Source organism: Monodelphis domestica, chromosome X (genome assembly GCF_027887165.1).
Source record: "Monodelphis domestica isolate mMonDom1 chromosome X, mMonDom1.pri, whole genome shotgun sequence".
In the NCBI taxonomy this organism is placed as follows: Eukaryota; Metazoa; Chordata; class Mammalia; order Didelphimorphia; family Didelphidae; genus Monodelphis; species Monodelphis domestica.
In genome coordinates, this window is record NC_077235.1 from 27733906 (window position 1) to 27865693 (window position 131788).

The following is a 131788-nucleotide window of genomic DNA, read 5'->3' on the forward strand; positions in this document are numbered from 1 at the left end:
CATGGAAACTGGGCTCCTTGGGCAATGATTTTTCTGCCCATTTTCAGACACATAATTGAAGGATTCTGCAGGCCCCATGTGGACTCAAAGCCCAAGGGCCAAGTGCTCAGACACAGACTGGTCTTTGCACATAGCTCACCTTGCAGAAGAAGATTAAGCCTCAGCTGGGAAGTCATGCAAGAGACCTGTCACCTGAATGTTTTTATGACTTCTCGGAGCAAAGAGGTTTTCTGTTGATCACCAAAATGAGCAGCACAAGGCTCTGCTGAGGAGCCCCAAGAGCATGTGTCATACACAGTACACAGTTTCCATCTACAGAAGAATTGGAATATCGGAATGGCCATAAGTCATCATGACAAGCACCAAATGATAAACATCGCTTATGACTTCTTTAAAAATCACAACAGTAACACATCAAAATCGGACGTGAACGCTTGCCTGGAAAGATCCAGGAGGGCATGGAGGTATTGAATGAATTAGACAGATTCTCTTCCCCTCCCATTTTATTTTGGATTCACATATGCTTAACAACAGGAGCTCTAGAGATACTTAAGCTGCAGTAACAATAAAAATAATAATATAAAAAAAGAGGTTTTTGCATTACGATTACCAAAAAAGGGGGGGCACAGATGCCCAGACAGATCACAAAACCACTCCATCACATCTACTTGCAATTTTCCAATAATCACCTCCCGTAAGCTCTAACCATATAACATTCACATTTTAATCATGTATTCCATTGGCTATTGTTGGGACGCTGAGCACACCAAGCAACAAATTGATGCTGTAGACATGAAGCCTATTGTTTTCTGGAAGCCAAGATAATTTTGCTATTTTAGAAAAGCGACTGCGGTGGCGAATCCCTCGACAGGAGGCATAAGGCCAGAAGGCAGAAGGGTTCACGCTTGCTGCTTTGCCAGTGCTTGGGCTTCCTAAAAGACAAAGATGAAGTCAATTAAAATGCCACCCAAACAGTTGCCTGGAGCTACTAGGGCAAAATTGTATTAGTCTAAATAACTCCAAAGTTCCCTATGATCCTCTATACCAGTTGCTTGAAAGTAATGGTGGTTGAGCCTAACAATAATCACTCATAAGGATGTGGCACTTTCCAGCTTGGAAAGTTTACAGACTCTCCAGTTTAGAAACTTTCCAACGACCCTATAAGCTAAGAAGAGGGAAGATTATTAAGCCCATTGTACAGTTGCTTGGACTGAGAGTCACAGAGGTAAAGTCATTTGCCCAAGATCACACAGCAAGTGTCAAGGCAAACCCAGACTGTCTGACTCCAAGTCCACTGTCCAAATGTATATGAAGAACTGACAACATTTTACATGGTAGTTTCCAATTTGAGAAACTTGTTAAATTCCCTCTCCCACAACCCCAGACCTCCACATTGATGAGGCCCAGAGATAACCCTGGGGTGTTAAAGCCTATGCCAATGGAAACCCCAAAGCCTGAGGGGATGGAGTCTGGGGTCTAGCCCAAATGTCATGAGAAAAAGCCCTCAATGATGTCAAATAAGGCACTGAGGTACTGGGGCGGGGGCGGGGGGGGGGGGTGGGGAACCAGTTGTAATGGCATTTCTTCTGATCAATTGTCCAGATTTTGGCCTCCATTGGGCCCTTACCATGGTCTGGGGAGAAACTCCAGCAAGGGAGTATGGGATGGTACAGGACATTAAACATGGGGTACATCTCCAACCAACCACTGAGGAGCCTGGCCTACTTAAAGGAAGGCGACTCCACCATCTCTAATGAGTCATCCTGTTGGGTAATAAAGAACCAAATCCTTGTAGTTTCAAAGAGTTTAACAAAGATGCTTGGCATACATGTGCAATCAAGTGCTTAGACTGGCAGGGAATTTTCTGTCTATAGACAGCAGGTTACATCTTGAGGGAACGTCCCAATCCTTCATAAGGCCAAAGAAAAGGACATTCAAAACCTCTTTCTCCAGTGTCTTTTTATTTTTAACGGAAGAAGGAAGTAGGGAGGTAAAGAACCCTGAAACCAGAGAAAAGAAAATTCTTAATCTGCTCAGAAGGGACTTGACAAGATTGAGAGAAGGAGACCGGGTGTAACAAAAAAAACCCAATGGCCTTAAAACAATACCACTACTAGATCTGGATCCCAGAGATTAAAAACAAAAAGGCAAAGGACCTATATGTACCAAAATGTTTAAAGCAGCTCTCCTGTGGCGGCAAAGAATATTGGCTCTGCCTTTTCCTACCTGAGAAATCTTGGGGAGACCCTTCCCTACCCTCCATGGGTCTCAGTTTCCTAATCTGGAAAATGAGGGGGCTGGGCTGGATGATCTCTGAGATCCCTTCCAGCCTTTCCTCTGTGAGCTCACAATCACATGAACAAAAAAGAACAAGAAGTCTCCACTCCCAATCTTTGGTAAAAGACTGCACCAATGTTCTCTGTCCCAGGCAGGTCAGAAAAGCAGAAACTCACTTCAAAGTGTCTGAGTAGCACCACTGACTTTAAAGAGAGGGAAAAAATAGAAAGATGTGACCGGATTGGGTTCGACATGTGCCTCCCTTAGCAGCAGGCTGGCTGTCGGAAAGTATCAACTTTGATGCACAAATATTTGGACAGAAGTGCTGTTGAAGGTGGGCAGGATGTCCCTGGAGTTTCAACTCCAAAGGTGAGCTGTTCCATAGTGGCTGCTTCTGGTGACTTGGGCAGTCAAGTTGGAAAGCAAGCAGCTTTCAAGTGCCAAGAGAATGGGGGCCCAAGGGTTTATCAAGGCACATCACTGTAGTGCTCCCATTGCCAGTTCCAGGTGATATGTGATTCTCTGAAATACAGTCTGTGTCCAGCATGGAGAGCTTGCTCTGCATAAACCAAAGAAAGGTTGGACTGACTCCAAAGGAGTCTGGAATTCTGTCTCCAACACTTAAGATTTAATCTCACTGAGCCTCAATTTCTTCATTTGTAAAATGGGGACGTTACAACTGTCTGTCCTATGGGGGCAGCTGGGTGGCTCAGGCCCAGAGATGGGAGGTCCTGAGTTCCAATCTGGCCTCAGACACTTCCTAGCTGGGTGACCCTGGTCAAGTCACTTCACCCCCATTGCCTAGCCCTTACCACTCTTCTGCCTTAGAACCACTGGTTCTAAGACAGGAGGTGAAGGGTTAAAAAAACAAACAATTGTCCATCTTACCTTATAGGGTTGTGGGGAAAGCAATTTCTAACCCTTTATTAGCCTGTAAATGTGAGTTATTTGCCATCAGGAATTCTACCCAATTGACAGGATAAAAGGAGAGTAGGATGAATGGGGAAAAGCAGGTTGGAGAGAAATATACAGTAATCACAACTGTGAAACTGAATTTATAACAAGTTTCTCTGATAAAGGCCTCATTTCTCAAATATATTGAGAACTGAGTCAAATTTATAAGAATACAAGTCATTTCCCAACTGATAAATGGTCAAAGGATCTGAACAGGCAGTTTGCAGAGGAAGCAATCAAAGCTATCTCTGGTCATATGAAAAATGCTCTAAATCACTATTGATTAGAGAAATGCCAATTAAAAGAACTCCGAGGTACCACCACACACCTATCAGATTGGCTAATATGACAGAAAAGGAAAATGGCAAATGTTGGGGGATGTGGGAAAATTGAGACACTAATGCACTGTTGGTGGAGTTGTGAATTGATTCAACTATTCTGGGAGAACAATTTGGAATTATGACTAAAGGGCTATAAAATTATGTATACCCTTTGACCCAGTAATATCAATACTATGTATCCCAAAGAGATTAAAAACAAAAAGGAAAAGGACACTTCTATGTACAAAAATGTTTAAAGCAGCTCTCTTTATAAGTAGCAAGGAATCTGAAGTTGAGAGGATGTCCATCGATTGGGGAATGGCCGAACAAGCCGTGGTATATGATTGTGATGGAATACTATTGTGTTATAAGGAATGATGAACAGAATTGTTTCAGAAAAAGCTGGAAAGATTTACATCAACTGATTCAAATCGAAGTGAGCAGAACCAGAACAGTAACATTATTGTAAAAGGATTGATTGGAAATGACTAAGCTCTTCTCAGCAATACAATGATCCAAGACAGTTCTGAAAGATTTATAATAGAAAATGTTAATCCACCTCCACAGAAAGAACTGATGGAGTCTGAATATAGATCAAAGTATACTTTTTTAACTTACTGAATTTTTTTGGCTTCTTTTTGGTTTTTGGTCTGTGTTTTGTTTTACAACATTACTAATATGGAAATATTTTGCATAACTGTACATATATAACCTATTATCAGATTGCTTTCTATCTCAGAGAAAGGGTAAGAGAAGGAGAGAATTTGGAACCCAAAACTTAAAAAACAAAATAAATGTTAAAAATTATTTCTCCATGTAATTGGGGAAAATTGAACATTAATTTTAATTGAAAGGTCTATTTCACAATCAATTTGGGGGGGAGGGGATTGGGAGAATGTCAATAAGTAAGAATGTTAAAATAAAATAAATTGCAACAAAAAAACAGGAAAATTGATGTTATTCAGCAAGGGAACCTTTTCTGGATAAAAGAACATAGCCGGTCCTCCTAAGAAATTAGAGGTTTGTATCAAAACTACTGCTGGCTGCATCTATGAGGTCAGGACTTACCTAATACTTGATGGCAAAGTCCCATCTGCTTCAGGGGCCCCAGATCCCCTTAGTGCCAATCAAGCAGCCAAACAAGCCCTTTCTGCTCCAGGTTGCAGAAGCAATGAGCTGGGTAAAGGTGCCACCTGCCTAAGGCAGCCCAAGGAAAGCCTCTGCTATGGTTGGCCAGTGGCCCATAGACACACAGTGTCTGTTTCCCACTTTCTCCCTGTCATTTTTCTTACCTTAGCAGCTGGGCCTTGATCAACCAGAATGTTCAGGGAAATGGTTTCTTGTAGTTAAATATAACTTTCTGAGTAAGTGAGTTCACCTCAAACTTCCATTTCAGTTCTTGCAATGTGTCTAAGTAGTATTAACCTCCTTCCTACATTAGTGAGGAAACCCTGGGGCTCAGGGTTGATTTAGGCCTTGAGGATGATTATGCTCATTGTACATGGAGAGGGTAGAGAGCTCAGGCTGCATCTAGGCTGGTTTTGCAATTGTAGAGTCATCCTGGGCTCCCCACTCTCACACCCCTTCCCAGCTCACTTATCCAATCTGTTTCCAGATCTTGTTGCTTTTATGTTCACAAAATCTCCTGCATCCAAGAGTATGCAGGAGCTAGCTCTTTGGGAAATGTGGGCATTTACAACTCAGAAATGAGCAAAGATCAGGTCTTGATTTGGAGTTTTGTTGATTGTCTAGACTTGAGTTAAGAGATGGATAAAAAGGAAGGAAGGAAGAAGGAAGGAAGGGAGGGAGGAAGAAAGACACAGTGCTAAGCTCTTTTTACAAATATTATCTCATTTGATCCTCCCAACAACTCTGGGGATAAGTGCTATTATTATCCCCACTTTGCTGTTGAAGAAAACAAGGCAAACAGAGGTTAAGTGACTTGCTGAAGGTCATACAACTAAGCATCTCAAGCTAAATTTGAACTCAGCTTTTTTTGCCTCCAAGCCCAGCAGTCTATCCCTTGTGACCTAGCCACTAATAGGAGACAGAACATTTGATCTAGAAACAGATGACCCAAGTTGGAATCCAAGACCTGTCATTTGTATGACTTTCCCTCCAACAGGATCCAAGCCTTTTGCACTGGCTATCACCCTATGGCTAGGTTTTGTGCTCTCACCTCTGCCTTAGTTTCATTGGATTCCTTCAAGCCTCAGCTCCAATCCCAACTTCTGCAGGAAGCCTTTCTCAGTTTCCCCATCTGACAATGTTTCCCACCAAAATCATCTTTCATCTAATCTGCTTATATATTGCATATACTAAGTTGTTTGCATGTTGTCTTCTTCCCCATTAGAACGTGAGTGGCTTGAAGCCAGGTTCCATGTTTTTCCCTTTCTTTGAATCCCCAGTGCTTGGCGCAGTGTCTGGCATAGAGCACACACATTGCTTGTTGACTGCTCTAGTCCTCAGTTTCCTCCTCTATAAAATGAATATAGGATCATAGGATACTAGACCTCAAAGGGACTTACGAAATCCCTTGGATATCTAAAGCTTCATAGATATGAAAGCCTTGACTCCAAATGTGGTACTCCTTCTCCTGTACCAACAGAAGTTGGGGTGAGCCACTTAACCCCTCTGAGCCTGATTACTCACCTGCATAACGGAGACAGTGACACCTCCAGTACCCAACCCTCTATAGAGTTGTTATGAAGCTCGAATGAGAAAATGTTTGTAAAGCACTTTGTACACCTTAAAGTATTACAGAAATGGCACCTCTAATTATTAACCAAATTTGAGATGATGAGAAGTCAGTCACGAGATCTAAAGAGTACAATAGTAGCAATAGTAGTGGTGGTGATGGTGGTGGTGGTGGCAGTGGTGATGATAGGAACTGACATTTCAATCGTACTTTAAAGCTTGTCACATTTGAGCATCATAGCAGCACCATCAAAGGCACAACCACTGGACCTGCGATTCATCAAAGGCCATCCGCTGATGCCCCTACTTGGCTTGGGTCTCACTAGAACACTTATACAGAAAAGTCTCTGAAAACTTAAATAGACAGAGCTTAAAATAGGACATTTCTTCCATGGGAAAAGCCAGTTTGGCAAGGAGTAGACTTCAGAGGGTGACTCAGATCAGCACCCTATGGTCTCTGGTGAAGGGGTAAGCATGTCAACCCAGCCTCTCCACATTGAGGGTGGAGTTCCTGTTAGCTGCACAATGACTACCAGGGCAATCCAGAAATATCATCTAGGGGCCATTCATTGTGGTTTTTGTTCCTGGCTTTGTCTTTTTGATTTGGGCTCTCCTGGGATGCACACTTGAAAAGGAATCTGCCTTTGGCAAGGAAAAGGTCCCAAATTCAGCCAGCAGTTCACAAGCCAACTTTTGAACCCCAGGGCTCCTCAGGCTCGCCAATGGATCCCTCTGTAGCATTTCCATTCACACGCAGACAGTGAGTGATGCCAAGAAAATTACCATGGCCAGGGACATATGTTGTGATTAAGAAAGGGACATGACAGCTCTCTTTAACATTCTTTGGGAACTGACCAATGAGAAGTCGGCTACCTTATGGAGCTTGATGGGTAAGTCTCATTGTTGCCTCTCTGGTCCTTGGATGTGATGGGTCACATTTGACTATCCGTCAAGATGTACCTGGATTCAGGGTGGGAAGAAGGGGAATTTCCAGTCTGGGCTATCCTATGCTGCACCTAGCCTCTCTAGAGGAATGCTGCCAGCTAATTGATTGTATAACATCAGAAATAACCATATATCAACTAGAAAGCAAAAGGAAAGCCTACCTTTGACCCAGGTGGGGCTGTTAAGCCCAAGAAGGCATACACTGCATTATTTTCTCTGGCTTCAAAGAAGGCATCGTAATCCTAAGTGAAGAAGAGACCAGAGAGAATTAGCAGGGGTAAGAACCATAAAGGAAAGCAAGATGGCAGATAGTTAATAGGACTGGGCCAATTTGGTCAGGCCCATTAGCAAGACTGAGATACTTTGTCCTTGCTATAGAGTGGTCTTGATGCCACAATGCTTAGCTACCAGGAGGTACAATGAAGGGGCAAAGCTCAGGCCCATGGCAATCCCAAGAGGTTTGCAGGCAAGGCAACTTAGAATTCCGTTCTCCAGTCCCTGTCTAATTTAAAGCCACTTTGGAACAAGAAGTTCAGCTGCTTCTTGGGAGAAGTCTACAATCTCTTAGTGAGTAGCATTCCCTCTTCTCTGTGCTCAGAAGTGGTCTTTCCCCTTAGTTATTTCTCTTCCATTATCAATCAGAGAAGAAATGTTCAGCACAGCCCTAGGGAGTCTGAGTTTCCTAGTAGGTCCTTAGGCAGAGGATGGAGATGGATGGTAGATGCTGAGTTTGGATCCCCAGGTGGGATACCTGGGGACCTAAGCAACAATAGCCAAACTTCTGAACAGTTAGAAGCCAGGCTGAATCAGGGCCTGGAAGGTTAAGGGAAGTTAGAGGTGTGGTTACAATCAATGCCATGCTGCCAGGCCCACAGACCTTCTCCTAAGTGACTGAAATAGACACCCAAACAAGGCCCCAAGACATGCCAACCTAGTAAACAAGTGGCATTTTTAGATCTTGCCTGTAATTTGAAAAATTGCAAAGAAGTTAAGCCTGCTGTTCTGAGTGATTTGTTAGAAATGAAAGAGCAATCCTGATGGGTTTGCTTCTCTAAGATGACCTCTTTCACAGTTTGCCAAGTAGGGATGTGGCTCCTGTCATACATAATATAGCCAACGTTTAGGGGCCCCAGAGGCTAGAGATGCCTCAACCCAAGAAGAAGCCCAAGCAGTCATTATTCACTTATTCTTGGTTCCTTTCAACAAGGAGGGGTGCACCTTTGTAACCTCCAAAGATTTCTCAAGAAATCGAGGCATCAGGAGCAGCTGGGTGGCTCACTGGATTGAGAGCCAGGCCTAGAGACAGGAGGTCCTGGGTTCAAATCTGGCACCAGATACTTCCTAGATGTGTGACTCTGGGTAAGTCACTTAATCCCCATTGCCTAGCCCTTACTGCTTTTCTGCCTTAGAACCAATGCAGTATTGATTCTAAGGTGGAAGGTAAAGGTTTAAAAAAAAAACAAGTTTCCAATCAATACTTTGACCCAGAAGTCATTGTTGTTGACTGCCTCCAACACAGCAAACACATGCCATCTTGGTCTCCAGTGAAGACTGGCAGCTTTGATACCATTTCAAAATGTGATCAAACACTGATCAGTGGCTCCTGCTACATAGGAGAGCAGCCCTTTGTCACATGCTGGCTGCTGATGGCCACAAAGCTAGGACAATGGAAGGCCTTTTCCAATTCGAAGCTTCAGTAGCACTTCAGACATGAAAGAACTGAGGTGGTGTTTTCTCAAAGGAAAAACCCGTCTTTTTTGTTTTTCCCACCTGAAAATGAAGCTGGTGAGCTTTGGGCTGCACTAGCGCAAGACAGATGGAATCCCCAGGCCTTTCCTGATAACTGACAGGCTCTTTTGTGGAAAAGACTTGGTGGTGCCAGCTCGAACTTTCCCCTTCTCCTGGCACTCCTCCTCCTGATGCTGCTACTTTGGATTTACACAGGAAAAAACCAAAACTTCCCTCACCCCACCAATAGTGACCACTGGCAAAGAAGGTTGAGGTTCATGGATGTGAAAAGACCCATGTGAGCCAATGAGGTCTCCCTTTGTCTTTCTCTCCCTCCCATTTGTTGGCACAGAGGAGCTGTTGACCCAGCTGCTTTAGAATTATTTTAGGTGCTTAACAAGTGCCTGTTACCCGGACTTGACACTGTCTCTAGTTGGTTCTCCTATTTCTCTCTCTCTCTAATTAGACTGTATGCACCTCAAGTGCACGACCTAGGTTTGTCTCTCCTTGCCAGGGTGCCAGACCCATAGCAAGTGTTCAATAATCATTTTTTAGAATAAAAGTATCCCTAAATGAATGCGAGCATGAATGAATGAATGAATGAATGAATGAATGGCTGGCTGGATGGATGGATGGATGGATGGATGGATGGATGAATGAATGAATGAATGAATGAATAGGGGCAGGGTGAGGGCTCTGAGAGCCCTCTGATTCTCTATGATGTCACAGAAGCAAGTAAAATACTTGTGGAACTGAAATGAGCAGGACCTTCTAAGCAGGCAATTTTTAAAAATCAGTCTAAACAAGAGAGCCATATGGGATGACTCATTCTTTCAAAGACCCCCACAAGACAACAGGGGAAGACCAGAAGATAAGAGCAAAGTTTTTTGACCAAGATGAACCTGCCTGATGGCTAGCTGGGATTCAAACCCAGAACTCCTGAGGCTACTAAACTTTCTTGACTTTCACCCCCAGAGGCCCAACCTCTGGGGCAACTCTGCTGACCTTCATTAAACATGGCTGCCCCCTACCAAGAACTGAAGCCCCAGGGGCTCCTGGAACACTGTTTGAAAATTGCCTCCCCCAGATCCTTCTGTCAAGTTCTTGCTTCAGAAGAGTTTAATCATCAAAAGATCACAAGCAGCCAGACTGGCTTCCACAAGAGCAGGTCAAGCCAGACCACTCTTGTTTCCTTTTCGGACAGGGTTACAAGACTGTTGATTTGAAGGAAAAAAGACTCGATGTCTGACACATCGAACCTGAGTGCAGTGGGAAGCCCCATCACTAACAGTATGCATAGGGATGTGGAAGCCCTATGGCCAATCCCAGAATGAAAAAGATCTAGAAAGCCTCCTCCTCGAAAACAAGTGTGGACTGTGAGGAAGAACAAGATGGGTTTTTACCTACTTAGAGTGAAGGAATGAGAGCAGTTGAATCCCTTCCAGGAGCTTCTGCCATGGACATACCAGAAATAAAACACCTAGTTGTTCTGACTGGAAAAAAAATCAGGATGAAGGCTAATCAAGGAAACCTGAGATCAAATCCCAGTCTAATGGCACTCAATTTCCTGCAGAGGATTCATGTGTCTGACAGCAGACAGGCCAAAGAAGACTCCAGTCTTCTGAGACAGTCAAAGAGGTTGGAGGGGGAAAGGACTTTATAGAAAATGTGGGAGGAGGGGAAGGGCAAGTCTCTCTCCATGCAGAATCTCTGAATTATTCCTTACCCCACGGTACTGACTCTCATTGAAGATCTGAGGGGGGAGCGGATTCCCCGTGGCTGGGCGACTTTCCTCAGGTACATTTTCACGCATCCATTTCCTATTCTCTTCGTTGGCGGCAATATCTTTCTCTTCAAATCCTATCTTGTTTGCTTCCAAGAAGCCCAAGACATCTTGCTGTTTCTTCTTAATCTAGAACATAAAGGCAATTCCCCCCACCAAAAAATATTATTAATCAACAGGCAGATTATTGACTTTAGAGCTGTTGACTTCAGGTGAAGTGAGTATGGATAAAAAGCACTGGAATGGAGAAAAGAAGCCAATATGCCTACCCTCCCAGGAAAGAGCCTTCTTCCTTAGTGAAGGCCTTGAAAACAGGCCTCCAAAGATTTTTATGAGCCCCAAACTGTTTCACTCTACTCACACAGCTGACAACCATGAATAGCCTTAAGGAATAGGCCTAATACTTGATGAGGCAGCCAGAGTGCTCAGTTTATTTACAATAGAGAATATTTTCAATATAAATGATCCTTGCCCAGCTTTTATGCATGCAGCCACATGTTTAGGGTGGTGTGGCCTGCCAAGCAGGCATCATGTGATGCTAATGTTCTCATTCCCTCGTGGGGCTTAAACTGAAGGGACTGCACTGAACAGATGTGACTGAAAACCATACACTCCAGGCACAATTCAGGGTGAAAATTACACAGATTCGCTAACAAATGAATTGTGTATCTCCTACACGAGAGGGGGTGGAGAGAGAGGAAGAAAGAGAGAGGGATTGGGGAGAGGGAGACAGGGAGGGAGGGAGAAAGATAGAAGGAGGGAGGGGGGGAAAAGGGAGAGGGGAAAGAGAGAGAGAGAGAGAGAGAGAGAGAGAGAGAGAGAGAGAGAGAGAGAGAGAGAGAGAGAGAGAGAGAGAGAGAGAGAGAGAGAGAGAGAGAAAGAGGAGAGAGAGAGAGAGAGCATGAGCTCTGGGATAATTGCCATCTTCTTTTGGACATGGTTGTAATTTGCAAGTAGACAGGGTTGTTGCCCAGAAATGTAAGTCAGTCTTTTTGAAGCCCCTCTCCCCAACTGGCCCCCGACCCAAAGAACATTAAGCCACTTCTGGCCATGTTTCAGAAGACTGAGATTTAAGGTACCTTTCCCCTGTGCCCTAGTACAGGGCAGAGCAAGGGAACAATTGCTGCCTGGAGGGAACAGCTGTTTCCCAGCAAGCTCCGCTAAGCCTCTCGTCTGTTGTGCCAAGGGTCAAGTTTCTTTGAAAGAATGAAAACTCACACTGGCTCGGGGATGACTGACAAGTCTTCTGCTTTAGAAAAAAAGCAGTGTGAGCATTCCAAATGCCAAGAGAAGAACAAAACATTGCCCCCAATGCTGCAGATGACAAATCCAGAGCTACTTTAATGAAAGCAAATGCCAACCAACCACCAAAGAGTTCAAGGCCAAGGAGCTGACCTCATTTTATAATTATGCCATTATGTTTCACAATGAACACCTTAATAAGTAAGTCCTAAAAGAGATCAAATGCCAATAGACAAACATCTCAAAGTGACTGACAGGAACTCCTTTTTGTTATCCATTGATAATCCGATACAGTAGAAAGATTACAGCAGTTAAGTGGGCATCCTTATTAGTAAATGCCTACTATGTGTAATGTGCTGTCCAGGGTGCTAGGGAGCATAAACGAAGAGTACCACCACATAGAGTACCTGCTCTCAGAAGCTTACAACCTAGATGGATGGACAAGTTATAAACAATACATAATATGTTGAGGTAACAAGGAGATACAGCCTACTATAAGCGACAGGTTTAAGTCCTGCCTTTGACCCAGAGAAGCCGTAGGACTATAGACAAATCACATCACCTCTCAGCACAGTAGACAACTCTCAAAGACAACAAATGACAACTGACTTGTCAATCTGTATCTGTGGATGGAGTTTCTATGCTGGGAGTTCTCTTTATTGATAAAACCATACCTTTCTTTCCCTTCTCCCCAAAGGAACCAAGAGATATCATCATAAGACGTTAATAAAATTATTCATTCAACAGATATTTGTTATCCATCTATTATATGTACAGCACTGGGAAGAGATACAGATAGGTAATACAAGGTCTCTGCCTCTAAGGAACTTACCTTCTAGTTGGGGAGGGGAGTATAACATATACATAGATAAAGAAACAAATTAGGTTATAAATACAAAAAAGCACATGTGAGAGGCAGCTCTGGGTTCAAGTCATACCTCTGATGTATACAGTGTCCCAAGCAACAGCCTAAAACTATAAGGTATGAACAAGTTACCCATCTAAATTGATGAAGGGAATTTCTACAACTGGAATTCCCAGTCATGAAATCGGAGGTCTAGATTTTTAAAAAGACAACTTCAAAGGCCTGAGCATTAGTTGAGAAACCCAAAATGCTATGGGAACAGAGAAGGAGGAATCACTTCCTCATGAACACCACTGGGTATAATAGTAGCAAGACAAATGCTGGCTATAGCAGACTCCATGCAATTGATTTGGATCTGTGATTTCATCAGGGTGACCACTCCATCCACCAATACAGATTGCAACCATTTTCATGATCTTAGAGTAGACTTTTTCATGAGGCATTGTAGCCAAAATAATTCATCAACCAGTCAATGGCCTTCTGGTAATGAGCATACTTGGGGCCCTTCCAACATGGTAGGACTTGCCAAAGCTTGTATGTCCGCCTTTGAGGTACCAGACTCACCTTAATGACACCAATCAATCAAAAAGCATTTACTAGGGCAGCTAGGTGGCTTAGTGGATAGAGAGCCAGGCCTAGAGAGCAGAGGTCCTGGATTCAAATGAAGCCTCAGACACTGCCTAGCTGGGTGATCCTAGGCAAGTCATTTAACTTCCATTGCCTAGTCCTTATTGTTATTCTGCTGTGGAACTGATACTTAGTACTGATTTTAAGAAGGAAGGTACGGGTTAAAAAGAGCATTCATTAAGCAACTGCTGTGTGCTATACTGAGACCTCAGAGTAGGAACTGACTGGAAATAGAGGAATCCAGTCTTAGTATCATGAGAACCTACTCTATGCAATCTGATTTAACTGACCTATCTTGGAAAAAATGAGACAGCATTAAACTGAATTCTGAGCATTGAGAACATTAAAACTGTAAGGGACTAAACCAGGGGTCAGCAAACTATGGCCCATGGGTCAAACCCTGATATAGACTAAATGCGCCTTCTATTTTTATTTTTTAATCCCTCACCTCCTATCTTTAAATTGATATTAAAAATCTGTCCCAAGGTACGTAGGCAATTGGAGTCAAGTGACTTAGCCAGGATCACAAAGTTAGGAAGTGTCTGAGACCAAATTTGAACCCAGGACCTCCATTCTCTAGGCCTGATTCTCTATCCACTGAACCACCTAGCTGTTCCTGTTTCTCTTCAAAGGACACTTCAAGAAGAGTCACTCTGCTTCCAGGAGAGAGAGAGACAGAGACAGAGAGAGACAGAGACAGAGACACAGAGACAGAGAGACAGAGACAGAGACAGAGAGACAGAGACAGACAGAGAAGACAGACACAGGTGTGGTGGTGGAAAAGCATAGCTGTTTAGCCAGTTCCTCAAAATTTCCTGGGGACAAAACAAGCTGACATTTCATCTCATAAAACACTCCTGGATACAAAGACAAATGGAAAATCCCTGCCAGGATGGCCCCCAGTCACTGTTTAGGCCACCAGACTGACCCTGGGACTGTTTTTAATGAATGTCATCACTGGCCCTTAACTCCCTGGTTTCCTCTTGCTCAATCCAGCTACCACAAGAGACACTTGTTTCCAGCTGTTCTGTTTTGCAATGTTTTTGAGGGCTGGGTCATAAGCAGCTAGGCCAAAATTCTTTCTTAACATCTTTTCTCCATCCTAGGTAAGAGCCAGGATGAAGATGACAGTGGACATGGTTTCTTGTCCCCCAGGATCACTGGATCTCTCCTGCCAGAGGCCCCAAGCATCTTCCTGCCACCAGGGATACAAGCTCAGGTGCAGGGCTGGCCTTTGTCTCTTATTCTTCTGCCAAAGGTGTGTCTGCAGGGTTTTAAATGAGAACGAATAGAACAACACTTAGTGCAAGGGCCTTATTTGACAAAAGAGGAAATGGAGGCCCAGAATGGGGAATTAACTTTCCCAAAGTCAGACCAAAAGTAAGGTGTTATATACAAATCCATACAAAAAAGCCATCAAGAAAGGAGGAAAGTTCTTGGGCCCTGTCCCTAACTACACTGGCACATCAAGACAGGGGAAAGAACAATAGATGCCTTGGAAAGAATAAGAGTCAGGGAAGACAGGAGAAGCCAGACAAATGGTCAGCTCCCTAGTAGTCCTCCTCATTTAGCCCTTATTCTTCTTAAGTTTGTATATCTGCTTCAGTCTTTGGTTTTCCCTTTTTTCTCAGACCCAGGGAACAGCACTCCATGTATCCCTAGCTATCAAGCCAGACTGCCTTCCCAACTTCTGCTGGCCCACTTCATATTGAAGGTCTACCCATTCAACTCCAAGGCAAGGAAAGCCAATTTTCATTCACTCCCCAATAGGTCTCAAAGGCAGCAGCAATGAACCCAAATCCCTTGATTCCCAATCCCAAGCTTTTTCCATCACCACCTCCAATGCTATTTTAGCCATGCTGTTTTCCATTTTCCACATTTTAAAAAAATAGAATTCAATAGATTTAAGTAAGGCATAATTAAAAAATATTTGATTCCTAAGATGATACATAATTAGATTTAGAAAAAAGAAATGCATATCTAAGGATGTTTTGGTGTCTCTCTCTTTTGAAAGAGATGCTCAGACCTGCAATGGTTTCAAAATGAGGGTCTGGTAATGATCTACCTGGTATTGATTGGGCAGGTACAAGTTTAAGGTTGTTTCCCAAAGGGTCCCTATGGTTCAAATGCATGCTCCCAATCATCCCTCCTTCCTGTACTCTCTAGATGAAATGGCAGCATGAACTTGCCTCATCTAATCAGCCTCTCACCCATTTAACTATGCATAGTTGTTTGCAAGTTGTTTCCCTGATTAGACTGTGAACTCCTTGAGGACAAGGGCTGTTTTTGCCATTTTTTGGATCTCTAGTGCTCAGCACAGTTCCTGACACATAGTAGGTCCTTAATTAATTCTTGTCGACTTGACAATTTGACTATGAAAGAGAGCCCTCTAGTATCTTTCCCACCATGGTCAGGACCAACCAGCTTTATGTGAAGGTTTAGTAGGTAGGTCTAATGGGAAGGAAACCCCCTTCCCTCTAAATTTCTCCTCCTATGATTCTGGAAATTTCTCCTCAAATGATCCATTCCTATGGTCTAAGCCTTGCCCTTATCTTCACCTCACATGTGGCCTCAATGAAAATGGTACAAATGGAGAGAGGGAGAGCACTGAAGTTTCACAGAGGGTTGTCTAAAAGGGACCTTGAGTCCAATTGAATCCACTTTTTTCATAGATGAGATAGCTGAGGCCCAGAGAAGTGAAATGATTTGCCAATGGTCAAACAGTAAGTTGCAAAGCCAAGACTTGAACCCAGCTATATTTTGGCTGAATCCAGGGCTCCTTCCTCTATCCAACACCAACATATGTGCCAATATATGAGAAGGAGGGTAGAGAGGATTTCCTCTGCTAGATCAATCTATGGAAAGCAAAACAAATCAGTAGGTCTTGTGGTCAATGTGAAGTATAATACCTAGTCCTCAACTACAAGGTTACCAGCCATCTTGAGATATGAGACACATGCCTGCCCAAAAAAGAGACAATGAGCATCAAACTGTCTGGCATGGCCTGTTAGTAATGTGAGAGTTCCAACATTTATTTTCTGGAAGGAGACTAGATGACCAGATAGCATTTGTTTCTACAGGACTTCCTGACAAGCTTGATCCTATTACACCAAAGACCTGGAGCTCTCAACACACTCTGACTCTAAGCAAGGATCAGTGAAGACAGAGGAGCCCAAGGGGCTCACTGCCAGGAAAACCAGATCTTGTAACTGTCTACCCATGTAGAGATAATGAAGAAGAGACGAGAAAATGTGCCTCCCTTTCTCCTTTGCAGAGGTGGGGAGCTATGTGTGTGGAACACTGCATATACCATCAGGTTCAGCTGCTGTTTATTGCTTCTGATGAACTCCTTTGGCCTCTCTTTCTTTTTTTCATTTTGGTTACAATGGAAGACTCACTTGGTAGAGGAGGGAGGAGGAATCCATGTAAAAATGAAAGCAATGTAAAAACATAAGGTGTCAATAAACATTTTCTTTTTTAAAAAAATATACAGTTGTCTTTTGCTATATTGTGGTTCACTTATAGAGGCTTCACTGTATTGCGGGTTTTTTCCATACCCTGGAGTTTTCATTATATTATGGGATTTTGCAGATGAATACTGTACTGTACACAATGGAAATGCAGTACGCCACTACCACTTGTGCAAGTTTGCCAATGTGAGATTGTACATGGCACACTATTGGTTGATGGAATGAAAGGTAACCAACCACGTGCTATGTTGTAATATCCTGGGCTCTGATTGGCTCAGTGACTGTAGAATCAGTCTGTTTGCACTCCTGCTACTTCACGGATTTTCACCTATTGTGGGGATCTTTGGAATATAACTCCTGTGATAGGTGAGGGCTCACTGTGTCTCTGATCTTCCCTTATTGAAAGCCCAGGCCTTGACCATCCAGTCAGATTCACCAATGTTATCTAAAAGCTATAATGACAACAGTATCCCCCATTTCTGAAGTCCTTTGACACTGTAGAATATTAGCCATGCATGATTCCAGCTATTCTTCAGAGCAGACGCAACCTCCACCTTACCACATGGGCTTCCAGATGGATAAAGATGGCAGCTTTGGTCCCATCTGCCATACATGGAGGTTACCCTGGTCTCCAAAATGACTCCTCAGGAGCATAAGTTCCAGCAGACAGGCAGGGTTCTGGGCATGAGGTGAGGAACAGGTGATTACTACTACTTCAGAGAGGGAAGACTACCAATCCCTGAGAGCTAGACCAGGCATTTCTGGCACATTCTACAAAATGAAGTAAGAGAGATGGCTGCTGAATATCTAGTGAATTAGAACTCAACTGAATAGAGGTGATGAGATCCCTACAAAGTGATTTCCATGAACTCTAGAACTCTAGAAGAATTCTAGAAGAATGTAAGGAAAAGTCACAACAAAGGATACAGAATCTGCGGGCATTAGATAATATCGTATATAGGAGATGAGAATGAGCAGGAAGCAGTATATCCATTTAAGCTGTTTTCACATATTTGACAAGCAAATGTGGGGGAGAGGGAAATCACCAGATATTTTCATGGTAATGTCAGTGATTTGTCACAAGTAGGGGCTGTAGGAAATGGACATTTCCTAGGTGTGACCTTGACAAGTGATTTCACCTCTTGCAGCTTCAGTTTTCCCATCTATAAAATGGAGACAAGAATATTTGCACTGCCTACCTAGAATCAGAGAACATCAGGGGTATGATAGACCTTTATCTATCTATCTATCTATCTATCTATCTATCTATCTGTCTGTCTGTCTGATTATGTATATATGTGTGTGTCTGTCTGTCTGTCTGTCTGTCCGTCTATCTATCTATCTATCTATCTATCTATCTATCTATCTATCTATCTATCTATCTATCTCTATGTAACAACATGATGAGAACCCAGACACTTCTCAGTACCCCAGGCAACATTCCAAGACTCTCCATTGCATATTAGTTGCATTATTAGAAGGCGTTCCCTCAGGGGGACTTTCCTACAGAAATGAAATCCCAGGTCCAGACCAAAAAAAAAACCACAACAGAGTTTCAAGATCATCCCTGATCCAAACTCGTCAATACCCAGCACCTTGTGGAGAACAGTGAAGATGAGTAATTTGGCCAAGATCACATGATGGAACAAGTAGCAGAAGTGGGATTAGAATCTAGGTCTCTTTGTGGGAACAATCCAGTGTTCTGCCCATTTAACCATATGCTTTTCCTTACCAGCGTTGCAGAAACATCAGTTATCATAGCTGTCTGATTTAGCACAAGTAACAGGGGCTAACACACATGATGAAGTTCTGTTGTGAAATCTTATGGGTTAATGGAGGCCAAGTGATGAAATGTACATCATTGGGGCCTTGGGGTAACAAGACCAGGTTTGAATCCTGTCTCTGCTACTTACCAGGTATGTGACCCACTGTCAATCTCTTTGCTCAGTTTCCTCATCTAGGAAAAGGGTACAGTAATCTTTCCATTACCTTCTTCACTGGGTTGTTGGGGAAAGAAGACTGTTAAACTGAAAGAATTATATCAATGTAAACCAAGAAAAAGCAGAGTTCTGAAGTGGCAATAAGTTAAGTAAGGAAATTCACCCCAGCCTATGGACTTTGGGAAAAGGCGTTTCTATCCCAAGAAAATGAGAATTGTTCATATGTACGCCCTTCTCCTCACGATTGGTTGAGACAGGGGCCAACCTGAATAGGACAGGACCAAAAAAAGCAGCATTGAAGATAGCTGCTGAGCTCCTACTTCAGGTCCCCTTGATTACCCAGGCAGCCTTGCCATATTTAGACAAGGGGAAAAAAACCACATGAATTCTCCAACAGACTGATGTGAAGTCACTGGACAGGCAGATGAGTACCAAATATGGTAGCTAAGCTCTCCTACTTGCAACAGACACTGAGAAGGAACATTGTAGCCTCAACCTCAAGCTAGTACTGCTCAAACCACAAGCCAACTAGTAAGCAATCAATCGAAGGGCATTAGTGTTAACGACCCGACATCCAGGGCCCAGCCCATCTGCCCAGCCATACAGCCGTACAGTCACTTGGCTCTTTTTCCTTTCCCTGGGGGCAGTTGTGGAAGAGCCAGGGCAACGCAATGGAAACAGCTCTGGGCTGAGAGTCAGGACACCTGGTTTCCAGCCTCTGGCCCCACTACAAACTTGGAAGGGATCTTGGACACTTGGGCATACCCCAAATAGCAGGGAGGTATGGGGTGGAGCAGGCTAAATGGTTTAAGGAACCTTCCAAAAACACATCTCTGAAATGAAAAATCATCACTCTATCCCCAAGGAAACTCCCAGCAGAGCCTGGGACCCCTTTTGAAAGCACAGGCATAACAGGTTCCATAGGGATGATAATTCAAAGACTCATCTTCTTCAACACGGACACCCTTCCATAAATGTGGTTCAAGGCTCAGCCATAACTCAGGAAATTTTCATGAGTTGTTGTGGTAACCATCTACATTCTACAATTAGAAAACTAAGTTTTTCCTTATATCAAGCCAGAATCTGCTGCTTTGCAACTTGGTCCAGTTGATGCCCTCTGAAGGAGTCAGGGAAGCCCCAGCCCCGAATTCTTGAAGATGCCTATCATCTTCTCCGTAAGTCTTCACTTCTCCAATAAACAATGCTGACCTCTTTGACAGATCCTCATAAGACAGGGCCTCGGGGCCTAGCCTTTACCATACTGGCTACTCTCCCTTAGATACTCTCCAATATATCAATGTCTTTCCCAAAATGTGCTGCTCAAAATTGAACACAATACATTAGATGGAGTTTGGCTGCCAGGACTAGAACCTCTACAATTCAGAACTGCAGCCCAAGATCATAGGAGATTTTTCGGTCTCCCCACCACCACACGTTGTTAATATATATTGAGTTTATGGTGCTCTAAAACCCCTAGACCTTCATTAGCAGAACTACTGGCAGGCAATAGCTCCCCCATTTTATTCTTGTGGGGTCGATTATTCCAACCCAAATGTGACACTTTACATTGGTCTCTATTGAAGATCATCTTAACAGACTCAAAACATAGAATGGAACCCACATTTCTGGACAAGGCCAATGCAGGAGTTTGATTTGCCTAAATATGAATGTTTGTTACAAAGATGTTTGTCTTCTCAGCGGGAGGGTGGGAGGGAGAGAAAAATCTACTTTTGTCAACTGAAAAACGAAAATAAAAAATTTAAAAACATTTCATCTTTGGCCCAGATTCCATCTAGCCTGCTGGAATCTTTTTGGCTCCAGATATTAGCTATCCCTCTCTCCCTGGGTTTCTGTCATCTGAGAATTTGATAAGCATGCCATCACTGCCTTTATCCAAGTCACCGAAAAAAAAGGTTAATTAGCCTAGGATCAGGCATAGATCCCTAAGGCACTTCACTAGATACTTGTGACCATTAAGAACTTCTTTGGGTCCAGCCATTCAACTAGCCCTGAATTTCCCTAACCTGACTTTTGTCTAGCTCACATCTTTTCAACTTTAAGAGAAAACATGGAGGGTAATAACATGAGACTCTCTCTGTCAATGGATTGGCTAGAATCTGTAGCATTATTCTCATCTGGTTTCATTGTCAAAAGAGAAAAGAGGCGAGTGATATGACCTGTTTTTGACGTTATCATGATGATCCTTTGTGATCACTGCTTCCTTTCTTTTTCTTTCTTTCCCTTCCCTTTCCTCCTGCTCTTCCTCCTCCATCCTTGTTTCCCTATCTCACTCAAGCTAGAAGTCCAACAGCCATCATGAACCCAATCCCACTGCTAATCAGCAACAAGGCTGTGACTGTTTCCCAACTTGAATCTGTTCATTCCTCAATTCCTGGAGAATCAGCACACTGGTATCAGGCTTAGTAGAGACACCAGAACCATTTCAGCACCATTATAGCTCACTCCTGAACTGCAATGATCCACCAATCTCTGCCTCTTCAGCAACAAGGGGCTACAGGTGTACACCACAACACCTAGCTCTCCTTTTTCTAGACACAAACTAACTAATTATTCAATAAGACCTTCTAAAATCTTTTTTTAAACCCTTACTTTCTGTCCTGGTAACAAGTCTAAGCCAGAAGGACAGAGGTTAAACAAATGAGTTTAAACAACTTGCCTAGGGTCACACAGCTTTGAATCCAGGTCTTCCTGACTCCTTATCCTAGCACCTTATCCACTGTGCTACCCAGTTGCCCCAACATTCTTAAAAACTTACTGCTCAATCACAGTAAAGTCAAAGGCCCTTTATTTGCACTCTACTTGTCTTCCCTTTTGAGAAAATTGGGACATTTACCCTTCTTCAGGGCTTTGGCATTTCTGTGACTCTCCATGACCTTCACATACACCATTTCTTTCAGTACTTGGGGGCCTTTGAATGACTTCTCCTGGGCCTGGTGATATGAACTTATTAAGGGCAGCTAAGGGTTCTCTTATTATCTCCTTATTTGCTGAACTTGGGAACCAATTCCCTACTAGCCTCTTTGGCTCCATTCTACCTAGTCCAAAGATTATTTTCCTTGGCAGAGAAAACAGAGGCAAAAACACAACTGAGCAGTCCTGCCTTCTCTTTGGAATCAATTATCATCCCATACATGCTAAGCAACAGTCCTAGCCATACTCTAATCCTCATCTTTTCCCCAATACAAATTCAAATACTCCCTCCTCTTGGTTATCTTTAGCTTTCCTTTCCGCTCATTCTTAGTTCTCGAGGTAACACGATTCTCACAAGCCTGGGCCACTTGTTTATTTGTCCTCACCCTTCCTTAACTGCTCCTGTTTCCACTCTCTGTTCAAGTCTTAAAAATCTAAGCTGCTTGATGAGTACCCTGTGCATCCACATTGACCCCTTTAGATACTGCCTCCCTTTTCCTACTCAAAGCAATTTCTTTTTGAGTCTTCAGGATTTCATTCTTGAGAGCCTTCCATCCCTCCTCAGTTGACTTTACCTACAATATTTTTGTCCATAGGATCCCAAACCATCCTTTCTCTGAACTCTTTTCTCACACAAATTCTAAAAAAGAACAGTCACTTCCCCTCAAGGTTCCTATTATTTCCACTCCACTTGCCAGTTCCTCTTTGTTGGCTAGAATCAGATCCAGAAAAGAAGTTCCTCCAGTTGGTTCCTCTACCTTTTGAAGCATGGAATTATAATTAAAGAAAGTCAGGAAGTATTTATTAGCCATTCTGCTTTTGGCAAATAGGTAAAGTCTTCCATCACTACTATGTCATGTCTTTGTGTCAGGCTGCTAACCAAGACACGGTATGCATAGAGGAAAAAGCACTGAACTTGGAATCAAGAAGATCTAAGTTCAAATCCTGCCCCCACCATTTACTATTTGTGTGATTCTGGACAAGTCACTTACCTTTATCCACCCAGAAGCTGAGCTCTCCTACATATTGTCTCTCCCAAATCAGTGTGCAAGCTTCTTGAAAGCAAGGGCTAACTTGTTTTTTCTATTTGCATCACCTAACCCTTAGTGTAGAGTTTGGCACACAGGACATCATCAATGCTTTTTCCATTCATTCACTCAGTCCAGGTGGTCTGGAGTATATTCTAATGACAATATCACTTCTGTTTCAAATGTTGTCCACCATGTTTCCCCTACCTTATTCCTGGATTTCCTTCACATGAGTATATCTTACTATAAATTCCAATTCCAATCCCTACCCTACCCCATTCTCCAGTCCCTTTTACATATCTAGTTTCTTCTCTCTTTCTTTGTTCCTTCTTTCTTTCCTTCCACCCTTTCCCTCTCCCTGTCTCCCTGTCTGTCTGTCTCTCTCTTTTTTCTCTCTTTCCTTCTTTCCCTTCACCTGCCATCTTAGAATCAATACTAAGTATTGGTTCCAAGGCAGAAGAGCATTAAGGACCAGGCAACTGGGACATAGGTACTTGTCCAGGGTGACACAGATAGGAAGGGTGTGAAGCCATATTTGAACCTAGGACCTCTTGTTTCCAGATCTGGCTTTCTATTCACTGAGCTACCTAGCTTCCCTTCTAGTTCCTTTTGGTCCAGGGTGTATACCTCCAGAGTTCTTTTTCTACTATGCTAAATCCAGGGTCCTGTCTCACCAAGTCTCAGTTATGCTTACTGTATACAGTCTAATGTATTCTCTTGCATTAGGACCCATAGTTCACCTTGCTTGTTACTTATACTTTGTCATTGGGTCTGGATGCCCAAGGCCATGGTTGTTATCATTGGCATCTTGCTTGAATTTTAGGCATTTTGAATGCAGTTCTTAGTGTCTATGCTGTAGGTAGACTACTCTCTGTGGTACCTAGCACCATTCCCTGTCATACCAAGTAACAGAGCTTAATGTGTTTATGAAAGTAACGGAGAGTCGATAATGTATTTGTAAAAGCTATTTGCAGATGTATGGGGCCTGCTCGTTTTGGCAGTGAGAGCACATTCAGCAGATGCACATGATTCTCTGGTTCTATATGCAGATAAAGGAAGTCCCCTATCACTACTCTATCATGCCTCAGTGCGTGCCAGGCTTGTGATGGAGAGGCTTCTCCATTTCACCCAGGCTTCGGCATTAGCACAGGAAATCTTCCATCCTGCAAAAATATAAGATAAACATGGCCTCTCCCTAGGCAAAAGTCTTGCAGTTCCACTCATTTCAATAAGTATGTATTCATTGCCCATCAACCTACTAAGCATAGTTAGTAAAACCAAGTTGGTTCTTTTCTACCAGCCCCCAAGCATTCAAGCTTTGCCACGGTCTTGGCAACTCGTCCAGAAAATGGCTTCCTCCTGAAGACAAGCCCAGGGACTCAAAGCTCCCTTCCTCCGTTGCTCTTTACTGGACTCAGCACTCTTTAAGTAGCTTCATTGATTAGACCATTCTCCTCAAAAACAGAATGGTTTTTGACAGACCAAGGAGAAAGAATGAAAACTGCAGAAAGCAGTCAGAACACACAGTGATTCGTGCAACTTTCCCTGGATATCTAATTGGACTCACAGATGTTTATTATGTGTTTGCTATAAGCAATTCCAGAGAAATACCTGCCCCAACGCCTTCTGAGTCAAGCCCATAACGGCTTACTAACTGAGGCGACTAGGTGGCTCACTGGATAGAGCACTGCAGATGGAATCGGGAAGGCCTAAGTTCAAATTTGACCTCAGACACTTACTAGCTGTGTGACCCTAGGCAAGTCACTTTATCTCTGCCTCATTCCCAGTGGTAAAATGTGGATGATAATAGCACCTACCTTGCAGAGTTGTTGTGTGGATCAATCGAGATAATCTCTGTAAAGTGCTTGGCACAGTGCCTGAAATATAGTAGGTACTATATAAAGGCTTAGTCCTCTCCTCTTTCCTCCCTGATCTTACAATAGTCCTATAAAGTGTGTATTATCAGCTCTACTTTTTAACAGGAGGAAACGGGGGCCCAAACTCAGGCTCAGGATGACATCACAGTTTTATAAATTTTGAACTGAAAGGTCTATCAAAAGCCATCTAGCCTAAACCCTTCATTTTACACGTGAGGAAACTGAGGCTCAAAGAGGTCAGTGGGACTTGTCCAAGGTCACACAGTCAATAAATAAATAGTAAAGCTGGAATTGAAATTCCATTTTTCTGTCTCTAAATTGAGTCATTCTTCAGTTATACCATAGTCTATTTGCTTCTGAAACCAGGGGAAGTCCAACAAAATCGTGAAATCATCTAGAGCAAGAAAGTCCTTCAGAAACATACCCAAAGTCCCTCAAATCATTCTAGGAAGTAGGAACAACCTTAAACACGTAGCCCAAAACAGAGCCAATCTGGTTCCTAAATGGTTTAACTTGAAAGGAAAGCATTTTCTTTTCTCTTCTTTTTGCCAAATGAAAGTCACTGTGTCCCAACCAAACTGGCCATTCGTTGTTCCTCTCACAACATTCCACGTATGATTTCTACACTTGGCTGTTCTCTGTAGCTTGAATGCATTCTCTTCCTCACCTCTCCCTCTTTTGGACCCCTGGCTCCTTTCAAAGCTCTCCTCAAGGGCTACCTGAAGTTCTTCCTGATTCCCAACCCTCCCCTCTTCCCCTAGCTGCTAGTACCTATTTTTATATTTCTACTTATTTTGTATATACTTCATATTTATTTACATGTCTACACAGTGTCCACCACACCCTCCCCTGTCCCTTGCAAAAAATAGACTGTTGGGCAACAAGGATTATTAATGTTGATGTTTGCCTTACCAAACTGTGTTATGGAAAGAGAAGTGAGAGCAGGTACTAAAGGGTCTAGAGTGATCTAGCTCAACTTGGTCCTATGGCTAATGGAGAGATCAAAGAAGGGACTCCAACCTGTACCCCAAGTGAAGAGAGCTTCACTAATCACAGTGGGAAGCAAGTCAGATCTACAATCCCACCTTTTAAAGGTCAAATTCATTCTCAAACCAGTACCAAGTTCCCCAAGTGGCTCATGGTTTCACTTCAACTTACTACAAACTCTGGATATTGGTCCATTACGCACATGGAGGACCAATGCCGTGCATCAGTAAAGGGAATATCCACTCCGCCAGCGAAATGAACAGATCCTAGAAGTTCTGAAATACAGAGCGCGAGAAACCCCCAGCCACTGCCTACACTATTCAACTGAGTGACTCAGAAGCTTGTCAAATCTGGGGAGAATAAGGACAGTTTGCATTCCCACAGCACCTGAAGATTTGCAAAATGCTCAGTATGCATGATCTCATTTGATCTGAAATACTGAATCTCCATTTTATACATGAGGAAGCTGAGGGTCATATGGCTCGTTAGTGCCTCGAGAGGATCACAGGGTCAGTTAAAGATGCTGCCAGATGGTGTGCAGCAAAGCTGCCTGTTCATAATTAAGTTACCACCATTAGGTATTACGTTAGACAGTTTTAAATGGTTCAAGATTTTTCAAAGACTTTGCTCAAATATATACATGATATTTTTCAACTCTGAGCTGGCCATAAGGAGCTCACTATGGCCTTTCCAAAACCTTTTCATTATTAAATACTGATTAGCAGTGTGGATTTCTACTGTGCTCTTACTCTAACATTATCTCCCCCACGCCCAGTACGAGGCTCTGTACTCTGCTCTCGCTCTCATGGCCATCATCTGATCACCAGACTACCTAAGGGTGGACAGGCCTGCCATCAGAAACATTGCCACGAGAGGGTATGTTCTTGTACCTGCATGAAGACTAAGGCATGGATGGGGTACACGAAAGGGTTGCTATTGACACCAGTGGAGGACATAGCTATGCTGAAAGACACGGCTCCTTAAAGCACTGAAGCAAATACATATCTTGTCAAGTTTCTTCGGTGTCAATATATGTTTCGAATTGTCTGAGAAGTACTAATGAGGTCAAAGTCACGGGCTTTGTTCCAGGCACTTTTACAAGGAGAGAAATTCTATTCACAGCTCCAGACTATACCCAGAACCTTGACAACACATTGGCCACAGCTCTGTAGCACTCCTGAAAACCTGCCAAAAGGCCCATAACCATCTGGGGGCGGGGTGTCCTCGTCATATCCAAGGGGCCCCAGAATATCCACTTTAGTTTTCATATGCCAAAAATAAAAATAGGAGAAATGACACTCTTGTGACCACCCACACCCTCAGCAGTCCTGCTTTGCTTCAGTAGAGATGGTAGCATTTCATGACAAAAGAAGGAAAAGGCTTTCCCCCTTGTTCACGGAAATACAAGGACCCCAACGATCCACCATCCTCACAAAAGTGGAACCACTGGCCACAGGAAAGAGTCAGCTACCCTCAGGGTTTAAATGGGTGCATTGCAGACTGACACTCCAGGGGGCGATATGAATGAACCTCCAGCCTCTAGCCAGGAAGGGATGTTCCAAGATGTCCAACTGGGATCAACTGCCAAACTGGAGGTTCACCTCATTCGCATGTAGCCACGTAGCCAACAGGCCATGCAATCTACCCAAGAGAGTCAAACTCAACTTAGTGAAAAGAAAGGGCCCCCAATTACATTTGAGGCATTGCGGCCCTGTCAGCAACTCTGAGATTTGCCTTCAACTCCAACTAGGGCCAGGCCTGCCAAAGGCAATGAGTGAAAGCCCTGAGACCTGCTTTCCATCACCTCTGCTAGCATTAAGAAGGGCAGGGCGCTGCTCTAGTCTTACAGTGAAACTCATCTGATCATCAAGGGCAGGGCTGGGTGATGAGAGATGCTGCCATTTTGTCATCTGTTCCAACACAAAGCTGTAGGAGTTAAGTGGTATGATAATACAATCAAAAAGAGAATGCTCTCAGAATCCTCAAACCTGTCCCAACTGAACTCTCCTATCTCTGCCACAAAAGCCATTGGCTGTCTGGAATGTCCTTTCCCAGGTGTGCCCTTTTCTATGCTAAAGCACTTCTGCAGATAATCTCTCTTGTATTTCTAACTTTTTTCACTATAAAATTCCAGGTGGGCATTTGCACCAAAGAAAGGCCTGCAATGAAAAAGAATTGCCATGACGTCATTAGAAGATCCTGGGCCAGCTGAAGGGAAATGACTTCCTTCTATAAAAATGATGGTGTGTTTTAAGCATTTCTGTAAGCTGGTCCTGATTTAGAAAATGACTAATTCAAAGGAGCAGCAATGAGGGTTCTCCAGAAAAATACCTGGACAGTTTCTCTCCAGAGGCCTCATTTGTAGGAATCTACATGTCATCTGGAAGATCTTTCAGGCAGGTTCTATGCAGTGAGACAGACCTCTAATAGCTGATGTCCCTACTCAAATGGTGGAGCAAGCAGAAGAGTTTTCTCAATGATAAGGATAAAGTTAATAATTTTATTATTAAAAGAAAATGTAGGGGAGCAAGTGGGTGGCTCAGGGGATTGAGAGCCAGTGTAGAGATAGGAGGTTCCAACCTGACCTCAGACACCTCCTAGCTGTGTGACTCTGAGCAAGCCACTTAACCTCCATTGCCCAGCCCTTACTGTTCTTCTGCCACAGAACCTATACACCGTATCAGTTCTAAGACAGAAGGTAAGGATTATTAAAAAAGAAAAAGGAAAATATGGACCATGGAGAAACAGAGGAATGTGAAATCACAAACATCCAAACTCCACCAAAGTGGCAGAATCCCAGTGTTGGAGAACTTCAGCTGCCACCTAACCAAGCCCATAGGGGGAACAAGAGTCCCCTCAACAACATATGGGGCAAGTTATTGCCCAGTCTTCACTTGAATAACTTTGGGGATGGGAGAGGAATGTGATAACTTTATAAAGGCAAAGAATTTTAAATAGTTCTCATTGTTAAAGTCTTCCTTCGACTGAGTCCAAATCTGCCCTTTTTAAAAACTTCCACCCATTACTTTTACTTCTGCCTTCAGCAGCCAAGAAGACTAAGTCTGATCCCTCTTCCATGTAATAGATACTTCCATGTAACAGCAGTTGGACCCGGCTATCACGTCTTCCCCTTTCTTGGGGCTAAACAACCCATTTCTTCATCCAAGTCTCATGTCCAATGCATAAATGATCTCCTAGGCAAACAAGAGGGATACAAAGAAGGCAAAAACACCATCTTTACCATCAAGGAGGTCATATTCAAATAGAGGGTACAACATAAAAACAATGGCATACGTAGATGATGTCTACAGTATAAATGGGACATAATTGCAGAGTGGACAGAGAGAAGAGAAACAGGGATTGGATAAGGTCTCCTTCAGAAAGTAGAATTTGATCTGAGTTTTGAAGGAAGCCAGGGAAGCCAAGGGACAGATGGGAGGAGGAAGAGCATTTTAGGCCTGGGGAATTGCCATTACAAAGGTATGAAGGCAGGAGAAGGAGTGTCATGCGAGAGGAACAGCAAGAACAGCATTACTTAATAGTAGCATACATGAAGTCAGTCAGTTAATGAATGTTTATTAAGTACCTACTATAACACATTTCTAGGCACTGTGCTAATCATTGAGGATACAAAGAAAGTCAAAAGGCAGTACCTGATCTCAAGCTCAGTCTAATGGAGTAGCCAACATGAAAACAACTATGTATGAACATACTATATATAGGATAAATTGGAGATCATCAAAAAAAGGAAGATACTAGAATTAAGAATAGCAAAGTGGTACAATGGATAAGTATTGAGCCTAGAGTCAGGAAGACTTACCTTCCTGAGTTCAAAACTGATCTCAGACACTTTCTAGCTATATAAACCTGGGCAAGTCACTTAACCCTATTTGCCTCAGTTTCCTTATCTGTAAAATGAATGGGAGAAGGAAATGGCAAACTACACCAGTATCCTTGCCAAGAAAACACCAAAAAGAGGTAGTGGATAAAAGCTCGGTGAATAGAGAATCACGTCTAGTAACAGGAGATAATGGGTTCAAGTGTGGCCTCAGACACTTCCTAATTGTGTGACCCTGGGCAAGTCCCTTAACCCCAATTAGCCCTTACTGCTGTTCTGACTTGGAACCAATAATTAGTATTGACAGAAGGTGAGAATTAAAAACAAAAAAACAAAACAAAACAAAAAAGGGTCATGAAGAGCCAAACACAACTGAAAACTGAACAGCAACAACAAGTTGATATGGATTCATCTTGAAGGAAAACTGTGTGTATTTGTAGGCAACAGAAAAGCAACCAGTGAAATGGGAAAGACTGAGGATGATTAAGAGAGCAAGGGTGGTGGAAGGGACAATCTGCTGGAGAAGATATCATAGGATGGGTTCAAGGGTGCAGAGGAAAGTGGAATAGCAAGGAAAAAGACTACCTCTTCATACAAGACAGAGGAGCTGGAGGGAGGAAGATATCTGAGTAATGTGAAATATGGAGGAGAGGAGGAAGAGGAAGGAAGAAGGAAGGAGGAGGAGGAGGAAGAGAAGAAGGAGGAGGAGGAGAAGTTGGAGGAGGAGGAAGAGGAGGAGAAGGAGAAGAAAGAGAAGGAGGAGAAGGAGGAGGAGGAGGAGGAGGAGAAGGAGGAGAAAGAGAAGGAGGAGGAGAAGGAGGACGAGGAGGAGAATTCTCACCAAATTGCTCCCAATTTTTTCACTAAAATATGAGGGAATGTCCTCAGGTGAGAGAATAGGGATGGCTGTGTGCCATGAGACTTTAGAAAAGAGGAAGGAAGTAGCTTGAAAAACCACTGTACTGAGTAAGATAATGAATCAGTTAGGTAGGTATAAATGGATCTACTGCTTTCTTGCGGCTCAGATTATGCAACCTGGATTTGTGGAGGATCTAGTCAGCACCATTTCATTATGTTCTTAGGATGTGAATAGGAGCAAAGGAATCCTTGGGTGGGAGTGTTCCAAGGCTGAGGTTTGGCAAAGTGTTGATAGCATAAATGGGTAAAGGATTTGATTCTGAAGTATAGTGTCAAATTGAACTGGGTGCATAGAGTGAAGGTCATAAGGGGAAGGAGGGACGGAAGGGAGAGAGGGAGGGAGAGACAGAGACAGAGAGAAATGATAAAATATTATTATTGCTATATTATTAGATAAAGGAATTTCAGTTTGTAAGCCTGCAAGTTGCACTTGTGGGTATGTGACAAGGTCAAAAGTATGACCATCCCTGTGGGTAACTGAGGTAGGGTGGAGGAATGGGTCATGGGAACTGAGCAGATTGAGGAACTGAAAAGTGAGGGTATCTGAGATCAGAGTATCAATAGGTATGCTGAATTCCTCTAGTATGAGAATAGAAGGTGGAGTGAAGAGAAACTATGATCCAAGCAAGAAACTCTCCCTGAGAAAAGGAGAATGTCTTGAGGGGTCAGTAGATAAAAGCTACTAGAATTTTGATTGAGTGATAAATTTGAATCCAAACAACCTAAAGGGAGGAGAGGTTATAGAGTGATGGTAGAGCAAGTCTAGAAATAGCTATGGAAAAAAGAAAATAAGATTAGTCTGGTATGGCTTGTTCTTGATGAAGCTGTGCTGTCTCTGTCATCAAGACTTTCTTATCTAGACGTTTATCAACCCTCCCTTGAAGGGAGTCTACAATTCTGCAAGGAATCCAGTTCAAATTCTTTGACTCATAGTTTCCAGACCCTATTCTGTTCCTTAAAAAAGAAAGAAAGAAATAGGACATGTGCCCTTCTCTATTTTTGCAATATCTACTATGACTTTTCAAAAATCATTTACAAAAGCTCACCCATCACAATTATTAGTTCAACTGGGCCAGGTGACTTGAGTTCCTCAAGAGTAGGCAGGTCCACTCTTACCAGCTCCCTGCTTGCCATGGACATAAATTCTATTTACCTCTCTATCAATATGTTGTTTTCCCCCAAAAGAATGTAAACTCCTGAAGGGGTGTCTTCTTATCCCCAGTTCCTGGCATTCAGTAAGTGCTTAACAAAATACTCATCAAGTTAACTCCCTGTTGGCCATTTTTCTTCTCTCTGTTTAACCCAAAGATCACTCTAGTTGGCAGGGACAGGAGAAACAACAAAATAAAAAATGAATCGTGTCACCATGTCACTTCCTCAACTTTCCAAAGTGTTAAATAGAATGCCGCCAAGCTTGTTATAGTAGCCAATGCTTAGACCTAGAAGCTAATTTCCCATCCTGGAAGATAGGAACTAGCACAGTTCTGATTCTGGGTTAGCTCCCAAGATAAACTAGTGGGCAGTAACACACATAGTGTGACTCAAGAGTGGAATGAATTTTTCCACCTAAGGTATGACCTAATGACCTGAAAATTGATTAATTTGCTGAAAAATGCCTCAGTGCCCTAAGCAACTTTATTTACATGACGCAGGTAAAGATTTTATTCCAGAAGAGAATGTTCCACCCCGTGGCCTAGCAAAGAATCAAAGGCAACCCAATGGTGCCAAAGATGACCTTTCTGAAGAGAGGGCATGCTTGTTAGCAGAACCCTATGGGCAGTCTACCCAAGCAGTAAAATGATGCCTCTTTTGCTTCCTAGGAGACAAATAGTTTCCTTCAAGATTTATAAGACTTTTTTAAAACAACCTACATACTAAACATCTGTTAAAGTATCTTTATTATTAAACCCTAAAACACTTTACCTTTGATCCCAAAACAATTTAGCCTACAACTCAATGATTGCCCTGAGAGGGAAGCAGGGAAATTTTAGAAAGAATACTTTCCTATTTCTCTAAAATAAATAAATGTTCCTTTGTTGAAGGTTGGGGGAAAGATAGCAAGGTAAAATAGTTTTAAAGTGATCTCTCATTCAAGAAAGAAAGAGAGAGAGAGGAAGGAAGGAAGGAAGGAAGGAAGGAAGGAAGGAAGGAAGGAAGGAAGGAAGGAAGGAAGGAAGGAAGGAAGGAAGGAAGGAAGGAAGGAAGGAGGACCAACCATGTATTTCTGTCTCCCTAAAGGCTAATACTAAATGTGTCAGCAACTTACCCACTTTCAGAGAATCTCTCTAGGGCTTCCTGATATAGTGCCCAGCACTGTCGGGAACAGAAAAATAGAACACAAAAAAACTGCCCAATCCTTCAGGAGCTCCCAACTTACCTGGCCCCTCTGAGCTCAATAAGTCATACTTAATTTCTACATCCAAGCAGCTATGACTTCACTGGTATTGGTCCTCTCTCTCCCCTGGGAGCAAGTAAACAGCCTTCCTGAGGTTGTATGGCCCAAAATGTCACCACTCACCCCTTTGACTTGGAGATGAGCCACTCTGGACATAGTGGGGGCTGATCTTCAAATGATAGATATGTAAGTTTAATGTCAAGCCCATATGCTAGACCTTCCTAACTTGGTAGGACTTGCAAGGGCTTATGCACTCTGCCAGCTCACTGCTCAGCAATCACCTCTATGCCATGATGAGGCACCAGCAGAAGGCATCCATCTACCAGCCTAATATTTGCTTGTATTGTCTTTACTTGTGAGATGCAAACAGAAGTGAACTGTTTAATGCAGCGGGCATTTTGTGTGTCTTTCTGTAGCCAGAGAGAGGGGATTTAGAGCTATGATTTCTTAAGTAGAGTCAACTTTCAGCATGGGAAACTTCCTCCACCAATGCAGAACAAGACTTGATCTGTAACTTATCATCTTAGAACTGCCTGGTGCACAGAGGGATTAAGAGATTTGCTCATGGTCATAAAACTAGCACACATCAGAGGCAGAAAGGCTGGTCCCTGCATAAAGCTGCCTGAAATAGTTCTAAATAAAGCTTTAGGATATATTACTACCTCCTCATTCATCACAAACATTTATTCAGCACCTACTGTGTGTTTAGTGCTCAGGGATATATCAAGATTGGCACGGGGTCTATGGTCCTATAGACTAGCAATGAAGACCAGTAGACACAGTCAAACAGCCGGAAGGTACAATATCACATTGGTTTTCAATTTTTAGTTCATTGACTTATTGAGTCACTTTTCAAGAGGTATGTGCATCAGAAGTTACATTACTGTGTTACATTTCAAGAGGTTTGTGCAGCGAGGTCTATGGCCTTCATCTTGGAAAAGTAAAAATTCTGAAGTGGACTGTGGCAAAAACCCCTTTCATCTAAGCCAAGAACACGGTTTGAGTGGTTCTTTTCATTTGAAACACATATTTGTTCCCCATACCCGAGCTTTTTTCCCCAGCAAAATTGATTGAAAGAAGCATTCATGTGTCCTATGTTTCAATTCCAGGATGGAATTCAGCTTTATAAAAAAGAAAATGGATTTTTAAAGAGACTAGAATCAAATTCATTGAAAAGGAAGTAAAGTGTTTTTACCAAATTGTTTAGGAGCCCTGGTTATTTTTGTTTGCTTTTATCATTGGTCTGATATAAAGGGAATAAAAAAGAGTTTTTTAAAAAGAAGAATGCAACTAAAAGACCTAATAATTGTATGGCTTCTCAAAGACCCATGTATTAGTTTCGGCTAAGTAAGTAGTGTACTTCAAAGCCCATATTTTCCATCCATGGCAATGATGTAGGCTAAGTGATAGTACCCTCTATAGATGAAGAGATGTGGGCCAGACAATAGGGAAGGAAAGATGGGAGCTCCATCAAGCAGACACAGAAGTGACTGAGTAATTCCATTCAAAGAAGAGTAACTAAGGGAATACTCTCAAGTGGGAGGGTAGCCTGTAGCATTAGGCCTCAGGCACTGCTGTTTGGCATAGTATTGTTTAACATTCTTGTAAGTGTCTTCATATCAAATGGACATGGACACAAACAAAGCCTAGCTTACCCCTGGGAGAATGAAAGAGAATGCCCAAATATCTCCCCAGCTGCCAAATCTACTGAGATGAAAGTTCACAAGAAGTGAATTTTGCAAAATCTTACAGTTGGGTTCAAAAAAATCAATCTCACTATATGGAACAGGAGAGAGACGGTTAGGGAGGAGAGCATAGTGGGAAAAGAACTGGGTTTTCAGTCACAAGGACCCAGATTCAAATTCTAGCTGGAGTACTTCCTAGCTGTAGGACCCCAAGCCAGGCACTTCATCTCTCTCTGTCTCCTCATCTGCAACAACAACAATATCAACAATAACAACTGGCCTACATAACATAGATATAGACTGATCTGTAAACACAGGAATAATCCCAGCTCCAGGCTCAAAGGATGGTTGCTAGAAGGATCAAATGTGACAGCACGTATGAGGAGCTTTGTAATCCTTAAAGACTATTTCAATGAGTTATGATTATTATGAGGCAGCAGCTTATCTGCATGGGATCCATAGGCTCAATGTGAGTCAACTGCATAATATGGCCAACAGAGCCAATATGGCCCAAATGGAAGCATTGAGCAAGACAGAGCATCCGAACAAGGGAAGCAATAGTCAGCCAGTCAAAAGACACCGATTACTACAGCGCTTTCTGTGCCAGGCACTGTGCTGAGCACTGAAAATACAAAGAAATGCAAAAGAAAGTCCATGCCCTCAAGAAGCTGCCAGTCTGAAAACATGAGATTGGACAATAAGAGAACTGGTTGAAGTAGGTTCAATTTAGCCTGGAGAAGAATCCCACCATCAGAGACTAGGAAGTACAAGAGAGGAGGGCACAGACAACTGTCTTCCCGAATCCATAACTTGGAAAAGGGAGTAGATTTGTTCTCCTTGGCCCCAGAGGACAGAACTAGAAAAAATGAGTGGACTTGCAAAGAGATGTTCAGGTTCAACATAAAGAAAAACTTTCTATCAGTACTGCCAAGAAGGGTGATGGGCTGGCTCTCTGGGGAGGTAGTGAGTTCCCCATCATCATAGGTTAGAAAGCAGAGGTTTGAGGACCACTTGTCAGGTATGTTATAGAGGAAGATCTCATTTGCCTACAGGTTATCCTAGATGGCCTCAGGGGTACCCTGAGAGAAATTCCTGCAAGTCTTTAAACACAGCTCACATTTGGAAAAAGCTTAAAAGTTTGCGAAACACTTGGTATATATTATCTCATGTATATTTACTAAGATACTGCAAAAGATGTCTGATTTTACTGATGTGGGTACTGTTTTCACTATTCCAGGCTACCATCCCTCTAGACGTATGTTGGCGAAGCTATGGCATGTGCGCCTGAGGACATTCCTCACTTCACCTGCTCCTTTGCCTAGCAGCCCCATTGGAGTGCTTCCTCCCTCCCCTATCTGAGGTATGGTGGCGTAGGGGTGGGGCTCACATGTGGCAGTTTGGGCACTTGGTCTCTAAAGGTTCGCCATCACTGCTCTGGACCTTAGTAGAAGATTGCATGAGTTGCTGGGGTCCAAAATGTTAGGCTTGCCCTACACTAGCTGGTGCCTGAACAGAAAGTTCACAGTCTGTTCCTGGGTCTGCATTCCAAACCATCCCATCTTGACTGGTCTGCCTGAGCCTGCCCTGCACTGTCATAGTGAACCACTTTGATACACTCATAAGACAGCAGATGGATATAGATTGCTTGAAATCAACCAATTTGATTATTTATTTTTTTAGCAACAGGATCATAGAACTGGGGCTCAGACATCACTTGAAGCTCTTCTTCCCTATCCTCTGAATCATGCCATATCACGCAGGGCTGAAGAGATCTCATTTTCCATTTCTTACCAAGGTTGTGCTGAGACCCAGAGAGCAGCAAGATGCTTCCCAAAATCAATCTGAGTATCATCTGTGCTCCAAAGCATGGGTTTGCTTATATTACACTGAGCTGGAAAGAAACCAGAATTCCTGGTCCCTTTGATTCCTCGAATTGTGCAGAGTTTGATCATTCTCAGAATTACCGGGCCAATAAGTACACAACAATAGGCAAAGTTGATTTTTTCCATATACGACCTTTCCATTTCCAGGACAATTTCAGCTTGATCTGATGCTTACCAAATCTCCAGGTTATGGGGGCTATTTTCCTGAACTATTTAAGATTTCTCTAGCTCTTTCTTTGGAACAGGGAAGTCATCTCCTTGGAATGATAGACAGGCTGAAGAAAAAGGGTCCAGTGTGCACTGACAAATCAATGCATCTCCCTACTTGGAGAAGTTCTGCCCCACCACCCCTTCCATGTAGAGGGAGCAGCCTGAGCCAACACCCTACACTGCCCACATATTGGACTATCTAGGTCATTCCTGATCTTAATCAATCTGGAGATAAAGTCAGAATATAATAAAAAGCCTTCTTGCTAGTAAATGACATTTACTTTAAAAAAAATTGGGGGCAGCTGGGTGGCTCAGTGGATTGAGAGCCAGGCCCCAGAGATGAGAGGTCCTGAGTTCCAATCCAGCCTCAGACACTTCCTAGCTGTGTGACCCTGGGCAAGTCACTTGATCCCCATTGCCTAGCCCTTACCACTCTTCTGCCTTAGAACCAATATACAGTATTGATTCTAAGACAGAAGGTAAGGATTTTTTTAAAAAGACACAAATTAAAGACCAAATTCCATTGCTATGGGTCTCTTGAAAATGAAAAATTTATCCATCAGTGCCTGTGAGCAGAATTTGGCCCTAGAATTCCTCTTCTCAAAAGAAAAAGAGCAGGGGTAAAGGGAAGAGATAGAGTCGGCTGATTTTTTAAAGTGTACAGTCTGGATTACCACATGCAAATCAACAACATACTTCCGTACCAATTCCACTCAAAAGTTTGCAAAAAGCAGAACTGGGGTTACGTATGCCTGAGATGGGAAAGGGAAGTAATTATTCGTCATTATAGCTGGGACATTTCCAACAGAGAAAGAACCTGAACCCATAATTCACCATTATAGAAACCAGATGAGCTGACTAGAAAAAGAAATACAACAGTTAAGACCTTCATTAGGTCTTATGAGTAAGGAATTCATCCCTTTGACTCAGTGGTGTCACTTCTAGGACCATATTCTAGGAATATTATTGAAATAATATAAAGACTCGGCTAAAAAAAATAATATCATGGATTTGGAGTTAGAAGTAGTCTCCAAGAAGCCATATGTAGTACAACCCTCTCATTTTACAGAGGAGGAAACTGAGGCCCAAGGAAGGGAAGTGACTTGCCCAAGGTCACACAGGAAATAAGCAGCTAAGCCTAAAACCCAGATCCATTGACTGCAAATCCAGTGGTTTGTTCCACTGCACCACATGGTTTCACTTTAGTCATAGACACTTTGTAGTAATTTGTAATAATAGAAACAACTTCTGTTTCCAGCAACTAGGGAATGGCTGACTCAACTATGGTGAATGAATGCCATGGAACACTATTTCACCATGAGAAATGACAAATAGGAAGAACAAAAGACATATGGGAAGCCTCATATGGGGTGATACAGTGTGGAGAAAGCCAAACAAAACACACACTGATTCCAACCATGTAAACAACAACATCAGCAACAAAATTGGCAGTGCTAGGAGGTGGAAGAGATGAGCTCGGAAGCAACCACGGAAAAGAAATAGGGTGCCTTGTTCATCTGTACCTTTTTAAAACTGCAAATGAAGGCATAGTTTTATGGATAATTAGTTTTTTCTTTTTGTTTGTATGGCTGAATATTTGTGCATTGTTGCTAAGTCTAGAATAAATAAGTAAATATATATGTGGGTAGGGGTGGGGGGTATATGTGCATGTAAGCATTAATTAGGCACTTGCTGAGTATACATGGTTCAATGGAAAGAGGTCTGGATTTGGAATCAGAGGGCCTAGGTTCAAATTCAGGCTCCTGTATAATTAGGATTTGCTCCCCATAACTCTGAATCCCAGCTTCCCATGTTCCCTCTCACTTTACATGCTAATGTAGGGAGGTTATAAGTTTTGTGTAGCTCTGCCCCTCGCTCTCTTTTCCCATGGATGCAGCTGGGAAAGTAGGCTTTACTCAGGCTTTTACTGTTATCCTTTCATTTCTTTTACTTCAAGGGATTATTAATAAATCTTATAAAATATAATACTTGGAGTTATTGGATATTAATTTAAATTTTACACTCCACTACCTACCATCTATGTGATGTTAGACAAATTCACTTAAGGCATCTAGATGGCACAGTAACAACTAGGGTGTTGTACATGGAATAAGGAAGATCTGAGTTCAAATCCTATCTCAGACACTTACTAGCTCTATGATCTCAAGCATATCATTTCACTTCTGTCAGCCTCAGCTTCCTCATCTATAAAATGGAGGTGACAATAATAATGTTTCTGTCCCAGTGTTGACGTGAGGATCAAACAAGGTAAGAATCTAGAGCAGTGGTTCTCAACCTTTCTAATGCCGTGACCCCACAATACAGTTCCTCATGTGGCGGCGACCCCAAACCAAAAAATTATTTTGGTGGCTACTTCAAAACTGTAATTTTGCTACAGTTATGATTCAGAAAATAAATACCTGATATGCATTATGTATTCTCATTGCTACAAATTGAGAGGTTGAGAAGCACTGCTCTAGAGCAAAGAACTGGAAGGAGAATAAATAGTTAAACAGAGCGGATCAATCCAAAAACAATGATTCCAGAAGACAGAAATATGAGAACGAAATTAAAAGATTGAAAACATCATATTTCAAGAAATCAGAAAGGAAAATTACCTAATCTCTTGGAACCAGAGGGCAAACAGAAGAAAGAAATAATCTACTCCTCACTTCCTGAAAGATACTTCAAATGGAGAAGACCAGGAATGTCATAGCCAGAATCCAGAGCTCCAACATCAAGATAAAATTGCTGTGAGCATCCAGAAAGATTTGTGTACCAAGGAGCCACAGTCAGGATCTCATAAGATAGGAAACCTTGGAATACAAAATTTCAAAAGGCAAAAGGTATAGATTCACAACCAAAAAACAAAAAGAAACAAAACCAAACCAATTATCCTGTACAACTGAATATAATCAAATGGGGTGGGGGTGGGGGTGGGGGAGGAATGGAACCTTTCTAGAATAGAGGATTTTCAAGCATCTCTGATGAAACAATCTGAGCCAAGTAAGAATGCTGAAATACAAAGAGAGGAATCCAGAAAAACCTAGAAAGGTAAATTTATTGGAGCAAGTGGAACGAGCTATATGGTAATGTAAGGCTGACATTTTAATAGGGGAGAAAATAAACAAGTGTCTCTTCAGAACTTCCATTTCTCCAAAGGGTTAATATGAAAAACAGCAAAACTGGGAGTAGATTAGTTCTATTCTCAGGACTTTAAGAGAGGAAAGAGAAGGGAGAGGAAGACGAAAACAGGAAGAAGGGCGTGAAACTGGCTATTTCTCATCATTAAGGTACATGAGAAAAAGAATATACAAACATGGAAGAAGGGAGCAGACATAAGGCAAACCTCAACCTTATCCAAACTGGACAATGGTAGGCTGAAAACACACACACACACACACACACACACACACACACACAATTTGGTGAGAAACCCATCAAACTCATCAGGAAAATAAGCTGGAACTAGGAGATGGGTATTAAGAGGGAGGATGATAGCAGGGAGGGTTGAACAACAAACAAAACAAACTTCCTGTGAGGGCTAGTAAGGGAGCACAGGGAAAAGAATGGGAAAAAAACTAGAACCTAGGGGATGGGCGTGTATACTTCAATTGGAGAATAGCAGAATAAACTGTAGTCTGTGACTGTAATGGAATATTATTGGACTGTAAGAAAAATGATGAAAGATACGAGTTACCATGAACTGCTACAAAATAAAGTGATGAAAAAAACAATTTACATGAGGTCAACAATGGTATAAAGAAAAATGACTTGAGAATTCTGATGCTTGAAATGACCAACCATTTCTTTAGAGGGCCCAAGAGGAAGTATGTTATTTATCTCCTGACAGATGACGGCAACAATGATACCAAAAAAGGGGGATCACTGAAACCTTTTTTACCATGCCCAGCAAAGGTACAACTAGATGGCTCAGCGGATAGACAGCCACACCTGGAAAGCAGAGGTCCTGAATTTAAATCTGTCCTCAGCCACTTCCTAGCTGTGTGACCCTGGGTAAATCACTTAACCGCAATTGCCTAGCCCTTACTGCTCTTCTACCTTGGAACCAATACTTAGTATTGATACTAAGCCAGAAGTTAAGGCTTTAAAAATAAATAAATAAAATGCCCAGGGGAAAAAATAGAAAAAAAGCACAGATAAGTACATTTTTTAAAAGTGACACAGAATTATGTGCTTTTTTAAAAAAGGAAGTGGTTTGAAATAGAAATTCTGTTTCATATATAGTGTTATTTTTGTATTCTGCCATATATATGGAAATGCTTTGGTTTTTAGTGCTTAAGTCCAGAATAAAAATATTTTTAACAGAAAGGCATACATAAACATATATATGTATATATCCATATATATATAGGCATGCATGAACATTCATTACAGAATTTAAGGTAATATACAATGAATAATAGACTACATACTACTGGAGTTCTTAAAAGGGAAAGACTATTGTGAAACCAGTTGTTAGGGGCTAAGGCCATGACCAAACCCTGCAAGCCTCAGGTGGCAAGTAGCATCTTTCTCTTCCTCCCCAGCTATTCCATCACTTCAGCATTTCCTGTCTTCTTGAATCTATTTCCTACTTCCTGGCATCTAGCTCTCCAGTTTTGCAAGGTAATGAGGCAGAACTCAATCCCAGGAACCTGGCCTAGGGCTAAAGAGATTTCCTTATTTATGAGATGGTATGTACATAAAATATTTGAAAATTGCATAATATCTTACGACATGTCTCTCATGTCAAGCACGCCCCCAAACATGCTTCCAACCCTCCAGTCCAGCCATCTTCTTGCCCTGTTTAGGGAGACACTAAGAATAAGCATGGCTTCACTAAAAATAAGTCCCGTAACACTAACCTCATTTCCCATTTTGATAAAGTGACGAGATTAGCAGAATACCCAGATCTATCCCTTTGCTGGTATCAAGTCACATGAATTGCTGCCAAGAGAACTGTGATAGTTAGGTGGGTTCAGAGTTTGTTGACACACCATGCCTGGTGTTAGTTAATGGGCATTAATGGATAGATATCAACCCAGAGAGAGGTTCCTAGCAACATATCAGTCAGGAAGGGCCAGGAAATGAAGCCAACAAAGCTGGAGGTGAGGAAGTCATGTTGGGGACAGAACCGAAAAGAACTAGGGTGGGGAGATGGGGTGGACAAGCTGTCATTAACCCAAATCAAACTGTCCAGGGATTATGTATGTTCAAGTTTAGTCCCCATATGAAAGGAGGTTCTCTTCCTCTCTTCATTTCATCAACCCCACCTCCTCTAACCTCTCTCTCTCTGCTGACTGTTCTTCCATCGGTTGACAAATCAGAGGGTTTAAAAAAACTGTGAACTTAGAGCTCTGAGCCACTAACAGACCTGTTCAAAACCAATTGAGCAACCAAAATAATTACATATATGCTGCTATTTTTATCTTCCCTACTCTTATCTTGTTTGATCCCTAAAAACAATAAAAAAAAGACGGGGAAAGCCAGCTCAAGGCAAAGAACATGATGATGCCTGTGCATGTAGACACAACCAAAAAGTATTCCTCAAAAGGAGACAGCTGAGGTTTTCAGAAAATACAAATTGGTAACTGAAGTTTTGACTTATGTACTAATGTCCAGCTGAGTGGTGACAGTACAGCTCCTTCATAAAGCAGTGCCTTGTTCTACATCTGAATTGCATTTTTACTTAAATAATGCTACCTATGTCATGATTTGCAAGTTAAAGACATTCCAGGGGGCAGCTAGGTGGCTCAGTGGATTGCGAGATAGGCCTAGAAATGGGAGGTCCTTTGGAATATGGCCTTCCTGACTGTGACCCTGGGCAAGTCACTTAATCTCCACTACCTAACCTTGCCATTCTTCTGTCTTGGAACCAATACACAGTATTGATTCGAAGATGGAAGGTGAGTGTTTAAAGAACGTCATTCCAGTCTTCACATGCATCTATCTCTCCCACAGCAATATAAAACACTTCTACTACCACAAAATTCTTTGAACAATTTTCTCACTACAGGGCCTCTGGTTTAACCTAATTCTCTTTATCAAACAAGATTCTAATCCCTGCCTCCCTTTTCATTGGCTATCTCCTGGGCCTTCAAGGCTAGGGAAGGGGTCCCATTTCACATCGTTCTCAATTCTCATGAGTGCCATGACAAAAGAAACTCTCTGAATTTCTCCTCCAATTATTCCCCTTTCTCCTATCAACCCAAGAAATGATCCTGAATTTAGAATTTGTTGAGAAGATCTGATAATTATCAGATTGGCCTCCTAGAAAAACACAAAAAAAGATTCTAATTTCAGAACTTCCTTCAGAAAATTATTTTTATAAATGATCCAGAAGCACTGAAACTGAAGCCCAGCTTAGTAAAGAAATGCTCCCTGGGAAGACTGGAATACTGAGAGGTCAAACAAGCCAGTAAAGAAACTGCAGTGGGTAGTCTGAACCCTAACTTCTCTCTAGGGCTTGAGTCAATGCCATGCTAGGGACTCACCCAGAGGCATAAAATATGAGAAAGCAACAGATCTCAAGTGTTTGTTCCACTGAACTTAATTTTTTTTATTTGTTGCATTTCTGAATTCTTGAGTCTTATTGCTGCCATTCTCTTTCCCCACTAACTATATAACTAACATACATAACTATATATAACACTATATTTAATGAACAGGACACTCCATCTCTCAGCCCTGGCTTTCTCTCTGGCTATCCCGCATGCCTGAAACTTTCTCCCTCCTCTGATTACTGACCTCCCTGGAACAACGTGGCAACTTCCATAGCTACCTTATTTTAAGAAGCTGTCTGAGCCACCACAATGTTCATCAACCACTAGCTGGTCAGTCAGCAGCCTTCAACATCCATCAGAGCAAGGTCTTCCACAGGAAAAAGATAACAACTCACTGAAGGCTCAGGATTTTTTAGCAATAGAGTATTTTTAAATTAAGGCTGGGACATTGGTTTTTTTAGGTAAAATATTATTGCGCACCTAATAGACTACAGTAGAGAGGAAACATCACTTTTATATGCACTGGGAAGCCAAAAAATTCATGTGATTAACTTTATTGTGATATTTACTTTCTTGCGGTAGTCTAGAACAGAACCCACAATATCTCCGAGGCAAGCCTATAAGCTTGCTTTGGATAGATTTGTTTGCATGTTGTCTCCCCCATTCGATTGTAAGCTCCTTGAGGGCAGGGAATATCTTTTGCCTCTTTTTTGTGGACCTGGCACTAAGCACAGTGCCTGGCACACAGCAGGTGCTTAATAAACGTTGATCCACTGATGGATGGATTGATGACATGTCCACTGTGTTATGAAGAGTTTCTACCCACTGTTCTAAATGGGTTAATTAGTTACTATACTATTTCTCTGTTGAAAACATCTGGACCTATTTATCAGTCAATCAACACCATTTTTAAAGCGCTAACTATATTGTACCAGGCACTAGAGCAAAGAAAAACACCAACCTCCCTACCTCTTAGCACCACCATAAAAGAGCTCACATTCTAATGACACAGCATGCAAATAACTGTGTACACTCCAGAAAATAAACAAAATAAATAAAAGGCCATTTCAGATAGATGGCAACAGTAGTATGGGGAACTGGGATAGGTCATCTGCAGAGATGGGAGGTGAGCTCAGTCTCAAAGAAAACCAAGGAAGCCAGGAGACAAAGATAAAGAGGGAGAGCATTCCAGGCACAGGGAATAGCCAGGGCAAAGTTGTGGAATTGGGAATGTGTGAGGAAGAACAAAGAGACCAATGTCACTGGAACTTAAAGCACAAAGAAAGGAACAAAGTGCAATACTGGAAAGGTAGGAAGGAATCAGATTGTGAAGGACTCTGGATACCCAATAGGTTATTTTGATAATTGATCCGGAAGGCAATGGGGAGTCAGTGAAGTTAATTGAGTAGAAAGGTGACATGAGCAGATCTGCACTTGTGGAGAATGTATTTAAAAAGGAGACTTGAGCCAGGAAGGTGTCAGTATGCTCTTGCAGTAGAGTGTCAGAGTATGTGGTGATGAGAGAACATCATCATGATGTCTCTGTGAATGGAAAGAAGGAAACCCATACAAGGTACACTGTGAATTGAAATAAAAGCAATCCTACCCTTCAAGGAGCTTATGTTCTAATGGAGGAAGGCAATGTATAAAAGGGAGGAAAGGGGAGATGAAGATATCTCGAGTTAGGAGGACAGCCTGGAGAGGCCTGAAGAAATGACTGACCTGGGGGGAGGAACCTGCCAGTCAGATGGGGAGGTCACAGGATTCAGAAAGTAAAGGCCACAATCAAGGATGTCAAGGATGATACTGAAGCCACAGGCCTGGGTGACTGAGAGCATGACAGTACTCTTAATGGTAACAAGAAAGGTAGGAAGAAGGGAGAATCTGTGTAGAAAATATTCAGTTGTGTTTTAGACATGTTTACTTTGAGATGTCTAGGAAATATCAAATTTGAGATGTCCAAAAAGCAGTTGGTCATATAAGACATCATGTCAGAAGAGAGATTAAGGCTGGAATTCATCTGTATAGAGATAATAGAAGTGAGACAGTAGAAGGGGAGAAGAGAAGAGAGTCCAGGACAAAGCCTTGGGGAGGGGGGCACCCACAGTTAGTGAGAATGACTTGGAGGAATCCAGCAAAGGAGACTGAGAAGGAACAGTCAGACAAGTAAAAGAAGAACCAGTAAAAAGTAGTGTCACAAAAAGAGAGAGAAGAGGGTGAATGTCCTGGAGAAAAGAGCAATCAACAGTGTCAAAGGCTGCAGAGAGGTAAGGAGCGATCAGGATTGTGACAAAGCCATTAGATTTGGCAGTGAAGAGATCACTGGTAACTTTGGAGAGAGCAGTTTCTTTTGGATGGTGAGGTCAGAAGCAAGACAACAGAAAGTTTAGAAAAGAATGAGAGAGCCACAGGGGATTTATGACGAAATATGTTATACAAAGCCCAACAAGGAACTGCTAGAGTCTGATTACAGACATGCCATTTCCCACTTCATTTCTTCATGAGTTTTTTATTGTATGTGTAATGTGTCTTCTATCACAACATGAGCAATATGGAAATATGTATTACGTGAAAGCACTGTTATAACCTACATCAGACTATTTACTGCCTCAGGGATGTGGGAGGGGGAAAGGAGGAAGAAAATCTAAATTCCAAAATGTCAGAAAACAATTGTCAAAAACTGTTTCTACATGTAACTGAAACAAATATTTTTCAAGAGAAGATAAGAGGAGAGAAAGTATCAGTTGTAGATGACAGCTGAGTAGGGCAGGAAAAATATAGGGCAACAGCTAGCAGGGATGGTATGGACAAGTGAGGGTTCTAAGGAGATGTGGGCGACAGGAAAGAGCCAATGTATTGGGGAAAATGGAGATGATGAAAGAGTGGGGATGATGATAGGGGCTACTGCTAGAGAAAATAGAATGGGATCATATGAGACAGGGGCAAAGAAAGAGAGAGTGAGAGAATGCTGTCTGAGTGATGTGAGATGAGGAGGAGAGAAGAGGGAGTTCTTGGCAATTAAGCCTCAGTTTTTTCAGTGAGAAATGAAGCAAGGTTCTCAGCTGAGACGATAAGTGGAGGAGGGAGGAGTCATGGGAGGTTTGAGGAGGGCTGAAAAGGTTTGGAAGAGCTGCTGGGATGAGTGGGAGAGTAAATTATTAGGGAGGTGTAAGAGGATTAACAGACCACAGTGAAGGCACAGTTGAGATTAAGTAACATAAATTTGTAGCAAAGCCAGCCAGCACAGTTGCCACAATTTTCTCCAACTCTATTCAACACCACGTGAATGGAAGCAAAGGAGGCTGATAGTGGGTGTCATCCAAGGTAAAGACTTGCCAAGGCACAATCAGAGCTGAGACAAGGGACAAGAGATTGGAAAGTAAAAAAGAACATAGAGATAAACTGATTCACCAAGGGATTAACAGAAAAAGGAAGAGAGCATAGTTCATGCAAGGGCGAAAGCCTGGGAATTGACTGAGGAGTAGAGGATTGGAGGTCATAGTGAAGACAAAGAGCTGTATTATTGACTATAAGGCATTCCATAGCATAGTAGGAGAAATAAGTAAGCAGGACAGTGGGGTGGCTTAGTGGATTGACAACCAGGCCTACAGATAGGAGGTCCTGGGTTCTAATCTGGCCTTAGACACTTCCTCACTGTGTGACCCTGGGCAAGTCACGTAACCCCCATCGCCTAGCCCTTGCCACTCTTCTGCCTTGGAACCAATACACAATATTGATTATAAAATGGAAGATAAAAAAGAAATGAGTGGATCTAGAATGGGACCCTGAAAGGGGGAGGAGGGTTGAGGGGCACGAGAGTAAGGAAGTAGGAATTTGGGGATGGGTCACAGGATTTGTACACTGGCAGCTGGAGTTACAAAAACACTGGGATGGGGAGAGTATGAGGAAAGTAGGAGTATGCTAACTGTTGAGAAATTGGTCCAGGCAGAGGATGAGTAGTTGGAAGTCCAGAGGGATGCAGCTAATTAGACTATTCAAGGTCCTGCCATGAGGTTCAGCCTAGTGGCAGGTGGTGATTTTGTGTCCTGTGATACCTAATAGGCCCTTACAGTAGGCAGGAGAAGGCAAAAGCATAGTGGCCTAGGGGAGTAAGGTCAGGAAGCAAGAGGGAAGACTATTTAGGAGATAGCCACTGGAGGACTAGAAGAGATTTGGGGGTGAAGACAGAGGCAAGAGATAGCTAAAAGTGGGGTGCAAGAACCCACTGCTAACAGAGATCTCCCTGGGAAGGAGTGGTGCAAAGAAAGAGATGTGAGGCAGGTCATAAGGATGGGTGCAGCCTTAGTCTCTCTCCTGGGATCTAGTCCTTCATCGCCATCAGCCTAATGGTCAATTTGAACTTTAAATCTTACCTCTGATACTTGCTACCAGTGACCTTGGGCAAGCCATTTCCTTCTCTCCCACCTCCATTTTCTCAACTGTGAAATGAGGGAGATTAAACACAATGGCCTCTGAGGTCCTGCCTTCTCTGGATTCCAGATCCTGATTCTATGAACCAAAGAATGTAAGTCCAAATCCCAGCTCTGCAACTTACTATCTAAGTGACCTTACATCACCTGATGTACTTAAAGTATCTGGACTTCAGTTTCTTTATCTGTAAAAATGGAAAGTGAAGACAAGGACTTTTTTGGTCAGTCTTTTCCTCCATAACACATGGCACAGTATTTGGCATTTTGGGAGTGGGGAGTGCAAGGGAAACTTGTGATTTCATGGAGTTAGACAACTCGCACTGTGAAAACTCTCTCTACCAATGCAGAATAGTAACTCTTCTATGACACTTACTAAGTAACTTACTCCTGATCCCAAGGATCCCAAGGGCAATAGGAACTAGAGACAGAACCTGAACCCACGTTTTTCTGTCTCCAAAATTAGCACTCCATCCCAGGCCCCTAATAAATGTTTGAATAGTATATTTGAATTCAAAAAGGGAAGAGAGACGGATAGACTAATCTTGAAGGTCCCTTTCCAGCTCATGATCTTAAAATTGGTAGGAGTGGTCCAAAAAGCTGTGCCATGGAGCTGGGGTGATGCATGAGGAAACAGCAGGGAGCTCTGGGTGGGAGTAAAGAACCATCTGCAGGGAAAAACAGGCCTCACGTGGAGCCCTGGCACAGGAGCCTTCAGGCTGGAGACTGTGCCTCTGAGGAGTAACATAGACCACTGGGGCTGGTGGTTATTCATTCCAAATCTCCCACTCCATGCACCTATTTCTTTTTCTCCCTTTTCACAGTACTTGATTCTAGAAGATCATGAATTCCTTGCTCACGAGTGAGGAACTGGTCTCAGAATACAGAAGCACTGTTTTAGGCATTCCAATGTTCCCCGAGTGGGCACCACAAACCCTGGATAACTAGGGCAACAATCCAAGAGTGGGCCTGACTCTCTGTGCAATCCACTGCTGTACTAACCCCGTACCATGGAAAAGGAAAAGCTCAACTGGCCACAGTCTGATGAACCTTTGCCTCAGGTAAATTAAGAGGAGATGTGGGAAATCAGCTGGGTCAAATACTATCCAAATCCTGTGGGGGAGAGGCAGGAGGCTTGCCACATTATTTTGACTGAGTGAAAGTACTTCAGTTCTTGAATAACATTTGGGCAAAAGGAGCCTCCCCAGGACCACCTGAAGAATTTAGAAGGACCCACCTTGGCTCCCTTTTTGGTTACCTACCAGAAGAAATAAAGTCCTTTGAAATCTGTAGGAGAAGTGTGAGAGGGAGAGTTAATCATTAATGGCAAGCTGAATCAAAGATGAAATCATCTTTTGAATGATAGCCTAAAAAACAACAGAAAGATTCTCAACGGGATATAAAACAACAACAACCACCATCACCAAAAACAAAATTTAAAAATCCAGAAGCAATTAAGATGGACCCACCAAATAAGGAAGCACAAAAACAAACAACTGTCATCTCTGGAGATGCCAGATTTATCAGAGATCACATCCATTTTTCTAACCAGAAAGAACAGTAGCACCACCTTACATGCTTTGCTCTGGATTAAAGATCCAAGAGAAATCTAGAGTTGGAGGGAAAAAACAATATCCAAAAAACCCACAAAATCTACCAGACTCTACCTGGGATCCCCTTTCTCCTCCCTCCCTGCTAGAGCTCCTCAAATCTGACCCAGATGACTCCTGCCTGAGAAGTGTATTGCCCTTTCTCCCCACTCTGCTTTATGAAATTTGGCCCCAGGTAGCATTTTACATTGGGAAAAACATGGAATTGGGAGACAGAGCCTCTGATTCCCTCTCTTTCCACCCACCCCCTGCAGCCTGTACTCCTGAACTTCAAAGGGGCAGAGGATTTTGACTTTTCAATGATGTCCCAAAAGTATCCCGAGGACAGTAGCTGCTGACAGCAGAATCTACATTGGGAGACAAAAAAGACTAGATGTGATGAGGAAAACAGATTCCAGGCTCTACAAGAAGCTCAACAGAAAAGCTACAAAATGGCTAGGGAAAACTCCGTGAGTAACCCTCCAAAGAGGAGAAAAAAGGACTTCTGGCAACCAAAAGCTGTGAGTTATCCCTTTGCCATACATACTCTCTAAGCTTGAGTCCACTTTCCCCCAGACTCTATGCATACTTTGGGAGAGTTTGTCACAGACTTTTTAGGAGGTGGGGGTGGGGGAGGTGATTTGTACCAACCATATCACTGGTAAATATATAACTATCTGCCTAACTGATATCAACTTATAGCCTTGGGGATGAAGCTAACTGGTGGGGGCTCATGAGCTACAGCATTAGAAAGATATCTCCACCCCTTAGGAATAATCCCAAACTCTAAGGGGACAAGGAATAGACACATTCTGAAGATCCAGACTAACAGGGAAAGTGGAATTGGGAAAGAAGTGCCAGGGCATTTTCTACAACATTATAAGTTTGTGCAAAGTATTTATAGCTGAGCTTTTTATAGTGACAAAAAAATTAGAAAATGAGGGATGTCCCTTGATTGGGGAATGGCTGAACAAATTGTGGTATCTGTTGGTTATGGAATACTATTGTGCTAAAAAGAATAATGAGCTGGAGGAATTCCACGTGAACTGAAAGGACCTCCAGGAAGTGATGCAGAGTGAAAGGAGCAGAACCAGGAGAACATTGAACACAGAGACTGATACACTGTGGCACAATTGAATGTAATGGACTTCTCTACTAGCAGCATTGCAATGAATGATCCAGGACAATTCTGAGGGACTTATGAAAAAGAACTGTGGGAGTAGAAATACAGAAGAAAAACATATGATTGATTACATGATTCAATGGATATATGACTGGGGTTTGGCTTTAGATGAACACTATTACAAATATGAATAATATAGAAATAGGTTTTGAACAATGACATATGTATAACTCAGTAGAATTGCTTGTTAGCTCCAGAAGGGGGTAGAGAAGAGGGGAGGGAAAGAATATGAATCATGGAACCGGAAAAATATGCTAAATAAATTTTTAAAAGATGTTTGGGAATCTCACAGTGCAGTGGAAAGTATAGTGAGTTTAGAGTCAGAGGACCTGGATTCAAATGTTGGATATATTTATAAGGTGTATGAATTTGGCAAGTTATTTAATTTTTGTTTCTTCCTCTATAAAACAATGGGGTTAAGGGACAGCTAGGTAGCACTGTGGAAGGAGCACCAGGTCAGGAGTTGGGAGGATTTCATTTCAAATCCAGCCTCAGACACTTATTCACTGTGTGACCCTGGGCAAGTGACTTAATTCCAATTACCTAGCCCTTACTGCTGTGAAGAGATTCTCTCTTCACACTGCTCTTCTATATTAGAACTGAGACTGACAAGAAGGTAAGGGTTTTTAAAAAAGATAATGGGGTTGAAATAGATGACCTTTAAAGCCTTTCTGCCACTAACTCTAGGATCCTATGCTCTGCTTTAGAATTTGAGAATACAAGAGATTCATATGGACATAACTGATTGAATAAAAAGAGTTCTTTTTGTCTACTAACATCAAATATGCATAGAAACTCAGCACAATAGAGAGTGAAACAGCTACCTCTGTGGAACACTCTCCAGTTTCTCCATTCATGAAATGGTGCTCACTGTGGTTTCCTTCACATGGAATATCACCCAATCTTGAGGTTCTGGTGGAGTGCCAGCCTATCACAGGATTGACATACAAGGACCTACATCCTCCCCACCCACAAGTGAAATGCATCTTATCCTGGCATGATTCGCTTGCCATTATTATTCCAGAATAAGGCATTCACTAATGAGATGGTAGCCCAGGAGGTTTAAATCCAAAGTCAAGCCTTTTGGTTTCTCAAGCTTTTCCCCTCAATCTGTCTCCTTCATTTCTTTTCTCTTCCACTTTATTGTACACATCATAGGAGGTCAAATACAAGGATATAAGATCATAGACTTTGAGCTGTAAGGGTCTTCAGCAATATAGTCCAACTCACACATTTACAGAGGAGGAAACCAAAGTCCAGACGAGGAAAAGGACTGGCCCAAAGTCATAGGGAGTGGCAGGCCTGGAATTTGAACAGGGAACCTTTGATTATCAGTCCAAAACTTTCTAGTGTTCTGTTTATCGCATCTCTGCATATGTAGGAACTGGTTGGTGCAGTTTATGGACTGCCTCCATCTAGAAGACAGTATGGGCAGAACCTTTGAGAAAGGAAGATGAGAGGCCCCAAAGGAGAGAATGCCCCTTCACTTTGGAAAGCCTGAGCACTCCCTCAAGCAGTCTAGGGCTAGGTGAGCCACCTTAATCATCTAGGTGATGAACTCCCATAAAGCAGAGGCGTCAAACACTAAATAGTACAGTCTCAGTGCCATCAGTACAGAACTAATAAAGAAACAATGCGACATAGATAAAATGACATTTTGAAACTAAGTTATTACGTGGCCTCAGGGATCTTTTAACATTCTATGCAAATGAGTGACCCCTTCGTCTATTTGAGTTTGATACCACTGACTTGGAAGATGAAAGCCAGCAAAAAGTTTACCCATAAGCCTCTGCATTTTTAGTGCCAGCTTTACAAAGGTATCCAATAGAGTAGTTCAGATGGGTAGAGAATACATCAAGGAGAAACCATCTGGGTATTAGAGCAGAGACTTCCCTCTGTGACCTCCCATAAGGCGGTGAACTCTTAACAGGGTCAGGCTTCATCTCAATTAGTCCAAGTCCCAAATCTAAGCAAATATTTGAAGGAGTTGAAGGAAAAAGAAAAGATGCATTCACAGAAAAAGAAATATTCCATGAGGAAACTACGATATGTATGACAGAACAAGGAAAAGGAAAAAAGAAATCAGGTGACAGCCTAGCAGTAATACTACTTTAAAACTTGGTCTCCAAAAGAACGGTCGCTTCCATGGCATGTGTCTTTTCCAAAAGGAGAGCACACCTTTAGTGTCCATATGGCAACGAGGCATTAAAAGATGGGGAAACTGAGGCAAGATCACATTGACATTTACTATATATTTATGAAGTCTGTTGTGTGCCAAACATTCAGGAAACAACGATGAAGACTGACTCTATCCCTGGCTTTATGGCCCAATGTGAAGAGTAGTCATGGCTACAAATATGTATAATACAAGATAGAACACGATCAGGGAAAAGAAGGGGCAGACAATGTGCTCTAAGAAAATCTGAGGGCAGAAGGTGGCCCATGTTCACCTCAGGGTTGGGGTTGGAGAAAAGTTAAGTCATCCAAAGAGCCTGTCATTAAACAGCACTCAGAAGAATGAACCAAAAAAAGTGGCCCAATTAGAGAACAATACAATTCACTTACTAACAGGGAAGCAAAAGGTTTGTTCCATAAAAAGCCCTACACTCATTTCTTTCTGGGCTGCCTGGTTTCATTTCTTAGAGGGAATGAAGCATGTGTTGATGATCAGAGGGCAGGTTGGAACTTGCCCATCTTAGGACTTGGAGCAGCTTAGCATGTGGTCTTTCCCCTTGGGCTCTGGTACCTAAACCCTCCAATGTAGCAGCAATCCTAGATACTTCCCTCCTATTAGCCCTAGGAGCCAGCCAGAGCTACAAAGACAAAATGGAAGAATGTACTTGAAACTGAAAATCAAAGACTACTACGATCCTACCATAATGGAACCCAAGGGACAGTCTATTCCCATTCCTGCCTTTCAAGTCATCTGAAGAACAAATTTGCACTGTACCCCATAATTTAGGTGGACAGATTGGATGATCTGCTTTGAAGACAGAAATGCTTAGATTCTCTCATAAAGACAAAGTACTGCAGGATGACACATTCTTTCTTTGCTCACCTCAGTATAAATTCTAGCCGTAACTGGTTACCCAAGGTGTAGGTGACACATTCTCCATTCACCAAAAAGTGGTTCAACAAGTATGAGACAGACTTCAGCCCTTCAATGGATCCATGATCTCATTGGCACAAGTCCACCCTCCACCAGGACATATGACATCCTCCCTTTCTTCTCATTCTGGGCAATTCTTGTCCATTCCTCACTATAGATCCTCTCTGAAGACCTGCCCAATGCACTGGAGGCTGTGGTTGGAGTCTTTCAAGATTTCATAGATGCCAAACTGTCACTGGGGCTAGCCATCTGCCATCTCACTCCTTTTTTAAAACCCTTGCTTTTGGGTTTAGTAACAACTCCAAGATAGAAGGGCAAGGGTCAAACAAGCAGGGTTAATTGAATTGCCCTGGGTCACACAGACAGAAAGTGTCTGAGGTCAGATTCGAACCCAAGTCTTCCCAACTCTATCCACTGTGCCTCCTAGTTGCCCTGTGGACTGCCTAACTGCCCTATCCCTCATTCTTGCTATATCATTGCCCTTGATGTTGCCTTTTATATCAGTTCTCAGGCTGTCATCCACCACATATCATCTTTCTCGTGTTTTCCTTTTTTCCTGAAAGAATGATGGCATTCCATGACATACAACCATAACACAATACTGGAAGAAGATGGGTATGAAAAGTAGTGCTTTGGCAGAAGGGAACAGCTTGGGATCCCTGAAAACACTACGTAGTTTCCCAAATATAATAAAATCCAATCCTCTCCTCCTATTCTGGAGCCCAAATCATCTGGGTTTATCTATAGTATCTACTGACTTGGTTTACTTATTCATTAAAAAGATATAAATACAGCCATATATCAGCCCACATGATGAAATCTGAATATGCATGCAGATATATGTAGAAATAAAATGAAAAGACATCAATATATACATTTATAGAGAGAGAGATATATTCGTGTATGTATATGTCAATGGGCTGCCCATCTACCCACATAGTATAGTCTGGATACAGACTACAGAAAAGATACAAATAGATATTTGTATGTATATATTTGTACATATGCATACACACAAATATGCATACATATGCAAAAAGGCATATATTTGTATCTTTTCATTGTATTTATAGATTTATTTATATCCAAATTACACCATGTGGGTAGATATATGCATATATTTGATCTTTTACATGTGTTAATAGACTGCATCAATGGGTCACTCATCTAGCCATATGGTATGGTTTGGACAGCATGCATCCTTTCTCCATTTTGTTTTTTCAGCATGGTTGATCTCTTAAGTGACTATAGATCTCAATGAGGAGGCCCTAGAACTAATTTTCAGTTGAATTCAATTAAACCAAACATTTATGAAATGTTCCAGGAACACTGTAGGCATTTAATAAATGCTCATTAACTGAACAGAACTCTCTGAGATGCTAGAGCTACAAAGACAAAAGTGAGATAGTTCTTGTCCTCAGTCAGCTTACAGTCTACTCTACATGCATATTCCAGGGCAGTCTTGGTGGACCTTTAATGAGTTCAAGTGCCCAGAGGGCAAATTCAAACTGTCTGTGAGGTCCCCAGTTAAAGGAGAAAGTGCTTGCTTTGAGAGGCTGGACAGAGGGGCAGGGCATGCAAAAAAATGTCCTCAGGCCAAGAAGAGGGGGATCAGAATCAACTTCCTGGGTGCTGGCTCTGCATGCATGCCACTTCTTCACCAACGTGGTTCTAGAGTTTGACGTACTCATTGTGGCTGCTCCTGCAAGTACAGCTAAATATCTGGTGGCCAAGTTTAGTATGGTCACATGTAATCTTCCGGGGATACTGTGCCACGGAAACGAATCAACCACTTAATAGCAAAGGGGGAAAGCACATCTACATCCAATTCTCCATATAAGCATCTTAGACTCAAGCTAACTGATTAAGAAAAGAAATCATTCAAAATAAAAAATCAAAACCGTTCCATTCTATCGCACTTTTTGTCTGCTGACCTCCTGAAAGGCAAGGTTCTTAAGCAAAACAAAATCCTACTTGCCATATATATATTTTAAATTACTGACAATCTGCCCAACAGCTGTCTTAAATGATCAACCAAGTTAGATGTGATGAGTGGTCACGTGATTCCCAGTTTACACAAACAGAATCTCAGCTGCAAATATTTCTTTCTGGAAATGTGACTGGTGAAGTATATCCTTCCTGTTGGCACCAACTCATTTTCCTAAAAGCTTAAACGTGCACAAAGCTTGCTGTCACACGTGACCCTCCAGAGGCTGATTAAGGTTGTTTCTAAGTGGAAAAATTTCAAAGGAATGCAGCTTCTCTGACTCCTTTGCCTGGCAGAACACAAACCACAAAATAATGAACATGTGTGGCTGACTCACATATATAGACAGGACACTGGCCTCAGAGGCAGGAGACCTGGCTATTAATCCACCCCTGCCACTAACTGACTGTATGACACTGGATAAGTGAAGTCATTTCCCTTCTTTGGGACCATTTCCACAGCTGTGAAATTGGAAGTATTGATCTAGCATCACCTCCTTCTAACTGCCATTCATCAGCAAAAGGCTCCTTAGAATCATAGTGATCCTGGTACCACCTGCTAGGAAAGACATGAATCCCAACTCCCTCTCCTCCATTAATCATCAGGAAGATTCAGAGAATCTCCAAGTTGGTGCAAAATTAGAAGCCATCTGGATGGGCCCATTCTTTGGCAAAAATGTCCAACAAACAAACATAGGGCTCTGTTTGCTCATAGACAGAATCTACATCCTCTTCAGCCAGCCCATTCCATTGTGAGAAAGCTCGAATTATAAGGTTTTTCCCAATATCACTCTGAACTTTGCCCTTTTTGCTACTTCCATCCATGGCTTCTAGCTTGGCCCTCTGGAATGAAATATAGTAAGTTTAACTCTTCTTCTACATGACAGCCCCTTAAACACCTGCAGACAGCTATTATGCCCCCACCTAAGTCTTCTCTACTCCAGACCAACCACATCCCAATTCCTTCCATCAATCCTCATATGCCATGATCTCAAGCCCTTTTCATTATCCTGGTCACCCATCTTTAGATACTCTGCTTTGCCAATGTCCTTCTGAAATAAGAAGTCTAGAAGTGAATGTAATATTCTAAGTGATGCCTGACTAAGCTAGAGAGATAGATCTCTAGTCCTAGAAGGGAGGCCTCTTTTAATGCAACCCAAGATTGTAATCACTTCATTGGCTATCCTATCACAGAGGTTTGCAGTGAGCTTGCAGTCAACTAACACCTTCAGATCTTTTTTAGATGAGCTGCTGTCTAGAGGTCTCTCCTCCATCTTATTCTTGGGAATAATGGAAGACCTAAGTGGAAGACTCTACTTATTCCTATAGTATTCATCTCACTCAGCATTGGCCAATATCCAAGGTAGATAAGCTCTTTCTGGATCCCAACCTTGCTATCCAACAGGTTAATTGTTTCTCCTAGCTTTGGGCTACTTGCAAATCTGATAAGCATGCTATCCATACCTTATCCAAATCATTGACAAAAAATTGTTAAGTATCCCAGGACCAAGCATAGCCAACTGGACTACTCTACTGGAGACCCCCTGCCAAGATTCCATAGACTTACGAATGAATACAAATAGGTCCGGTCACCAAGCTACTTAATTTATGGTTCCCTACCTTGGACAAAAGAAAAACAAAGGAGGCTATGTCAAAAGTTTGGAACCAAAATCTAGGTATCTTTGTCTACCATTCAACTGATCTACCAGTTAGTCTAATAATTCTGTTAAAAATAATATAAGAGCTCTACCATGATTTGTTCTTAGTGAAGGCAAAGCTTCCTTTTCTAGATGTCTAGTAACCATCCATCTGAATTAATACATTCTAGAATTTTTCTAGTCACCAAAGTCAAGTTCATTGAGCAACTGGCCAACATTATTTAGACAAGCCAATAAATACTATTTAGTCATTAGCAGATGTTCCTTACCTTCTTGAAAAGGAATCTAGGGGGGAAAGAGAGACAGAAACAGAGAAAGTGACATAGAAACAGAGACAGAGTCAGAGATTATCATCTATCTACCTAATAGTCATCTGTAGTTTGCAGACTCCATCCTCTTTTCTTTTTCAAAATTCATAACCATTTCTCTTTCTCCAGTTCTTTGGAACCTCTTCCATTTTCCATAAACAGTGACTCAGCCTTATTCTCCTTCATCTCTAACCCTGGTAGGGCCTTGACAATCATAGCCAAATGTCACCATCTCCAGTTATAAGGTCATAGAATGTTGGAGCTGGTAGGAATCTAAGAGATCATCACATAGTACAACTTCATTTTGTAACAGATGAGGAAATTGATTCAGAGGGGTCAAATCGCTTGCCCAAGGTCATACAGCCAGTCTCTGACAAGCCTTCTCTTTTGACTTCTCTTCAAATTTTCCTAAATTTCCCTTCCCCAGTCCCTTGCCTTGTTTATAGTTTCAAACCCTTTCCATTCTCCTTCACGATTTCTTCCCTTGCTTCAGCTCAAATACTTTCCTAGTAACTTTTCCCACCAAAGCTAGAAACAAGACTAACTTCCCCTCTCGAATTTTATGCAATGGCACCAGCTCTTACAGTTTCCCAGAAATGACATTTCTATACAGTGGGTGGCAGATTTCTCTACTTTTATGCAGTTCAACCCCAAGAACTAGAAATCTGAGATATGTGTACCCAATTAAGGACCTTAGGAGGTTGGATGGCCTGAGATCCCAAAGCTCCCAAACCTCCAACTGGAAAAATACAAAGAGAACTTAGGAACTGACCTCCCAGCTGCCTAACTATGTGCTGTGAACCCCTTGCTCTTTTTGGAAAAACTAGCTTCTACCCTCTTCTGTTCCCAAGTGAAAGCAAGAATGGGGCCTCACAGCTGTATCTTCATGAACCAAGAGAAGATGTTGGGACTCTAGAGGACACAAATAAAAGGAAATCATAGTTACCTGTTTGGAAATCAACATTATTTAGTAATTAGCACATGTTCCCTACCTAATGAAAGAGAGAGAGAGAGAGAGAGAGAGAGAGAGAGAGAGAGAGAGAGAGAGAGAGAGAGAAGAAAGGAAGGGAGAAAGAGAGGAGGGAGGAGGAAGAGAGAGAGGAGGGAGGAAAAGAGTCAGGGAGACAGAAAGAGAGAGAGACAGAGACAGACTGAGAGAGAGACAGAGACAAACAGACAGAGAGAGAGAGAGAGAGAAAGAGAGAGAGAGAGAGAGAAAGAGAGAGAGAGAGAGGTTTCTATCTGCTTAAGTTATCTTGTTACCCAAATACTATGTGCATTGCTATTTAGATGGCCAGTTTTCATCCATTATGTTGAATGATAGGCTGTGTTCCAATTGAATACACAAACTCCAACAGGAGCTGAAGAGACTTAATGATCATATTCATCTTACAGAGCATCACTCATATGACCTTGCTAGTAGAGTAGGGCATCCTTTGTGGCGAGTGAGATTTTCTGAAGCTTGTTTCCCTTTTCTGAAGAAATCACTAATGGCTATAGCTGGGTCCCCAGCATATGATCAAAGTGGCAAACATTAAAGACTGACAGCTTATGTCAATGGAGCTCTGATCACATCTACGTGGGTACTCATTCCCTCCTCCTCTGCTCATTACAAGACTCTCACGCCAGTGTTCTTCTCACTCATAGCCTCCACACCAACATGTGTTTGAAGCCTTCCTTCCGATTCTTAATATTCATGGACACACTGAGTCCAATAGGGCCCTAGCATGTTTGACAGATCCCCTATGGCAAACTTATGGAAGGTTATAGATGAGATCTACAGGATGGGCCGAAATTGGTATCATTGGAGGGAACACCCTTTGTGCACCTTCCCGTTGTCCACACCCCACCCTCAGCCACTCATCCGTTCTCCTTATTCTTGCTCCGTAAGCAACCTACTGCCTTTTCTAGTCATCCATGTCCATGATGATCTCTTTTCCATAACCCTGCACACATGTCGCCATTGGCACGCCATGGGGCTACCATGCATCTTTCCATTGTCTTTTGGGTAACCTGCAATTTTTCTTTTCATAAAGAATCCAAATTTGGGCAGGAAAAATTGATTGTGATCCTTTACTGATGATACCAATGGAATTTAGCACCTGCCTCAGACACCTCCAAACATGTTGCATAAAGTAAGTCTATATAACATAAAGTGATAGGAGAGGGTTAGCAATTCTCCAGTGCATTCAAGTTAACTAATCTTGATGTAGCCAAGCACTGTCCCCTCCCTACCCCTAAAGTCTTTCCTCGATGATCCATGTGATTCTGGAAACTTTACCTGGATTAGACTGTTGGCTATTATATATTCCTTGATATAAACCTCTCCAGTTATGTCACATGATGTACACACATGAAGGAGTTATTGAGACTTAGCCTGAAAAAAACGAAAAAGGGGACACCTGGTAGTTTGCTTCCAAGTAGCGAAAAGGCTGTCATGTAGGGGAATGAGTTGACTAATTCTGAGCAATCCCCAAAGGCAGAGCTAGGACAGATGGGTTGACACTACAATAAGGCAGATTACATACAGCTCAGCATGAAGAAACTTGCTACCACCTAGAGCTGCCTAATAATAGCTAGCATTTATGTGACACTTACTACGTGCCAGGCACTATGTCAAAGCTTTACAATTATCTCATTTGAGCCTCACACCAACCTTGCAAGATAAGAGCTATTATTATCCTCATTTTACATATGAGGAAACTAGTGTTAAGTGACTTGCCCAGGGTCACACAGCTAGATTTGAACTCAGGTCTTCTGACTCCAGGTCCAGTGCTCGACAGATTGTATCACCTAGTAGCCCTACCAACAGGCTAGGCTGCTTTCTTCAGATCCCTGCTGGTATTCAGACAGAGGCCAGACAAACAGAGGTCAGGGATGCTATGGAAGAAATTCTTGGATGAGATCAACCCTCTGGCATTTCCCAGTTCTGAAAGTCTATTACCATTGTCTCCAAACCTATAAGATGTTTATAGATTAATTTTGCTTCTTCTACTAATATGGTTCCCTTGCGTTGACATGACACTAATATCAGACAGATATTTAATCTAAAGCATCCTAAGTGTAAAGGCCTGGAGTCTGAACAAAGAAAGCCAAAGGCTTATCCCTGTTCTCAAGAAGCCTATGACTGCACTGAGGAGATGCAAGTACTTACTGAACTACCTCCATCACAATGTTTTGGCAGGAAAGTACTTTCTAAACTTCAAAGTCCTACAGAAATAAGAAAGGGGAGTAACCACATAAAGACAATTTCAAAAGCAGCAGGAGACACGTTCAAGGGGGCATGCTGATAAATTCTGTAGGAATGAAAGGTTGAGAAGAAGAAAGAGAGAACAAAAGGCCATTGGGTTTAGCGACTCCCATCCTCTGATCTTGGAGTAGGTTTGATGGTAATAATAAGAAGAATAATAACTGACCTTTCCATGTTGCTTAAGGTTTACAAACCACTTTACATACATTACCTTAAAGAAAATTTGAGAACTGACCTTTTGAGTTGCACAATTACCTGCTAGGACTCCCTTAGGATCACAGCAACCAAGGGAGGGAGGTGCTGAGAGGTATTATTATCTTCATTTTTCAGATGAGGAAATGGGATTTGGAGAAATGAAATGACCTGTCCATCCATGGTCAACCACTTAGTGTCAGAGATGGAATTTAAGCCCACTTCTCTCCTGACTCCAAATGCAGAATTATACTACTTTGCCTCTTGAATAGAGTGGTTGGGGCTGAAAGCAGATTGCAAAGAGGCTGGGGAGAAAATATCTCCATTTCCTCAAAAGAGGAAACTATTTGTTTGAAAAGTCTGGTAATGAGAGAGATGCGAGAAAGTGGGCAGTAGCTACAAGAGGTGGCAGCACCAAAGGTTTGATTTTTTTGTTTCTGAGCTACAGGAGACCCGTACATGTTTGTAGGTAAAGGGGGAGAGAGCCAGTGAAGATGCCAGAAAGGAAGCGAGGAAGAGGGGGCCAGCAGGGACAGCCATATGGAAGGTTGCCTTGTCTTCTGAAAGCAAAAATCAAGAAGAGGGAAAGCGAGGAAGGGAGGGAGAGGGAGAGACAGAGACAAATAGACAGACAGACAGACAGACAGACAGACAGAGAGGCAGACAGAGACAGAGACAGACAGAGAGAGAAAGTCCCAAGTGACTGGTAAGTTGGAGTTCTAGAACTAAGCAATGCTGATCAATCCTTTTTAATTTCATAAAATATTCTCATCATATTGTGTTAAATCAAAGCATACACTGAATGCCTACTAGATGTCCAACTCCATACCATCTGTATGCTTAATAACAAAAAGTTTTGCTGTGAACAAACTAAGTATTACCAATAGAAGTCAGGATTTCCAAAAGGGGAATTTGTAAAAGGCAATTATTTCATTAGTACACAATTAGAACTGCTAAAAGTTCTGTTCCAGCCTGAAGACTGATGAGACCTCGTTTTTTACCTACTTCAAAGTGTCTTTAATTTATCCATGGAGATGAAAGGAGAGGAACTCGTCCAGACTGAATGCTTTAAAACTTCCTGACCATGAACCCAGACTCCATGTGCAAAACAAGACACGGGAACAGCTCGTTGGCCCACTGACAAATTATCTGATGTTCTCTATCAGTGCATCTCCTTGGACGGGACTGTGGTATCCTCGACTTAAGAAGGGCCACCCATAAACAAGGCTGTTCCTTTGACCTATTTTAGTCCATCTGATCAGCTAAATTCCTCAGGCCCCATCATTTCCTCTAGCTGTCTAACCTCTTCTCCTCTGGTATGCCTCAGAAATCGAGACATGAGAACCAACCCTCCTTTTCCATTCCTGTTTTCCTAGAAACTTGTCCAAGTAAAATGGTTTGCATTCTAATCTGTAAACCACAGGCACTGTGGTGGGAGACAGCCCATGGAAAGAAGCCTCGTCCTCCGGATTAGGCAAAGGTTCTGGGGAGGAGCAAAGAGGGATTGTGCCAAGTGACAATGTTCACTCTCTGAGGTCCGGGGCCAGATCCTAGGAAATGTCAGTTGACATTGAATGAGAGTGCCACTAAAATTCTGGAGTTACAGTTCCCTTAAAAGGTTTTTAATTTTTCGTAGCTCTTCTCTGGAAGACTCCTGCATCATATGACAAGAAGCTTGATTTTTTCTCCCAGGAAAGGATAAAATTGCCATTCAATCCGGCAGGAGTTCAGCAAAGTGCCAGGAAGCATAGGCCTTACTAAGGGCATGTAGGTTTCTCAGCCATGCCCTATTCTTCCAGCCTAACACTACTGGCAAAAACTATCAGAGGAACAAAAATGAAAGGATTTTTAAAAAAAAAACCTCTTATTTTCACAGGAAATTCTTGAAAGTGACATGGGCTGAATCTAATCGACTACCAAAATTATAGAGTCCTAATTCAAGGAGGAATTTTTCCTTTCCAGGGGATCAGACACCCAAAAAAGAACAAATTCAACCCTATCTCCCACCCAGGCTAAAACATAGCATTGTTGGTTTTGAGTACTGGTCATCATTTATAGCCCAGTGCATAGAGAGGAGAGCCATTTGGATTACAACCGTCTCAGAAGCAGCATTTCAAGAGAAGCAACTTAGTATAGAGGAGAGATCCCTTGGCTGTATGCCTAGAGACCTAGCTTCCTATCTTGGCTCCTCGCCCTTATTTGCTGTGTGACCTTGGCAAGTCACTTTTCCTATCTGAACCTCAGTTTTCTCATCTGAAAAATGAGGAGTCCAACAAATGTCCTTGCTACAATCTCAAGCCTATTGTGAGAAATGTGTTTGCTTAAGCCCTTCAAGGCTAAAGAAAAGAGAGCTTTCTTCCAGTCAAAATTTTACCAGCTCTCTTTGGGAAATTGTTTGGGAATAGGGAGGGACAATGTTCTTATCAGGCCTGAAAGGCTTTGGGGGGAAAAGAAGCATGGGTCCAATAGAGCACTGCCCCACTATCTGTAAATAGAGGGGTTTTATGAGGGAGACAGTTTACTGAGAGCTTTACATTATCATCCACCAGGCCATTATCTGATCTCTGCTCTTCCACAGAGGGGCCTGAGGTTGAGCCAGCTTTAAAGGGGCTGTCTTCAGCAAAGAGTAGCAACAATGGCCCTTTCATCACTCTTCAGATAATTGTTTCTCCAAAGTTTTCATCTGTGCTCCTCCAGCAGAGAGCTAAGGGGGAAGCCAGAGAGAGAGAGAGGGAAGAATAAGCTTATGGAAACAGTGGGGTTCAAAACAAGAACAGTTGAGCCATCAACGGTGGGATATTGGGGCAAAAAGTGAGGCCCAAGAAAAGAGTAGAAAGAGCAAAAGAGTTCAGGCTGCAGAATTCCCCAACTAGAAAATACACATATCCAATCACCCAATATCACCAATCAACATGGAACGATGGAGAGGGTCAACTCCGAAAAAACTGGGAAGACTCATATGAAATGATGAAGACTGAAGAAAATCGAACCAGGACAACAACATATGGCATTACAACATTGGAGAAATGAATAATTTGAAGAGGCTTAAGAACTGTGACCAAGGTAATGACCACCTTGGATTCCAAAGAACTGATACTGAAGGATATGGCTCACCTCCTGATAGAGAGGGGCACAATGGGACACAGAAGTTAGAAATGGCCAACGTGGGAATTTGCTTTGGTTGATTATGTATATTTGTTATAAACATTTTGTTTTGTGGGGCAGTGGGGTGGCTCTGTGGATTGAGAGCCAGTTCTAGAGATGGGAGATCCTGGGTTCAAATCAGACCTTAGATACTTCCTAGCTGTGTGACCCTGGGCAAGTCACTGAACCCCTCACCACTCTTTTGCCTTGGAACCAATACACAGTATTGATTACACCTCAGAAAGTAAGGGTTTAAAATAAAGGGTTGGGTAGGGTGAGAGATGAGAGGGAAAGGGCAAAAAACAGTAAGTTTTTTTAAAAATTAAATTTAACGTAAAAAATAAGGTTGGGAATGGGGAAGAAACCAATACGGTTTTATTAGTGGAAATGACATTAAAGAAGATATATTGCCACCTACTTTACCACTGCACCCTAAGGATCTTTCCATATAATTTGCAACTGAAATCTCCTTTATCAGTGATCTGCTGCTATCAGAATATGAGCTCCTTGGGGCCAGGGACTATCTAGCTTTGCTATTTGGATACCCAGCATTTAGCACATCATACACTAAGTGCTTAATAAAGGGTTTTTCGTTCATCTCACCTTCCAGATGCCATCATTCAAAGCACCAGGAAATCACAGACAGTATCTGAGCTCTCAGATCACCAAGCCCCATTCCCTCATTTTACTTAATGGGATACCGAAGCCACCCCAAAAAGCTACAAATTGTCCAAAACCACATAGCTCAACTTGAGCCAGACCTCGAACCCATGTCTCCAGACATCCCAACAGAAACTCTTTCCTTTACTGTCTCCTCTTGAGAAGACCTCCCGGAAGGAGCCTCTCCAGATGAAATTGTGGGAATGTGGGAAAAGAAAATGTCATAGACAGCTTATTTGCAGCAGCTAGAGGTCCAGGGTAACTTTCCTCCAGTTTCCTTTCCTTTCCAAAAAACTCAGATTTAAAACTGAAATGCTTCAGGGCATGAACTGTGTTCTTAAATGCCACATTCAGCCAACTGTAAATTACTGTGCATACTTCCAACAGTACAGAAAAATAGAGAACAAGCAGCCCACTCACCATTTCCCCTTAGGATAATAGCTCCTTTTGAAAAGAAAAGGAATAATGGGTGGGCCTCCCTTCTGTGCCACTGGTAGCCCTTCCAAACAAAACAAGGAGCTAAGGGTTTGAGAAAACTCTTCTTTGTACTGTCAAGATTAGATCCACACCTAAAAAGGTTTTAAAGAAAGAAGGATGAGCTGTCCTACTTTCAGCCAACAGTCTTAACAAATAAGAGCAGCCACAGGCCACGTGGCACAGGAGAAAGTTTTGGAGAGCTGGAAATAGAAAATCGGTGTTCAAATCATGCCTCTGTGACTCATTACCTAGATGACCTTGAGCAAATCATTTGGTCTCCCAGACCTCAGTTTCCTCATCTGTCAAATACAGTTGCTCAATAGATCATCCCTAAAGTCTTTTTAAGAGGTAGCTCAGTGACTCAATGGTTAGAGTATTGGGCTTAGAGTCAGAAAGACTTGAATTCAAATCCAACTTCAGACAACTGAACCAAAGGTATGATGCCCTTGGAGCACATGAGATAATGTTTTAACACACTTAGCCAATATCTGGCACTTAGTTGTGATATTTTTCAGTCATGTTTGACTCTTTGTGACCCCATTGGCAGAAATGCTAGAGTGACTGGCTTTTTCTCCAGATCATTTTACAGATGAAGAAACTGAGGCAAATAGGGTATAGTGATTTGTTCAAGGTCTCACAGCTAGTAAGTAAGGCACTTAGTAGTAGGTAGCTTAATAAATGCTTCCCTTAATAACCCTTCCCCACAGAACTATGCAGGTACTCAAAGGACTGGAGGGAAAGGTCAGACTGGCCCCCCCAGAAGATCTTGCAAGGAACTCTGAAGTTCCAGAGATGATAGTGAGGGGCCACGAGGAGCTCTTGGGCCAAGTTTTAAGCTACAGTAATGAGAGCAATCATCGGGGTAATTACTCGTCCAACCGAGGCCATGCTTCAAGTCTGGGGCCTCTAGACTTGGGGCCAAGGAATAGTAAAACAGGTCCCTAGGGAGAGCAAACATGGTACTGGGAGGCCTATGAGTGGACCAGGGCCTGGATGGCGAGGGAGACCTTAACAACCACTTTGAGATGGGGTGGGGAACCTCAAATTCAGGGTAATATTCTAAGTCTAAAGGGCTGTAAGGATTTGACTCTCCAGCCTCCCCCATGCCCTCAGTGCTTTTTCCCTACTGGGGTTGAGGGCTCACTTAGAGTATTCAGAGAAGTACCCTAAGTCCAGAGTATTATTATATCTCTTGGGTGAGTGGAAAGGCCTCGCAGCTAGAGAAGGGACAACTTGAGGTCAAACCCCATTCCTGACATTTACTACTTGTGTGGCCTTGAACGAACAAGTCACTTAATCTCCCTGGGCCTCAGTTTCCTTTGGCATAAAATGAGGGACTTGAACTAGAGAGTCTGAGGTCTTTACAACTCAAAAGCAATCATGCTCTGATCTTTAGGAGGAAGGGGTTCTAGGAAGTACCATCTACAGGGGTCCTATCTAGAGTAATTTTATGTGTGGATGATGTTATAAGCCCCAGAGTAAAGTGGAGGAGAGGCCCATTCACTTGTTTCTGGGCTCAGGTATGAGCCCATTTTGTTTTCCATCAGGCACAATAAAATCCTATATTCTGGGCCAGAGGTTCTTTGCTTTTTGTTGTGGAAACCAAATTCCAAAGGTTCCAAGGGAAACCCTGAGTGGGGGCACAAGTCACAGAGTTATTTCCAAGAATGAACCCCATCCAGATAAAGCCGAAATGCTGCTCTCCCCTGTTCTGAGCCACAGGTTACACTTATGTGATTAAATTCCTAATTTTCAGAAATACCTTTCTTCTAAGGAACTCAAAGTACTTGCTTCTAATCACTCATTTCTTTAATCTCCAACATTCTTGGGAGGTAGGGATAAAGTGATTATCCTCAGTTTAGAGAGGAAGAAAAGAAGGCCCGTGGTAAACTGATTACCATAGAGCCCTTTACTCCACAGTAAGGAACTCTATTCCAGACTAATATACTGAGGGCAAAGAAGGATTAGAAATGAATTACAGTTAGGCAGCATTAAGCCATCCTGCCTTTATAAATTCTAAAACAGCAGGCTTCATAATTGCGTGAGAGGAAAAAACAGGTTTTGCCCTGGAGGTTGCCCAGTTTTTTTCAACGTAGTCCAAATCTCAAAGCCAACATTCTTTTGGAAACAAAGGTTCTTCATTTTAGTAATGACATTTGATATTCATCCAGTATTGGCCGATGGCTTTGAGACAATGGAACCCAACGACAGTCTTGAAAATGTTCAATAAATATCACATTGTGACAGGGGATGGAGAGAGGCATGTGAGTGTAAGCAGGCACATTCATACATGTATGTATGTGTATATGCCACATATAACCAAGGAGGAACTTGGGAAGAGTTTTTTTAAACCCTTACCTTCCATCTTAGAATCAATACTGTGTGTTGGCTCCAAGTCAGATGAGTGGTCAGGGCTAGGCAATGGGGGTCAAGTGACTTGCCCAGGGTCACACAGCTAGGAAGTGTGTGAGGCCAGATTTGAACCCAGGACCTCCCATCTCTAAGCCTGACTATCCTGTCCTATCACGGGGAAAGGTAGACAAACAGCTCATGTTTGGTGCACAGATTTTGAAGCAACATATCACAGCAATAACACCCTTGCCACCTCCCCTCTAAGTCAAACAACAACAACAAAAATCCCATGCTTTTGATATTGTACTTTCTAAAAGGAAAAGTCTCCATGTTCACTTGTTTAGGAGACATATAGCTGGAACCAGTCACACAGCTGAATTTCTTTAGGAAAATTAAATGTATTTAAATAGTAGGAAAAAGTGTCTTAACCTCTCTGAGCCTTAGTTGTCTGATATGTAAAATCAGAAGCCTATACCTCAACATGAGGAGAGGAGAGGAGAGGAGAGGAGAGGAGAGGAGAGGAGAGGAGAGGAGAGGAGAGGAGAGGAGAGGAGAGGAGAGGAGAGGAGAGGAGAGGAGAGGAGAGGAGAGGAGAGGAGAGGAGAGGAGAGGAGAGGAGAGGAGAGGAGAGGAGAGGAGAGGAGAGGAGAGGAGAGGAGAGGAGAGGAGAGGAGAGGAGAGGAGAGGAGAGGAGAGGAGAGGAGAGGAGAGGAGAGGAGAGGAGAGGAGAGGAGAGGAGAGGAGAGGAGAGGAGAGGAGAGGAGAGGAGAGGAGAGGAGAGGAGAGGAGAGGAGAGGAGAGGAGAGGAGAGGAGAGGAGAGGAGAGGAGAGGAGAGGAGAGGAGAGGAGAGGAGAGGAGAGGAGAGGAGAGGAGAGGAGAGGAGAGGAGAGGAGAGGATCATATGATGATAGATAACCCTATGGTGATGAACCTCAATGAACTTGCCAGACTAGCCCTAAAATGCCAGACATTCAGTCCCCTGGGAGACCTATCAATGAAGCACTGGTAGGCTCCAACAGAGCTTGGCCTCTGCTGATAAAGCCTTCCAGAACCTGGGTTCACTTCCTTGCCATGCTGAAGCACCAGAGGAGGACACGATTCAATGGCCTTAAATCACAAATACCCAATTCTGAAACTTTAGGAAACTACTTGGGGGAGAGGACTTAAAGAAACGTTGATTTTGAAATGAATTTGTAATTAGTACATGAAAACTCATAATCAATACATAGGATTTATCTTGAATAGAGTCATAGATTCTCACGATATAATTTTATAGCTTTTCCATAGTCATGGACAATATCTCCTATTTCTATACTGCCTGAACATGTATGGAGCACTTTCTTCCCAAGAATTCTTTCTGAGGCAAATGCTGCAAGTCCTACTGATTCCATTTTGCAGATGAGAAAAAAGAGGCTCAGAACATTAAATGATTTTCCCAACACCACTACAGAGTCAATAAATGTTGAAGCCCAGACTTGGATGTGAGTCTGTCCGGACTACAAGGCTAGTTCTGGTTCCTGGATTCCCCAATGCCCAATGATGCTCCCTTAAAGGATAAAGAGAAGAGCTATTCTGAAGCCCCTTTAAACTGGAAGGCAAGCTCCTCTGGGAAGGAAGAAGTGGCTCACAGACCCACCCTTCTTTTATGTTCTCAACAGGGCCTAGCCCAGTGAACACATGCATGAAAAGGTCAGAGAATTCCAGACTTAAAGCTGGAAGGAACCTTAGAGACCACCTAGCCCAAGCTCTTCATTTTGTTGAGGAGGAAACTGAGGCCCAGAGGGAAAATAACCTACTCAAGGTCACTTTGGCAGTAAGTAGCAGTACTGGGCCTCATCCAGATTCAGGTCCTCTGCTTCTCAGTTCAGTGTTGTTTCCACTACGCCACACAGCTTCCAAGGTGCTCAAAAATTCACAGTGATTATTAGCAGGTCAAAGGTGTGGGGCTTGGTTTGCCACTTTGTAATTAGTTGGCAACACAGCTTTGGGCAAGTTCACCACCTCTCTGTTCCTCAGTTTCCCAGTCTATAAAATGTAGTGGTTGGGCTCCATCTTGGAGATTCCTTCCAGTTCTCAAATTCTGATTCTATCTCCCAGGATTGCACAACGCAGCACTTCCTTGGCTTTCAGAGTTCCAAGAATTTGATCTCTTTCCCTACCAAACAAAAGGAGGTAAAAATATCCACCACAGATCAGCCAGATGGTCACAAAATTAGTCCCAGAGTGCAGGCCAACATGGAACACAAAGTAACACTGAGCCAGATTGCCAAGGGAGGCTGGGCATTTCCTCCTCTGGGGATTCCATTCACAGGACTAAATTACCATTTTTTCAGGATAATCCAACTGCAATCCTATGTGGAAGAGAGCAATAATGTACATTTTTCTAGCTTTTCTTTTGAGATTTTCCAAGTGCTTTCCTCAAAACAACACTGAGACTTCAGAGGTACTGCAAGTATTATCGTATCTATCTTGCAGATAAAGAAACTGAGATTCCAGGAGACAAAATGACTTGGCCAGACCACACAGTTAAGAAATGTCAGAGCTGGGGGCAGGTAGGTGGCTCAGTGGATTGAGAAGCCAGTACTAGAGATGGGAGGTCCTAGGTTCAAATCTGGCCTCAGATACTTCCCAGCTGGGTGACCCTGGGCAAGTCACTTCACCCCCATTGCCTAGCCCACTAACACTCTTCTGCCTTGGAACTATTGATTCCAAGATGGAAAATAATGGTTTAAAATGTCAGAGCCAGAAATTGAATCTGAGTCTTCCCAGACTCTGAAGATTGGCAGTCTCTCTGCTACATGAATTGCCTCTCACAGCATAGAACTGGACTGGATAGATTCTATGCTTCCGTGTGATTGGTCTGGAAGAACACAGTTTCCAACAGGCCTTAACAACGTTAGCCAAGGAGTGCCTAACCCATCTGTAAAAACTGTACTATTCAAAAAGATTCTATTAGATGGACATATCTGGTATAAGATCATAGGATTTTAGAGCTAAAGGGGACACCACGGAATCAAGACACAGAGAGGGATAGACAGGCTCTCAGGGGTCTAGTCTAAACCCCTCCCAGAAAACTGTTATCTTCTTGCTCTTCCCCCAAAAAACCCTTTCGCACCAAAACCAATCCTCTTTTTTTGTAAATTCCCAAAAATACTAATCCAAATCAGAATTTCATTTGGTTGTGGGGTCCTCAATTTTGGATCAAGCTCAGTTTTCGGTACTCTTCCTCCTTTTCTGATACTGAGTTCAGCAAATCCCAAATTAAACCAAGAGTCTTTCCTTTGTCAATAATCACACACAAGGCAAGACATCATCCCGGTGGTGTTACTGGTCCTCTTCAAAAACAAAGGACACACAATAGCAACGACAGCAATGGCGCCTCCCACCCTATCCTCATGTTGAACCTCTTGAATGCAATGATCGTATATTAGAGTTATCTGTGCTGGCCTCTTCTCCCTCTATTAGATGAGCAGCTCCATGACGGAGGGGCTATGCCATCCTTATCTCAATCTTGTGTCTTCCTCCCCCAGCACAGGGCTGTGCAGCTAATAGTAAAGCGACAACTAGAGTGTGGCAAGCAAGGCTTTTGGTGAGTGGGATTTCTCTCAGAAAGAGTGAGCACCTAGAATCTCCCCATCCCTCTTCTGGAAGCAAAGACTCCATACAGCCCACTCCCCACCGCCACCAGCACCCAAAGAATCCTTCTCTTTTGCCTTACCCAACCAGGTAGGCATTTAAGAAGTATTTAAGGTGAAATGAAAGAAAGCCTTATGGGAAGAAGACTTTACCGCTTTCTCCCCTTTTCCATTCCCCATTCCCCAACCCCATTATTCAAAAATCTTGGATTAGCATTCCAGAGGTTTTCAATTACTTTCAATTGATTAAATCTAGGTTTAAAAGAAACCAAGAGTAATTATGTTTTCATATGGTTTAAATGATTTATGTTCTAGCAAGAAGTCTTTCTGGGGAGGGGGAGAACATTTAGAACCCTTCCAACAGGTCTCAACTTGAGTTCTTTCAGATATGTGTAGCAGAGACGACGCATCTGTTCTACACATAACTTTTCTTTGAGTTCCTCTGTTATCCTCCCCAATTGTTGGTTCTGGCCAAAAGTTAAATTACTGGAACAGGCCAATCTAATCAGCGTCCATCTTTATGTCCTTGGCTAGCAGGCAAACACTCTGCAACTGGGGTTTGTAGACTGTGAACCAAAAATCTGGGGTTTTTTTATTATTTTGATAAATATATTTCTTTTTTTTAAACCCTGACCTTCCATCTTAAAATCATTATTGTGCGTTGGTTCTAAGGCAGAAGAGTGGTAAGGGCTAGGCAATGGGGGTTAAGTGACTTGCCCAGGGTCACACAGCTAGGAAGTGGCTGAATTCACATTTGAACTCAGGATCTCTGGGCCTGGATCTCAATCCACTGAGCCACCCAGCTGCCCCCTAATAAATATATTTCAAAAGACTCAGTTTCCTGAAGTTGTCTAAATTTTCAAACTTAATGGTTTTTGTAAACAATACAAGAAACTTTTAATAAGGGCATCCTTGATGCTTGGCCCTAGAGAACTGGAACTCTCACAAGCCTTTGATACTCTTGACCATCTAAGGGCAGCACAGTGGAATGAGGGCTGGATTTGGAGTCAGAGGATCTGGGTTCAAATCCCAATTCTACTGCTTTAAACCTGGGTAATATCAGGTATTTTATAGGTAAAGAAACTGAGGCTGAGGAAGGTTACCTGGTTTTTCTCAAGGTCACACTTCTGACAACTTTCCCTTCCTTTGGCTTTTAGGCAATAACTATTTTCTCTTCCAATCTTTCTGATCCATTCTTCCCTGGCTTCTGGTCCTCCTTCCTAAATATAAGCAGTTCCTAAGAGTTTACCTTTAATTCCTTTCACTTCTCTTTCTCTCTGCAGTCTTCCTTAACACAATCATTTATTCTTATGGTTTCAAGCCCCACTTCTGGCCAACTTAGACTTCTCTTCTATCCTCCATTTCCCCCTTTTTTAATTGCCTGCTTGACATTTTCACCTAGACATCTTCCTGGCAACTCTGGTATAATATGTCAAAAACCAAGCCCACCTTTCTCCTCCAAATAATCCTTCCTCCCAACTTTCTCGTTCATTTTCATTGCACTACCAGTCATGTCAACCGCTAAAGAGCTCTTCAACTCACTACCTGTGTGACCTTGGGCAAATGCTTTCACCTCACTGGTCCTTGGTTTCTTCCTACGTGAAATGAGAGGAGGTGGAGGTAAACTAGAGGACCTGGAAGGCCCCTCGGTCCCTTCCAGCTGTACTAGTCTGTGACCTTATGCCAGCCCTTCACCCAAGGCTACCTTTTCTCCGGAATCCCTTGTTCTTCAGCTTACATTGCCCAGAGTCATCAGATAATTGCAGTTTCCTCTTTGATTCTGGGCCACTGAGGCGACCCAACCTCAGGAATTCCTGCCAATCTCAAAGTTGTGACTCAAGGCAACCAACTATTGGCCAGAACATCTCTCACAAATTATTTCTAAAAATATGAAGAACTGCTAAAAAGACAGCGAAATTGCTAATGACATACCATTTGCCATTTTTATCTTCTGCTTTTTGGAATTAATTAACAGGTAATCGGTGTCAAAATTATTCAACATTAGATGGTGAACTTTATATGGAGCACAAAAATAGAAAGGTATTTCAACCAAAATCACCTTTAAAAGGGAGTAGGGGCCAGCTAGGTAGCACAATAGACAAAGCATGAGGCCTGGAGTCAGGAAGAAATGGTTTCAAATCTAGCCTCAGCCTCTTTCTTAGCTGGGTGACCCTGGGAAAGTCACATAACCCCAATTGCCTAGCCCTTTGCTCCTCTTCTGGGAACTGACACTAAAAAGGTAAGGGTTTAAAAAGGGGGGAGCAGCTGGGTGGCTCAGTGGATAGAGAACCAGGCCTAGAGATGGGAGGTCCTGGATTCAAATCTGAAGTCAGACACTTGGTAGCTGAGTGACCCCGAGCAAGTCACTTAACCTCCATTGCCTAGCCCTTACTGCTCTTCTGTCTTAGAACCACTACACAGTATTGATTCTAAGATGGAAGGTGAGGGGTTAAAATGTTTTTTTAAAGGGGGGGAGGGAGAATGTCCCTTTAAATAAAAGCAGAGGAAGACTTTGTAATGCCCCAAGAAGACCTTTTGAAAACAGAAAATTATGCACTTCCAAGTATGGATGAAGAATTAGGCCATAAAAGCCCTCTGCCTTTAAGAATCAACTCAAGGGGCCACTCAGGGGCAAGGGGAGGAGGAGGAAGAGGACAAGCATTTATCAAGTACCTCCTATGGGCCAAGGCACTGAGCTAATCAATTTACAAATCTTATCTAATTTAGTTCTCACAACAAAACCCTAGGAGATAGGTGCTATTATGATCCCTGTTTTATAGATAAGGAAACTGAGGTAGATATGAGGTTAAATGACTTTCCCAGGGTCACACAGTAAGTATCTGAGGTGAGAACTTCCTGATTCCAGACCCAGAGGGAAGTGATTCCACTTCAATGGCCAGCTGCATACATCTTCAGGAAAGCCTTTCTTTCTCCCTATGGTTGCTGGTACTCTCTCTTTTCTCAGACAACCTCATATGATTCTTGTATACGTGTACATCTCCTATAGTATGTAAACTCCTTGAGAATGGAGACTGCTCTATTCTTGCCCTTGTACTCTAAGCAGCCAATCCCTCACACAAGTCCAAGCTTTGGTTAAAGTTGAATTGAGTCCTAGGAAATAGAACACTGGAAGGGAACTGTGATAATAATCATAACAACTAGCATTTAGATAGATCTTGAAGATTTGCAAAGCACTTTACATACATTATTTCATTCGATCATCACTACAGCCCGAGAGATTAGTATCTCCATTTAATAGATAAGGAAACTGAGGCTGAGGGAGGTTAAATAACTTAAATCAGGATTATACTGCTAGCAAGATGCTGAGGCAGGACCATCTGGGCAAGTCTCCTAATCTTTGCACCTCAGTTTTCTCACCTATAAAATGAGGGTGCTAGACCAGATGACCTGTCAGGTTCCTGCCAGCTCTTAATCTAAGGCTCTTTCATCCTAGTCCAACCCTTTCAGGCCTAAACCAAAGCATGAAGTCATCACTCAGCTTCTGATTGGAGATAAGTATATGACCACTATACATTCCACATCACTATCGCCTTCTAATTGATCATACCATGAAAGTCAGATATTTTTATTCAATAAAGAATTACTTCCAGTTGGAATTGCCTGTTATTTGGACCCAGAAAGGTCCCATTCCAAACTTCCCTCTCCCCAAAGAGGAGTCCTGCCTTCAACATCTGGGACAGATAGAATCTTATCCTGAGTTGCATCATGTTCCCTATCAAGCATTCGAAATTCAAAAGGCCCTTCCTTCTCTTGTCCTTTGGCCAACCTTCAGCATCACTCCTCATGCTGCTTGCGACATGGGTTTCTGAGATTTCCTTCCCTCTGTGCAAAAAGCAATCCAAAGTCTTCACACGGACTGTGGCCTCTTCTTACAAAGCTCAAAAGCCAGTTGATTGACCAGGCAAGTTATTCCAAGTTATTATTTTAGAATCCATCCTCCACAAAGTCCCATTTCAGTGACCCATTCACTGAAGCACTGAACATGGCACTGTGCTCGCTCTCAAAGGGTGGAGCGCTGGAGCACAAACTTGGGCAGATGCCAGTAAGGCAGAAGGGCTCCCAGTACTAACTTAACAACCAAGGACAGCACAGTGGAAAGAGCACAAGATTTGCGATCGGGGGATCTGATTCAAATCCCAGCTTTGCCACTTATTACCTAGATTACATAACACTGGACATTTACAGATAAAGAAACTGAGGCTGAGGCTGAGAGGTTGAAGCTTCCCCAAAGTCACACAGCTAGCATGCATCTAAGGTACAATCATCTGAACAAGTCACATCAGCTCTGTGGGCTTTCCTCAACTATAAAATGAGAAGCTTTGTGGGCCCTTCCAGATCTCCCATGAACTTGCTAACGAAGGAAAAACTGAGAAAGCCTCATCACCAGAGGGTTGGCCTCTAGGAGAGAAGGAAGGTCACAGAAACTCAAGACCATCTATATATGGGGTACAATCTGAATCAGAGGAGCGAGTGCCCACACTAATCATTATAGAGCTCCTTGGGGCTTTCACAGTCCATGAGATTCAACAGGATGCCTTTCAGCCCATTCATTTCTCTTCCTCCTTAAGGTAAAAGGACACTTCTTAAAGCACATTTCTTCCCATAAAACTTTAAGTATTTTATACATATTCTGTAACTATTTTTAACCCCTCACCTTCCATCTTAGAATTAATACTATGTATTGGTTCCAAGGCAGAAGGGCAGTAAGGGCTAGGCCACGGTCACACAGCAAGGAAGTGTCTGAGATCAGTTTTGAACCCAGGACTTCCCATCACTAGGCCTGGCTCTCCATCCACTGAGCCACCCAGCTGCCCCCTTGTAACTCATTTTTGCCAAGTGAGGCTGATAGGTGGCAGATACCAGTCTCACTTGGCAGATCAAGAAACAAAGCATAGACAGGTTAACAAGTAATCCAAATAACCCGGCCAACAGATCCCTCATCCTCTGACTTCACTGTCCTAGCCAAGAGCCTGCAATGTGTCACAATTTTACCTCATTTAAAATGCTTCCAGTTTTAATACCTTGCACGAGGAAGCCTTTTTTAGTGGTCACATAAAAAATCATATGCCATTTATCACCTTGGGGAGGGGTGCAAGGTGGGGAGGAAGGGAGAAAATCTGAGCCCTTAAATGTCAGAAAAACAATTGTCCAAAATTGGTTCTCCATGTAAGTGAAAAAATAAATAAGAAAAAGTTTTAAATTCATACACTGCCCTTTGAGTTAAACAGATGGAACTCTTGGGACTTTGGGTCTCTCTCGGCAAGTCTGTTGGTTACTGCACTGCCACACGCTGAAATCAATGCAAAGCACCATCATACAGCACTATCAGTTCCCTGGGTTCGGGGTGAGTCTGTGACTTGAAAAGTCAAGGTTTTAGTCTTAAGCCAGACTTCCAGTCAAGAGTTCTTTCTATCCCTCTGGCTTAGTCTCAAGTGGAAACGAATCCCCATCTCAGACTCACAGGAGAGTCAAAGGTTTTTCCTTTTCTTCCAGCAGTGAGTCACAACAAACAAAACTTCGTCTTTCTGCCATGAGCTGGCACACGCTAAACTCAGCTAGCAGTTCAGACATGGGCAGGCCACGGTCAATCGTTCCACCCTCCCAGCTGCAGGAGGGGGTCCTATTTCTGGGGACATCAGACTAGCGATGCTGGACTTTCACAACCAACGGCACAGCTCAGGGAGCACAGGAGGTCGAAACTGACTCTGGAAAACCACCACCAGGAAGATACTTCAAAATTGACTCAAAGGAATAAGCACAAAAAGGCTTAACGTATTCCAAAACCATATTTGACTTTGCATTCCAGAGTTTTGACATTAATGACTATTTATGGAGCATTCCTTAGGTGCAAGACCCTATAAGCCATTAAGGAATTTTAAAGGCCATGAAATTATTATATACAGATGCCGGTTAACAATGGTATCCTTGGGAAATTATTCCATTCAAAATAAAAGTTCTTTTGAATGTGAACACATAGCTATCATCAGTGGAATGTATTTCAAATAACTCTTGGATTTTTTTGTTTGTTGTTCTCTATGTACAGGTGGCAGATGAGTAAAATGAAGAAGGTGAGTTAACTCTAGACTAGCAGGACCAGCAAAGGACAAATAATTGTCACTCAATTTAGCAAATAGAATAAAAAGAAAAGTACCTTCCAGATAGAGCAAAGACTACACAGTATGTGACTTTGAAATGTACTTTTCCTTGCATTTGGATGGCTACTTCATGTTTTGAGAACCTGCAATGCTTCAAATAAAGACATAACTACACATAAATGATCCCATCCTGTCCCCAAGCTCAGATAGCCTGTCCTTCCTATGCCCCAACTTGGTGCCGCAAACAAACCTCTTGAACTACCCCTTCCCTCATGATATGGATTTGGTTTGGAAGAAGCAATTGAATCTTCCCCCTCTTAACTCTGACAGCCTAAAACGGACTAAAGTATTAAGATTAGGAGACTCCTTGGCTCCTAAATCTGTTCGTAGTTGGCCAGGCTTTTATAACAATGACACTGGAGTCATTGCCAACCAAAAGCACATTGAACTTCAGTCAGAGAACCTCGTTTGGAGTTTATGGTCTAGCAAGGGATTGTGGGTAAATTGCTTTCTTTCCCCTACCTCAAAGTGAATGTAAGTTTCTTAAGGGCAGGGTCTGGGTTTGGGTTTTGGGGACTCGGGGGGGGGGGGGCTTTCTTTGTAACTGCAGTACTTGGCAAACAGTAAGTGCTTAATAAAAGTTTGTTCGCTTGACTACTACCTCAGTCCCACATAATTCCATTTCTAGCTTCTACTCTTCCATTGGCCACTGTCATGATGGTCTTTTCCCCAAGGAAACCATAGCCAAAGTTATAATCCTCACTTTCATTTCCAAGCATTAAATAATAGCACCTGATATGCTGAGAGCACATTACTGTTGCAATAGCTGCCACGGGCTTAATTATCTTAATTATGCAGCTGACTCCCTCATCTAGCTACCCAGCCACGGTCCTTTTTCCCTGAGCTTCAGTCCCACATCAGAAAATGCCAATTGGACATTTCAAACTGGGTATTCCAGAGATATTTTTAAATCCAACATTTCCAAAGCTAAAGTCACTATCTACACATACACCCCTCCCTCTTCCAAATTTCCTGATTTCTCTCAAAGGTACCACCATCCTTGTAGACTCTCAAGTTCACACAGAGAGCCAAACGGTTGTCAGATTCTGCCATTCCTACTTTCAGGGCCTTTCCCATATCCAATCCCTTCTCTCCAGTGATGCAGCCATGACTTTGGTTCAATCCCTCATCACCCCTTGCCTAGATTCCTGTTCCAGTCTCCCAGTTGATCTCTCTGTCTCAGATCTCTAACCCCCACAGCCTATTCTACATACTATTGCCAAAATAATTTTTCTCACATGCTAAGAATAGATTTAACCACAATTCTTCTATTCAATCAACTCTAACGGCTTCCTGTTGCTATTTCTTTTTTTTAAACCCTCACCTTCCATCTTGGAATCAATACTGTGTATTGGTTCCAAGGCAGAAGAGCAGTAAGGGCTAGGCGATGGAGGTCAAGTGACTTGTCCAAGGTCACACAGCTGGGAAGTGTCTGAGGCCAGATTTGAATCTAGGACCTTCCATCTCTAGTCTTGGCTCTCAATCCACTGAGCTACCCAGCTGTCCCCCCTACTACTACTTCTAAGAGAAAACAAAAACTTTTAACCTTTATAAAAAATTTTCTAGAACCCTACCAACTGACCTCAAAGTATCTTTCAATTCATATTGAACATTAATACCCCTCTCACATTCTGTGACCTAGCCAAATTCTCTATTGCTCACACATAAGACTCAATCTCTAGTCTCCATACCTTTGCACTGGCTGTCCCCCATGTCTGGAATGCCCTCCTCTCTCACTTCCTGGAGAGCCACTCTTCCTTTAGGATGCAGCTCAGGCACCATCTACAGCATAAACCCTTTCCTGATCCCTTAACTGCTAGTGCCCTCCCTCTAAAACTTCATAAATACCTCATCTTGAAGGACTTTGCATATATTTGCACTTATTAACTTTATATTTGTGTTGTAGACATTTGCATGTGTACTTGTCTCTCCAATTTGGATGTAAACTCCTCGGAAGGAGGGGATTGTTTCATTCTTTGTCCTTGTAGCACCAGCATGTAGTTTACTAGATGAAGACTGTCATGGATATTCTCTTATTTGAAGGGGATAATGACATTGTGAGCTAAGCAGGCCTCCCATTTATTAGATGAGGACAGTAAAGCTCTGATGCTTGTCTAAAAGAGCAAATGTGAACAGGCGGATAATCAGAGCTGGATCTCCTGCTGATAACAAAGGAGCCTCCCATTTCACATTGACTCCAACTTAAAGAGGATAAAAGCAACAAGGACAAATTCAAGTGTTTCTTCTTTCTTTCTTTCTTTCTTTCTTTCTTTCTTTCTCTCTCTCTCTCTCTCTCTTTCTTTCTTTCTTTCTTTCTTTGTCTGTCTCTCTTTCTTAAATAATGGGAGTGTATGGGAAAGGATGATCAGAGAAGAAAGGTGAGATGAGTATATTCTGGCCAATGGTTGCGCTGCTCAAGGAAACTGGTTAAAATAGTCATTTCTGAGACCTGAGAAGTCAGAAAGTAGCCAGAAATCAGAGGCAAAGTAGTAGAGAAGAAAGAGAATCCACTCTGGAATCAGAAGATCTGGGTTTGAATTCCACCTCCTGCTACTTTTAACTTGTGGAACTTGGGGCAAATCACATCCCCACACTGGACTTCAGTTTCCTCATCTATAAATCGAAGGGGTTAGTTAATCTAGATGGTCTCTCAAGCCCTCTCCAACTCTAGATCATTAAGCCTATAAATCAACCTGATACTTGCAGGCTTCTGTGCTGCCCTGAACAAGTCACTTCCCCTGACTGAGTCTTAGTTTCCTCATCTGTGAAATGGAGCAATCATCCTTACACTACCAACCCCATGGGGTTATTATGAGGCAATCTCAAAGCATTAGAGAAATGTTGTTTGCGAAACAAGCTTCAAATAGTTCCAGCTTCTGCCCCTACAGCTATGTCTCACTTCATGCAACAGGCATGTTCCTACAAAGTTGAGCCCAAGTGAAGTTCTTATAAATCAAATCCCATTTTAAATGCAAAAGGAAAGTTGTGTATTTAAAGGCCCCCTAGGACAAAATCCTACTGTTAAATGGAAGAATCCTTTTGTAATCTGATCTTGTCACTCTCCCCTAGCCTACTAACTGCAGTGGTATCCTTTTGCCTTCAGGAGTAAATATAAAATTCTGTTTGGCATTCAAAGCTCTTCCTAACCCAGCCTCCTCCTACCTTTCCAGTATTCCTATACCTTACTCCCCCAACATGTACTCTGGCCCCGTGCCGCAGCAGTTCCACCAATAAGATATTTTTTAGCTCCAGGCATTTTTTCTGGCTGTCCCCCACACCTGGAACGTGCCCTTCCTTAACTCTGACTACGGACCACTCTGGCTTCCTTTAAATCCCAACTAAAATCCTACCTTCTACAGGAAGTCTTTAACCACTTTGAATTTTGCTGCTTTCCCCCTTTAAAATATTTCCTATATCTTGTATATAACTTGCCTTGTATACATTTATTTGTATGTTGTCTCCCCCACTAGACTGTAAGTCCCTGTGGGCTCTTTTTGCCTCTTTTATTGTACCCAGGACTTAGCACAGTGCCTGGCACATAGTAGGTACTTAATATATGTTTGTTGAATCTAATTCAGATCAACTAATTTATGCTTTGTGAATTCTGATTCTTATATAGCAGATTCTCTTAAAGTAAGCTTTACCTGTAGTGTATTCACATTCATTACAATACAATCAAGCATCTCAGCATTAAAAAGAAATAATAATAATGCATACCTCATTAGAAAAAACTTACATTTCTTTAGCACTTTAAGACCGATCATAAATTGTCTGGGTCACTCAAACCACTAACTGAGTGCTTGAGTACAGGAAGCCTTATTTTAGCAAAGTGAAGGGAGTTCCTGATGATGGCTAACTGGCAGGAGCAGAAGCTGCATACAAGACGACCAAGGTTAGGCATCGATTATTGAGGGGTGAAAAAAATAGCCATGGGAAGAAAACACAAATCTGATCAACATTTCCAGTTCCAGCCAAAGAGAAAAAAAGACGTGAAGAGAGCTCTTGGTTTAAGTCTCGAGATTTAATAACCAAGGGAATAGGGAGTGTTTTTTTTTCATATCATCCCACAACAGAAAACAAGGCAAACAGAAGTGATACTGGACTACCATCTGTGAAGAGCCTTATGAATCTGGAAAGATTATTTTAAAATTTTAGGCCTAATGGAATTGGGGTACAGTTACTGTAATTTGAACTAGGACCAGCCCAAAGGCAGGTCCACTATATGGGTGTGTTGGGGAGAAGAAGGGGAAGGAGAGTACCTCCCCTCTCCCACCACAAAGCAAAAAGCAAAGTAAACTGTCAAGTCTCACTGTGACTGTCCAATGTTTTGGTTTAGTCTAACAAAGTGTTTATAGCAAAGGAGCTAAATGGGTCTTGGAAGCTGTACAATAACTCTGTTGGATAGCTCCCCCCCCCCCAAATGCTACCAAAATGTTTAGGAGAAGGAAATGTTCCTAAAGCTATTGTGGCCTAGATGTTTATTTGAAGATTATATTGGGGTAGCAGTGCAGAATTTTGAGTCACAGTCTTGGGTTTGAACCCAGCTCTGCTCCCTATCAGAATGACTTTGGACTAGTCATCTTACCTCTTCCAGCCTCATTTTCATCATCTGTAAAATTATGAGGCTGGATTAGATAACCTCTAGGGTCTCTTCCCTCTCTATATCTATCCTCCCACCCTCCTGAGGCATAAAACTGACATAGTTAAATGTCTGATTACGCATAAGCAAGTGTTTAAATGCTTCCTAGGAGCCAAGTATGGGTGCTGGGTATGCAAAGACAAATAGAAACAATCCCTGTGAATATGATTCTTACTCCAAGTCCTCCTAGAAAGGCCTAGGCTAGAAGCAAGTTCCCTGTCCTCCAGCATGCTTAAGAGATCAGAAATGATGGACTGGGGGGGGGAGGGGGGAAGGGGGGACTATAATTTCACCTAACCCCAAGCCCTTTTGCAAAAACACCAGAAGAGCTGCTGCATGAAAGCCTGAGAAAAGACCCTATTCCCAAGGGCCCTACCCACTTCCCCTAACTCCCAGACATCTGCTCTCCCCACTGTTGGCCTTTCTCTTGGGATGTGAGGAAGAGAGAGGGAGGCACTTCCATTTATCACAAACACACACTCAGACTCCACCCCGGGGTTATCGAATCTCCAAGAGCCCCCTCCCCTCCCCGCAGCACCCTCTTCCCCTGAAATTTAAAAGTGGTTTTCTGAAATAATTGAAAAGAAAGAGCAGTAAAGGCAGCCTCTTCTTCGTGCCCCTATAGAAAGAATATGCGGCTTATTCCTTTCTTTGGCAGTTCTCCGTGCTTGGGCGTGAGAGGAATTGGAACCTATGGAAATAAAAAGAGCAGGGGGAGCGACAAAGGGAGGCAAACAGCAGCGGGCGAGGCTGGGGCCCTCAGCAACTTCAAGTGATCCAACTTGGCATCATTTTCCTAAAGGCCCAGCCCACCTCCCTATTTACTCTGGTCCTGTCAGGCCTCCCCCAAGTGAAGCTTCTATCCCCTCCACATTCGGCCCAAATGTGCTATCCTCCTCCCTCCAGGAATCCCGAGGACTTCGGGAGGTCCCAGCCAATCACGATGTGCCTCAGTTTCTCCCTCTGGAATGTCCTATCAGCCTAAACCCTGTTTGACCATGTGCCCACCGAGCAGTTAACTTTTGCACTGCTTTCCCTACTCAGATGAACGGTGGTACCCAGGCGAGCCCGCGGAGATGCAAGCGAGCAAGGCAAAGGGCCAGAGGGTGGAGAGCGGGGGTGCCGGACTACTTGGGCCAGCGGAAGGGGCCAGCGAGCAAGCCCTCGACCTGGGCCCCCGCTTACCGCGGTAGAGCCGGAGGAGGACGCGATGTACACGCGGATCACCATCCTGAGGGCGGCGGCGGCGGTGGTGGTGGCTGCAGCTTCTGAGTAGGCTCCGCTGAGTCCTGGGGCGGCGGCGGCAGCGGTGGCGGGAGGGAGGAGGAAGAGGAGGAGGAGGAGAAGGAGGAGGAGGAGGAGCAGCAGCAGCAGCAGCACCGGGCAACCAAGGCTGCAGGCTCTGCTGGGACAGAGCCGAGGGCCTTGAGCACCACTAGCCCAGCCCTGAGGGGAGGGGAGGGGCGGGGCCAGCGAGCAAGCCCCGCCCCCTCCACCTCCCCTCCGGCTTGCCCCGGCAGCACAGCAATCCGGGGCCAGGAAGGAGCAGGCACGTTTGCATATTTTCTAAACTGCTTAAAAAAAAAAAAAGCCACAGCGGGGATCTCGGAGAACCGCGCGAGAGCTACAGAAATGGCCTGAGTTCTTCTCTAGGGAGGGGAAGAAATCCCAACTATGGGCCCTGAGTGCCAAAGTACCAACCCCCTCCCCACAAAGTACCCCAAAGTGCTGGCCTCAAAAAGCTAATAGCCTCGAACTGGAGCCCTGACAGCTTTGAATCCCATCACCTGAATCAAAGCCTTGGGCATCCCCAAGTCACTTGTCAGATGCTGGTCTCCATTGGAGGCCAAAACAAAACTCTTGTAACAAATACAGTCAAGAAAATGAAGTGAAATGAAGACAACCTCCACAAAAGTTAAGCTCTTTTTGTGTATCGGGCCCTTCAGTTAGTGGCAGTGCTTCACTTGGCCTCCAGATTCATGCTGGTCAGTCACTGCCTTGCTCAAAGTTCTAAAGTCTCTTGATGTTGTTTTTCAACACACTGCTGTTGTATTAGAAATTGTTGCCTTGGTTCTGCTGATTGCATCAGTTCAAATCAATCTTCCCAGGATTCTTGTAAACTATTCCCCCATCATTTTTTCTGGTAGAATATTCTATTACATTCATATACCATCATGTATGTGTTCAGTCATTTTCCAACTGACAGGTATCCCTCTTGGTTTCCATTTATTTGCCACCACAAATCAAAATGAGTCAAGAGAATTCATTCAATTCTTACTATGTGCCAAGCACTGAGCTAATCCAGTAAGGATGTAAAGAATGCCAACAGTACTCCACCACCCCCAAAAACATCCCTGCCTAAAGGAACTCTCAATCTGGAATATCGCACTTGCTGGAAAAATTCCAAATACAGCCATGATGATGAACTGTTTGTCTGTGGTCAAGGACTAGCCTAGGGAAGTTCACAAAGACATTTTCACGTGGTGCCTGTGGGGGAGATGAATTTTTCAGTCATACCAACTTTCCAACATAGTTGCAAATTCACAGAGAAGTCGAACTGCTTCAAGAGTTAAGTAAAACAGAAGAACAAAGCAAATCCTTGAAGAATGATAGTGAAATATCGATTCAGTAACCTGGTCACTGATTCTTCCATGTGAAACTCCCCTCTGATATTTGCGGTGCTTTGCATTTCCACTCCTAGTCTCGGCTTTCCTCACCTCAGTCCTAGATTCTGACAACCAATAAAATGTCCTTGAAACCAGTAGCCATCGTACTTTATCATCTTGGAAGCACTTTCTCCTATATTAGCTCATTGGTTTTTCCCAACCACCATGTGGTATAGGCAACAGAATTCTCTAGATGAGAACCACAGGCTCGACAAATGGCAGGCCCAAGTCACACATATCTGAGCCTCTGAATTATTTCAAGAACCTCCCAATGGCTTTCCACACTTCCCCCAATCTATCCTACAAAAATTATGTAAGTACAAAACAGCAAGAAGCTATATGTTTCCTATTTTTACAAAACTCTTACCTTCAATCTCAGAATTAATACCAAGTATTAGTTCCATGGCAGAAGAAGAGTGGAAAGGACGAGGCAATGGGAGTTAAGTAACTTGCTCAGGTTCACATAGCTAGAAAGTGTCTGAGGTTAGATTTGAACCCAGGACCTTCAGGCCTGGCTCTCTATTCACTGTGTTATCTAGCTGCCTGTAATGTTTCCTCTCTCTATTGCTACTAATTCTAAAGTGCTCTACAAAATTTTCAAGGCCATCCATAATCTTACCCAATATTACCTATCCATCTGGCCACTTCAAGTGCTATGTATGAAAAAAAGAAACATCATTTTCTCTACTCACTTTGAAACAATGGAATAACTAGCCAGAGGTCCAGGCATGAGAAAGAGAAAGGGACTGTGTCAATCTGAACTAGCAGGCTCATGCACTCTTTGTGGTGACAAAAAATTGGAAAATGAAGGGTTGTCCCTACATTGGGGAATGGCTGAACAATGGATGGCATACTATTGTGCTGTTAAGGGATGATGATCTGGAGGATTTCTATATGAACTCAAAGAACCTCGATGAACTGATGCAGAGTGAAATGAGCAGAACCAGGAGAGCATTGTACACAGAAAGTAAAACACTATGGAGAAATCCAATGTATTGGAGTTTGCTACTAGTAGCCATGCAACAAGCAAGGACACTCCTAAAGGACTTATGTAAAAGAATTGAGAGAAAGAACTATGGGAGTAGAAATGCAAAAGCAAAACATATGACATCACTTATCACATGTATATACAGGGATGTGATTTGGGGTTTAGGCCTTAAAAGATCACTCAATAGTAAAAATGAATAATATGGAAATAGATATCAAGTGACAACATTTGTATAACCCAGTGGAATTGCTTGTGGGCTGGGTGAGGGGGAGGGAAAGAAAATAAATCATGGAAACATGGAAAAAATCTTAAAAATAAATAAACAAAGATAAACTAGCAGGCTTATTCCCTCTTCCACTTTTCCTCACATTTTTCCTATCCCTCACATGTCCCCTTCCCTCTGCTGATCTAAACTCTGCCCATCTTTTGAAGGTTCAGTTCCAGTTCCTCCTGGCCACCCCATACTTCAGAGACCTCTAGCTCCTCTGACCCTTTCCATCTCCTTAGCATTTACTACTATATATCATTTCTCTTTTCTAAATTATTTGTTGTTATTTAGTCGTGTCTGACTCTTTGTGACTCCATTCAGGGTTTTCTTGGCAGAGATACTGGAGTGGCTTGTAATTTCCTTCTCCAGTCCATTTTACAGATGAGGAAACTGAGGCAAACAAGGTCATGTGACTTGCCCTGAGTCACACAGCTATTGTCTAAGGTCACATTTGAATTTAAGCCTTCCTGACTCCAAGATTCATTCTCTATGTATCTGCCCCTTTCTAAATTGTTTCTTGGTTAATTACTAACACATACATTCCTTATCTCTCCAGTAGACTTTTAAGTTCTTTCTTTTGTATCTCCCACAGGCTCAAACTCTTTGTGTGTAGGATGTGGTATCTATTTTTCATTGATTGTCCCTTCTCTAATTGCTTCTGGGCCACACATCTTCTCTCCTCAATTACATTATAAGATCCTTGAGGACTAGAACTGCATTTCTCTTGAACCTCCTAAGCGTCTATCATTTGAGCTGAGACTGAAGGATGCTGAAATATGGTGAAGTTGGGTTTTCAGGAAGATGGGAATGAGAAAGGAGTCCATGGCGATATAGCATCGAGGATGAGCGAAAACACTGTTGGAAATATTTGTGAGAAGATAAGGAGAACTCTAGAGAGGAAAGTGAAAACTCAGGCAGCCAAGTCAAGTACAGAATAGGATTCCTGACAGGAGCTGAAGTTGGGGATGAAGGAGGGTAGTAGGAGGGAGTAGGGTCATGTTATGAAGGCTACACTGAAAGGTATCTAAAAATTCTATATATTGAAGGTATAAAGAATAAAGAAATGAGCTGGTAGGCTTATTGCCCATAACATACCACTGAATAAAATACTAAAGAAATGAAAGAATGTCTAGTTGTTTAAGCACAAAAAGCATGGCCATGTATCTATCTCTCTCAAAGCAGACTCCCAGTGGTAAGATGAGATGTATTGAAGAAGTGACACTAAGCAACACTACAATTTCTGGCTTATAGAAACTACGAAGCATCAACCCAAACAATTAAGCAGCCAAGAAATCAATTTTCCTTGGAGGCAACAGTTCCCAAGGCGCCTCAAATAACATCTCCTGTAAGCCGAATGTAGGGTAAGCAACTAATCACAGAATGCTTGAGAATACAGCTTCGCCTCTCTGGCTGTTTGGTCCCTCTGTCTGAGAGAAAGACAAGCCATCTCTACTTGTAGAAGACCTTATCCATTGTCAATGAGATCTAAAAGTGAGTGAAGATGGATGACTTCATTTACCTGGACATCTGCTAGAGTACGGGCATCGAACTCAAATAGAAACAAGCCATTTACCTGCACATAAGGATCCCTGCCTGACATACACTTATAACTTACTTCAAAAATTACATATTAGCATTTTCTATGTTCTATTGTATTTTTATATATTTTGATAAATGTTACCCAATTACATTTGAATCTGGTTCAGCCATACTCCAGGGTGTCCCGGGGGCTGTGTGTTGGACACCTCTTTGTTAGAAAGCCCCCTCAGCTAGAGGCAGAGGAGCTAATAAATTTGTGACTTGCTTTACTGATCATTTCTTGTGTCAAAAGTGAAAGGACACCCAAATGGACAATTCTATTCTGCATCTGATTCTCAGCAGTGAGGAGATGGTGCTTGCTTGGATGGAAAGGATGAAAAGTATGGATGAGAATGACAAAAAGCCTGGGGAAAGTTACCACTTTGTCTTCTTATTTGTGATGAAGAAGAGAAAAAATGGAGCAGAGTGTGACACACACACATCCTAGATTTCAGAAGAGCAGATTTTGAAGGGTTCCAAGCAAGGATAAAGAGGATTTTTTTTTAACGAACCGACATTCTACTGGTGAAACTAAACAGGAAGAAGGGGCCAATCTCAAAAATGAGATTCTGAAGACTCCAAGAAAACAATCAATAAAAGTTAGAAAAGGGGCTGGGATCTATAGGGGCCAATATGGATGCACAGGGTACTCATGAACCAGCTTAGATTTTTAAAAGACTTCAACATCTACAGAAAGAAAAATGAATATAGAAGATGGAAGCAAGGGGAAATAATGAGGAAGGAATACAAAGACACGGCCCAGTCATATAATAATAGTGTCAGGAGAGTTGAAGCTCAAGATGGGCTGAGCAACGTGATTTTGGGGGGTTCCCTTTGAAAATCTTTTTGGAGAAAAGAGAAGAATCAAAGAAAGAATTTTTTTTGCTCAGGGCCAATGGGACAACAATAACAGGCAACAAATAGAGAGAAAATGGAGGTGCTAAACTATTTTATTCCTGTCTTTGAACTGGAAAGCACAGAACCAAAAGGACTAATTGGAAGTTGAAAAGCAGTCTAAGAAAGGAGATAAGTAAGAAAAATAGTAAGGGAACATCTAGTTGCCCTCAACTAAGTTCAAATTACCTAGCCTGGAGAAATTATAACACAGGATACTGAAAGAAAACATAATGAAACTTGTCTATCACGACCAGCATGTTAGTTGTTTTCACTTGACTATGTGACTGCTGAACAACTGACACTGATTTATTTATTTTATTTTGACTTGAATGAACATCACTCCCTCCCAAAAGAAGTGAACATTTCCTCATGCAAAAAACAAGAAGAGGAGAGCTAGGTATAAAAGTGTAACTCTCTGTTTTCTGCAGCTTTATATATCTATGTATGTACATATAGATATGCATGTATCTATCTATACATATAACACAACATGCTATTTTCAAAGCTGCCTGCTTGTCTGTTTCCTTCTGAAATTGTATTGTCTCTGATTTTAAAAAAAAAACCTATATTCTGTTGTAAGAATTTAAATGTAGGTTTTATGCTAAAATTAAAGTTCTAAAGTAATATTGTGGTCACTGATTTTAAAATAATACAGCTTACTTTTAGTAGCTTTATTTATAAAGAGGTGGAAAGAGTGAAAGTGGAAAAATATAGATAAAAAGACAGAAAGTATTGCCTAGCTACAAATACCCTAAGTTTAATCCTAATGTCTACAGACCGCAAATGCGAATCCAAAAGCGAATCTGACCAGAATTCATGCTGAAGAGAATGTCCCACCAAAGCACCAACAAGCAGAGGGTCTCCTCACTGAAGAACCAAGGAAGGAATCACTCCACTCAGCACCACAGGCTGATGTAGGATCCAGGGAAAGAGTGTCTCTACCCTGCTGTAATAGAGCTACTAAAGCTACTAACATGCTCATAGTTTAATTTTTAATTTTTATAAATGGCAGCCACAATAATTCTTTTTAACTCATAAATTTAGTCAAATCATTTTTAACCCTTACAACATCAAGCCCACTACAGAGCATGAACCCAGAATAGAGGTAAAAGACAGCAAGAAAATATTGGTACGGCTTTTTTGGAGTAGCAGAAAAGTGGGAATAAAGTAGGTGCACATGGTGGAATGGCTAAATAAATTATTGTACTTGAAAGAAATAGGCAAAAGGCAAAAGACAGCCCCTGATCTCAAGGAGTGCACAGTCTAATGGAGAAGACAACATGGAAACAACTACCCAAATCAAGCTAAATATAGTATAATGTGGAGAGAATCAACAAAGGGAGGACTATCATTAACGGCGGTTGCAAACAGTTTCCTATAGAAGATGCTATTTCAGCTAGAAGTTGAAGGAAGCCAGGGAAGCTAGGAGGGAGAGATGAGGAGGCAGAGGATTCCAGGCATGGGAGACAGCCAATGAAAATGGATGCATCAGCAGAAAAAGTATCTCATGGGGAAAACAGAAAGGGGGCATTGTCAGAGAACATGATAGAATGTAAGGTAAAAGAAGACTGGAAAGGTAGGAGGGGAACGGTCATGAAGGGCTTGAAATGTCAGACAAAGGATTTTCTAGTTGATCCTAGAAGCAGTAATGGTGTTGGGGAGTGTGATGAATCTCAGAAGTGATATGGTCAGACCTCACTTCAGAAAAGATGACTTTGGGAGCTGAATGGAGAAGGAAAACTAATTAAGAGGCTGTAATAATAAATAGTCTAGGTGAGGAAAGATAAGGGCCTGTACCAGGGTGGTTGAAATGTCAGAAGAAGAGGGAATATATACTAATCTTGGCCCCAGAAAACATAATGAATAGTTTTGGTCATGGCCAATATTTCGGTTGGTTTTGCTTGACTCTGTTTGTTTACTTGTTATAGTATGTTGGAGAAGGGACTTCTTTTCAGGTGAGGGGAGGAAAGAAAGAAAGAAAGAAAGAAAGAAAGAAAGAAAGAAAGAAAGAAAGAAAGAAAGAAAGAAAGAAAGAAAGAAAGAAAGAAAGAAAGAAAGAAAGAAAGAAAGAAAGAAAGAAAGAAAGAAAGAAAGAAAGAAAGAAAGAAAGAAAGAAAGAAAGAAAGAAAGAAAGAAAGAAAGAAAGAAAGAAAGAAAGAAAGAAAGAAAGACAGAGAGAAAGAGAGAATGAAAGACAGAGAGAAAGAGAGAATGAAAGACAGAGAGAAAGAGAGAATGAAAGACAGAGAGAAAGACAGAGAGGAAGGAAGGAAGGAAGGAAGGAAGGAAGGAAGGAAGGAAGGAAGGAAGGAAGGAAGGAAGGAAGGAAGGAAGGAAGGAAGGAAGGAAGGAAGGAAGGAAGGAAGGAAGGAAGGAAAGAAGGAAGGAAGGAAGGAAGGAAGGAAGGAAGGAAGGAAGGAAGGAAGGAAGGAAAAAGAAAAGAAAAGAAACTAGTATTAATGTAAGGTCTGGTTGGGGTAAAAATGTCTATATCAATAAAAAATTGAAAAATGCATATAAGAAAAGAAAAAGAAGTTTGGAATGGAACACAAGATAACAGGATGATTTGGTTATTCTCTCAATAAATATAATCATAAGCTTAAAATAACCAACTGTACAGAACACAAGTTCACTGGCAGAGAAAGTTTCTTTGTTTGTACTTTGTATATTGAAATATTTGTGTTTGTTGATAATTGCTAGGTTCATAATTTTTAAAAAAGGAATTTTTAAAAATATCATGAAACATAATTCCACCCCCTTAAGAGAAGTGGGGTGATATAACTGATATTGTCAAATGAAGTTACTGGTCTGTTTTGCTTTGTTTCAAGGAAGGGTCCAGGATCAAGAGTCAGAGGCTAATATAAACAAAAGACATCAATGAGATCTTAAAACATAAAATAAAAGAAAATAAAAGGGCAATATTTACTAACTTTCCGCTCTCAGCCCCCATTCTGACAGGTTTATGAATCTGTTAGAACAGAGAGAATGTGTGTGTGTGAATGTATGTGTTACCTAGATATTAGTGAAGTATTTGGCAGTCTCTCATGTTATTTTTGTGTGAAAGCTGGAGAGAAGGGAGCTAGAGAATAGGACAATTTGGCAGATTCAGAAGAGGTTGAATGGTTGGACTTAAAGAGAATACTTAATGGTTCCATATCAAATTGGAAAGAGGTCTCCAGTGGAGTGCCCCAGGCATCTGTACTTAATAGAGTGTGTAACATTTTTATCTATGACTTGGATAAAGTTATAAAGCATAGGCTAATCCAATTTGCAAATGACACAAAGTTCAATGGGATCAATAACCAGGCTAGAACACTGGTCCAAATCGAATAAGATGAAGTTTAATAAAGATGAATATAAAGTTTTACATTAGAGTTAGAAAAATCGGCTTCATAAGCATAAGATGAAGAGAGCAGCACATCCATTCAATTCAGTTTAATTTCACAAACATTTGCAAAGCACCTACTATGTGCAAGGCAAACTACGAGGAGCGAAAGAGTTAGCCAAAAACAAAATTATCTCTGCAGAGTGAAGTGGGAGGGTGGGAATATAGCATAAGTGAGAATATAAATAGAAAGTAATCTGAGGGAGAAGAGAGCACTAACAACTTGGGGAAAGGGGCAAGAGTCAGGAAATGTGAGCAAAGGCACAGAGATGGGAAATGGCAGGCTCTAGACAAGGTCCTGTAATAGAGAAGATACAAAGATCATTAAAACATGGTCCCTTTCCTGCAAGACCATAGCAACCAACATGGAAAATGAGCACAAATGGGAGCTAAAGTTAGATATTCCTAATTGGGGAGAATTTTAATTATACTCTAAGGATAATTCCAATGGTTCCCCAATACCTACAAGACCAAATGTAAAGTCTTTTGATTTTTGAAGCTTTTTTTTATAACATAGCCCTTTCCTACTATAGCATGAACACCCTGGCCCAAAACTCTCACGTCCAGGAAGGTGATATCTCCCTGTCATGGGGTTTGGAGTGTTTCTCTTCTCTACTGCCATTGGCTTGAGAACCCTATAGCTCTTTTTACACACACACACACACACACACACACACACACACACACACACACACACACACACTACATAGTTAGAGGCTGGGAACAACTACCCCAATACCATTTAACTACCTCTTATGATTCAGCTTTTACAGAGGGACATTTATTTCTAAGATTATATGATGAATAAATGTTCCAATATTTCCACTAATCCTTCTAGGATATATTCTCACTACACCATCTTTGTCTTCAGTAGAGTGGGATCAAAACCTAGCTCAGTCACTATATAGCATTTGGTACCATCAAGTTCATGTTTAGATGCACCATGGCTACCACTTGAAGCTTTCTGCTAAACTGAGGACTAAAAGGCAACTCCAGAAAACTGGTACTTGCTCCCTGAGAAATGGATGTTGTACTCACTGCAAAACTAAGCCTTGAATTCTGGCTCCCAGATTCCCAGGAGTCATTTTTGGATATTTGAAACTCCCAAGATTAGAGACCAGCTCCTCCCTTCACCTAGATCAGAAAAGCATGAATGAAAAGATCAAAAATCAAGGTCTGTTTTTTAACTGTAACTTAAGAGGAAAAGGCCTGAAAAATGTTCCCTTTACTCCTTCTCACTGGTGTTGTTAGCAAAGGGGTCAATGGATGAAGAGAAAAGAGGCAAAGAAGAAATAGATGAAATGAGAGGCCTTTCTGAAGATGTCACCACTTCTGGCTACAACCAAAACTGGCTTTTTCTAACCACAAAGTTAGTCAACCAGAACAAGTCATAAAATGTCCACACATGCTCCATGTTTTTATTATGACTTTTCCTTTGTACTTCTCTCAGAAGCAAATTCCTTGATGTCCTCTATATAAAAAGGTTGCATCAGCCAAGTAAGCTAATATGGTCTGGGCATGTAACAGTCTTCCATCACACTACCTTTCCTATCATATTGCACTTTACTCAGTTCCCTTACTCTGTGCTCTGCAATCCAGCAACTCTGGTCTTTTTGTTCCTCATGAATTCATCCTGAATCAATGTCTTTTCAATGGATATCCACCCCCATCTCCCCCTCCCCTCTTGGAAAGCTCTCTTTCATCATCTTAGCCTTCTTGCTTCCTTCAAGAATGAGCTCACTGGGGGCAGCTGGATGGCTTAGTGGATTGAGAGTCAGGCCTAGAGATAGTAGGTCCTGGGTTCAAACCTGGCCTCAGACACTTCCCAGCTGTGTGACCCTGGGCAAGTCACTTAACCCCTCATTGCCTAGCCCTTACCACTCTCCTGCCTTGGAACCAATATACAGTATTGGTTCCAAGACGGAAGGTATGGGTTAATAAAAAAAAATCAAGCTCATTCCCATCTTCTGCAAGACACCTTTCCTGTGCCAAAGGAAAATGTTTCTGGAGCTAGAAAAAACAATAATGAATTTTTAAAAAACCTTATCTTCCATCTTGGAATCAACACTGTGTATAGGTTCTAAGGCAGAAGAGTGGTAAGGGCTAGGCAATGGGGGTTCAGTGACTTGCCCAGGGTCACACAGCTGGGAAGTGTCTGAGGCCAGATTGGAAACCCAGACCTCCTGTCTCCAGGCCTGGCTCTCAATCCACTGAGCCACCCAGTTGCCCCCAATAATAAAATTTACTTGAAGGAATAAAAAACCAGGAAAAATAAAGGAAATAATGAAAAAAGTAGGAAAGGAAATGTACTGCAAAACAGTAATAACTGAAGTGATTTGATATTGGTTAAAAAATTAGAGAGGTCACTCAGTGGTACAGATTGCATACATAAAATAAAGAAACAAACAAACATGGTGGCATAGTGGCTTGATAAGAGCAAAATTTCTAGCTACTTTGAAAAGGAATAACTGATAAAAATTGCCAGGAAAACTGGGCAACAGTTTGGCAGAAATTAGGTTGAGACCAACACCTTATACCATATACCAATATAATCTCAAAGTGGATACATAACTAAGACGAAGGAGAAAGAAAAAAATATATACATATATGACTAAACAACCAAAAAAAGGATCAGACAGGATAAAATGGACAAGTTTGATTATATATATATTATGTTTATTATATTATATATCACATAATAAGATTAATTTTAAAGTTTTTATACAAATAAACCTAATGTAGTTAAAATTAGAAAGGAAATATAAATGAGGGAGGGAGAACTTTGTAGAAATTTTATCTGATAAAGGTCTTATATCCAAAATACATAAGGAAATGAATCTAATTTATAAATTTCTAAAACTGAAAGACATTTCCTAATAGATAAATGGTATAAATTATATGAATCAGCAGTTTTCAATGGAAGAAATCCAAGCTATCAACAATCATATGCTCTAAATCACTGCTAATAATAATTTTTAAAGGTCCAACTAAAGTAACTTTGAGGTTTTGTCTCATATCCATCAGAATGGCTAAGATGACAAAAGAAGAAAATAACAAGTGTTGGAGGGACTGTAGAAAAATAGGCATACTATAATACTATTGGTACTGTGAACTGGTCCAGCCATTCTGGAAAGCAATTTAGAACAATGTCAACAAATTACTGAGGGGACACTGAAGTGGCTCAGTGGATTGCAAGCCAGAGCTAGAGATAGGAGATCCTGGGTTTGAATTTGGCCTCTGATACTTCCTAACTGTGTGACCCTGGGCAAGTCACTTTACCCACATTGCTAGCCCTTACTACTCTTATGCCTTGGAACCAATACACAGTACTGATTCTAAGACAGAAGATAAAAGTGCTTTTTTAAATTACGGAACTGTGCATACTACTTGAACAAATTATAACACTAGTAAACTCCCAATAAATCAGAAAAAGAAGAAATGGATCTTTATGTAAAAAAAACATTTACAGAAGCTTTTTTCATAGTAGCCAAAGGAGCTTCTATCCTATTGAGGAAAGGCTAAACAAATTATGGTATATGAATGTAATGGAATAATATTGTGCTATAAGAAATGACAAAATTAAGAGTTTCAGAGGGAACTGGGAAGACCTCTATGAACTGATAAAGAAATGAGCAAAACCAGATTAGTTTATACAAAGAAAATACTGTAGAGGAAAACAACTAGGAAGGCCTTTCTAACTTTGATCAAAGCAAGGATGAACCATTTAGTCCAGAAGACTGAGATGAAATAAGTCGCCCATCTCCTGCCAAAAAGGCAACAAATTTAAAATGCAAAGAGAGAGACATGTATTTGGGGGCACGGCCAATGTGGAAATTTGCTGGACTGTACATATTTATAATGAGAGTTCTGTTCCTCCATATTGTTGTCATTATTGTTGCTGCCCAATGAGGCAAAGAGAGGAGAATCATGTCAAAAGAAAATAAATTTAATTAATAATAAATAAAATTAATAATTTTAAAATATATTTAAATTTTTCAATAAATAAGTTTATTTTTTTAAATACAAAGAGATTTTTCCTATTCCTCCCATTGCTAGCGTCTTTCCTCTTAGATTATCTCCTGTATACTTGGTATACATCTTGCATATACAGTGTTGTTTATGTGTTGTCTCCCCCACTAGAATGTAAGCTCCTTGAAGTCAGGGACCCAGTTTTTGCCTTCCCTTGTATCTCTAGGGCTTAGCACAGTATCTGACTCACAGTAAACATCTATTAAATCCTTGGTTACTAACTGAGTTTTTTCTCATCCCTTCTGGTTGCCAAACTGTAAAATTTTAAATTTAATCTTAAACATAAAAACATTATATTTTAGGAGGTTTATTAAATGATCATCAGAAATCGAGGAATAAAGAGGATACAAAATAAAAACCACATGCCCATGGCGGATTAGTCATTTCAAAATCCCCACATTACCACGTCACCATGATTGCTGCATCATGCCAAAGAGGAGGTAGAGCCTCAACACCCACTCATTTTATCCTCTGACTATAGGAAGTCAGTGAGCTCTCAGGATATGTAGATCTTTTTTGGGGTAACAGATTTTTCAATTTTACACTAGAGAGCTTCAACTTTATTCTGTGACCATTAGGACACCATAAGAGACCTATGTGTAGATTGGGATCTAGAAAGATCTATGCCAAAGGAAGCTTCTCCAAAACCCTAGTAACATGTTCTAATAAAAATATACATACCACACATCATAAGCAGACCCATAACTCCTCCAATCTTTTTGAGTATGAGCCACACGAACAATATACCAGCAAAATGCATCTCTTTTCTGTTGTCCATTTTTCCCTAGAAATTTTAAAGTCATAAAGAGTAATCTGGACAGGAAGGGAACTAGAATATGGAGATGAGAAGTGGGCCCAGGGCCCAGGTAGAAGCTAGATTCCCCAGCAGGGGAAAGGTTCCAACAAGATGGTAGAGTATGGGGTGGTCACTGATATGGAAGAGAATTCCATTCTCTGGGTTGTAGGTACAAATCTGCTAGAAACAATGTTATTCATTTTACATTGCTCTAATCAAAGAATTCCTGCTTAGAAAGAGAACAAAAGGCATAGTCAACCTGTGACTCTGAAAGCACCTCTCTAATTCAGACCATTTTAGAGTTATAAAAGTATACCATTCCTGAACAATAGGCAAAATGTTGCAGAATGAAAAAACAAAACAAAGCCTAGTTACAGAGCTCAGGGTAAAAGTTCAGTTGATTGCTTCATCATAAAAAGCAATAGTTCCAATTTTCATCTACCCTTAGAAAATCATTTCCCCCAAATCATTCAATTCCCTTGCTGACTACTCCCTACAAAGATTCTCCTTTCCAGTTGGTCGATATCTTCAGAACTTGCACTAAATGAAGGAATCGGATTTCTTCCTTCTCTTCGGTGGATTATTGCCCTCATCCCTTCGGTACGTGGAGAAATAAACTATAGTTTTTTAGGTGGAAACGTCTAGGGCTTCCTTGCCCTTCTCAAAGAGAAAGCATTCCTGCCAGGGCTCATGTGGGGAGAGAAGAGCAGCTACTGTTGGAAACTGCTAAAGAAAAAATAAAGGGGCGGCTAGGTGGCCCAATGGATAGTGAACCAGTCCTGGAGACCAGAGGTCCTGGGATCAAATCTGACCTCAGATACTTTCTAGCTATGTGACCAGGGGCAAATCACTTGACCCCAGTTACCTAGCCCTTACCACTCTTCTGCCTTGGAATGGATATATAGTATTTATTCTCAGATGCAAGGTAAGGGTTTTTAGCAAAAGAAAAAAAGAATAAATGAAAAGAAAGCCTAAGAAGGTTGTTTTCCCTTTCAGAATGATCTAAAGACTTAAGGCTAGGATAATTTTAAAACATCATCTTAATATACCTAAAAGAAGGAGCAGAGAAGACTTCGTGTCCATACTGAGTTCATATCCTCTATACCACCTCAAAACAGTGTCGAAGGTACAAAAGAAAAAAAAGGGAGGATAAGAGATAAACTCACAGGAGATAACCTCACAAGTATGTTAACAGAAAGGCTAAATAAATGAGTGAGCCAAAAGGGAGACCCACTGCAGTAAATAAAATATGAACTAAAGAAAGTAAGATTTAATCTTCAGAAAGAAAAAACAAGATTAAGCAAAAGTAAGTTTCTCTAGAAAATAGACAAATGCTAAAAGAACTTCCAGAGTGAGTTAGACTCACAATAAGGAATATAAAGAAAGACCGGGTGTCTATAAGATTGGAAGAAAGACCATTAATGAATTCCAGAAACCAAGTGTGAGAATCAACAACCTAGAAAAGGCAATGGAAAATTTCCATGAAGCAACACACTTATTGTCTTCCCCATTGCAGGGCAAACGTTGAGAGTAGGGATTATTTTATGCTTTGTATTTGGCCAAAATGAAAGATCTATATGTGGACTAGAATTCCATGATGACGATTTGATGATACATTCAACTGGATTAATATTTTGAGACTGACGTTGAGTTTTGTGTGAATGTTTTAGTTCATAAGATTATTTTATATCAACAGGATGCTTACATCTTTCTTGCATATCATTCTGGAAAATATTATAAAGAAGTGCTACTAATTTTTGGGAATGATAATGAAAATGTGATGCATTTATAATACCAAGTTCGTGTCCTCTTTGATCTAAATGCTGATTTATGAATTAGAACTATTACAGTGAAGGGAAGGGAAAGGAAGGGATAACTTACCCTGGTGGAATGGGCAGATGAGAACAACTTGTTCTTTCCAATGGCCATGAAGGTGGCTGACGCAGGCACTGTGGAGTGCTAAGAGGTTGATCAGACATCAAAGATCCCAAGGTCATCCACTGAATCCTGGGCCATTACCACGCCTGACTTTTGTCCTGCCGCTGGACTTTGATGATGCTGGAAGAGAGAGTGAGGTTGTCAACTTTTGTGCAACTCCACTTCACCCAAGTACAATTCACTGGAAAGTCAAGACATCACCGGGCAATGTCATTAGTCTTCTTCAAAGACGAAGGATAAACAACAAGTGATTACAAAGGAGAGATTTGTCCAGAACCCAGAGTACTTTTCCTCTGGTTAATAATTATCTCAAGTATTCAAATGTATACAGTCTGGCTTGTCAAAGATTTAATTTGGATTTGGCTCTGTAAGGAGACATGGGGAAGATGAAAATCCTATCAAAAAGCATAGTTTAGAAGCAGTAAATGTTACAAGAGCTAAGAATATCTGGAATATAATCAAAATGTGACATTGTCTTTAAATGATAAGTTTAGTGATTGTTTCATAGAAACCCACATCACCACCAACAAAAAAAAAAATCTGTATTCACTGATGGTTGTACTAAGGTCCGTAGAGCCCCATGTAATTAATTGCCTATAGACCCTTTCTCACTGATGTAAGACATGCGAAGTCCTGAGAAAGTATTGAATGAACCTCAACCAATTTGAAGTAGACTGGCTCGGGGGACTAAAAAGTTCAAAAAGCAAGTGCTGAACAAACTCAGGCACCTTGTTTTTGTAGACTGACTGCCCGAAGCGTGTGCAGAGAGATTTTCAGAGCTACAACCCAAAAATTTCATCCTGGGAATGGCCAGGCAACTTAGAAACCAAAGATCCAAGCAGACTCTGTGGCCAAGATCTGTGGCTTTCCCTTTTTCACCCCTCAGGAGGAATAATCATTCTTACTTTATCTTCCTTCTTCCTTCCTTTCCATTAGCCAGTCGAGGAGACCTTGTTCTTCTTCAAAAGTAGCTCGATTTTGCCTAACGTAATCCTTCCTTTGTTCCTGCGCTTGGCATAATATATTTGAGCAAAGGCAAAAACTGGTATTGCTGGATTAAAAAGAAAAACAACAAACCTCTGATTGACATTTCTCTTTAGTGGTCTAACAATATTATTGTAATTGCCTCACCTGTCAGGAATAGAATGTTGGGAAATCATGCCAAGATATATTATCCAAGATGAGTCTTTTCTTTTGTTAATATACACATTGCTTTTGTTCAGATGATTAAATGCTATAATTGTGAATATGTTCTTGTTATAGTTTGGGTATTAGAATGGATTGAGATTTACTCTACTTTTAAAACAGAGTCCAAAGCAATTACAATGGAAAGATCTTTAACCAAATTACTGTTAACCAGCAAAACTGCAGATAAAAGCCAGGATCTTCAATACTAAATTCATGTTTCAGGGGAGAGAGACCTGGCCAAAGGGGGCAGATTCTCTAGATCAGTGGTGGAGAACCTATGGCACACGTGCCAAAGATGGCACACAGAGTGCTCTCTGTGGTCACATGGCCACCCTCCTGGCCCCACCACCACCCTGCCAGAGTTTGTTATAAAAAAAAGCAAAGGGACTCTGGTGGAGTCACTCCCCTCCCCCTCTCCACCATGCCTGAGGACATTTTTTCACATCCCAGTCCCTCGGTTTATCAGCCCAATGGGAGTGCCCAGGGGATAAAGGGGATGGCTCACAGGTGGCAGAGCCAGAGGGGAGTGGAGATCTTGAGTCACTCCCCTCCCCCTCTCTACACTCACTGAGGACATTTCTCACTTCACCTACCCCTCTACCCAACAGCCCAATGGGAGTGCTTTCTCCCTCCCTTGTGTGGGGTAAGGTGGGGTTAGAGCATGGTACAAGGTCTAGGAGGTTAGCAGGGCCTGGCACTCCATCTCTAAAAGGTTCACCATCATTGATTGCTCTAGATTATATGTAAATTGCTCTACCTGCTCCCAGTTCTCAGGGAAGCATACTTTCAGAAGTCCATGATAAAGGAAGAGGAGGCCTTCCTTCTAGTCATGGCATGCACAGGTATCTTTCGAGGACTGTTTCCTGGTGGTTTATTATGTGATGATAGAAAGTTTTTCACTTGACTGCTGAGTTGGAACAGGGTGGGCATACAAAAGGCTGGAACAAACTGTTAAAGATTCTCTCCCTGGCAACATTCAAGTGAGGAGAAGGAAATCCTGTGAGCCTCCAGGTAGAAGAATGGTAGGAACAGCAGCAGCAGCAGATACCTCTGTGGTTCAGTCACTCAGTTGCACATGACTCTTCACGACCCTGTGAACACACCAGAGCACACTAGGCTCTTCTGGTCCGTGAAGTTTTCTTGGCAAAGATACAGAAGTGATTTGCCTTTTCATTCTCCAGTGGATCACCTGTTGTATCTGTAGATATTGTATTTCCCCACATGGGCCACCATGTAGCCATGAGCACATGATGGCTTGGGTTTTGTTTCTGTTATGTATATTCTTTACCAATCCTAGACGGATGAGTACTGAAGGCCAGGCAGACCTGATTATGACCTTTTCAGCTTTTAAAAGATGGAAGAACCACTAGAGGTCCCGAAACTGGAACCTATAATGAGTCGCCAATAACTACAGAAGCTGAGCACAAAGAGGAGCTAGCCCTGAGGATCAAGCTGTTTGACTCAGACCAGCAGTAAGTCAAGTTAACAATCAAAATACTACATACCACAAGCAAGGCTCATAGTTGTTCCCACTCTGTCCACTGACTCTGCCACTACTAGAAGTGCCAAAGTGACAAGCCACAAGCCCGGGGTGGGGAACAACCACATTAAGCTTGAACCCTTTCTCGAGGGGACTGAGTTTGTCGAAAAGACAGTATGTCTTGATTTGGGAGGGGGACATTTTTATAATTCCCTCTTTGCTGTATTTTCTCACTAAGTATCCCTTTGAAAAGGCAACTGATGTTAACTGATGAACTGTTATTAAAGATCAAATTGCAGTTGATATTGGGACAACACAGTGGATATGGGTTTAGGAACAACAGCATTAAAAACTCTCAACCCTTCTGGGTTACCCCCTAGAATCCCAATGGAAAGATGAAGTCACCTCTTTCTGGAGACTCCATTTGCTATTGTGATTGCGGGCTGGGAGGGTGATCCTAGAGCCTATTTGCAGCACATGTATGCCGGTGTAAATGAACATGTGTCATCCTGAGTCTGAGGCAAAAAGACTCGGGGACTTTGCTAGTATCCATTTCTCTGTGCAAATGAGGATTTGCCATGCCAGAGCAAAGAGACTGCGCCTTCTGGTAGTGCCTCCCACCTCCAGGTTTATACGAGACTGATCATTAATTCCAGATGAGTGCCTTTCGGGAAGGAATTATAAGAGGTTTAGCTGATAATATGAGATCTATTATTACCTAAACTTTGGAACACTGAGTTATACTTACTGGTATGTACTTTTGCCGCCTACTTCCTACCTCGGAGGCCACAAATATGTTATTTAAGAAGGTATTTTATAAGTGTGCATATTAGAAAAGAAAATGTCGCAATGATTGACATCGAAATTGTACCACTGATGACCATAATCTTGTTTTTATTTATATCATTGACTGCGTTTTGTAAGCTAATAGATGTAGCCATGGTTCCTGATAATGGTGATCTGAGTGAGAATAAAACCGTATTTCTATCTTATTACAGAATCTAAATTTGGGGAAGCAGGTGGATAGCTGTAAATGCTATGCTAGGGGTGATAAAAACAACCTTTTTCATGAACAACCTGTTCCATTTAGTTCAGTCAGCAAAGAAAGAGATGCTTTTGGGGAAATGGTCATGATGGTTGCCAAGGAGAACCCCAAATTCTGTTCAGAATTGTATTAGTTGATGTTGGAGGTACTAGGAAAACGATGTTAATAAAGTATCACTTGACAGAAAATTTAAAAAAATAATCCTTACCTTCAATCTTAGACTCAATACGGTGTATTGGTTCCAAGGCAGAAGAGTGGTAAGGCTAAGCAATGGGGGTCAAGTGACTTGCCCAGGATCACACAGCTGGGAAGTGTCTAAGGTCAGATTTGAACCCAGGACCTCCGTCTCTAGGCCTGGATATCAAATCCATTCAGCCACCTAGATGCCCCTGATGGTTAAATTTAAGAAGTATGCAGCCATCTTTATGTTGAGGTTCATTCCCCTGTGGTCCATACTAATACAGGCTCTAGCAAATTCAACATATGATAGAGCCAGGCCTGGAGACAGAAGGTCCTGGGTTCAAATTTGACCTCAGACACTTCCTAGCTATGAGAACCTGGGCAAGTCACTTAATCCCAACTGCCTGCTCTTCACTGCTCCTCTGCCTTGGAACCAATACACAGTATCGATTCTTAGACAGATGGTGACGGTTTTTAAAAATTCAACAGATGGAATACAGATGGCCAAGAGAAATGTGATGATCTGAAAGACGGTTATTACATCCAAGACCAGTGTGTCATTGGTATGTACGAAGCAACATTGAGTTACTTATAAGAATGAGTATTCAGCAGAGAGATCTGGCACAAGCATGTGAAAATATCTCTATAGTGTTTGTGGGTCATCAAAGAGGACAAAGGTAAAATCCATCATCCTTCAGAGGAATAAGAACCTATGATGCTTCAGCCAAAAATGGCCACAGCTTTAAGAAACCCTTCCTTTGCTTGCAAAAAACTTACTGGAGTCCCTCACTTGGAGTTTGTCATCATGTCGGCTCCAGCGATTGTGATCATGGTATGAGAAGAACTTCCTAACTGCTTGGACTGATGAAAATGACAACCTATAAGAGGATGAAGCTGGAGCCCAGCATCATGAGGGCATTGTTACAGGCAACTGTCCTGTGATGTCAGTTGTATAGCAGCTTGACTAATTTATCCTGGAGCTGAACAGAGCATGTGCTTCATCTTTGGGATTTGGAATAAGACAAATGGGAATAAGACAAATATTCAGAATGAAAATACGTGCATCTATATTTATATTTACATATATTATTTGTTATTATTACATTTACATATGTTACATATTTATATAGAATTACATGTATATGTAATTATGGTATATGTAATCTATAAAATTATAAATCTAATCTATAGAATTCCTATTTTGGACTCACATATTAAGCCATTTTGGACACCACATATATCCCCTTTGAGTTTCAATTCTAAGATTCTTGCAGCCCCAAGACTGCTGGACTTATGGGTACTTTATCAGAGATCAGAGACCTGGATTCCATGACGCATCATGAGTTTCAGTGGCAAATCTTGATTGTTACTGCCATTCCCAATAAAGTTATATTTCAAATATATATATATACATATATATATACATATATAAAGGACCAAACAACCTGTTATTTCTCAATACTTTCACCAACAAAGGATCTTAACCTGGGGCCAATGAACTTTTTTGGAAAAAATGCATTACAATAGGGTTGATTTCCTTTGCAGATCTCTATATTTTATTTTCTGCTTTCACAAACATGACTCTGAGAAGGACTTTATCAGACCACCAAAGGGAGTCATGACACAACAAAAAATTCTGATTCACACTTGAGCATTCTTAGTGCCTAAGAGAAACAAGCAAGATTGAATTGGAGAAGGGCAGCTAGGTGGCTCAGTGGACAGAGTTCCAGACTTGTATGTATTCAGGAGGATCTGGGTTCAAATTTGATCTTAGATACTTCCTAGTTATGTGACCCAAATTGCCTAGCCCTTACTACTCTTCTGCCTAAGAATCAACACTTACTATCAGTTCTAAAAAAAAAGAGATTGAATTGGATCCTTTGGGGATGAGTCAATACTGCTATTTCTATATGAAATGAATGTGAGGTTTAGAAAAGAGAGAACTAGGTGCCACAATTAGACAAAGTGTTGCCCTTCTGCCAGGATGCTGAGTGACTTGGCACCAGGCGTGTTTGGAAGAATAGTTCGTGTCCTATCATTGATATGTCAAAAGGAGAATAACGAAGAATCTCCTGTTGGGGGCCCAACTAGAGTAATGCCTCATGCTATTTATTGACAAATACAAATCGAGATCATAATATTGAGGAACATTGATTACTCTTCAGAGGAATTTGTTCAGGGCACAAAAGAAGGCAAATCTGGAAGTGCAGTCAGCCTCCACTCTGTTTTAGAAATTTTGAGGAAGCATTTTTCTCGGTATCCTAGTCTTCTTAAAGAGAAACTTGAATAGTTTTGCTTTAACTAAAATTCTTTTTTTTTAATAAACCCTCACCTTCCATCATGGAGCCAATTGGCTCCAAGGCTGAAAGAGTGGTAAGGGCTTGGCAATGGGGGTTAAGTGACTTGCCCAGGGTCACACAGCTAGGAAGTGTCTGAGGCCAGATTTGAACCTAGGACCTCCCGTCTCTAGGCCTGGCTCTCAATCCACTAAGCTTGGCCAAATGCCCCCTTTAACTAAAATTCTGAAACAGTTCTACACTTAATCTTTTTATCTCTCTTACCAAGGACCCACCCATTCTGCTTTGGCATACTGAATAAAGGTTCCAGGAGGAGTTCTGCCCCCCTAGAGCCTAGAATTAGGGTGATAACAAGACAAGAGCAGGCAGAAGAAGTTCTTGATTGAGCTATATAATAATGGTAAACTCTTGCCTATTGACTACCTCCAATTTATCTTGCATGTATTTTTAATTGTGGTCACTTCTCTTTTTTTTTAATATATTTTATTTGATCATTTCCAAGCATTATTCATTAAAGTGGGCACTTCTCTTAAATTCAACTGAATCCAATAAGCATTTTTACACACCTACTTTCTTACTACTGTGGTAGGTGTTAGGAACATACTGGCAAAAATGAAGCCTCCCAGCCCTCAAGAAATTTATATTTACTTTTGTCAAACCATGTGTCCTATTGCTCTTTGGGTTACTCATAATTTGTAGATTGGAGTATTTTGAGATACACAATAATAGAGCATTACCAAGAAATAATTGGTATTGAAAGAAAGGTCAAGGCATGGAGAGTTGCTTGAGATCCAACAAAGCATTGCATAATTTCTCAAATGTAATAGGGCTCACTCTCCTTCTCCTAGTCAGTTCTGAGCCTAACTCACTATCTACGAGAGAGAGAGAGAGAGAGAGAGAGAGAGAGAGAGAGAGAGAGAGAGAGAGAGAGAGAGAGAAGGTAGGTAGATAGGTAGACAGGTAGAGAGATTCACTCAATGGACCATCCTACTCATCCTACTCAATTGTACATCATAATCTGGACAAAAGACCAACGTGTTTTGAATAATCATGTATTATACTGTGGAGGTCTTGAAATGTTAAAGGATTTAAGCCATCAATACATCATCTGCAAACCAGGGCTTCTGGAGGACATCACCATCTCTAAGAGCACCTTTTTCCATTTGGATCTTGAGTAAAACTATTTTAGGGCAGTAGAGGACACCTTTGGTGAGCATACCCTTCCCTATTTTAAGATTTACTCAAAAGTAATAATCAGAAAATCAGTGAAAATTATTCCCTTACTCTATGTGAGGCAAAAAGATGCAGGTCATTTTCCATGGGCAAAAGCTTTATTTTTGATGTGTTGGTATTTTGTTTTTTTCAAAGGAGGATCTTTTCATTCAAAGGGCTAAAGAGAATAGTATTAATATTACTTACATTTAATACCACTGCTCATTTCTATTATTATTGTGAAACTTCAGGCATTTTTCTGATAAGCCAACAATAAAAGTAAACATTTATCAAGCTAGGTAATTAGGTGAATAGATCATTGGACCTGAAGTCAGCAAGATCAGAGCTCAAATCCAGCCTCAGACACTTACTAGCCTTGTACACTTGTGAAAGGGATTCCTTTATTCCCTTTGTCTATTTTGAGTTAACACTAATTTAAGTACCCCTACTTAGTACTAGGTGAGAAGCTAGCAAGGTACTTGGAGAACTCACAAGTCATTTACTTAGAGAGCTCCACCCTTTTAACTCAGTTCCAACTTGTGAATCCTATGATCAGAGTTTACACCCTCAGAAACTCAATCAGCCAGGAATCTGTGAACCCTTTTGATGAGTATTCACCCCTCCAGAAGGTAAGAACTGGTTCCCACAAACACTGCCCACTGGACAGTACTAGACAATTTGGAAACTGTGATTGGCTCTTGTGATGAGGGGCAGGGACAAGAAATCACCATAAAAAACCACTAATCCTGTGGCTTGGGGGAGTCTTGTGGAGATAGTCTCCTGACTGGAGAAAGTCTTTGAAGGAGCTTAGCTTAGCTAGAAGCTACAGCTTGGATTGTGGGCTTGGAGCTCGGCTTCAACTTGGACTCTGACTCCTGGACTACTTTGTGGGGTAAGTGAAAAGCTGACTCCTTTCCTAGTTTCTGGAGAGACTAGCTTCCATCTTGGAGGAGGCCTCATGATTACTCACTACTGGTCTTCCTGGTTGAGAGCTAATTAATCTCTGCCTAGATTAAGATAGGATAAATAACTTTTCTATCCCCTTTACAGTTCTCTACTTTATTGATTCCTCTCTATTTTGTAAGTAAATTTCTGACTCAAGATACAATAAATATTGGTGACCACATAATTTCATCAAATTATTGTCGAACCATTAATTTTCACCTTTACACCATATGATTCTGGGCAAGATATTTAGTCACTATCTGCCTCAGTTTCCTTATCTGTAAACGAGGGATAATAACACTTAACTCTCAAAGTTTGTGAAGATCAAATGAGATAACATTTGTAAATTGTTTGCAAACCTTAAAGCACTATATAAATGCCAGTTATTATTATTATTATTATTATTATTATTATTATTATTATTTAAGTTCTCACTATGTGCTAGGTTCTTGGGACACAAAATTCCCTGCCTTTAAGGAGTTTGCATTCTCTTAAAAGCTAAGAGCAGAATATATTGTGTGATCAGGACAAAGGGAGGCACCAAGCAAATGGAAAATTAGATGTCAGTATGTAAGGCTAAAGAGAGGCTGAATGGAAAAGCTAAATTTAGGTCTGAAGGAAGAAGATCTCAATAGGTACAGATGAGTAAAAAAAACATTCCAGGCTTGTGGGACAAGCTATGAGAATTCAGGAAAGTTGGAGATTACCAGTCAAGATCAGGGCCAAGTAGTAGTGCCATCTTCCTGAAAGGGTGAAGTTGGACTAGAAAGATCTGATACCAGATTATAAGGGGCCTTAAATGCCAGGTTAAGGAGTTCTAGTTTATCTTAGAAGCCATAGAGAGCTCCTTGTCAAGAAGGGGCATGACGTGGCCAAACGCAATTTCTGTCATCTAACATCACAAAGATCATTAGAGAATCTGACTTTATGCTACACAATTACAATTCAGGTCATTTTCAAACACTTCTGTTTAACCTGCTACTATGAGGATGCACCAGAGGAAATCTCAGCTCTTGGCTCCTGTCCACCAACAACATATGTGCTGTCACTTGTTAAATTATGCTGTCTGGTCTGTGGAAATATGTAATTAACTGTCTCTTCATATCAACCTTTGCTTCTCAGTTTGTAGAGTCCTAGAGTTCACCTTTGACAGTGGATAAGCCACCAACACAGATGATAGGAAAAGAAAAAAGTCAGTGAGTATTTATTAAGCACCTACTATATGCCAGGAAGCATACTAGGTGTTGAGGATACAAAGACAAAACTAAAATCCTCTGCCCTGAAGGAGTTCCTAGTCTACTCATGGAGTTGGGAGATAACATTTACACATATAAGTAACTACATGGCAATTGGAGAGCACAAGCAGCTGAGGGGGTCATGAAGAAGGATCATAAAAGGGGCCAGGAAGGAGGTGGCACCTGAACTCAGCTTTTTAGGGAGCTACAGGAAGAAGCCGAGGTGAGGAGGAAGTAGATTCCAAGCATGGAAGACAACCTGGGCAAAGGTAAGCCAGGTTTCAACCATGCCTGAGACGTTCTACATGTTGTTGTGTATCCTGAGGGAGATGAGACTCCAGAATGGCCGAACAAATGCTGAATGTGACACAGTTCTATGAACCTGTGTGCGAGACTTAGGGTAAGTTCCAGGCCTTCTTGGAAAAGAAAATGTGTGGTTCCAGAGACTCTTCCAGTGAGAAACACCAGTGAGAGAAGTTGCAAACATATAGAAGAAGCTGGCTGTTGAACCTGTTCCTGGTTTCCAGCTTTCCTACTTGGAGATTGCTAGAATGGACCTCTGGAAGAGATTAGTCTCTCTTGTTTTCCCCAAAGATCTCCTCTTGCTCCCAACTAAAGAGATTATTCCCTCGTGGTTTTTGTGGAATTTTCTAAATAGCAGAAAATCTCCAATTTCTGTTTGTTGTTTTGGTTAGATAAATGATTTACCAGTTATTTGATATGCGCAGTAGATGTTTATCTAACCAGCATTTGGCAGAAAAGTACCTGATTAGTCTAAGTCCTAGCCTCTCCTTTAAGAAAGATTTTGGGAAATGGCTTTCCTCAGAACCCCGACTCAGATCACATAGATTAGCCAGACATTTGTAGGGTACAGATAGATATCATTCCAGCCCACTGGAGACTATAGAAAAGAGGACCTAGCCTCAGAGCACCCCTGGGGCCTTCCTGTCCCTTCCCTTCAACCTCAGATCGTCAATTATTGAATAAAACAGTTATTAAATACCCACTATGCACCAGGCACTGTGCTAAGCTCTGGAGATACCAAGGGGCAAAAGTCAATCCCTGCCCTCAAGGAGCTTACAGTCTCCTGGAGGAGAAAACCAATAAAGAAATATCTACCAAGTGATAAATCTACAAATTAAGAGGGGTTGGGAGGGGGCATCCTATAAAAGATAGATTTCATTTGGGACTGAAAGGAGGCCAGGGAAGGCTGTATGCAAAAATTAGGAGGGAGAACATTCCAGACATGGGGAACAGGCAGAGAAAATACCCAGAGCCAAGAATAGGCAGAAGGGACTAAGGTGTAAGAAACCTGGAAAGGTAGGAGGAAGCTGGGTTAGGAAGGGCTTTGGATGCCAATTAGAAGACCTTACAGGGAGAGGGAGGGGGTTCAGAAAGGGGATGGGCCTGAGTATCTGGATTAGAGACACTGCTTATCACTGACTTATGGAGGAGAGGCAGATGTATCAAGGAGATTCCATCATGGTGAGTAAAACTTTGAAGTATTTGAGAAAGAATAAGATGGTAGCTGAATGGTTCAGTGGATAGAGCACTGGGCCTGAAATCAGGATTGAGTTCAAATCTGGCCTCAGAATACTTATTGGTTAGGTGACCCTGGACAAGTCATTTAACCTCTGTTTGCCTTAACCCCCTGGAGAAGGAAACAGCAAACTATTCCAGTGTTTTTGCTAAGAAAACCCCATGGACAGCAAAGTCCAAATGAAAGTAAGAGAACTCACACTACTTTCTGGTGGTGGATTCATTGTAAAGCCCACCTCCATGTGTGAACCTACATATCCATCTGTCTTTACTGCTGACCTTGGAATGTTTGGGAGCCGGAGGAAATAGTAGATCTAAAAAAGGCCCATGCACACACACTCCCCAAACCTCTAGGGATCCCAAGGTAAGAGGTGCCACTGTCTTAGTTAACAAGGTGGAGATACAGAATGAGATGTATATTGTCTGTTGTGGGAACTGGCCAATGTGTAGATTTGTTTCCCTCGGCTATGGATATTTGTTGGGGGGGGCTTTGTTTTTCTCCTTTTTTTCCTTTCAATCTTGGCGGAAGGATTGGGGGTGGGGGTGGGGGCAGGGAGAAGAGCGGTACCGATGGTACTACGGAATAAAGAAGAAAGGAAAGAAAAAAACATTCATTGAAGCATTTTTTAATGCACAGAAACCAAGAGAAGGAAGTTTGGAAGACAACATGAGCAGGACAATTTTGAGAGTAACATTGGATTTATTATATACTTAAAAAGACAACAAGCTGGAGGTGATATTTGTGGTTTAGTGTGTAATTCTAATTATTGGCTCCATTTTATATATATAATTGTTCATTTTATTTACTATTTTAAAGTTTGGAATATTTAAAAATAAACAAGGCATTTTTCAAAAGGTGACTACCTACAAAACGGTGTCATTGACGGATAGATATTTGAATATGAATATTTCTACATGGAAACTCTATACGAGGAGCAGGCCATAGGTTGGCCCCCCTCACAGGACATCAACTTGGTCTTGCTTCAATATCCTCTCATCCGTGAACCTTTCCTTTAATGGTTCCAAGATCTCTCAGGATCATAGAACATGACGAGGCGTCAAGAGTCCAACTGATAACATGACTCTAACATAGCTGACAAGTGATCATCCGAGGAGAAGAAGCCACCATCTTTCTGGGCAGCCCATTTCACCTCTTTAGACAGTTTTGCCTGAGACCAAGCCTATATTGGCCTTTTTTCCAACTCACCAGCACTCCACCCTCTCCCCCCATCCACATTATTCCTGATTCAGACCTCTGGGGTCAGACAAACCAAGTCTAACCCTTCTTTTGAATATTTAAAGACATTTAACATGTGTCCTTGGGTTTTCTCTTCTCCAAGCTAAATACGCCTAGTTCCTTCAACATATTTTCATGGGAAATGGACTCCAGCGCTGTCTGTGGTGCTGCCCTTTGGACAATCTCTAGCTTACCAATATCTTTCTTAAACCGTAGTGTCCAAAAGCGAACCCCGATAGTTCAGCTATGGTCTGACTAGGGGAGAGGGCAGTGGGATCACTGGGGTTGGCAACGTGACTGGAACAAATGGACCCAAACAGATACATATATTTTTCACCTTTTAAAATGTTCCTTCAATAGCATTTCTTTCTCATTATCTCACAAACAGTGTCATCTAAAAGGCACTATGTCTCTGCCTAGTAAGAGCTTAATTCTCAGCCAGTTACTGTCCATTTGTACAATTCCATTACCCACTGAGTAGTCTCCAAAGTACATTTTTATCAACCACTTAATAGTTATTAAATGAGATTTACTGTTAAGTGTAAAGCATTTTCCCAAACTCTTCTGCTCTCAAACTTCAACGTCTCCCTCTTCTCTCAGAGGATGACCGCCCCTCCTTCTTTACTACAATAATTTAAGGCCATCAACCTCTTGTTTCCTTACTCATTATTTTTGCCCATCTTCCCTATTTTCACTCTAATCTCTTAGGCCAGAAGTGGTTGTTCTTATGAAAGCAAATCTTCTCTTACTTTATCCTCGAGTCTATCCCGTAGAGGAAGTGGGTATAGTAGTCCAAATTTACTTTGCTTCCAAACTTCCCTGTTGCTACAAGAGCACCACCCTCCTCCCAGTCGGCCAGGCTCAAGACCTCACACTTATCCTCAAAGATTCACGCTCTCTCAGTCCCCAGATCCAGTCTGTTGCCAAGCCCTGTCAAATCTATGGTCCTCGTATGTGTTTCTTTCTCTCCTCTGATACCGCCATCACCCTGGTACAGCCCTCATGTCCCTATGTCTACACTACTAAAATAGCCTGCTCCTCAGTCTACCAATCCACTCAGCTATTAAAGTGGTCCTCCTTAAGTGTAGCTGTGTCAAGCCCCTACTACACAAACTTCAGTGTCTCGGCATAACCTCAAGGATCAAATCTCAAATCCTCTGTTGAGCTTTTAAAGCCCTTCCTAACCCGGCCCTTCCCTACCTTTCCAGGTTCTTAGACTTTACTCCTCTACATGCATCCCATGATCCAGGATTCCTCACATACAACACTATATCCCCGGCTTCTGTGCCTCGAACCCTGGCACACCTTAAGCCATCATCCATGAAGTCTTGAAAGAAAGCAGTCTATGTTTACTGCCTCTGCTTCCCCATCACCCAAGCTGACATGCATTTACTAAATACCTACTATATGCCACAACCAGTGAGAGGAATACAAATGCAAGCAGAGAAGAAAAATAATCCCTGCCTGGAAGGAACTTCCATTCAGATAGAGGAAGACAACACATAGCAGGAAGCTCAAAGTGGGGTTGGATGGGAAGGGGGAAAGCTACCCTACCAAGGGAATGGTAGAGAGAATCCAAAGTCAGGAGAACACCCTGGAGAGGAATGAAGGCATGGTTGGCCTGGGCATCCTCCTTAAAGCAGAGGGCCTGGGAGGAACCAGCCCAAGAAGGAGAGGCCACAGGGGAGGGGGTGAAGAAGTTACTATGACATAATAGAAAAAAGCCAAGGTGTCACCTACTCCAACCTCTTACAGTCTTGTTGTTCCTACACCTACTACATGGTAGTACAGAGTGTAAGTGTTCCTCTATTGATTCTGTTAATGATGTCATCATCCTCCTAGTCATCAAGGTTCATATGTTCAGAGCCATCTTTGACTTTTCTTCTCCCTGCCCCACGTACACATCCAATCGGTGGCCAAGACCTGTCACCACTTCTCTTGACAATATTTAACTCCTGTTCTCCACTGCTTAACTCACATACCTCAACTACATTAGTTCAGACCTTCTACTGCCTACCTAGTTTACTTTCATAACAGCCTCCTAATTGGCTTTCCTACCTGTTGGTCTCCTCCTTGCCCAATCCATCCTCCATGCTGTGGCCTGCTACATCACCATGGTGATGGCCTTTCAGAAGCTCCATGTTGCCTACCAAATAAAGCTGAGACTGATGGCCCTGGAATTCAAAGCACTCCACAATCTCGTTCTAATCTGCCAGTTCATCCTTCTCTCATACTGTTGTACAATGATCTGGAGCTTCTCTCCCAATATCCCATTCACTAGCAGATGAGAACCTCAGTGGGTGGCTGCTACATTTCTCCGTCAAGGTTGGAGGAGATCTGGGAGGGTTTGGGAGTGGTTTTCTAATATTATTTAAAATGAGCCTTCACTAGGGTGCTTCTCCCCATGGTTATTGGTTGATATCCACCAGATTTCAGTAGCTCTTTCCTCCCTGCTGCCAGATATCCAAATTCCTGATTCCTAATTAGCTCAGTGGTTTTATACAAGCCTCACAGGAACCTGCAACTGATTGATTCAATCCAAGAAATCCAGATTCTCTGTAATCATGGAGGTAGGGGGATGGGATCCCCTTCTTACAGTATGCTGCTTCACAGAGTTTAGATTTCGGCCATCCTAAGGTGCTCTCCACGCCCATTTTCATCCTGCCCTCTCCTGTCCCTGGGCCTCTTCGCAGGCAGTCTGTTTCCCCCACTTTGACTAAACCACTTTCCTCCCAACCCTGCCAGTCTCCATCTGTTGAAGTCCCTCCTTTCCTTCAAAGCCCAACTCAAGATGGTACTTCCTTAGTCAAAAACAGAAATAAAGCATAGTCAAGTACGGGCAACAGGACTTTTTGTAGTGGCCACCATCACTCTTTGGCAGGTAAGTCACATGCTTGTTAAGGTCCGTTCTGCTTCTGAGGGGTTCTCTTAGTCTTCTCATCATTGCAATGAATAGACTTAGCTTCACTTCTGGATAAGATTGTGATGGCTGCTGTCTATGTCCCAAATCTCTTCTAGAAAAACAAATATCTAGCCATGATTCCCCTGTCAGATCAATAAAGCTGATTTTTTAACCCATAGGCCTCCGCCTCATCCCATTCTACATTGTGTCTTATTTGTAGTATCTCTCCATTAGATTGTGAACTCCTTGAGGGCAGAGGCTGAGTCATTTTCCATTGTCTTTTTCCAGAGCCCAACATGGTAGTTGCACACAGTAGACACTTAAGAAAGATTTCATGGAATTGAATTGAATCTCAAATAATACCAGAGTCATAACAACAAATGTGCTATGCTAATAACGACAGTGTTCATTTGCTGTTCCTATTCTCTATATTTAGAGGCACTCTGGAATTGTACCAAGAGCAAGGAGCCTAAAGTCAAGAAACCTAGGTTCAAGTCCTAGCTTTCATACTGTCCAAGTGTCACCATTGGCAAGTATGCTTCCCTGAGCCTCAGTTTCCTCATCTGTAAAATCTGAATAATAATGCTTTTGCTACCTATCTCCCAGGCTCATTGTGAAGAAAGGGCTACAGTAATGTGAGCTACTATCATTACACTTGGGGCAGCTAGGTGGTGCAGTGGTTAGAGCAGCAGTCCCAGAGTCAGGAAAACCTGAGTTCAAACCACACCTTTGATATTTACTGACAGCATGACCCTGGACAAGTCACTTAACCCCATTGGCTTCAATTTCCTCATCTATAAAAATGAGCTAGAGAAGGAAATGACAAAGCACTCTAGGATCTTTGCCAAGAAAACCCCAAATGGGGTCAGGAAGAGTCAGGTATAACTGAAGTGACTCAACAACAACAACAACAACAATAACAATCATTTAATGAAAAGTATCGTTTGAGTAATAGAGTGAATAGAACTCATGAAAAGACCCTTATTTTCTTAAAGTGCCAACTCAGCAAACCAAGTACTTGGCCAACCAAAGACAATTCTGTAGTGAGTTGTGAGTTGTGTTACTAATAGTAGATCTCACCAAAATGCAAACATTCTGGCTTTGCCTGGGTGATCTCTTGCTAATTAGTGGACAGCTCTGGTTGGCATAGTGGAAAGCATGTGGGATTGGAAGTCTAGGAAACCTAGGTTTGAATACTGGCTGCTGTATGACCCTGGGCAAGTCACTTAATGTCTCTGAGGCATACTTTCTTCATAGCAAAAAATGGGAGGATAGCATTCACCGTCTCCCTCACGCAGTGGCGGTAAGGAAAGCATTTTGCAAGGCTCAAAGTGATGAAAAGATAGGAGCTCTTCTTGTGACTCGCACTCTTCTCATTACTCGGACTAGCCGTCTCCCTGTTCCTCCCACCTGTTGGTTTTTCCATCCGGCAGTAAATTTCATTAGACAACGGCAGAAACTGTCTAATTCTGTGACACCTTCCTGACATACTTGTTGTAGTAATCTTCAGATCTGTCCTCAGCCTCTAATTTAAATGTATCGTATTTGGCTAACAAATATTCAGCACTCAAATATACCAATAACTTTTATTTGGATTGCAAACCTCAGAGGTAAATAACGTGTCAGGATTGAGCTTTAAGGCAAAGTAGAGATTTTCATTTCACCGTTCGCATATGAAAATCCATGCCTTTCAGACCTAGCTTTTTTTAATGAGGGAAATAAGGTTGATGCAAATGGCAACCAAGGAAAATATTTATAGCAGCTCTTTTCCTAGCAGCAACAAACTGCAAAAATGGGTCCATGTCGATGGGGAATTGCTGAATAAATTTTGTTATATGAATATAATAGAAAATTGTACTTAAGCAGATGATGAATATGAAGGAGTCAAAGAAAGTGGAAATATTTGGAGAAGCAGTAAGACAGTGATCAGACTGCTAGGTTTGGAAGCAGGCCGATGTGGGTTCAAGTCTTGCTCCTGACATTCACTGGCTGCGTGACTATGGAAAGTCACTTAACACCTTCCGAATCTCAGTTTCTTCATCTGTAAAATGAGAGGGTTGGTCTCCATGGTCCCTTCCAGCTCAAAATTCATTCTTTAATGATATAGAGTGATGTAGACAAAAGCATCAGAACATGAGACACGATGACCCTGAAAACATAAAAGAAAACACCCAACGGCTCTAGGGTTCAAACCATGCAGTGCCCAATCTTACATTCAGAAGGATGATGGCAAGTGAAGTAGGTCTCTAGCCTCTCAGCACAGAGATGGTACGGGAAAATGAAGCAGGCACTGTCCAACATGGCCAACGCATTCATTCATTCATTCTGCCTAACTTCACTCCTTTGTCCAATGGGAAGTTCTATTGGGTGTGTCAGCTGGTGAGAAGGTGGTCATTGGGGAGTACATATATATATATATATATATACACACACAAAGAGTATCAAAAAGCCATTATATATTTATTTTATACATATTTTTATCATATATATGCCACTTGCCAATGACCATCCTCTCACCAGCTGACATACCCGATAGAACCATATAAAACATCAAAAAGTAAAAACACCGATGAAAAGCAACTGCTTGACTACAGGGGTAGAGGGGATGTGACTGAGGAGAGACTCTATGTGAACACTCTAGTGCAAATACCAACACGGAAATGGGTTCAAATCAAGGACACATGTGATACCCAGTGGAATCGTGCCTTGGCTGTGGGAGAGGTGGTGGGAAGGGGGAGGGAGGAAAAGAAAATGATCTTTGTTTCCAATGAATAATGTTTGGAAATGACCAAATAAAATAATGTTTAAAAAAAACATCAAAAAGCCATTTCACCGATAAAAAGAGCATAAACTCAAAATTGTCAGCTTCCATATAAATTCACTAACAACAGTTCTTTTAACCATTCCCCATTGACCTCAGTTTCCATCCCTTTCATTACCCCCAATACCCTCCTCGGAATCTAGTTATGAGGACTCAAAAGCATGGGGAAATGGCTCATCAGCTGAATGCTACCTGAACATCTTGCTCTGCGTGACAATGAACTTGGGTTCAAATCACTCAAGCCCTTTGAGAAATTTTCTGGTCCATGGCCACAGAGGACTAGCCCTATCTACCATTCTCATTGTTGATGGAATGTACTCTCTGTTGTCCCAGTCCAGATGGCCCTACCAATCTTTTTATGGCCCAACTAGTGGTGATCTATGTCATGATCAGACTCACAAGTGTGCTGGCCCTAGAGTCAGGAAAACTTGGGTTCGAATGCTACTTCAGATACTTATATATCTTATGTGGGACCCTCTGAAAATACTTACTCTATCCACACCTCAGATTCTTCATCTGTAAAATGAAAGGGTTGGACTCAGTGGCCTTCTATGATCCTATGACCCCTGGCAAGTCACTTTTCCACTGTAAAATGGGGGGGGGATATGATTAGGTTTTCTAATTGAAAATGTTTATTTAATTAATTAGTTAAGAATATTATTTCATGGTTACATGATTCATGCTCTTTCCCTCTCTGCCCTCCGAAGCCAACGCACAATTAGACTGGGTTTTACTTGTGTCATTGATCAAGATCTATTTCCATATTATTGATAATTGCACTCGGGTGATCATTTAGAGTCTATGGGGGGATATGATTTAAAAACTATAGTGCCTAACTTATAGAGTTACTGAGAGGCTCAAATGAGATTACCTAGGTAAGATATTTTGCACATTTTTAAGTTTTATGAAAGTGCCAGCTATTATTTCTGAGAACTGAGCATCCTTCCTATTCGTTAAGGTCTCCAGGGATAAGTAAGAGTATCGCCTCCCTTTGATTAGAACAGGATCTAACTCACTATAGGGTTTAACAACTGTCACTGTCAGTAGTCCTTTCATTCTAACATGGACTTCTTGAGTTGTACTTTAAACCTGTTTTACTTCTATTCCTTAGTGAAGAGAAAAGAGTTCCACACCGCCCTTGCTATAATTGTCTTTCAGATGTTGAAGCCTATTATTATGTCATCCTACAGGCCTACCTAAGCCATTCTGATTCTTTTAACCATTCCTTATTGGTCTGTTTCCATCCCTTTCATCACCCCCCAAAACTCTTCTCAGAATCTAGTTAGGAAGACTCAAAAGAGAAAGCAGGAATACGACTTGTCAGCTGGATGCTGCCTGAACATCTTGCACCTGCTCTGGGTGACAATGAGAACAAGATCTTTAATGAGCCAGATGTCACCTCCATGGAAGCTGCTACCTGTGTGAGTGGCCCTCGTGGGAGCAGACTTCTGACAGGATGGCAGAACCAGAGGTCTAACTTTCCTACTCCACCTGAAGATGGTGAAGTTCCATGTGCCGGAGAAAATAACAGATCAACAATGAAAAAGGCAGGTGATTTGAAGACACCATCACAGGGATCCTTTCAAAGGAAATTAACAATAAATCGGAAGAAATGAATGAGCAGAAGAGAGCTCTCCATACAGTGAATAAACCCTGCCAGGCAAAAACAAACAAAAACAAAAGAAAGAGGAAACTCTTGCAGATGGTGGGATCTGAGTTGAGTCTTGAAGGAGTACAGAGATGTGTGGAGACAGAAGTGAAAAAGAAGAGGATTTGGGGCATGAGGACAGACAGAAAAAAAAGCATGGAAGTGGGAGATAGAAAGACAAGGAACAGAAATAAGGCCAGGATCACTGGATCAAAGATTATGTAGAGAATGGTAAAGAGCAAGAAAGCTAGAAAGCAGAAAGCCAGGCTAAAAAGGGCTTTAAAAGCCCAAGGACTATATAGTTGGTCCTGGAGGTAACTGGGAGCCCCTGGGATTTTAACAATAACAGCTCATGTTTCTATAGTGCTTACTATGTGCCAGGCACTGTGCTAAGTGTTTTACAATTCTTATTTCATTTGATCCTCACAAAAACTTTGGGAGATCAGTGCTATTATTCCCTCATTTTACAGAGGAGAAAACTGAGGGTAAACAGAGACCAAGCGACTTTCCCAGGGTCACAGCTAGTAAGTATATTGTGTAGTTGGAAATCTTGTGCCTTTGAACTACATTTCCCAGGAACCCACTGACTTCCTGTCGTTACGTGCTGACATAGAGAGGAGATAAATTGGGTGGGGTTCCTGGTCTCTCTCTCTTTGCTACCTGGGTCAAAATTTTGGTGGAGCAGACTATTTGAAAAAGTAGATTAGCCATGGGCATGTGGTTTTATTTTGTTACCTTTTTGTTTTGTTACTTCTAGTAATGATTATTAATAAATCTTATAAAATATAATCTTTGAAGCTATTGTATATTCATTTTAATTTTTACAATATGAAGCTAGATTTGAACTCAGCTCTTCTTGATTCTAAGCTCTAATCACTGTGCCACCTGGAACCCACCACCAGTTTTACTGATTAGGAAGGTGTCATGGTCAGAGTCGAGCTTTAGGAAGATCACTTTGACAAATGAGTGGAGAATGGACTGGACTGGGAAGAAATGGGCAGATAGACAACCAATAGGCTAATGCCATAGTCTAGGTGTGAGGTAATGAGGGCCTGCAGTAGAGTGGCAATGTCAGGACACAGTGTACAAGAGATGCTATAAAGGAAAAAACAAAAGAATTTGACACTAGCATGGTGTGTGAGAAGAGAGAAGGGGACAGAAGAAAGATTGTATGAAGGTGGAAACACTAGAATTGGCCACAGATTGGCTATGTGGAGTGGTAAGAGTAAGGAGTCAAGACTAACACTAAGATTATGAGCTTGGGTGAAGAAGAAGATGATAGGATGGTGGTACCTTCAATAATATTAGGAAATTGGGAGGAGAAGAGGGGAGATATGCTGAATTCCATTTGGAACATCTTGAGTTTGAGATATCTATGGGACATCCACCTTGAGACTGCCAAGAGGCAGTTGGATATGCAGGACTGAAGATCAAGGGAGAGGTTAGGAAGTTACACATATGGATTGTATAGCTGTTGTATAGTATATATACACACACATACATACACATCTAGAAATCTCAGAATCATCTGCATAGAAATAATAACTAAACCTATGGGAGCTGATGAGATCACCAAACAAAATAATATAAAAGAAGAAGAGGGCTTGGGTCACAGCCCTGAGGGATTCCTAGGACTAGTGGGCATAACATGGAGGAAGCTTCAGCAAAGGAGCCAGATAAAATGGAGACAGGAAAGAACCATGTCATGTCATCAAAATATAGAGGAGAGAGTATCTGGGAGAAGAAGATAATTGATCATGTCAAAGGCTGCAGAGAGGATAAGAAGGATGAAGGATGAAGTCTAAGGAAAGGGCCGTTAGACTGGGCATTTAAGGGATCATTCATAACTTTAGAGAGGGCAGTTTCAGTCCTCTGATGAGGTCAAAAGCCAGACAATAAAGGATTTACCAGACTGTGAGAAGAGAGGAAGTGGAAGCACCAGCTTCTCAAGAAATTTAGCCACAAAAGAGAAGAGAAATTTGAGGTGATAGCTGCCATGGATGGACAAATGAAATGAGGGTTTTTAAGAATAGGAAAGTCATGGGCAGACTTGTAGGCAACAGGGAAGCAGTCAATAAATAAGTCAGGGGCATGATAGAGGGAGTGATCTACTGGAGAAGATGGGATGAGATGGGATCAATTGTGCATGTTTTTGCCTTGGGGATATGGTACACCTCTTCATGTGAGACAGGGGAAATAGTAGAGAAAGATATCTGAGTGATATGAGAGGAGGAGGAGGAGGAGGAGGAGGAGGAGGAGGAAGAGGAGGAGGAGGAGGAGAAAAGGAGGAGCTCTTAGAAAATGACCTCAATGTTTTTGAGATGAGGCAAAGTCCTTGGCCAAGAGGGTGGAGACAGAATGCTCCACTATTTTACCATCCACTCCTAGTTTTGGTTGGCCAGTTTGGAGGTTTTGTAATTTATGTATGTAGAGGGGAGAAACAATCTTCAGTTCATGTTTCAGATAAAATATGTTAGAGACACATTTATTAATGTACAGTACATTTTCTTTCAACATGTCTAAGTGCTCTTTCTCAGTCACCTTCACTGGTTCATTATGCAGATCATGCCCTTTAACTACAGGCTTTCCACAAAGCTCTTTCTGGGCATCCTACTCCTCTCTATCTGTCATCTTCCCTGGGTGGCCTAATCAGTTTCCATAGGGTTAACTATCATGTCTATGCCGATGGCTCCTGTATCTATCTATCTGGGTCCATTCTTTCCCTTAAATTTTAGTCCCATGTACCTAATTGCCTACTGGACATCTCAAACTGGATTCACCATGTCCAAAACTGGACTAATCATCTTTCCCACCCCCCACTCTCCAAATTCTCCCCTTTCTGTTGAAGGCATTGACATCCCTCTACTACCCCAAGTTCATAACTCTGACTTCAATTCCTCTCGCTCACTCACCCACATCACATGTGTAACCTGTTGATAAATTGCATTGTTTCTATCTCCATAAAATCCCTCAGATCTGTCCTCTTCTCCCTTTTCACCCTGATTTCACCTCTGTTCAGGCTTTCTTCAATGCCTCAATGTCCAGTTTTTCCCCACTTCAGTCTATCCTCCATATTGCTTTCAAAATGATTTTCCTCAAGTGCAGACCATATCAGTCATCTACTTAATCAATTTCAATTGATTCCTATTGTCTCTAGAATCAAATATGAATTCTTCTTTTTAGCTTTCAAAGCTTCTCACGACCTTGACACCAAACTATGTTTCCAGCCTCATTTTTATATTACTCTTCCTCTCATACTCTGTAATTTAGTCATTTGACCTGTTCTTTGTTCTTCACAAATAACATTCCATCTCTTTTTCCATTTCCATCTCCATTTCTTTCTCCTTCTCCATCTCCATCTCTGTTTCTTTTTCCATGTCCATGTCAATGCCCATGTCCATGTCCGTCTCCTCAATCTCCTTCTTCTTAACTTTTCAGTGACTGCTCCCATGCCTGTAATGGGCTACTTCATCACTTTTGCCCCAAAGAACCCCTCTCAGCCTTCCACACATACCCCTCAAGCACCACTTTCTCATGATCTCTTTCCTGACTTTGATCACCTCAACTGCTAGCGCTTTCCTTCTCAAATTCCCTTGCGATTATCTACACTGTATTAATTTATGTTTATTTTCTTTCTGTTATTCTATACATACTAATACATGCCCTCATTATCTTCACTTTTAAGATACAAACTGCTTTTGAGGACATTGTTTCATTCTTTGCACCTGGATCTCTAGTGCTCAGGGTAGTGCCTGACCCAAGTAACTGCTTAATAAATACTTGTCCAAGTTCCAAAGAACTTAGGATGAAAAAAGCTATTCACCTCCAGAGAAAGAATTTAAAGAGTCTAAATGCAGATCAAAGTATACTTTTTAAAACTTTCTTTATTTTTCTTTTTTTTCTTTTGTTTTTTAGTCTGTATTTTCTTTCACAACATCTCTAATACTGAAATAGGTTTTGGATGACTGCACACGTAGAACTTATATCAAATAGCTTATCATCTCAGGGAGCAGGTAGAGGAGGGAGGAAGAGAGAGAAAGAATTTGGAACTCAACATTTTTTAAAAGAATGTTAAAAAATTTTTACAAGTAATTGAGAAAAAAATGTTAAAATTTAAAAAAAAATTTAAACACTCAATAAATAACTGCTTTTGGTTAACTTGTTGATTGATACAAGCAATTTGCTCAAGCACAAATTATGGCCAACATAGTTACCTCCACTAATCCCCGATTCCTCTGACTCACACAAAAGCCAATTCACCCTTTATAGTAAATGTAGAACAAAGATAAAGAAATTCCTTAGCAATAAAGGAACAACAGGACATAGTTTTTTCCGTATGTTTTTTGGATTATTTATTTACCAAAGGCACCAATAATTTGAGCACACCCTTGGAGAAGATAGAACTTCTTGGAACACTTAAACCACTCCCTCTCTTAATTTGGCTTGTCATTCTACTGTCACTCTCCAAGGTCTCCACCCTAAAGCTTTCAAGACCTTCCCTCAAGTTTCTCTGGGGGCCTCCACTCTTGCTGCCTCCATATACAGAGTCTACCAAGCTCCACTTGTCTGGAGCTTGTTCTAGGTCACTCTTGGAGGCTTATTTATCTGTACTGGTACTGGCATTGCTATTGGCTCCCCTTCCTATTGACTGTGGCTGTCTTTGGGGGCAATTATGGGGTGGAAGAAGTCACTTACTGCACCTTCTGACTTGTTCATCTTTATCAAAACTTTATCAGGTGCATAATAGAACTAACTAGACATCGGGCATGTAAATAGGTAAAGTTCCTAGTCACTGCTAATGGACCGATCAAAGGCAGAAGCTAGATGCAAACAACCTTGTCCATTTAGTTGAGATAAACAGTGCTTCAAAGCTATGGGATGAAATCAGGTGACAAAATGTACTGAACTCTGTTGAAATCATTCTACATCCCCCTGAGACTATCTATCTATCTATCTATGCCTATATGTATATTTTGGAAAAGAGCATTTCAACAGGAACTTTCTGGCATTTTCTAGGCATTCTTTAAGAACCCTAACTTATGGTACCCAGAAGAGCAATATTCACTTAAAGGGAACTTCCTGAGGATTCCACAAAGGAAGGAAGAACTTCTAACCAGAAGCTCCAAGTTATCCCTCTGTCACATATGTTCTCAAAGCTTGAGCTCACTTTTCCCTGGACTCTATGTATTTGTGGGGGGAATATTTTATATCAATTACATTTACTATACCTGTGGTATACCACTCCTTTCTAAAAACAAATTAACTCTGACTGGCCAATTTTAATCAATGGGGAACACACTAGTGGGGGCTCAGGAACAGCATCACTAGGAGACATCCCCTGCCTCCTCTAGGTTACCACTCAAACCCTCTTTGAAGACCCAACTTGCTTTTAAGATGGAGAATTAAGAAAGTAAAGGCAGAGAGAATGGTGTTGGTTAATTTTTGTAACACTATTAGGAGCCTAATGCTGTAGGGTTTCACTTTTATATAGAAATATACTATACATGTATCTCTAAACATATATGTATGTAGGTATATACATATAACATAAGCACTGAAACACAGAAATGTGTGTATGTATGTGGCCAAACCAGACCAGACAAAGCCAGATAAAACAAAAACAACCCCCCCCCTCCAAAATCTTATTATATTCAACATTCCTAAATGACCTAGTTTTCCTAGAATGACCTAAACTCTAAAGGTGGCCTGAAGACAAGCTGAATATATTTAAGAACAAACTGTGAACGTGGCTCTCTGTTTGCTCTTGAAGTTCATATTAAGCAATGTATACAACAAGCTCTGGTGACCAATTATTTAATTAAATGCTGGGAAAATTTTCAGTCAAGAAAGGCAATTACCAGGAGTTCCCAAGAGTCTCACAATGTTTTAATGGAAATAACTATAGTATTTGCTTGTACAGCAACCAACCAACAGCCTGAAAGTTGGCAAATTCATTTCCTCTCTGAGCTTCAGATTTTCCTAAGGAAAATAAAAATACTGAGTTGGCTTCCCATTTATTCCTTCTCTTGACCAAGACCTTGGAGATACTAGTCTTTTTTTTAATTGAATTTTTTATTTAAATTAATTAATTTAGAATAATATTCCATGTTTACACGATTCATGTTCTTTCCCTCCCACCCTCATCCCATAGCCAATGCACAGTTCCACTGTGTCATTGTGTCATTGATCAATGTGTCATTGATCAAGACCTATTTCCATATTGTTGATGTTTGCACTAGGGTGATCATTTAGAGTCTACATCCCCAGTCATATCCCCTTTGACCCATGTGATCAAGCAGTTGTTTTTCTTCTGTGTTTCTACTCCCACAGTTCTTTCTCATGAGTCCCTCAGAATTGTCCTGGATCATTGCATTGCTGCTAGTAGAGAAGTCCATCACATTCAATTGTGCCACAGTATATCAGTCTCTGTGTACAATGTTGTTCTCCTGGTTCTGCTCCTCTCACTCTGCCTCAATTCCTGGAGGTTGTTCCAGTCTCCATGGAATTCCTCCACTTTATTATTCCTTTGAGCACAATAGTATTCCATCACCAACATATGCCACAATTTGTTCAGCCATTCCCCAACCGAAGGGCAGTGGATACTAGTTCTATTACTAAACACAACTTTCCAAGCCCTATCATATAAATTATCTCAGTTGAGGCTCACAACAGCTCCAAAAGATAGGCAGAAATGAAAAGTCATACTAGCTCATTTGCATTGAGAAGCAGTATGGGAGTTGGTGGATATTGTTCTGGGTTTGGAACCCAAGAAATGTAGGTTCCCATCCTACCTCTAACACTAGCTGTATGACTCTGGGCAAGTCATTTAGCACATCTAAGCCTTCATTTCCTCATCTAATAAATGAGTATACTTTTCTGTCTTCATAGGATCATAGATTTAGAGTTAGAGGGATTTTGAATGGCCATTGAGTTCATTATACAGATTCATTATACAGATGAGGAATCTGAGGCAAAGAGTGGTCTTGGGTCACATCGTTAATAAGTGTCAGAGGTAGATTTTGAACCCAAGTCTTCCTGACCCTGAATCCAGTCCCATATCCACCCCACCATGCTGAGGGTCAAAAGAGATAAGATATGTAAAGCACTCTGCCACTTTAAAGAACTATATCAATGTGAGGTGTTATTTCAGAACTTGAGCCTATATATGGGAACCAAGAAAAATCTGGTAAAATAGAGAAATCCAACCAACTCATTTGTCTGCCATAATACTAAAGAAAATGTACTTGACCGATTTTTTCTGTTAAACAATGAAAGAAAAGCATTTACTAAGCTTTAACAATATGCCAAGCACTGCACTAAGTGCTGAAGAAGACACAGATTCAAAAGCAAGACAATCCCTGCCTGCCCTCTGGAAGCTAACATTCTAATGGGTTGGGGGAGGCAGGTAGGAAAGAGACCCACTTACAGGTGAAAGGTGGCAAGGAAAGAGTTCTGGTCTAGGGAGTCACAGTGATAGGGAGTGGAACGATGGGCAGTGTGGACGCACCCTTTTCAGAGGCAATATTTTTTTACTTTTAATTACAGTTATGGGGAGGCACTAAAGTTTAATTGACAGCTTTTGTTTTTGTATGCTGTTTCCCAACATCTTCCCCACCAGTGAATCCTCCTATATAACAAAAAGGAACCGGTCTGGCAAGCCAATCCACACAGCAACTGGGTCTGCCATGACACCTCCCACTCCCCTACCATCCCTCACCTCTCCAGCTAGAAGAGGGAAGGATTTAATCATCTGTTCTCCTGCCTCAAAATCAGCTGGCAGCACCAGTTCCTTGTGGCTAGTAGGTGTCTAATAAATGTTTGTTGAACAAAATGGTCCAGAATCCAGCTGCCTACTAATGTTGTTTGCTTTTGAGTCACCGTAATCATTGGGTAGTTTTCTCCTGATGGCCTTTGCTACAGCCTTCAAGTGTTCCCAGGCTTCTCTGAGTTCTTCATACTTATCTTTTCTTAGGACACAGTAATATTCCATTACATTCATTGTTGGCCAGTCAACAAACATTTATTAAGTGCCTGCTGTGTGCCAGGTATTGTGCTAAGGGCATGCACATACCACACTTTGCTGTCATTCCTACATCAATAAGTACCCCCTCTGTTTCCCAAGTTTTTTTCACTCTGAATAATTTGACACATACAAGATTTCTCCTTGTATCTTTGACTTTTTTGATATATATGGCCAAGGGTGGGATCACTGCGTCAAAGGCTATGAACAATTTAACCATCCTTCTCAAGTAATTCCGAACTGTTTCCAGGGAGCAGTCGGACCAATTGATTTGATTGACTTTAAAACAAAAACCAACAACTGAATTCACTTAGCCTGGTAAGGTTTTGTTGACTTGTTTAGACAGTCTTTTGTCTTCAAGAAGCATTAGGGAGCTCAAAGGTGACGCCAAGGGGAACAGAAGACTATATGATGAATGGAAGCAGGCTATTGGATATTCCAATGATGACATACACAGGAAAAAGGGGCATGAATGAATGACTAAAAGGGGGAGACATTACTAATGCAGCAAAAGTAAACAGTATGAGGGCTATCCTTGCATTCATAAAACTGGAAAAAGTCTCCAGTATGTTGGAGAGATTCTTTAGTTAGGCAGTTAGGTGGTATGGTGGATAGACTATTGGAGATGGAATTGAAGAGGACTGAGTTCAAATCCCACCTCAAATGTTTTCAAACTGGGTGACTTTAAACAAGTTACTTAACTTCTCTATGCCTCAGTTTCCTCATCTTTAAAATGGGGGATAATAATAATGGCCTCTAACCTATGGAGTTTTATGAGGATTACCTGAGACACTATACATAAAGGATTTCCCAACCGTAGAGGATGACATAATATTAGCTAAGATTATTATCTCATGAAAGAGATTTGTAGACACAACTGTAAAATCATGCCTATCAGACAGACTACAATCTGAACAGGTGGAGAGTAGGGACACCAATGAGCTCTCAGAGCTACTCAAGTATGAAACTATAATTTAGGGCACAAGCTTTCCAGGCAAGGGCCTAATGAAATTTGTCTTTATAGTTCAATGGAACTTAGGACATTAATGACACGATGGCCACTGTCCGAAAAATTAATTATCCTTGGAAATATAGCAAGATACTAAATAAGGAGAGGGTGGCAATACGTAATTTGGACATTAATTACTTTCACTTTGTAGTAGCCATGACCTTGGTCTTGGTCGATGATTTCCAGCTCTGCAGATTTCGTAGACTGTGTGTGTTTTTAAGGACTATATCAGTATATGGAATGCCTTTTCAAAGAAAGGAACCTATTATCTGCTCTATCTACTTGCCTACTTCGATCTTGGTTTAGGATCAGTGTCAGCCTTCTCCAGGTGAAGTAGGCCAATGACATTTCTGCTCATAGTAAATCAAGAGCTGAAATAGAAAATAAAAGGAAAGAGTAACTCCATTTCCTTTCCATTTAAACCCACTAAAGCAAAAGATCTGGCTTCCAATTCTCACTGCATTCTTTCTCGCCAAAGTTATCCTAGATAAGTCACCGAAACTTCTTTGAGTTTCTGTTTCTCCATCTGTAAATTGGAGAGTCAGATTACTAACCCCCAAGAAAGCTTCCAGCTCTAAATTCTGATTCTGATGAACCCAAGGATTCCAGTCAATGAGACTTCATCTATAGAAGTTAAATACTGTTGTCAACATTGGTATAGATCAGTGGTGTGAAACCCAAATAGAAACAGATCCTTGAAGGCTACAAATTGACTTAGAAAACTACAAATTGACATTCTCTGTGTCATATTGCATTTTTATTTCTTTTGGTAAATATTTCCCAATTACATTTTAATCTGGTTCTGGCTCCACTCAGAAGTTTTACAGGGACTGAGGGTTTGACACCTCCACTGTAGACATCTTGTGATTTCACCATGTGAAAATTCTTTCTACCAATTCTGATCAACAGCGTGGTATGTAACATATCTATAGCCCTAGAGGGTTGTTGGGGGCTGAAAGATCATGAAAATGCCCAAGGCAATTGGCCAGGCTATACAAAAGACAGAACTTGAACCCAAGACCACAGAACTCTGAGACTGGACTTCTATCTGTCATAGCATGCTGCCTCTCTATGAAGATCATGGAGCTAGCATATTTTTTAAAATATCAATTGTTCCATTTGCACTTTTAAATTAAACCCTAAAGTCAAAGGGATGGTCTTCTTGATATTAAAGATGTGTCTGCCCTAGTTAAAACAAGGAGAAGGAATACTATGGTGCTCAAAGGAATAATAAAGTGGAGGAATTCCATGTGACCTGGACCGACCTCCAGGAACTGATGCAGAGTGAAAGGAGCAGAGCCAGGAGAACACTGTACACAGAGACTGATACACTGTGGTACAATTGAATGTAATGGACTTCTAAACTAGCAGCAATGCAATGATCCAGGACAATTCTAAGGGACTTATGAGAAAGAACACTATCTATATCCAGAGGAAGAACTGTAGGAGTAGAAACACCGAAGAAAAACAACTGCTTGATTACATGGGTCAAAGGGATATGGTTGGGTATGTAGACTCTAAATGATCACCTTAGTGCAAATATCAACAGCATGGAAATAGGTTCTGGTCAAGGACACACATAATACCCAGTGGAATTGCACATCGGCTACAGGAAGGGTGAGGGGAGGAAAGGGAGGGAAGGAATATGATTCTTGTAACCAAAGAATAATGTTCTAAATTGACTAAAAATTTTTTTTAAAACAAGGAATAAAAAATGAAAAGGGTTTCTGTTCTTTGGTGTTGACACTTGCTCTGAGTTCCCTGGTTTGCCCACTTCCCCTAGAGGCTGTTCATTTCAACATACAAGGTATCCCAAAAGTCTTGGTGTAGTTTGGCTGCACTAACAGTAGTATAGACATGAGAGGTCAAACTGACTTTTGGGACACCCTGTAGACAGTATACTTACATACAAAAGAAAGGGGTAGGTGTGAGCAAGAAGGAAGCTAGGTTAAAGTTAGGTCCTGTTCTGGTCCTCCTGATTGCCACCTCCCTTCTAGTCAGTACAGTAAGTTTATAAGTAGCCAATATAAAGGAACAGGAAGTAAGTTGGCAAATGGAGGTAGCTGGGTTGTTCAGTGGATAGAGCACCAGGTCTCAAGTCAAATGAAAGTCCTCTTCCCGAGTTCAAATCCAACCTTGGACATTTCCTTGCCATGTAAGCATGGGTAGGTCACGGAAACCCATTTGTCTCAGTTCTTCATCTATAAAATGAGCTGGAGAAGAAAATGGCAAACCACTCCAGTATCTCTGCCAAGAAAATCCCAAATGGGGTCACAAAGAGTCAGACATGACTGAAAAATGCCTGAACAACAACAAAAGATTGCAAAAGGGAATCCAGAAGTCACATACAGACTGTTCCAAAGATCAGAGGAGCATATTTTGCAAACTGCATCATATATTAACCAAAAATTGTACCCCTGAAAACGTAGGAGGCCACTTGTCTAGACCCTTTGGCCTGATAATCTGTAAATCTCAGATGGGTTCCAGACATCTGCAGTAAGACCAGCAGAATGCCAAATGATGCTGATAACTTGGAGATGACGAGGTTATGTTGACTTTAAAGTCTGATCGATAACTCTGATATTTTTTGGATCTGTTCGTAAACTAACGCCAAGATGGCGCAGATAAAAGTTAGTCTGTGCCCCCTAAACTCTCTAAAAATGAAACCTTAAACTCTTACAGCCCCTTCCCCAAAGCATTCTTCTATCTCCTAAAGGTCCATGCTGCTTGAGTGCTCCCAACACTGATCAACAACAGTTCCATAACTTTCCCCTCCCCGTTGTCTTCCCTACGCTGCCTGCCCCCACCACCCTCATTTCCATCTCCAGGCTTCCACCCCTCTGCCTCTGTGCTGTTCACTCCTATGCTTTCTATGTCTTATTAAAATGTGATTGGAGCTTCACTGCCTGCTGCCATCATGGTTTTTCCCAGGGAGTAATCTGGGCATGCCTGCCCCAGTTTATGACTCTATAATCTATGGGCCAAAGGCAATCTGTTCTTCTTACAGCTACAGATTGAAGCTGAAGCTAGTAGTTGTCCTTTCCCCAGGGAATCCTCTTTCACTATATGTTATACCATCCAGCCTCTCACCTTCTCATGATCACTTTTTTTTACCTTACCCTTCACTGGCTAAACATTTTTAGGTCTAGCAAACATTTAGGAAGCATCAGAGCTCACTTCTAGAGCCTGGGGGAAATAGGAAGTCTGGCTCAGTCCCTGCTCTCATGGAGTTTATCATACCAGTACTGACCTGGGGCAGCATGGGAGAATTTGCTTTGCCCTTTTAGGGATGTCAATGGTCCAGGGAATTCCTGTATAATGAAACTTTCCCTGCCTACATATAGAAGTCCTTCCTTATCTTCCCTACAATTTAGTCTTTAATAGTTGTTTAAAACCCTGAGAGGGTAAGTGATTGATCTGAGGTCACACAGCTAGTATGTGTTAGGTACAGAACTTGAACCCAAGCCTTCCTGACTCTTAGCCCAACCTATAGGCCACTCTGCCTTTCTTTGCCTTCTTATCCCTCTAAATTATTTTTCCACTGAGCCTGGACAGAAAATTACTGGAGAAAGAGCATGGCAGAACCATTTTTGATGATCCTCGAAGAGGTGAGTGGCTACCTTCACCCCCTCATGTAGGGTTTGAGGATGACTATTATTTTCTATGTGGCAGCTGTACATGAGGGAAAAGGGATGCCCGGTAGCCATATATTCCAGAACCCTTTTTTTAGCTTCCTCTCTTCCTCTACCCTTCCAATTCAGATCTCCAAGAGGGAGACCAGACGTTCTAAAGATGACAGGGGATTACACGAAGAGATTTGGGCATCATGATCAGTGCCACTCTATAGCCTTGCCATCATGAGCCTAGAGCAGAAATAGTGTCAGAAATGGTCCATCTAGGGACTTACCAGTTCATGATCCCACGAGTGGGTAAAATGCTACTATCCCATTATTCTTCTTTATCTTTTTTAAATTTAATTATCTATTTAATTAAGTAATTTAGAATATTTTTCCATGGTTCCATGATTCATATTCTTTCCCTTTCCTCCTCCCTCCCCCCTCATGTAGCCATCAAACAATTCCACTGGGTTTTACATGTGTCATTGATCAAGACCTATTTCCATATTATTGATATTTGTACCAGGGTGATCCTTTAGAGTCTGCATCCCCAATCATATCCCCTTCGAACCATGTGATCAGGCAATTGTTTTTCTTCTGAGTTTCTATTCCCACAGTTCTTTCTCTGGGTGTGGATAGCATCTTTCTCATAAGTCCCTCAGAATTGTCCTGGATCATTGCATCTTTTTAAAACCCTCACCTTCTGTCTCAGGACCAATACTGAGTATTAGTTCCATGGCAGAAGAGTGGCAAGAGCCAGGCAATGGGGATTAAGTGACTTTCCCAGGGTCATACAGCTAGGAGGTGTTTGAGGTCAGATTTGAATCTGGGAACTCCCATCTCCAGGCCAAACTCTCTCTCCACTGAGGCACCTAGTTGCCTCTCCTCCTACATTACTTTTCTACCAGCAGTGGATGAGTGTGGATTCCAGTCAATGAGACCTCATCTATAGTATACTGTTGTCACCATTGGTGTA

General features: G+C 41.8%; 1 protein-coding gene across 2 annotated transcripts; it reads right to left on the reverse strand.

Annotated features, from left to right (window-relative positions):
• Window positions 1-485: 485 nt before the first annotated feature.
• Window positions 486-98505, reverse strand: SH3BGRL (SH3 domain binding glutamate rich protein like). 2 transcript variants are annotated; one of them, XM_056809263.1, is made up of 4 exons: window positions 98381-98505; window positions 10648-10833; window positions 7355-7435; window positions 486-932 (listed from the first exon to the last, which is right to left on the reverse strand). In XM_056809263.1, exons 1-4 carry the CDS (start codon window positions 98426-98428, stop codon window positions 900-902), a joined length of 348 nt encoding a protein of 115 aa, XP_056665241.1. In that variant the 5' UTR covers window positions 98429-98505; the 3' UTR covers window positions 486-899. The 2 variants fall into 2 exon arrangements, with proteins under 2 accessions (XP_056665241.1, XP_007507563.1); XM_007507501.2 differs by lacking the exon at window positions 98381-98505 and adding an exon at window positions 83078-83426.
• Window positions 98506-131788: the final 33283 nt, after the last annotated feature.

What these genes read in the sequence shown, in the direction of transcription:
- SH3BGRL (XM_056809263.1), bottom strand. Translation starts at nt 98,428, where the DNA reads ATGGCCATTGGAAAGAACAAGTTGTTCTCATCTGCCCATTCCACCAGG. An exon ending in CATCTGCCCATTCCACCAGG is followed by an intron (nt 10,834 to 98,380) that starts GTAAGTTATCCC and finishes TTTATGTTCTAG; the next exon opens with ATTAAGAAGAAACAGCAAGA. An exon ending in CAGCCCCACCTGGGTCAAAG is followed by an intron (nt 933 to 7,354) that starts GTAGGCTTTCCT and finishes TTTGTCTTTTAG; the next exon opens with GAAGCCCAAGCACTGGCAAA.